At 41.7% G+C, this 144,179-nt stretch overlaps 7 protein-coding genes across 10 annotated transcripts in view; 4 read left to right on the top strand and 3 right to left on the bottom strand.

The window, feature by feature from the left end:
* The first annotated feature begins 19,824 nt into the window (after positions 1-19,824).
* On the top strand, positions 19,825-21,923 carry slc25a4 (solute carrier family 25 member 4). Its single transcript, XM_015943763.3, has 4 exons — positions 19,825-20,082; positions 20,615-21,101; positions 21,184-21,324; positions 21,401-21,923. The coding sequence occupies exons 1-4, from the start codon at positions 19,972-19,974 to the stop codon at positions 21,559-21,561; spliced, it is 900 nt and encodes a 299-aa protein (XP_015799249.1). The 5' UTR covers positions 19,825-19,971; the 3' UTR covers positions 21,562-21,923.
* Positions 21,876-32,925, bottom strand: cfap97 (cilia and flagella associated protein 97). 2 transcript variants are annotated; one of them, XM_070552600.1, is made up of 5 exons: positions 32,778-32,925; positions 31,742-31,938; positions 30,490-30,767; positions 22,849-23,011; positions 21,876-22,256 (listed from the first exon to the last, which is right to left on the bottom strand). In XM_070552600.1, the coding sequence occupies exons 2-5, from the start codon at positions 31,929-31,931 to the stop codon at positions 22,165-22,167; spliced, it is 723 nt and encodes a 240-aa protein (XP_070408701.1). In that variant the 5' UTR covers positions 31,932-31,938; positions 32,778-32,925; the 3' UTR covers positions 21,876-22,164. The 2 variants fall into 2 exon arrangements, with proteins under 2 accessions (XP_070408701.1, XP_070408702.1); XM_070552601.1 differs by having other exon boundaries at positions 31,742-32,001; positions 32,778-32,915.
* Positions 32,926-33,924: 999 nt separating this feature from the next.
* Positions 33,925-42,043, bottom strand: ufsp2 (ufm1-specific peptidase 2). Its single transcript, XM_070552598.1, has 12 exons — positions 41,925-42,043; positions 41,654-41,735; positions 41,106-41,277; positions 40,935-41,001; positions 40,343-40,497; positions 40,062-40,254; positions 39,834-39,980; positions 39,542-39,706; positions 39,334-39,458; positions 39,174-39,250; positions 34,347-34,471; positions 33,925-34,252 (listed from the first exon to the last, which is right to left on the bottom strand). Exons 1-12 carry the CDS (start codon positions 41,925-41,927, stop codon positions 34,166-34,168), a joined length of 1,398 nt encoding a protein of 465 aa, XP_070408699.1. The 5' UTR covers positions 41,928-42,043; the 3' UTR covers positions 33,925-34,165.
* A 13,803-nt stretch (positions 42,044-55,846) lies between these two features.
* gucy1a1 (guanylate cyclase 1 soluble subunit alpha 1) lies at positions 55,847-72,348 on the top strand. Of its 2 annotated transcripts, XM_070552602.1 has the most exons (8): positions 55,847-56,374; positions 56,571-56,638; positions 59,701-59,789; positions 59,896-60,611; positions 64,040-64,525; positions 66,768-66,911; positions 70,743-70,897; positions 71,136-72,348. In XM_070552602.1, exons 1-8 carry the CDS (start codon positions 56,132-56,134, stop codon positions 71,272-71,274), a joined length of 2,040 nt encoding a protein of 679 aa, XP_070408703.1. In that variant the 5' UTR covers positions 55,847-56,131; the 3' UTR covers positions 71,275-72,348. The 2 variants fall into 2 exon arrangements, with proteins under 2 accessions (XP_070408703.1, XP_070408704.1); XM_070552603.1 differs by lacking the exons at positions 55,847-56,374; positions 56,571-56,638 and adding an exon at positions 56,842-56,969.
* A 369-nt stretch (positions 72,349-72,717) lies between these two features.
* Positions 72,718-114,827, top strand: gucy1b1 (guanylate cyclase 1 soluble subunit beta 1). Of its 2 annotated transcripts, XM_070552614.1 has the most exons (13): positions 72,718-72,847; positions 73,136-73,209; positions 75,494-75,594; positions 75,711-75,829; positions 79,818-80,015; positions 81,265-81,495; positions 81,635-81,751; positions 84,217-84,350; positions 90,773-90,970; positions 93,906-94,143; positions 94,669-94,809; positions 101,369-101,523; positions 102,696-103,534. In XM_070552614.1, the coding sequence occupies exons 1-13, from the start codon at positions 72,845-72,847 to the stop codon at positions 102,841-102,843; spliced, it is 1,857 nt and encodes a 618-aa protein (XP_070408715.1). In that variant the 5' UTR covers positions 72,718-72,844; the 3' UTR covers positions 102,844-103,534. The 2 variants fall into 2 exon arrangements, with proteins under 2 accessions (XP_070408715.1, XP_070408716.1); XM_070552615.1 differs by lacking the exons at positions 101,369-101,523; positions 102,696-103,534 and adding an exon at positions 114,595-114,827.
* A 7,993-nt stretch (positions 114,828-122,820) lies between these two features.
* Positions 122,821-124,232, top strand: fabp2 (fatty acid binding protein 2, intestinal). The gene is made up of 4 exons (XM_070552637.1): positions 122,821-122,978; positions 123,214-123,386; positions 123,563-123,670; positions 123,740-124,232. The coding sequence occupies exons 1-4, from the start codon at positions 122,912-122,914 to the stop codon at positions 123,788-123,790; spliced, it is 399 nt and encodes a 132-aa protein (XP_070408738.1). The 5' UTR covers positions 122,821-122,911; the 3' UTR covers positions 123,791-124,232.
* Positions 124,233-128,348: 4,116 nt separating this feature from the next.
* The window catches only part of usp53b (ubiquitin specific peptidase 53b), a 31,192-nt gene continuing 15,361 nt past the window's right edge, over positions 128,349-144,179 (bottom strand). The window contains exons 8-17 of the mRNA XM_070552605.1: positions 144,128-144,179; positions 141,690-141,836; positions 141,328-141,477; positions 141,071-141,239; positions 135,137-135,253; positions 134,334-135,051; positions 134,078-134,139; positions 131,032-131,107; positions 128,723-129,540; positions 128,349-128,633 (exon numbers count right to left, since the gene is read on the bottom strand). The exon at positions 144,128-144,179 is cut by the window's right edge and continues 54 nt beyond it. Coding sequence (XP_070408706.1) covers positions 128,557-128,633; positions 128,723-129,540; positions 131,032-131,107; positions 134,078-134,139; positions 134,334-135,051; positions 135,137-135,253; positions 141,071-141,239; positions 141,328-141,477; positions 141,690-141,836; positions 144,128-144,179 — 2,386 coding nt within the window. The 3' untranslated portion in view covers positions 128,349-128,556. The remainder of the gene's footprint in view (positions 128,634-128,722; positions 129,541-131,031; positions 131,108-134,077; positions 134,140-134,333; positions 135,052-135,136; positions 135,254-141,070; positions 141,240-141,327; positions 141,478-141,689; positions 141,837-144,127) is intronic.

The following is a 144,179-nucleotide window of genomic DNA, read 5'->3' on the forward strand; positions in this document are numbered from 1 at the left end:
TAGCTCCTCATCAGCTCATCACACACACCTGCTCCTCTTGCTATATAACTCCCAGCCTGCTCTCCAACCGGTGCCAGATTATTGAACACGTTTGTTGGTAAATTCTCAAGCCTTTCACCCACCTTGACTCCACGGATCTGAACCTTGCCTCGTCCTCTGACCTGCCTGCTCCTCGTGCCCTCCTTGGATTACCGCTTTGCTCCCGACCACGTCTTTGGATTTCCCCTATTGGAGTTACTGCCTCTCTGACCTCCTGGCCACGACCCTGCTCAGTCCTCGACCACGTCTCCGGATTCCCCTGTTGGATATTCAACCTCTCAGATCTTCTGGTAACGACCGCCTGTCTTCTGACCTAGCCTCTGCCTCTCCAGTCATCGCCCCTTTCCCCTCTTTAATAATCATTCTAAAACGTGTCATTCTGTGTTGGGTGTTTTTACAGGTCTGCCAGCTTGAGTACATTACAGAACACTTCTAAATACCACACGGAAGTAATATTTTTTTAAATACAGCTTTTTATTAAATTGTTTTATAGTCAACCTTTAACATTAATGGACTCACCCATCTTGACTCATGACAAGGAAAGCTTTGGTTGGTTTAGCGTCCAGGAAATGGCAGAGAAAATCATGATTAGTAGACGCTAACTGTTAGCATTGGCAACTTCACCGCACAGCAGAACTCCTTAAGGCTTGTGTTATTTGTTGAGATGAAACGTCAACGTTGCAGAGCAAACTGAGTCAGTGGTAGAGTTGCTTTGTTATCCAATCAGAGGTGAGACGTCCAAATATCAGGAAGTAAGACTCCAAATCCTGCCGTGTTCAGCTCGACTCTAATCCGGTTCACTTCTAGTCCCTCAAATAGGCGCACCGGAGTGTTATTTTCCCCAGAATACAAATTATAAGGCATTCATTTGGACTAGAAACTGCAAATTTAATAAAAAATGAGGAGAGTTAATCTTTTAACTTTCAAAATCATCTTCAAAGTCAGGTCATTGGTTTCAAAACCTTGTATCATCAAACAGATTTCCTGCCAAGAACATTATAAAACAAATTCCAATGCTTCTTCCGGCTCTTGGAGAGTGCAGACGCTTTTTTCCTCCTCTCCTCCCTATCTTATCCCCAAGGCTCTTTGTCTGTCTTTTGGTGCACGGCTGCTTCTGCATTTTTTCTGGAAACTGGAATTTATTAAAGGACCGGGTCAGCTGGTCACTCAACGCGATTGATAAAATATTTTCAACGATGAGAACGGGAGAAGGGGCTCCCGGGTGCCCCCCTGGGACAGACCCAGCTGGGCATATCATGGACTCCTGGAAACAGTGGAACCTGATTTGCCTATCTCAGCTGTCTGTGGAGGATTCTAAAGAGATCTGGATATTCGTGGTGTTGGTGTCAGGTTTCCTGCTCTTTGGCCTAGGAGGCTTCCTGGCTTACCGGAAAATTAATGAGCTGTCGAGGAATATTGGCTCTTTCCCGGAGCTCAGGGATGGATTACACCTCGCTGTGACTTCACAGACTCATATAATTGTCGAGATGAGTCGTAAGCTTGGAACTTTGGCTGAGATTCATGCGTTGGCACAAAAGATGGATGCCATCAATGAGCGTGTGGACGAATCAGCACGGATTGGGATAGATTAATTACGCTATTATTGGGATTTTGAGAGGTTGAGGACCAACAGAACTTTAAGACAGAGAGGAAATTATCTCTGTCTGGCCCCAAAACAATTTCTAATCTGAATCTGGTGCCCTTGAGCTTGAATACTCCCTCTCAGAAGATATGTGGAATGCTGCCGTCGCTATGGCAACTCTGTCTCCTATCCCAGCCTGGGTGGGACTGCGGGCTGTGAAGGCTGCCGAATCGTTCCAGGAGTCACTGTGCCCTCTAAACCCAACGACCTCCCACCCCTGTCCAGACTGAGGTGACGAGCGCTGCTTATCGTGGCTGCAGGAACTGATATGTGGAGAGTCCCAAACCCACCACCCCACCTAGTGGACACTTATGTTGTGTTATGTCTGAAGTCTGTTGCATCTCTGTCTGAGGTGGTTTTTTTTTTTTTGCATAGCAAAGCTGCCCTCCCTGTGGAGGGTAACTCTGAAGTGCCTTTTTTCCTCCACCTGAACCAATCCTCATGTAAACCCCTCTGATCTCTATTAAGGTAGCGCGACTCAGGGTTGCGAATGACCACAGTCACCAATTCTTGTCATGTGTCTTTGCCTATGTATGTCTGATCTCAGAATTGTGTGTACTGAAACTCTAATTTCCCTCTGGGATTAATAAAGTATCTTTGAATTTGAATTGAGTTGAATTTGAAATCTTTTCTCTGATGAAAGTAGACTAAAGTCATCAATATTACATGATGCTCAGCTATATTTCTGTATTAATGTAAAAAATGTCATTGATGTGACGGCTAAGAGTTTAATCAATAATGGATAAAAATGCAATGACTAGTATTTTATTTACAACTAATATTCAGTTTAAGCAGTACAAAACTTTTTAACGTGGGGGGTCACAAATACGAAATTTAGGATAAAGAATCTGTTTTGATGCAGATGAGAATCTGTTGCTAAGCAAACTGGAGCATCAGGAAATGGATCTACATCTTTTTCTGTTTCCTGTATTTACATTTCCTCTCTTTCCGGTGCGCTTGGTTCACTTTAGTACACCTGTTCACCTCAGGACCCCACTGTGGACTCACGCCCTTAAATGATGCTGGCTGAACTCTGAAGTTCAGACATGCTCAAGTGAAAACATGAGTATTCACAAGTAATTCTACTGTTTTAAAGGGGAACAGGCAGTTTTGGCTTGTTTTTAGCACCCCCTAGTGTCCATTTCTAGAACCGAAAGCAAAACTTATCGCCTTACTGTGCTTTCTTCATGAACTAAAACATGCAGGAAACGTGTTGGAACCAGACTGCAGGGCCAGGTATGTCGGCTCAATTTTTTATTTCCTAACAGACCGAACGGGCACTCAAGTGCAAGTGGAATATTCTGGACACAATGGGTGAAAGGGGCTGGGTGGCCTTTCATTAACCCTATGAAGGGTCATTTTAGCCCATATGGTTCAAGAAAATTTTTTAAAAATAAGAAAAAGTTGCAAAGTATGGCTTTAATTTAATTCTTAGAAACACTGACGTGTAAACAGCTTGTAACACACACAATTAATCTATACTGAAGCCTATTATAGTCTAAAATAATTAGTGGCGCTTCACAAAAGGTCATAAATAAATAAATACAAGAAAGTTTCTTCTAAGCAAATTTGAAATTATGCAGCAGATCATTAAGTATCTTGGTAGAAAGAACTTAGATTTGTGTATGTTATCAAAAAGTTAGTCCCCATGTATGTTACCTTGTACATTGAACCCGACAAATTCAGTAAATGACCAATATTTTTTTACTACAAAATAAAATTGTCTCATCGCCATGTCGGAGTAAAAGGAGGAGCCTTTTCTTCAGTCAGAATTTGGGGGAAAACATCTCAAGAGGATGAGTTAAATCATGCAAATTCACAAACAATATGTAAATGCCACTTCCCAGCCATTAGGCCGCCTTCGCCTCTTACAACAGCTCTGTCCTTGCTTGACTGATATGTCAAAGTTGAGGACAAGACAGAAAGAAGAGAATGAAAATGCCACACAGGCGCTGACACAGGGGATCAATCCGATTGGAATGATTTAGCATTTCTGCGTTTTAAATAAAAATGAGAGCGCTAGACGGTGGAGCGGTTTGATTAGGGGGATCCCTAAGTCCTTCGGGGCCTTCAGGGCTCTTTCTGTCTTCCTTCTCTGCCAGAAGAAAAGTCTTCTTTCTCTCTTTTCAGAGGTCCCTTGGTAGCCGGGCCTTTTTCCTCCCTGTTGGTATTACAAAATCCCCATTGAAAACAACCCTTGTCACCTGTCAGCTAAGCTAGGCTGCTTTGCTAGGTCTTTATCCGCAGCACATAAACTCACACATCCAGGGCTGACTCCCAGCCCCACCCCCAACCCCCCCATCAATGCACATATCCCCTACATTCATACAGATACAGAGACGCAACCACAAATCCTAACTGCACACACACACGCCCACCCACTCACACAGCCCCACACACTAAAGCACATGTCTGAGAGCTGTTCCTCCAGCAGTTTAAAATTCATTACCCTGTTCACTTTAAACCAGCGTCCACATTGGCACCGGACGCTCTCGGCCCCTTCTGGACCTCATGTGCACAGAAACACAAACCCAGTGCATTGTGGGTCAAACTGAGGGGGTGAAAGGAACAAGTTAACTCTTTTTTTAAGTTAAATTTATCTCTCAACAGCATATCCTGTTTCTGAGGGTGTGCAGTTATTGTAATGATAAATATTCTTGCTCACATTTAAGGATCTGGGATGTTTTTATGTTCCACCAAATGAACAAAAATTATATTAAACCTTTATTTTATGTTTATGTGAGGCAACAAGTTAAAAGCAGAAATATATTTAATTGGCTCATTTTTTTCTTTCTTTCTATTTTTGATTAAGCTTGTTTAGGTGGGGGATTGTGTGTGTGTGTGTGTGTGTGTGTGTGTGTGTGTGTGTGTGTTTGGTTTAACTTTAGGTCCATTCCAGTCACCAGTTGATTGAAAACCCCTCCCAGTGTCTATAATCCTCACTTTTCTGATCCAAGATCGTTTCTGTTGCTTCCTTAAGTTTTGTACGTTTTGTTTATCACTGAAAAAAGTGTTTCTTTGAAAGAACTTGAAAAAACCATGTCAACTGGTAACACACAGTTGAATCAAGTTTGTTCAAAGTGAAATATAAAGTTTGATTAAAGTAAGATTTTCATTTAGATTTCTTTAAAATTTTAAGCTCATTAAAATTATCCCAACTCCTTTGGTCCAACTTAAAAATGACAAGTTAATTGAAATTACCACACTACCTTGGTGTAACTTATAAATTTCAAGTTCATTGAAATTATCCTAATTGGTTGGTTTTGTTCGCTGCCACATATCCTTTTAACTTATCACTAACATTTTAACTTCTGTGAAAAAGCTCCTAGAGGTCGTCATTGTTTCTTCTGCAGCTGCTCTTCATGATGCATCACTCTCCAGGGCGTGGACCTAAGATGTAGTTACTGAGCAAATCCAAAATAATAATGCTGAATATGATGGGCTCTAAATTTACTCAATTTTTAGATTTACATTTTATAAATGAGTTGTTTTGGAGAAAACTTAAGTTATCAACCACAATAAAAAAATCATGTAGCATAGTAAAACAAATACTTCTATCTAAGCATAAGAAAACTCCACCTGCCTGCATGGATGGAAATTCATGTAAACATCTCTTTCCATTTACAAAAACCATCTTAAGAAAACATTTTCTCAAGATAAGAATCTGATTATGGATTCTTATGTCACACAACTAGTCTTGTTAGTCAATTGTGACAATTAGATCTTGGACCTGTCAGTAATGCATTGATCAGAGATGGATTATCTTGGATATTTTTTTCCATAAATCAGTGAAGACTGCCTTGATTTCTAATTGAATTTCTTCTTAAAAATCCCATTTATAGTGATTTTGTATGAAGTTACAAGAAAAACAGCTTTTCTGAATATGAAGTTAATTAACACAAATATACACGGATGTATTTTTTCTCAGGGCCACAAATAAACTATTTCATAATAACACAAATAATTAAAATAAAACACATTTCTAAATACATCCTTTCATGGTTTCTGAGGTGATGCAAACCAACACAAGTCATTCCAGCTGCTTTTATTGAAACACATGAACATCCCAGGTGGATTTCTGAAACTTTTCTGTTATGTAATTTTTGATTTTCTGTGTTTCTAGTATTTCTGTGGTCTGGCATTGGGGTAGTTTAAAATGAGCGGAAGGTCAAGGAACAGCTGAGCAAACCAGAGCTTAAGTTCTGAGATGGACCGGAGAGGTTGAGTCATGGCAGAGGGTGGTCATCTGGTTTAGTCACTTAGCCATGGCCCAGGGCGCCCCGAGCAGCCGCTGCTCATTAACCCGCTGTCAGAGGCTCCGGACACGGAGGAGCACCACCCCACACGAGAGGTCAAAAGGCCAATCAGCTCTCTCTCCTGCCCTCAAACCAAGTTGGACGCACAAACAGTGACTTATCCTCATTCAATGGGTCAGTGATGCACTGTCACACACTAACACACACGTGCACACACACACACACACACACACACACACACACACACACACACACACACACACACACACACACACACACACACACACACACACACACACACGACACAAATTGATTTATCAACTGCATTAACACCTTTTAAAACGAATCTGCTTTAAAGGCTTTTAGATCATCTGAAATTTGAACAAAAAAATAAAAAACAGAATGAAGACATTAAGTTTTACTCACCTTGTGAGATTCATATCAGCAATTATTTCTTTAACATAGAAAACCGGAAACAGTCTCAGACCTTCTCAGTTTCCATGTTCAGACTGAAAGCTTCCAGAAAAAACCCACTTCTGTTTACAAATCATATACACTGAGCAAAAATATAAACACAGCACTTTTATTTTTGCTACCATGTGTCATGAGCTGAACTTAAAGGTTTAAGACAGATACACAAAAGACCCATTACTCTGAAATATTGTTCACAAATCTGTCTAAATCTGCACTTCTCCTTTGCTGAAATAATCTCTCCCACCTCACAGGGGTGCCCTAGACTGGCCACAAAAAAAGGCCTCTCTGATATGCACAGTTACCTCCCACTGCACGATGCCACACACATCACAACTTCTGAGTTGACTGCAGGAATGTCTAGAGCTGTTTCCTGTGAAACAAATGTTCATGCGGTACTATAATCTGTCTACAAGCGTGTTACAGAGAATTAAGCTGTACATCCAACTGGACTAACGACAACAGAGCACACGCAACCGCAGCAGCCCAGGACCTCCACATCCAGCATGTTAACCCCTAACCCTCATCATCGTCTGAGGCCAGCCACTCGGAGAGATGCAGCAACAATCGATTCGCATACCAAACAAAGTTATGCACAAACTGTCAAAAGCCATCTCAGGAGAGCTTATCCGCATGCTTGTCGTCCTTATCGGGGTCTGGACCCGACAGCAGCTGGTTGGAGAGGCATTTTGTTCACAGATTAATCTTGGTTTTCGCTGTTCAAGGCAGATGGCGGACCGTGTGTGCGGTGTTGTGTGGGTGATCCGTTTGTTGACGTCCTCAATGTGGATCGAGTGGCCTATGCTGGCAGTGGGGTTATGGTATGGGCAGGCGTATGTTACGGACAACAAACACAGGTGCATTTTGAACGCAGCAGTATCATGACGGGATCCTGAGGTCCATTGTTGTGCCATACATCCACGACCATCACCTCATGTTGCAGCGAGATAACACACAGGTCCATGCTGCAAAGATCTGGACACAGTTCTGGAATCTGAAAACATTCCAGTTTTTGCATGGTGAGCATAATCACCAGACATGTCGGAATGTTTGGCATGCTCTGAATAGGCGTGTATGACAGCGTGTTCCAGTTACTGCTTCAGATTCAGCAACTTCACACGGCTACTGGAGAGTGGACCAATGTTCCACGGGCCACAATCAACCAGATCAACTCTGTGTTGAGCCAGTGAGTCAAATGGTGTCCACACACACACACACACACACACACACACACACACACACACACACACACACACACACACACACACACACACACACACACACACACACACACACACACACACACATGCACGCACGCGCACACGCACACACACACGCACGCACGCACACGCACACACACACACACTCACATGTAATGCAATGCAAAAAGAACACACATTTCTTGTTTCTAAGCTATTTGAAGCTTCTTCCTTCATTGAGACAAATGTGATCATTTCAACATTTTATTAATGGAATTGTTTAATTGAACATGACTTTAGTATTAGGAGCATACAGATTTATAAATAAACTGATTATTGGTTGCCAGATATAAAAAAGATGGTCCATCATTCCAGCTGGTGTTTTACGGATGATGTTTTGAGTTATTTTTAAATTTTATTCTGTTCCTTTTGTGTTTTAGGTTCTGTTCTTCTTCCATTGTACAAATAAACCCTCAAATAAACAAAAATGTGGATTCTAAGTTTATTCAACTCTGATTTCATGAAAACATCTAGTCACAATAAGCTGATAATTTCGATAATTGTGTTTAAAGTTTTCTTTGTTTAAGCAAGAAATAAACATGGATACAAGCGGCCAAATTAAGTTTTCTCCTCAGGGTGTTTGAGTTCTACGTTAGGGATAGGGTGAGAAGCTCAGTCATCTGGGAGAAGCTCTGAGTAGATCCGCTGCTCCTCCACATCAAGAGGAGCCAGTTGAGGTCGTCTGATTAGGACGCCTCCTGGACGCCTCCCTGGTGAGGTTTTCTAGGCAAGCTTAACTGGGAGGAGACATAAAGGAAGACCCAGGACATGCTGGAGAGACTATGTCTCTCAGCTGGCCAGGAAACGCCTCACCCCGGTTTCACACTGAAAGCATCAGCGGCGCGGAATGTCACACATTCTTCAAATAGAGTCCATTACAGTCTAAGGAGTGTTTCAAACCAGCAGCGACGCGGCATTTTCCAGGTGCGTCCCACAAGCGGCACGCCGAGCCGCTAAAAATAGGATGGGGTTCTATTTTTGCCGCATGTCGCTTCCAAGATGCATCAATTTTCATAGTTAGCATAGGGCTGGACAGGAAATCATGTTCGGTTTCAGTGGAAAATCACCTGTAAATTTCAAAATACAAGTACTGCAGTGATGCTGTTTCACATATATGAAGCTCACGTGTGACCCAATGGCTTATTTACTCACAGCATCGTTCCAGAAGTGCAGCGGTGTGTTTGCATGGCTTTAATCCTGGCAGTGGGGAGGAACAACATCATACATGACATCAAACAGCGATTTCAAACGGGATTTCCTTCTTCTTAAACAAACCGTGACCCTGAGGTCTCGTGTGATCTCACGAGTCCAGCGAAGAGCACGGTGAGGAGGCCGTGCCGCTGCCAAGACTCTCTCGGTGTGAAAAGGACCGCTTTGAAGTTCGCGAGTAAACCGTTCCGCGCCACTGATGCTTCCAGTGTGAAACCGGCATCAGGGTTTCCCCGAAAACCTGGCCCATGTGGCTGGGGAGAGGGAAGTCTGAGCCTCTCTGCTTACCCCTGTTTCACACCGCAAGCATCAGCGGAACGGAACAGCAGCGGAGCGGCTCACTCACGAACTTCAAAGCGGTCCTTTTCACACTGGGAGAGTCTTGGCCGCGGCACGGCTTCCTTGCTGTGCCTTGCCGTACTCGCAAGATTCTACAATCCCTCGAGATTACCGCCGTCCTTCCTCATGGAGAGATCACAACCCCCGCGAGGAATCACACCGTTGCATTTCTCGAAAGAAACTGGTGGTAAACAAAGCCGTTTGGTCACTCGTGCTGACGTAAGTTAGCATCGCAACGTTGCATTTTATTTTGAAAATAACCAGGGATTTTACACTGAAACCGTGTGCGGTTTCCTGTCTCGCACTATGCGAACTGCGGAAATTGATGTGTCCCAGGAGCAGCTCGTGGAAAAAATAGAACTCGAGCCTATCTTTAGCGGCTCGACGCGGCATGCCGCTTCTGGGACGCGGCTGAAAGTTGCCGCGTCGCGGCTGGTTTGAAAGACTCCATAGACCATAAATGGATTCCGCTGATGCTTGCAGTGTGAAACCGGGGTAAGGCTACTGCTCCTGCGACACGACCCCGGATAAGCGGATGAAAATGAATGAATGGATGAAATACACTTTACCATGAAAAAAAGTTGTATCTACAAGACAGAGAACCCAAAACTTAATATATGTTTTAAAACACTGCACTGAAAAACCAAAAAACGTTCAACTGAACAGCTGATTCCAGATTATGTCCCTTATGCTATGAGATTAACTAAATTAGACACTCTGGTTTGTGAGTTTGACTGAAATAACTTTGAGTTCTGAAGACTTTGATGTCTTCAGTAACAATTTGACTGAGCTAAACTCAACTAAACTAAAGGTTTGATTCAAACATTATGACTCATACATGCTTTGTTGCCACTGCTCTGAATTGTTGGGATTATTAGAAATGCAAAAAATTATAATCTGTGTGATTTGCATAAGAAATAATGTTTGCAGTACACATCGAACAGATTGTGTGGACCAAGTAGGAGTAAATTATGACAGCAGTCGCTTTCTTTTCACTCAAGTGTGATCTTGTTAGAGCTCATCTAACAATCAGGCTTCCTTTAATCTGGAAAGTGGACTGTGAGCTAAAACCTGGTTTATCCAATTTAGAACACATAATCTGGGCGACGGTGGCACAGGAGGTAAGTGCTCACTCCGTAATTAGAAGGTTGCAGGTTCGAGCCCCGCTCAGTCTGTCGCTGTCGTTGTGTCCTTGGGCAAGACACTTGACCCACCTTGCCTGCTGGTGGTGGTCGGAGGGACCGGTGGCGCCAGTGCTCGGCAGCCTCGCCTCTGTCAGTGCGCCCCAGGGCAGCTGTGGCTACATCGTAGCTCATCCCCACCAGTGTGTGAATGTGTGTGTGAATGGGTGAATGACTGATTGTGTTGTAAAGCGCCTTGGGGGGTTCCAGGACTCTAGAAGGCGCTATATCAAATACCGGCCATTTACCATTTTACTATTAATCTGACTTTAACGACGCTTCACAGCTGTATCCTTCTGTGGTCTAACTCCTCAAACTCTCTCTTAACCCTCTCAGGCTCAAAATAAGTTTGATAAAAGAACGAACAACTAAGTCCTTCAGGGGAACTTCTGAGTTAAAAAATGCTCATGAAATACGTACGTGGAGTAACCAGGTAGGCAGGTTTTAACGTTGCAAATCTGCAACGCCTGCCTCCAGAGGGTTAATGACACATTTGAAACAATACGTTATCATTATAAACCTATTTTAATATAATCTGACAAAACAGTGATGCCAATGAGCCAATCAGGGATAAGCATCGATTTCTAAATTGACAAATTTTATAGGAATCTCATCCAGGATAGATATTTGTTGGGTAATTTCACCCCAAATTAGATTTACTCCTTCAATTTTTCACCTCCTTTTCCCTCATCACCACCTGCAGTGTTGCCCACCTTTTACCTCCCATCCAGCTGTGCTCCGCCCACCGCCACTGGTTGTGTGTGTCTCCAGTAGTTTACCGCTCATGTTTGTGCACTGATCCACCTTGACTGCATCCAGGTGGTGCTGCGACTGCAGGTGCGATTCTGTCTTTCACTTGGACCCACACCGTCTCCAGCCCGTCTCTCTTTTGGAGCTTATGAAAACAGCAAACAATGCCCCCCAAAAACCAGAGAGGAAATACTTAAATAATCCCCTGAGCCCTGGCGGGCTGTGTCTTTGTTGTGGACAGAGCAGCACATCTTGCCTGCCAGATGAATCCTGAGGTCAGACAGTGGCTTTCAAAGGTCAATATTAACTAAGAGACTAAAGTCAGGGTTTTAAAAGAGGAATAAATGACCAAAAAGAAGGGTATTTAAAGCCTTGCTGCTGTAAAAAATGCACGATGTACATCAAAAACAACATCACTAATGATAACTAATAAAATGCATGTGTAGAATAAAATAAATGTATATTGGAGAAATTTTACATATAATCTATCTATCAGGCATGCTTTGGGATGGATGCCCCAGGCGGATCTGCAAAGAATGAACCTACTTGATTTTTAATAAGTGGAAGAAAATAAATGGATGGATGTTTTTTTAAGTGCTTCATTTAAGTTTTCATCACTAGAAGCATGGCTGACTCATGTAAGACTCTGTCACGGTCTGCCCCTGCCTCCCTGACTGTGTCTCTCTCCTGCCCTTGATTAGTCCTTATTGTTTTCACCTGCCCCTTGTTTACCTGCCCATGTGTTCCTCATTTGCCCTGTGTATTTATACCTCCCTCCTTGTATCAGTCTTTGTCAGATCATTGTGTTTATTGTCAGCGTTATTTTTGTCCTGTCGTTCCCGCGCTGTTATTAAAACCATTTTTGCCTCCGGGTCAGCTCCTCCACACACGGTCCGCCGTCATCCACACCCGCAACGTGACAGACTCTTCTTTGTTCATTAAACCTCTTAGTCCTTCAGTCGTTTCACATTTAGTAGAGTACCACTTTAGAGTAAAGCTGCACCTTATCTGAAATTTCCTCTTCTCTTGTTTAAAGGATCATTCAGAATAATCTGAACCCTTTCAGTTACGCCTAGCTCCATGAACAACCTCAGTCTGGAGAAACAGAGGTTTGTTCTGACCAGACACGTTAATTCAGTTACAAAACATTTCACAGCAATTATACAAACATTATTTTACTCCACCATAAATGACACATAACATTCTTATTTATGGAACATGATGATTTTATTTATTTGAGCTCGCTGCTGTAGCGTTTCATTAATAATTCTGTTTAATAACTTTTAAAGCTACAATGGCAAATCTACAAAAAAAGCTAGCTTTAAAAGACAAACACGGTCACAGAGCTCTCAGAGCCCCTCCCATCAGCTATCATCCCTTTAAGCCACGTCTGTCTGATACCAGAAGCCGCATCGCCACGGTAAATGAGATACCGCCAAACACCAGTTGCAGTTTTCTCGGTCCAAACATCTTTTGTTGTCTGTGACTTCAAATGGTGTTTTTCTTTGTCCTAATATTGAAGTGGTAGCATCATCATCATCATCATCATCAACTTTATTTATATTACACCTTCACATGGCTCGAGGGCCAAACAAAGAGCTGCGCAACTAAAAATGTGACTATTTGACATAAAAGAGTAAAAACATTTAAAAACTATTAAAAAAAATCAAACAAACTTGTAGTTAAAATCCAGGTGGGACCGAGGAAAAATGCAACAACCACCCATTAGGGAGGCTCCTTGTGAGTTAAAACCATTGTGTTTTCAGACAGTATGCTTCATGCCTGCAGGCAGCTCATTCCAGAAATTATAGATAGATATTGCAGAGCCAACTCGTTTAAACATTACAAACAAACCACAGAACCATCCAACCATCCATCAATTTTCATCCGCTTATCCGGAGTCGGGTCGCGGGGGCTTCAGCCTAAGTCGAGAGGCCCAGACTTCCCTCTCCCCAGCTACTTGGGCCAGCTCCTCTGGGGGAATCCCAAGGCGTTCCCTAGCCAGGTGAGAGACATAGTCCCTCCAACGTGTCCTGGCTCTCCCTTTAGGCCTCCTCCTGGTTGGACGTGCCTGGAAAACCTCACCAGGGAGGCGTCCACAGAACCTTAAATGAAATTCCAAAAGAGGCCAGAAGCCAGTGTAGGGACGCTAAGATGGGCGTGATGTGCTCTGACTACTGAGCTGAGAACCTCTCACAGCAATGGTGTTCTGTTTCTTAACTCATTCACTGCCATTCGAAGACAAAACTCGTCATTTTAAATCCAACCATTCATCCGCGTACGTCTCACGTCACGTGATCAGGAAGCAGAAAATCCACGTGTTAGGAGATCGTTTTGGGCTGCTATAAAAAAAAGTGAGGAGCTAACCAGAAAAGCTTCTGCTGATCACAATTCGACAACGGATCATGACTCTTAAAAAAACAGTGATGACGCTGAAAAACGCTGGCCGCTAAGGGCTTTTCTGATCAGGAAACAGCTGGCAGTGAATGAGTTAAAGAGCAGGGGCGTAATGAGTGGAGGACCCAGGGAAGTGTGGAAGTGGTCCGGTAAGACAGACAACCGGATGGTCCAAAGGAGCCATGTTATTGGCTGAGGCTTTAGATAAATGCGGGGGAATCACTATTATTATTTAATTTTTAATCTCCACATTATATTTACTATGTTAAAACATAGTTGAGAGACATGAAAAATGTTGTAAGCTAACTTGTTTTGCAGGTTGTCACCGTAGCTTTGAAAGTGAAACGTATGGCAATGAGTTGTTCGTTCAGATTGGGCAATAAGCACTAAGAGGTGCTGCTTTATCATTACAGCTTGCACTCATTCTTCTCTTGTTTAAACTACTATTAATAAAATCAAGTAATGTTTGCAGAAAATCTGAAGGTTTCGGATCTTTTATTTAATGGGGTTGAAAGCAAAACCTCGAACTCAGAAGCAACCAGCAGTCTCATGCTGGTGAGTTTAAACACCAATATCGGCGGTTTTAACCCTGTCTGACATTCATAATCTCCATTATATCTGAGCTGTCTCTCTCAGACAGCAGCGCATCAGGGGAGAAAAAGGGAAACAAAGATGTTTGTCACAGTCGCTTCTTAACTGATAAAATCAGTGACTGTTTTTTTAGTATATGAGTGGTGCGTGACGGTTGTGTGTGTGTGTGTGTGTGTGTGTGTGAGTGTGTGTTGGGAGGGAAAGGGGGACTGACTGTCTGACACCTGCAGCTCTTCACACTCAAAATGCAAATCCAGGCTCACCCCACCCACTCCACGACCCCTCCCTTCATGGCTAGAATCGGAGGTTACTGAGCAACGACTTTTACAAATCTGGACGAAAATTCAGAGAGCAGTGGACCACTGACGACGGTCAGCCTGAATCCGATGATCTGCTCTTTTAATAACTTGTGGGGAAAATGCACCTCTGATATTATTTCAAAGGTCATAAAAGATGGAATTTCTCTTATAAAAACTTCTGTGAAGGCTTGGGTTAGGAATTTTAATAATTTTGAAAAAAACTAATCCCTCATGCACAGGATGATGCTTTTAGAATAAACACAATTATTAAAACAACTGATGAAGCCAAAGTGTGTCAGATGTAAACTGAATGTGGTGAGATCTGTGCTTGACCAAAAGCAGGTGCACACACTGAACTACTGAGGAGAATGTGGTCCTGAGGCTGCAGCCCTACAGCGGGGCCTGACCTCTGACCCCTCTGGTGAGAGCTACTTAGGAGTGTCTCCCTGTGGGGAACACATAAAGTGGTGCATTAATTTTTATTGTTGTGTGGAAAGTAAGAGCACCTGTTTTATTGGGTACCAGTTTGCTCCCCGGGGAGACCAGTGATGCTCTGTGGTAGGACTTGGCTCTTCAGCGCCCTCCACTGATTAATCTAGGTAATACACAATAACAGGCAGCAGGGACAACAAATGGGTTGACTTGCTTTTGAGTTGGAATGGAAATAATAAATAAAAACAGATATTCATTTTGAGGTCAATTTGTTTTTTAAGAAAAAAATAACTGTCTACAAATATTTAAATCATAGGTGAATAAAAATAAAACCAGACGTCTAAAACTTTTTTAATGATAAAACGATTGGATGCAATCAAGTTTCCTTCAGTTAAACAAAGACAAGACAAGAAGTTATTGTCTTTGTTTATGTTTATGTATTTAGCAGACGCTTTTGTCCGAAGCGACTTACAAGTGATAATCGGCATGTTGCCCTTGAGGCTAACAACAACAATAACAACAACAACTTGACATCAGTCATAGAGAGGAGGGAACAAGGAGTGGACAGCAGAGAGGGGGGACGGGTGCAGGGAGGGTGCTAGTTAAGAAGATGCTCTCCGAAGAGCAGGGTCTTCAGGAGTTTCTGGAAAGTCGAAAAGGAAGCTCCTGTTCTGGTAGTGCTTGGAAGGTCATTCCACATTTGTGGAACGATGCATGAGAAGAGTCTGGATTGTCCTGAGCGTGGTGTAGGCACTGCTAGCCGACGATCTTGTGATGACCGGAGCGACCGGGCCCAGGGGCGTGTCCAGGGAGGGGCCTGGGGTAGCACATGCCACACTTAGGATCGGATTGGCCACCCCAGGTGCCACCCCACTAAGTTCCAGTTCAAACTGACTTTACATTGTCGACAAAAGGCTTGGGTTGTAAACTCCAAAATGGTGTGTGGTTGCATGCACCTTTCACATTGTTTTCTAGCCTAGGCCTACAAAACATTTCTGTAGTATTATTTTTTTTTTCATATTCACATAAATAGTATTTAGAGTCCCACTCAACTCCAGTTGGTGGCAGTAATGCAACAAGAAGTGACTTGCTAACCACCACAAAACTAGAAGATGAAGAGAAAAAATGGTGATTGTGCAATGTGAAACTCAAAAATGTAAAAGAAAGTAAATAAATAAATAAATAAATGATTTGTGTAAATACATAAATAAGCATAACCATTGGTGCCACCCATGCATGAACAAGTGCCCCATATGGGCCACCCCATTTTAAAAGTCCTGGACACGGCTCTGGCCGGGCCGAGACGTAAGCCTTTGCAAGAGGATTCAGGTAGATGGGAGACGTACCATCTCTGACTTTGTATGCTAGTGTTAGCAATTTGAAGCGTGCTGCTAGCGGTAGCCAGTGGAGCTCAATGAACAGAGGGGTGACGGGTGCTCTTTTTGGCTGATTGAAGACGAGACGCGCCGCTGCGTTCTGGACCATCTGAAGAGGTCTCACAGTACAGCCTGGAAGAGCAGTTAGAGGGCATTGCAGTAATCGAGGTGGGAGATGACAGTAGATTGCACCAGGAGCTGGGTGGCATGTTGTGTTAGGTTCTTTCTTTGGAAAGAAGAAGGATAGGATGGAGGTTATTTCCCAACTTAGCTACAAAGGAATAAAGACAAAGTCTCAGGTTAGAAATCTTGGTGTTATGATTGATTCTGATCTGAGCTTCACTGGTCACATTAAGGCTATAACTAGATCAGCATTTTATCATCATCAATTAGCAAGACTCAGAGGTCTCATGTCAAAACATGACTTAGAGAAACAAATTCTTTCGTTCATCTCTGGACCACTGCAATGGTCTTCTGGTCTTCCCCAAACTGCTGTAAAACAAATGCAGCTTATACAGAACGCTGCTGCTAGAGTCCTAACAAGAACCAAAAGAACTGAGCACATCACTCCTGTTCTTAAATCTTTATACCGGTTACCATTCAACTACAGAATCGACTTCAAAGTGCTTCTATAGTCTATAAATCTCCCAGTAGCATGGGGCCAAAGTACATGCTGGATCTCCTTCCAGTACATACACCCAGCAGAGCTCTGAGATGAAACAGTCAGTTAGTAAACCCCATGCTGCACACAGATTTAATCAGCTTCCTATGACCTCATATGTGCCCTAACTCTGGTAAGTTTTAAATCAAATTTAAAAACCTTCATATATTCATCAACCTGGAATAAATGTTTCTTATGCTGCACTTTCTGCACTGTAACTGCTCCCCTTTTGCGTATGGCTTTTATATGCGTGTTGAATTTTGCCTTGCATTAAATGTGCTGACCTGAATTATATAGATAATAAATTATAGAGTAATATTTGTCCTAATGACAAAATTAAAATATAATAGCCCAGAAAACTATCATTTATGTTGCTGTTAGAGCATGGGGTAAGACATTTTGGAACTTTGTGTTTGGACATAAATCCTCACAGTGAAGGAGCGCCTCCATGTGGCCAGAAGATGAAAATAACAGTCCAAAAAGCAAAGAATTCTCACTTTAGTTTTAATATTTAATTCTTAAAACCAAGTAAAACTTAATTTTTTACAAGTTATACATCAACACTCTTTCACATTATAAATGTTTGTTGTGTCAATTCAGTTTAAATTATTTTACCAACTCTAATGGGAAGTTTACCCATCAGGAGTCAGGAGCTTTATTTTAAAGTGGTAAGAATCCATTCCTTCAGTTTAGAAAACGGCGCCATCATCACAACACATCTGAAAACTGAACCAATTTCAATAGAAATAACTTCTAGTGTGATATAATGATTTGTGCGGACCTATGTGATTTAGGGGGCATTTAGGTGATACACAGTGAAGTGAAATTGTTTTGTTTTCCTTTTTGAAATCCGTCTTCATTCTTCGTACTCTAGACCAGAATTGTGTTTGAAAGATCAAATAATGTAAAATGCTTAGAGCCAAAGTTAAGAATGATTTACTAAGGGGAAAACCTTTACTCAAATATTACAAAAAATGCAGAGTACATTTTTGTGTTTTGTGTAATATGTTATCATAAGAGGGCGACATTTGTCTAGCTTGCACAATTAATTTAATTTCCTTAAAACATTTATAATGGTAAATATTTGTGTTTTATAAGGAAGTTTAAGACACACTTCCCTAAGAACTTCATTGGGATTGTAAATTTGTGATGAACTGAATAACCTCACAGGGATGACTTTTAAGAATCCAAAGATTACTCTGCTGTCTGCAGTGATGTGGGCGTTGTACCGGTCTGTCGTGGTGAAGAGAGAGTTCCAACCCGCATCCAAGCTTTGGGTATAGTGATCAAAAGAATGAGAAAACAGGTATGAGTGACTAAAATTAGTTTTCTCCTCAGGGCGTCTGGGTTTCCCCTTAGAAATAGGGTGAGAAGCTTGATCATCTGCGAGAGGCTCGGAGTAGACCTGCTGCTTCTCCACATAAAGAGGAGCATCTGATTACGACGCCTCCTGGACGCCTCCCTGGTGAGGTTTTCTGGGCACGTCCAACCAGGAGGAGACCTAAAGGTAGACCCAGGACACGCTGGAGGAACTATGTCCCTTGTCTGGCCAGGGAACCCCTTGGCATTCCCCCAGAGAAGCTGGCCCAAGTGGCTGGGGAGAGGGAAGTCTGGGCCTTTCTACTCAGGCTGCTGCCCCACGACCCGACCCCGGATAAGCACAAGGTAAATGGATAGAAGCAAGATTATTCTGGCTCTTTCAAAAAGAGTGTTTAATAAAACAGTACATTGTGTTTTATATAAGATTACAACAGCATAAAAAAATAATCTTTTGTTTTTATTCATCAGGAAAGAACAGCCATCAGAAAATTATTTTTTTTATTGTTGCTGTAATGCTACTAAATTGCTATCAGATGGTGATCGACGTCCAGCAGAAGCAGTGTCTAAAGACCAAAGAAGAAGAAGAGTCAGCCTTAGCAATACCAATTATTTCCACACATGACCTCTCAATAATTTCATTGAAACTTGGTAGGGCTACAGAATCCTCGAAAATGTGTTTTTAAAGTTCTGACAATAAAACCCATTATTTTAGCTTTTCTCAACGTTTATTGGTGATAACATGGATTTTACTGTTTTATGTAAAGTATTGTGACAGGGTCCATTTAGGTTCTAAAATATTTAAAGCGTGCATTTAATCTATCTGTAAAATTTTCACGGCCAACCGTGTGAATTTAATTGGGAACATCCCTGCTGTCACACTGGAGGGAATGCGGCTGTAGCAGGACGTAATGCCCAGCGTCTCCCAGAGGAACAGAACAGAGCCAACTCGGCTGGTTCACAACTTTGGACCACGCTGTACTCTCGTTTCATGGCACCCCTCGAGTCACTCTGACAGATTAAACATTGAACATTTAACAACAGAGCTGTACAGAATGCAATGTCGTAGACCTCCATTACTAAATGAATGCCTTGAAACGGTTTTTCACACAGGTCTCAAACGAAATCATCCTCAAGCCTGCTGGTGGGTTGAGAGAGCCCTTAAACAAGCTAAGGGTAGAGGTTGGACTCATGGTTGAGCATATTACAAATATAGAATAAAAAGATTTATTCCCACACTTCGTCAATCAAACTTGGATGTACTTGGATATATGAAGCCAATCAGACTTGCTTTTTAAAAGTATTAAAAAGTATAAATTGGGGTTTAAAAGCAGCAGCTGCCACTTGAGATGCACTCTTTCCTCCATTTCCTGGCCTCAGAAGTCTCTCCTGACCTCCTCGTTAGGAGGAGAATGTCCACTTTAACCAACCATCTAACTGTCATTGTAAATATTTTTGTTATAAACATGACCAGATTCATCGCATAGTGTCCTTTAAATGCCCCCCGGTTAGGCCACCCCAGCTCCTGGCTCCGGATAAAAAAATGGCGCACAACTTGAACTCCAACCTCGGATATTTATTCAGCCTCCTCTTTCTGTTTGACAAACTGCAGATCCATCATTCAAAATTCTCGCGATGAATGCCCCCCATATATAAGAACAGCTGGGGGTGCCTCGTCCACTTGGAGGGGCGTAGGGTTTCCTTAAGGATCTGTGGTTAAGTCTGGATCAGCTGCACTAGGAACAGCCAGCTATGTCGGACGCGGTGGTTAGTTTTATGAAGGACTTTTTGGCCGGCGGTATCGCCGCTGCCATCTCCAAAACAGCTGTTGCTCCCATTGAGAGAGTCAAGCTGCTGCTGCAGGTAAAGAATTTGAACCAGCTGTTGGAGGCACCAGTCGCACAACAGCTGCTTTGTGCATAATATGTGCGTAGTTTATTGGTCACAGTTTTTTCTTAAAAGTCTGACATTAAAGTTAAAATGGGATTTGCTTAAACAGAGAAAATGTCCAGCTGTACACCGAGACTGCTCTTATGGTCTTGTACGTAACGCTAAAGGACACGTGAGACGTCACTGGGGGGATAGTTTTACGCACAGCTCCGTGAGTCAGTGGAAAGACCTTCTGATACGTGCCGACATAAAAATCGCCGCAATACTCGAAAAAGTTTAATGCTTTTTTGCTTAATTAATGCTTCTTTGAGAAAAGAGACCATCGTGTAAAAGAGAACTGCTAAATTTAACTTGCATCATGTAATGTAATACACCGTGGAGTCTCAAGTGGCTGGAGTGTGAGTTTGGAAAATGTGCAGTGAGGAAAAAAGTTTTCTTGATATCTTAATTTGAAAAACCATATTTTGTACAAGTGAAAACGTCCTATTCAATGTTTTTTTAACAGGTGCAGCATGCCAGCAAGCAGATCACAGCTGAGATGCAATATAAAGGAATCATTGACTGTGTGGTCAGAATCCCAAAGGAACAGGGCTTCGTCTCATTCTGGAGAGGCAACCTGGCCAACGTAATCCGTTACTTCCCAACCCAAGCCCTGAATTTCGCCTTCAAAGACAAGTACAAGAAGATCTTCCTCGGTGGCGTGGATCAAAAAACACAGTTCTGGCGTTACTTCGCTGGTAATCTGGCGTCAGGCGGCGCTGCTGGTGCCACTTCGCTCTGTTTCGTTTATCCACTTGACTTCGCCAGAACAAGACTGGCTGCTGACATCGGAAAGGGTCCCGCTGAGAGAGAGTTCACCGGTCTCGGAAACTGCATCGCCAAGATCTTTAAAACCGACGGTCTGAAGGGTCTTTACCTGGGGTTCAACGTGTCCGTGCAGGGTATCATCATTTACAGAGCGGCTTACTTTGGATGCTTCGACACAGCTAAAGGTGTGTGCTGCTGTTGCACTTGATCTACCTGATCCTCACGTTCTGCATGAATGTTTTTGACCCAATCGCTCCTTTAAAACAGGCATGCTGCCAGATCCCAAGAACACACACATCATCATCAGCTGGATGATTGCGCAGACCGTCACTGCCGCGGCAGGTCTGGTCTCATACCCCTTCGACACTGTAAGACGTCGTATGATGATGCAGTCAGGACGCAAAGGAGGTGAGCATCTCTCTAGCCTCCGATTTGATTGATTTGGCCACTGTTGCACAATTTACAAACGTTTCCATTCCCACAGCTGACATCATGTACAAGGGCACAATCGACTGCTGGAGGAAGATCCTCAAAGACGAGGGCTCACGAGCTTTCTTCAAGGGTGCCTGGTCCAACGTGATCAGAGGAATGGGCGGGGCTTTCGTGTTGGTTTTGTACGATGAAATCAAGAAGTTTTCATACTAAACTCACACTCCCAGTCCCCAAGGAAACCCTCCACTTCGTTTAAGTCTTATGTTTGTGATGCAGTGGCACCAGCCTGGTGAATCGCAGTATGGGCACGTAGGCTACAACAGCCTGAGGAAAGTGGGTACCGAACCTGGGTCTGTGTCTCATCAGAAATGTGTGTATATACAAATATATAGCCTATGTACCATAAAGGTTGTCCTCCAGCGCGACAGCAGGTGGAGATGACGCGTGACACAGATTATGATACAGTTACCTTTGTCAAGCAGCTGCTGAGGCCCATATGATGTGTAGTGACCACTCTGACCCATGTATCGCTCCTTAAACTTTAATTTATTAATAAAGATTTAATCTATAAAACAGTTTGTTGTCTCACAAATTGACCTGCTTGACTTGCCATGGGAGGAAAATGGCTCACGCACAGTAAGTATACCGTCTCTTAAAATAGCAAAGCACCTAAATGTTTTTTTTTTTTGCCTTTGAAATAAATTTGTGTTTTCAAATATATTCGAACAGTTCACTGTTACTTTTGTCGCCAGCCAAAAGTCCTGAATCTGATGTTGGTAAAGAGATGCCTTCTTGACTCTAGGTGGGCGGGCTGAACTAGGGTGATTTCGACCCAGGTACAGGTGTGCTGCTGGAGCTCGTGTTGGTGAAGGATGATCTGGAGCTGCCTGGTCTGGGATGTGTAAACGCTGACAAACAAAATGAAAGAGTGACAGGCTCAAGATTTCTTTCAATCAACAGAAACTTGCAAAAGTATTTATTTTGTTTACAACAGTATGACTGAGCTGTTACTCATGGTGCTTTATTTGAAATGGTTCTCAAACGAAGCAACAAAAACATGAAAGAGAGAAATATGCTAAAAATAGAAGCAGCAAACCAGTTAATGATCTATAAATAAATGAATGTTTGAAGAGGCTACAGCTGCTTTACTCTGCCTAAATGACCTCTCTTTTAGTTAATCTAATTTTTGCTGCCATCTGGAAGCAGCCGCTCAGACATGTGACAAATCTGCTCCCTCAGTTTGAGAGGAATCCTGCTCACAGCTGCATGCTGATCTTTCTGTACGCTGACTAAAAATGAACAAAAGCAACACCAAACTGCTCCTAAATCATGAGACGTTAAGCTGTAAACAAGTGTTTTTGGTGTGCAGCTGCAGCTTTACGCTGGACAGGTTAGCACTTTAGTGCGGTAGTCTCTAAGCAGGAATTTACATCAACTTTCAAACTTGTAAAACATTTTAACATGATTGTAAAAGTGGTTTGCTAACAAATGTAGTTATACCTGTAGATGTTCTACTGCTAGATCTCCCTCGGTTAGTGCTGGGTCTGAAGCTGGGACGTGATGAAGCAGCCGGACGTCCGGTGAGGCGCTGGTAGTCCGCCAGCTGTTCTGAACGCGATAGGCCAGGCGTGGGCTTCACGGACTCCAGTTTCTTTAAGACCAACTGTTTAAGAATAATAATATTTAAAAACATAGGAGATAAAACAATATACAAGAGGAGCTTCACTGAGAAAAAATTCTTACTTATTATTTTTGAAAATCATTGGTCAAGAGTTTTTCATGCAGGCTGAACATGAAAATAGTCTCCTACACCTATCTCCTGCATTTGCTTCTGATAGAAACTCTAGGATTTGAAAAGCCTGACAGACCTGCGTCGCACTGTCACTAAACATTCATGGATTCACCCATCTAGACTCACGGCGGGAAAGGCTGCTGTTGGTTTAGTGTCCAGGAAACAGCAGAGAACGTCTTGGCTAGTAAAAGCTAACCATTAGCATTAGCAACTACACCACACGGCAGAACTCCTTCAGGTTTGTATTATTTGTGGAGATAAAACATCAGTGTTGCAGGTTAAATAGAGTCAGTGGTGGAGTCGCATTGCTGTTAGTCAATTCGAAGCAAGATGTTCGAATATCAAGAAATAAGATTCCTTATCCTGCAATCTGAAGCTACTTTCTCCTCCAGCTGACTCCTCCGTGCTTAAACACCAGAGATTTAATTCCCCAGAGTACGACTTACAAATCATTCCTAGAGACCAAAAATATGAGTGACGTTCCGCTTTAAACCTACTGTGTAAAAGCTGAATAGAGCATGATCAAGAAAAAACACATTATAGAATACAGAAAAAAATAACTTCTACTCTAATAATCTCGTAACAGTTACACTGAAATTAATAATCATCACAGTTATTTAACTTATTTTAATGAATATATTTCATTTCATTGCATCTCTGTTTTTTACTGTAATTACTTGTAGTTTTACCTTCCCTACAAAAAAGCACCTCTGTGTTCTGCATCTGTTCAAAACATTAAGGCGAGTTGTTTCTGGTGCATCTAAATTCTATTGGCTTGTTAATCTTGAATAAAAAAATCTGAAACCAGTCCTTACTTTTAACTTTTTTTATTTAAGGTCTCTTGCAAGCCTTTAAATCTGATTACATAACAGATTTTTTAAGTTATTCTTTGGACATTTGCTGCTTTTTAACAAGAGTTAAATGGTCTTTACAGAAAACAGGCAATTAATATAAAATTTTTATTAAAGTGACAGTGTAGGGGTTCCCTGGCAATAGGGGGCAGTATATACCTACAACACTGCAAGCAAGCATCATTTTGTGTTCAAATAAGACCTTACCAACGGATGACCATCAGGGTCAAAAATCCCTGGTAGCGCCACCTTTCATCACTGGCAATGAGTGAAGAGATAAATGTGTAAAGCAACAATGTTTATTGATAGTGAAAGTTTTGTAACCATTTGTTACAAATCAGAAAACGCATTTAGTCCTCACAGACTTCCGTAGCGGAAAACATGGCATCCAATATGGCGTCGCCCAGAGACTCAGACCCGCTCCATGTATTTTAGAACAGATTTTAATGGTTATGTGTTTTAAAACTGCCAATATTTTTCAACAACTGGGCAACTTTTAGTTCTTTACTACAACATTTCAATGGATATTTCCAGGGATTAACTGTAAAAAATTACACATTGTCACTTTAAACAAATACCCATAATTCTGTTGTTTTAATTTAGATACAGTGATCCCTCGCTACTTCGCGGTTCGTTTATCGCGGATTCACGACTTCGCGGATTTTTTCTTTGGAGCCTTATTCAAGGGAAATTCGCCGATTCGCGGTATTTTTCACCGATTCGCTGTATTTTTCTATGCGAAATATCTAGAAATTCCTGTTTTTTTTTCATCAATTTCATCATAAAATGCACTTTTTGTAATAAAACTATAAAAAAAAAACAAGTAAAAATACAGTACTATGTAAAGGGAGGGTTTTAAAAGTCTGAATACTGAATACATACCTGTTAAATAAATACTGTAAATATGGAGTCCCTACTTCGCGGATTTTCACCTATCGCGGCCAGGTCTGGAACGCATCTACCGCGATAAACGACGGCTCACTGTACTTCTACAGTTTAATGAGATAGAGTTTGAAAAACATAAAAAGTATTTTCCACTGGAAGAAGCTGATCTGAAAAGAGCTATTCATCACAAACTTGGTGTACTGGCCTGGTGTTTTATGTTCTACAAGAACACAGAAACAGGACAAGTGGGGGACAAATGGAGAGAATGAGCGGGTGAGCCTGAGAGATGCATCGTTCATCAGGTAATCGATGTATTGCTTGCTGCAACGTAATCAGAAATGGTCTCTGCAGGAAGGCAGATGTCAAAAGGGCCTGGAAAACTGAAAAAGATACAGACCTTTCTTCAACCAGACGAGTAGAAAGAATCTTCATATAGTAATGAAAGTCAAATGTGACATTCCTGGTACAAACTGCATCAGTAATATGTCATCCATATCAATGAGACTAGTTTGGTTTAGTCTACTACATTTAATGTCTTGTCAAACGCTGATAAGAAAATCTGCATTAAAAAAAAGTAAAAATAAAGATGTAGCAACAATCTCATTCTATAAATTAAAATAATAAAATACATGAAAGTTAAGTGTGGCAGCAAACACAACAGCATAAAGCCAAACAGTAAGCATTAAAAGGTTGTTATCCTACAACAGCTGGATTCAAGACTGGAGGTAAAATGATTTAAAAAGCCTTCAAAGTGTATCTGCATCTTGTTTTTATTTCACTCGCTTGGAAAACACAAAAGAAAGAAAAAGAAATCCATGAGCGGTGCAGGAGGAACGAGGTATGCTACACTGTGACGTTCTGGTGGGAGATCACACGGCAGATTCAGTTACTTCTCACTAAGAATAGAGAAGGCAAGGGGGACTCCTGAGAAGACACTGAGAACAGTCAGTGCTCAGAACGACAGAAACCTCTCCGTACCGACAAGGCTCACCAACTCTTAACTGGTCACGAAGGAGAAACTCAGCTAACACGTGAAACTGTGACCATTTCTGCAGCCGGTCACTAATCAAATAACCTTTCCTGGTTACAATAAATGTCTTTGCTCATTTCTCTCTCTGTTTATATACATTTATTTATTCCCAAGTAATAAAGTTAGCATAAAATATTAGGTGGCGTTCCAACATGAGTCTGAAGTTTCTCGTGTCATTCTGGAGCACTGCTTCGTCCCCCCCCCCCCCATGCTGCTGTCTATATAAAGTTCATCAGTGTCAGCTTTCAGGAGGGCGTGCTCCCAGACGTTCACCAACAGAACACAATGAGTACTTTACACTGATTAGGCATATGGTGCATTCATTTACACTACGGTCAACTCAGTCTGGCCCTGGAAGGCTCAGCGCACTCACGTTGGCATTATTCATGTGTTGTTCTTGCAGAGCCAACCGCTTTTATTCAGCCCTGCTTCCCAGCGATTCCTTTTGTGCCGAGGCGGTCCTACACACCCACCTGGACTGACTGATCCACTGAAGTTATGTCACTCTCACGCCTACCGACGTAGTGGCCTGGCGGGAAGCGTGTGAAGTGATGTCACAGAACAGCGCCTGAACTAATCCAAATTGACAGATGGCAACCAGGCATCTCATGCGTGGAGTTTGTTCCTCAAAAAGAGCCACAGACCAAGAATGGTGTAAAAGTACTTTGGTGTCCTCCATTCTTTTTAACTGTCACACCCCAGTTGTCTCAACTGGCCGTGCTCACGGCCGCTTATGTTTATCTAACATGTGGCGCCAAAAAATGTGACCCCAGACTTCTCTGCACCACTTTAGTGGAACCCACTCATGTCCTCGACGACGTCCACTTTCCTGACAAGGCCATGTAAACACAACCTGGACGTGTCGCGGTTAACCGTAACCCTAACCCTGCCCAGGCCGAGTTGACCGTAGTGTAAAAAGGGCCATAACGACCACCCACACAACATAGAGCACAACACCCGCTGGCTGAGAGCTTTCGTGGATCTTTTGGGTTTGTTGATCTTGAGCAGGTGTTTTCAACTCTGGTCTGGTATCCAGCATGTTCTAGTTTTAACTCTGTTCCAACACACCTGATTTCAACCAGCAGGCGATTAACAAGCTCCTGCAGAGCCTGATGAGCTGCTGCACAGGCGTTTCAAGTGTGTTGAATAAGAGAAACCAGTAAAAGGAGCTGGATACCGGACCTCCAGGACGGAATTGAATACCTCTGGTCTAGAGCACGGGTTCTCATTCCTGGTCCTGGAGGGCCACTATCCAGCTCGTTTTAGTGGTTTCTCTTATTCAACACGCTTGATTCAGTGGTTGAAACACCTGAGCAGCAACTCATCAGGCTCTGCAAAAGTCGGCTAATCGCCTGCTGGTTGAAATCAGGTGTGATGAAACAGGATTTAAATTAAAACATGGTAGATTCTGAACCTCCAGGACCAGGATTGAGAATCACTGGTCTAGAGGTAAAACCGGTGGTGAGGAACACTGGTTAGAATGGGGACCCTGATCATATGTGTGCTCCCAGCTTGAACTGGGAAAACCTTTTAGCTGTTGAAGGAATAGGGACTTGAGAAACAGACCATTTGTGCTCAAACAAGATGAAAATCCATGAAGATGTCATCAGATAAGCTCTAGAATTTTACTGGTGTCATTTTAGGAGGACAATTACATACTGAATAGAATAGAATGGAATAGACTTTATAGCTATTTTCTAATCCGCTTTGCCTCACGCCCTGAATCGCACATATGTTGTACTTCTATTTAAATGGAAACTAATAATGTGTAATTTGACCACGCCAGCCATGTACTGACATTTATCAGTTTGTAAAAGTTCATAATCAGCATGACTACAAATCAGACATATATGACATCACCACCGAATCTCCTCTCCCCTAGCGTAGCTGCTACTTACCACATGGCCAAATTTATGGAGGTTCTTTCCTCCTGAAAAAAGGATGTGAAGTTCACTGAACTTACAGCCTGTTTTGCTCCGTGTCTGGTTTGATGACGTCACTTTCGTCCTGGACTTTTTTTAAACACAAAACCTAACCTCCCCCCCCCCCATTCAAAAATAAGCCCTTCGTCTCAAATGCGTCTCATTCACTGCCAGCCGTTTCCTGATCAGAAAAGCCCTTCGCTGCCAGCATTTTTACAGTTTTTTTAAGAGTCACAGAACATTGTGCGCTAGGATGATGTCAACGCCAAAACTACCAAAACAAAGAGCAGAATCACCTCTTACATCAGGAAGAATCTGTGCATTTCGAGCATTATCCGTTCTTTCGTAATCCGTTGTCAAATTGTGATCAGCAGAAGCTTTTCCGGTTCGCGCCTCACTTTTTTTTTATAGCAGTGGCCCAAAACGATCTCCAAACACATGGATGTTCTGCTTCCTGATCACGTGACGTGTGACATACACGGATGAACATCGGCTTTAGAGCTGGGATGTTTGTCCTCACAGTGCGGGGGCTCGTTCTGATGGCCACACAGTAAAAAAAATGCAATGACAACTTTAGTCGTCATTGGCAGTGAACGGTTGGATTTAAAATGATGACTTTTGTTGTCAATGGCAGTGAATGAGTTCAATTCATAGACATCACACTGTATGTGAAATCCATGACACATAACAAACAATATTAGAAAATTGCATTTTTTGCCCCAATGACTTGCATTCATTTTATTGTTCTTCTGGGGACTCATGGTCTGGAAGTACTGTAGATGGGCGTGACTTAGGTTCCCTTGCCCTTGTGAATGCTGAGATACTTTTTGGTGTGTGTTTGGAACCAAATGAATCTTAGAGAAGGTTTGTGTGCCACAGAAACATGCACTCTAAAGGTTCTGCTGTTCCTTGCATGAGCCTCAAGCTATAATTGCCCATTGGTTATCAAAGGCAAAGTGATAAAAACAAAAGAATACACAGCAGACATGACAGTATTCAAACGTCACCCATTATGAAGAAGCCAGTGATGAGTCAGACTATAGCCTGACAGAAACTACATCCATCATACTGAAAGGTGCATAGGACAACCTTGAAGCTGAACAGCACCACCTTGTATATATGCTGATGGTATGAACACAGCACAAAAGCAGCCTAAATGAGGACAACAAGGTAATATGTACCAATAAGATGCTGTAATGTGATTCAACTCTATAACTTTCAGACAAAAGGTAACAACACGGTGTAGAGATGATACTATAGCTCAACGGCCCTTGTTCCCTGGAAATCAAACAGGTGCGTTTGCATCCATGTTATGTCTAGCTAGACTTTCACTTGTGTTTCTTTGACAGCCTCTAGTGATGTTGTATTATATGTTATCACCTTAGCTGTTGCTAAGCTACAAATCCCACTGCAATTATTCTGATCTCTATACTGTAGTACTCTACCACAGCTCCCTCATTTTAAATGATAAATGACCCGCACTTGTACAGCGCCTCTCAGAGTAAGGACTCCAAAGCGTTTTACACTACAGTGTATCATTCATCCATTCACACACACATTTACACACTGGTGGGGATGAGCTACGATGTAGCCACAGCTGCCCTGGGGCGCGCTGACAGAGGCGAGGCTGCCGAGCTCTGGCGCCACCGGTCCCTCTGACCACCACCAGCATTTTAAGATCCTGGTTCTGGTCTTTAGGGCCTTACATGGACAAGCACCATCATACATTGGTGATCTTTTCAGTCCCTACACCCCCAGCAGGTCCCTGAGGTCCAGTGACCAAAGCCTACTGGTTGTGCAGAACCAGGCTAAAAACCAAGGTGACAGATCATTTGCTGCTGTGGCCCCCAGACTCTGAAACTTCCCCCCCTGAGCCTGAGATCAGTGGACTCAGTGGTCTCCTTTAAAAAAACAGCTGAAATCTCACTTTTTCCGGCTGGATTTTGCGTGATTTTGCGTGATTCTCTCTCTCTCTCTCTCTCTCCTCTCTCTCTCTCTCTCTCTCTCTCTCTCTCTCTCCTCTCTCTCTCTCTCTCTCTCTCTCTCTCTCTCTCTCTTCTCTCTCTCTCTCTCTCTCTCTCTCTCTCTCTCTCTCTCTCTCTCTCTCTCTCTCTCTCTCTCTCTCTCTCTCTCTCTCTCTCTCTCTCTCTCTCTCTCTCTCTCTCTCTCTCTCTCTCTCTCTCTCTCTCTCTCTCTCTCTCTCTCTCTCTCTCTCTCTCTCTCTCTCTCTCTCTCTCTCTCTCCTCTCTCTTTCTCTCTCTCTCTCTCTCTCTCTCTCTCTCTCTCTCTCTCTCTCTCTCAAAGTTGTCTACTTTTGCTTATTTTAAACATATTTTTAATATCGTTTTTTTATTTAACAGTTTTAGCTTCTGTGAAGCGCCTCGTGATTTTCATCTTGAGAGGCGCTATAGAAAAGATTGTTTTCTTTTCTTTTCTTTCTTTCTGCTTGGCTCTTCCAGCATTCAGGCGGTTTTTCAACCAACTTCTCAGTATATATTAATCAAACCATAACAGGCTGGTAGACAGGGCAGAGTTAACCCTCACCCCAATTCTTTGTCCCCCACACACAGACCTAGGATTTGATATTTACTTAATAATTTATTTAATCATTTGATGATTATTGGCGACAATTAGTTAGAGGATTTGACTAAAGCCACTCACCAGGTTCTCCCGTTCAATGCGCTGCTGTTCACGCTGCCTCCTAATTGCATTGTGTGCCATCTGAGTTACAGGAAAATTACTGGTGCAGGTTTTCTTCACTGGTGCTTTTCCTAATATGGTCGCTGAAGCAGGACTCGTCAGCTCCCGAAGAAGTCGACTATTCTCTCTCTCTATGCGCCGGACCTCATCATTGCTAAAAGTGTAGTTCTTTCTGTTTCTCCATCCAGGATGGCAAAGGCCTCGTTTGGGTTTACATGAACTTTCCAAGTTAAAGGAGCCTGATGGATGAAAAGCACATTTGTTAGATTATCATATTCTCTAGAAGTAGAAGATGTGTTGTTTCTGTTTGTGCCTTTAACCTGCAAGTGAACTGGTTGCTATGGAGAAGTTTGACTAGAAATAGGAGGTCCTTCACTCATATTTTCAATACATGTGCAGTTGTCTCTAGTAGGAATGAATGCCTTGCAAGTCATACACTGTGGGAAAAAAGCTCTGGTGCACTTGCTTCAGCATGTAGAATTCAGCCAGAGGAGAAAGTAGCTTCAGAGTATTATTTCCTGATATTTGGACATCTCGCCTCTGATTGGTTAACAGCAACACAACTCTACCACTACCCTGTTAGCTCTGCAACGCTGATGTTTCATCTCTACAAATAACACAAGTCTGAAGGAGTTCTGCCATGTTGTGGAGTTGCTAATGCTAATGGTTAGCTTGTACTAGCCGAAATGTTGTCTGCTGTTTCCTGGACGCTAAACCAATAACAGCCTTCCCTGTTGCGAGTCAAGATGGGTGAGTCCATAAATGTTAAGTGACAGTGTGACGAAGATCTGTCAGAATTTTCTAATCCTAGAGTTTCACCATCTATTTCCTTTCAGAAGCTAATGCAGGAAATAGGTGTAGGAAACTATTTTCATGTTCAGCCTGAATGAAAAACTCACTAAAGAGTGACTGATGTTCAAAATTAATAATTAAAAAATGGTTTCTCAGTGAGGGTCCTCCCTTACCATCTCTTTATTGACATAATTTATATTTTTATCAGTAATCCTAAAGAAGAATATAAAAACTATGTGTTGTGTAGTTTTATGTTTTAGGAAAGAACAGTTGCTTATTGATGTGTTGCCTAAATGTAAACATCTCAACAACACTGTAGTCAAAGCATTTATTCATTACCCCCCCCCCCCAAAAAAAAGCAACCAGAGAATGAAAGACAAAAGCAAACATGATTAAACCAAATGGAGAAAAGTTTACTCACGTTCATCCAAATCCTGATCTGAATCATCGTCAAGATGCATGCTGCTAAGTCCACTAGAGGGCACACTCTCCTGCTCCTGGGTCCTGTCTTCCATCTCTGATGGAAGATTTACTGACCGACATGGGCTCAATTCAGGAGAGGAAAGGGGGCTCACATCTGTTATTGTGTCGTCTGACTCAACGAGACTCATCGGAATCCTGTGGAGCTCACGCAGGTGCAAAAATAAATAAATACATTTAAAAAGGCTGGTGGTGGTGACCCTGTGAATGATGCAAGAGCTCAAGTTAAATAGGGAGATGCATTTTGCTGTTTCTGGCTGTTTACAGATTATCCATTCCTCTTTTTAATTTGTTTAGCTGACTCTGGCTCTTTTTGTTATCCTATTTGGCCTTTAGTATATTGTGCATTTGCCACTAAAGCCATTCATATTGCACAGGGTTTTATAGCGCAGATTGGATATATCCTTACTGCCACTTTGCTCCAAGCCTTTAGCCACTTGCTTCAAGCGTTTGATGGTTCTTGTTTGCAAGAGCTGCGGGTCTCCGATTCTCAGCCTTCCTCTACATCTTATCTATCTTCCCTACTATTATTGCAATCACGATCAAAATTGAGAGATTCACTTCAACGTCTTGTTCACCTTTGCTTATATATTTAATACCCAGTAGCATTGCGTATTTCCTTCTTTTTAATAGTTTAAAACTAGAAACTTTAAATTGTTTTAAAGATAAATTAACTAACTCGTTGTGGAAGTACAAAGTGTTGTGTGCCAGGTGTGTAAGAAAACCGCAAGGCCTTTTAACTTGGAAGATATCGAAAAGTGAGGTTTTGGATGCAACATGGCATCGAAAAGGAACGTTTTGAATAGACTGTTAGAGATACGAATAAGGAAAATTGTCTTCAGGGAAACGTTAAATCATCACAATTTCACCCGAACTCTGATATAACGTGAGAAGAAAAAAAAAAGAGGAGAAAAACACCACAGCTTAGTTTTGGTTAGCTAACTTTAGCTGCTGTTGGACACGAAGCAGTCTCTTACCTGAAGAAAGGAGGCGCGGCAGTGTGTTCACTTTACTTTTGGAGTTGCTTCCGTAAAAGTGACATGTACGTAGAAAACCGTACATAAACATACCTAAAACCAAAACAACACGGAAAAACGGCGCTTACGAACATCAATATGGCGCTGGTGGGCGTTACGATACGTCACTTCCTGGAAACGGTTGCCAAGAGGCTTCTACGCCTTTGTTGATCTGAGTAACTATATATATATACGTGTGTGTGTGTGTGTGTGTGGTGTGTGTGTGTGTGTGTGTGTGTGTGTGTGTGTGTGTGTGATCCACATAGTAAAAATTTGCAAGTCAATTTTAATCCCCTTATACTAATTTTTTGACCTTTTTCTCTCAAACAATCAGACTCTAAAGTGCCTTGCTAGACTAATAAGTGACACAAACTCCTGATATGCTGACGTACTTTGAGAAAAACTCACATGGGTCCTTATCATTTCATCCTATCTGGTCTGTTATGCATTTTATGTGAAATGGGGGAGGGGTGTTCTGTATTATGCTTACACACTGTGAGTCTCACTATTAATGAAAAAGTGCAGTTTTGAATAAAAGTCTTATCAAGCTATCCAATAATTAAAAAACTTTCTTTTGATAAAATTAAACCAATTAACTATAATTTTCTATAAACATTCTTTATGTTATTTTGGCCTACCGTCAGCCTAAATGCTGCTAATGTGACCAAGAATCTGCAGGAACTCAACTGGATATCTTAACCCTTTGATGCATGAATTATGAAATGTTCAACCATGATTTTTTAAACAATTTTTTTCATTCATCTTTAGGTGTGAATGAAACAAATTTCAACAAATAATTTTTGTAACATTTTGTTAATTTACAAATAGTTTATTACATGTCCATCTCAGTGGACGGCATGCATTCTGAACATGAAATATGTTGGCTTGACTTGCTGAAGTCCAAATGGAGGGGCTCACATGCAAAAAAGTCTTCAACAGCTGTGCTTAATAGCAAAAATAAATAAATAACTTTGAGTACCTGTCCACTGTAGTGACCATTATGCATCAAAGGGTTAAAGGGTTTTGCTTTCATTTCAAAAACACTTTTAATGTTGTTTTCTCATCTGTAATTCAAGCATCTGAAAAAGTAATAAAATAACTAAATACATAAAAATGGCACATCTCACTTTATTTACTTCCAAAATAAACGACATCAAACAATTACACGTGTTTAATGCATGCTGCCCTTTGAATAAAAATGGGCCTTTCTGGTGAATTTGAATTTTATGGACTTGGTCCATAAAACACTGGATATAGATTCATCTCAAATTACAGGGATTTCCCATCAGCAGAATGAATAATTCCCAATATTATTTTTGTTAGATGAGCTCCTAATGTAAGTCTGTAGGTCAGATGAACCTCGGCCTCTGAGGTAAACACAGATTGTAATATGCGGTCTGATCCCAAAAATCCGGTCCTTTCCAGCCACACCAGCCCTGCCAGAGCAGCACAAGGTCAGCATTACATGTACAGATAAAATTGTTGGACACTAACGTGGGGTCTGCTGGTGAGTCTGCTTGCAGCAGTTACCTTGTCGGTGATAGTCTGCAGGTCTTCTGCTCCAGTGTAATGGGGATCCAGAATGAGATAGCGGATCTGCCCTGTGGTCTCGCTCCATGCCACACCCAGGATGGTGTGGGCCAAAACTCCACCACCTGAAACACATTGCAAATAGAAACCTAGAACTAACTCCAAACTCATGCTTTTAGAAAATTTCTGATTCATTCTAGAGCTGAACAGTGACACATAAAAAAATCTGTTAGATTTAAAATAAAAACAATAAAACACCCATTAAAGCTGCAATAGCAAATTTCCCCATGTCTCTTAACAACATTCCATCATTATATAGCTATAAATATGTGGTGGAGACTGAAAAAAGGGCAAAAAAATAATAAAGTTGTTATCTCGCATTTGTCTAAATACCTCCACCAATAATACGTTTTGAACTGAAAGCATCTATTGGACAATCATTTAAGGACTCGTATAATTTTGTAGAAATAAAGAGAAGTGATAGTCTGACCCTGTATACTGATATAATGTAGGAAAAAAGTCAGTTTTGTTTTTCTAAACCTGACCCCGCCCCATAGAGTCCCAGGTAATTTGAAGTATAAACCCAAGCAGAGTTGGCAACATTTCTCATTGACAATTAAGTTTTAAAGGGGCCATATCATGGAAAAACCACTTTGGGGGCTTTTTACCATGTGATATTATTTCCTCATGAAAAAAAAAATTATATTTGGCCTTATTTATGCATTTTCCTGTTTCAGCTGCAAATTTTTGAGTTTTACTTTGAAAATCTTGTAAAGCGACAATGGAAACTAGTCTCGTCATCAGGCCCTGCTCTTCTCCCAGAAGCTAGTCTCTGGTCTGAAAGCTGTCCCCCCTGGCCAGCACAGGATATGTGGCTTAGGCAACTGGTGTCATGTAGCAGACTTGGTGGTTAGAGTGCTCAGGCAGATGCCTTAACCACAAGACTACCAAAGCCAATGCAGCAGCGAGCTTGCCAAAGTCGGAGTTTCACTGAAACAAAGCCTTTTATTTCCGGGTATAAATTCAGGCTGACGAAAATAACTCGGATTTAAGATTAATGACATCTCAATAGTGCCAATGGTAATATTTTATCATATGCTGTGCCTACCTTTGCTGTCAAAGGTTTAAAATAGGATGATATGGAACCTTTAAAATACACACACAAATGAATAAACAGCATAATGTCAGAATCGAGGTGCACGTTCACAAATGAGGCGTTGCTTGCAGCCACAGTAATCACAGAAGTAGGGAGGGCCTTAAGGTGCAATACATTTTTCCGCCTCTAGATGGTGGCCTCTGACAAAAAAGTCCAGATGTCTGCTTTAACCCCCCAGAGACCCACGGTTGTAATATCACAACATCAGATTTAAGTCTACAAAAATAAACCTTCCCCATTTTTTTCTTTTTAAAACCACATTTACATTGCTAATAGGTCCTATTGTTCTGTTCTGCAACACCATTGGCTGTTAAAATGTGTAAATAGGCCCGTTTATCCGGCCGTGAAGTCAAACAACCCGAGAGCCTGCTTTGGAGAACATCATCTTGTAGTTTTCAACAGCAGAAATCAAGACTCAAGTAAGTAAAAGCTTTAAGTATTTTTTTCTGTGATAATTGATGTGTGTAGATTATGCAGATTTTATGACATCACTGTGACTGATATTGTGAGATTTTGAGCTTGTTTTGTCCATGTTGTAATTTTGCAACAGTGGGTCTTAGGAGTAGCAAAAGTTGGGTGTGCACCCTGCACTTGAGGGAGTTTACTTTCCACTTGTTTGATGGTGGAAATACTAGGATAAATATTGCTGTTTTATCAGTTTGTAATGTTTTTGATCAGTTTTTAATGTTGCAACAATTTTGACATATTTTACAAATTTGATGTTGGATCAAAATACAACTTTTTGTTGTACTAATTTAATGTATTGCATTATACTAGTAATTAGGATTGAAAGATTTATGTGGCATAATTTGAAATATACTATAGTGCTGGTTTTCTTTTTCCTGGGTTCTGCTTGGCTGCCCAAATAGCTGCTTTTGAATGATAAGGTGATAATGTTCTGGGAAGTAGGGGTGTAAGTGCTCATAGCATGACAACGGGAGCAACTGATACCATTGCTGATCTCTGGAACGTGTGAATCTTTTGTGTTGGCATATCTAACATTAATTTGCATTGCAATTACCTGGCCTGGAAACTAATCTGCTATTGTAACTTTCAGAATGCCTGAAAACAGGAAAAGCCACATCAGGTACTGTGTCCAGGATGCTATTGAAGCCATCCAGAATGGAGACAGTGACTTGGAAATGTCATTTGAATCAGATTCAAGTGATGAAGAGGAGAATGAAGTTATCTGTGAAGTGGACAAGGAAAATAAATTACCCAACGGCCAACTAACTTCTGATGCTCACATCATCCCAACAGAAGCAGGGAATTCTGATTCCCAGACCACACGCCGTGACAGGTATCGCTGGCTGAAAAAGAATTTCAACGGTCCCAGTACTGATTTTTCTGGTCAGGATGTCACTAATGGTGTCCAATCCCTCTGCGGACCACTGGAGTACTTTCAGAAGTTTGTGACAGAGGACACGATCAAGGCTCTGGCAGATAACACTAATCAGTACAGTGTTCAGCATCTATACACACACCAGCACAAAGGAAATAGAGCAGATGATTGGCATGTATCTGAAGATGGTCTTGTCCAAATGCTTGGAATTCGCATGTACTGGGAAGCAGACACACGATACAGTCCAATCTCAGATGTCACGAAACAGATTCCAGTCTCTGTTGACATCATTACATTTTGTGAACAATCTAACTGTGTCTGAGACGGAAGAAAATGCTGACAAACTCTGGAAACTCAGACCATGGCTTGATGCTTTCAGAGAGAAATGCCTAAAGGTGGTCCCTGAAGAACATAACTCTGTTGATGAAATGATGATCCCTTTCAGGGGGAAATTCAGCAGCATCAAACAGTACATGCGTAGCAAGCCAAACCCATGGGGCTTCAAATACAAGTTACCACTGAAGTCCTGCCACTGGTACCTTTATATCTTCTGGCACACCATTGTCCTAGCTGCGATCAGTGCTTGGCTCCTGTACAAAAGGGACTGCAATGCCTTGCATATTCCAAAGAAACAGGTGCTAAACAGGAGACTGTTTCAGGCCCAGTTGGCATCATCTCTTCTCCTGATTGGCACAGGTGTATCAGTGCCAAAGCGAGGGCGACCATCTTCAAGCCCAGTGTCATTGAGGGGGAGCACATTGACTTCCCACAACAGGCTGTTCACAGATGAAGGTTCTCCAGCTGCCAAAATGCCCAAAAAGTCAAATGCACACCCTCCAAAGGAAGTTTGCAAGGACATGATCGGACATTTTCCCATCAAAGCCGACAGAGGACGGTGCAGAAACTGTGCTAAAGGCTACACAAACACGCTTTGCAAGAAGTGCGATGTCCGCCTCTGCTTTTCAGAGCAAAATAACCGCTTTTGGGACTACCACAATTGAATCAAACAAATGAAACCTGCACATCTATGTGTTTTTTTTCCTTCAGAATGTCCACATACAGCCTGGTTCAAATAACCCTTTTTTGTAATAAATTGTTCATAAAAAATATTTGTTCTCTTACACCATTGATATTGTGTAGATACATGAACTTCTGTTGGCCTTTATGTGCAGTAATGTACAAATAAACTTTTAATTGTCACTTACATGTGTTCAGAGTGTGAGTGATTTCAATGAAATTCTGCTACCCTACAGGCCCGTTGTTGCAATTTTACAACATGCCCCCCAAAAGTTACTAAAATATCAAAATTTAAAAAAACCACTGATTTGTGCATCACAAGCCTCCTAGGACAACATGTGAAAGGTTAAAAAAAGATTTTGCAGTTTTTTTCTATATTTGGGTTTCTGGGGGTTAATGTCTAAAAGAGTGATTTGTCACTAAACAAATCAGCTGTGTTCATGATCTAAAACATGCAGGAAACGTGCTGGAACCAGACTGCAGCGCCAGGTATGTCAGCTCATTTTTTTTCTAACCCCGGCTTTCCACAGGAGCCGTCAGCAGCACGTTACTGCAGCAGCACGTCATAGCTGCTGATAGGAACCGTTGTGGTCAACAGAACCTTTTCCACTGGAGCCGTCGGCAGCCGTCAGCAGCGCGAGTCGGCCGCGTCTCAGGAGCAGCATGTCGCGGCCTTTACGCGCCGGTTCTATTTTCTACGCGCGACGCCTCTGAAACGGGTCATGTTCGACATTTTTGGGGAAGGAAAGACAGGAAATCGGACGCGGAAATGGAGAGAAGCTCCTGAGATTTTCAGAATAAAGAACGTACTGCCTTCCGGTTGCTTTACTTTTAAAAAAGGTTACTAACTGTGCGTCCCCGTGAGAAGTTATCACCTAGCTAGCGGTCTCCTTTGTTTTTCAGGTCCGTATTGGCGATTATGAAACGGACAGAACATAAAACACAAACCATGTTGTAATTTTCTCCTGCTTGTTGTTGTGTTTACTGACGAAGTCACTCGTGTGACTTCGTGCTCTGTCGGTGACAGCTGCTCCCCTACTGCTTCGCGTCTCGTGGGAAGGGCCAAGCAGCAGTTTACGCGAGCAAGACGTGCTGCTGCAGTAACGTGCTGCTGACGGCTCCCCTGGAAAGAAGGGGTAAGTCCCAACACAGCAGCAGGCAGTCTGAAGTGGAATATTCTGGCCACAGGGGGGTGATAGAGGCTTGGTGACCTTTCATTAACCCTGTAAATTATCATTTTAACACATGCTGGCTCAAGAAAATTATTTAAAAATATGAAAAGGTTGCAAAGTATCCCGTCAAATCAGCTCACCAATCATGACAGGGGTTCCTTCAGTAAGAAAGTGGTTAGCCAGTTCTCTTCCTTTGGATGCCAACTCCAATCCCTGACTGAACATACAGTTTATGTCAAGTTATAATAATAACAATTATAATAATATCTCTGTTGCCTCCCTTTATGAATATCACCCTACCTCACAAACATAATTTTAGATGTGATCCCAAGCAGATGGTTCAGAACGGCCTGAACCTCAATGGATCCAATCCACTGACGTGACCCCACAAAGGATGCCTGCTTGTCTCCAACATCCACTAAAGCCTGAAGAACAGTGAGCCAGTTAGTGATGAGCATCTTGGTCGTCATTGTCAGGACAACATTCTGTGTTGTTATGGAGACTCGACCTGCTGGATCTCCTTGTGAGAGGGAACGCTGCGCTCTACATAACCTTGCTGCTGGTACCAGGAGCAGATTGTCTGCAGGGACCGATAAGCACAGCCCCAGCCATTGTCATCAGCACGGTCCTGCATGTAGTGGTGGTAGCTGTAGATGCCCTGCACCAGGTACACCTTGATAAAGGAAAAACATACAAATTTACAGAGAAATACATGAATCAGTAGTTTATTTTTTTTTTTTTTTGAGTGAGACACTTGTTTGTTTTAACAGGATAAAGAAAGATAAGAGACTTTAATTTACCTTTCCATTATCCAGGTTAGGATGAGTGAGAACTGCATGAGGGTTTCGCAGATAACCATCCTTGTAGGGCTCATCGGGAAAGTGGAAAGCATTGGCTCTTCTAAAGTAGGGTCTGTCATCTGGTAAATCAAATTGCTGGTGTAACTCCTGGTGAAACAAATGTTTAACTTTAAAGGACACAAAAGGTTAAAGGTCGTTTAAAACCTAGGCACAAACCGTGGCTCATACCCTTCGCTGTGTCTCCAGCTCCCTGTCAGGCACTCCTGCTGGGAACACCACTGTTACCAGTCCTTTTGGCTCCGGCAGGAGGAAGTGGACCGGCTCTGGAACAAGCAGTGTTGTCCCCTTCATGTGCTGCAGGGTCACCTTCTCCATCTCAAACAACTGTTGGGTTAGAGCCTCCAGGAGCTGCTCACATGCCCTGTCAGGAGAAAAACAAACTCACATAAAAAAAAACATGCATACAAATTTTAATCCCTTAAATCAGGCGTATCCAAAAGGAGACGTACTCTCTGATTGTGTTGTTGCAGCTGGTGCGCACCACACAGTCAATGGGAAGAGTTGCAGACAGGAAGTTGGATTTCTGGACTGTTTTGCTGAGGACTGGTGCTGAGAGAGGGCCTGGCCTTGTCACCTCCATCATCAGGGAAAGGTTGAGGACATTCTAAACAACAAGACAGGACATTTTCAAATGAATGAGACAAAGACAGACACTACAATTAGGGCTAAAATAGTAAAGTTTCTTGAGTTTTCATGAATCTAATAAAGACATCAATAGTGTTCATTTTTGATTTGTAAAAATTAAGATTTGTTAACACTTTATCTTGAACTCCAGGAAAGAAAACAACATGTATACTACACAATTACAAGAAAATTAGCACTTTTATTATCCTCACAATTGATTCCTCATCAAAGCCAGTTAATTTAATGCTGAACAGTCACTAGAAACAGCTGTGGTGAAAATCACAAGATTTCTTAGCTAAGGATCGCTGCTTTAACTTTAATCTGAGGTTAACAGCAGATTGATGTGAAAAGAAATGTTCTAGGATGAAGATTCTGCATTGAACTCAAGCTAACTCCAAATTCAAAAGTTATACCTACCACAGAAATTGCCCTTTTGCTTTTCTTCTTGGCAGATCTCCTCCCACCGGGCTCCTGCTCATCTGTTCTGAAACACATAATAAGTGCGAAGATATAACGAATACACCAGACCAGAGCCACTGTTTTTAGGGTTTCAATGGGATATTATACAAAGACAAAAGGATTACTTACTGTATCCACTGAAATACATCTTCACATGGTGTATCTGGAGTTATTTCTTCATAAACACCTGTGTTTGGCCAAATAATAACAGGACTGCCACAGACGGCAAAAACACAGGATTGGGATTTCACCTGGGAACGAAGGCTCTGAAACGCTCTCGATATTGCCATCAGCACAAGATCTGCAGTGGAAAAACAAACATAAGCCGCTCCCAACTTTTATGAAGTTTATTTGATGATGTTATCTCTGTTGAAAGTCACTGCTCTTTTAAAGTGCAATAGAAACTTTTTGATCAGTGAAAATGACTACTTAGGAACTCTAGTCTTAGTTTAATTTTTCCATGCTTGTGGGGGAAGATATAAAAGTGACACCAAACATGGCTCCCTGACATTACAAAACATATTTAGTATTTGACCAGTCATGTGGAGAATTAAACGTGTGTATGGATATGTTATAGACCGTATTGTGTAGCAAAAAGTTTATGCTAAAATCTAGAATAACCTTTCAGCTGAGCTCAAATGCCAGTAAACGCTACATAAACGTGTCCCTGCGCATACCATCGGTGCTGTCCAGCAGGCATCTCAGCTCCAGCGGCCCTCTGACTCGAACAATAGTCACCGAGTTGGACTCAACGAGCACCTGTGATAACACAAGACATCCGAGTAATTGGTCAGAGAGCTAACTGGCTGTTTTTATTCATCGTATTAATGATTTTGAGCTTCTGCTGACGACGGGTCACTGTAAGCAGCAAAAGAAATGAAAAAGCTGAATAAAGCTAAGTGGGGATTAATACTAACGTTTCATTTAGTAATGCTTGAGTATACATACCATGATGAGGCAGAAAAATACTTTTTCGCTGTTGTTGACTGCACACAGGAAGCTGACATATCTTGTTGATGAACGTGTCCATGAACGCAGTTTGCTATTGGACCATTTTGACTCCGCCCTTTAACGTTGCATTCATTCCAGCTCGGAAATTTAAAATTTTTGCATTTTGCATTTTCATTCATTTTCTCCTTATTTACAAGTTGTCGCTGTTTTTATTGTAACTACAGCTTGCCTGTAATACACAAACGTAGACGTTTCTTGTATTATTATTATTATTATTATTATTATTATTATTATTATATAAAAAACAGCAAAACATATTTTATTTATGTAAATGTACTCTGAAAACAACATGACCTATGTGAAAATTTCTCATAAGTTATGTCTGTTTTTTGTCTCACATAAAATAACAGTTTTGCCGTAACACAAACATATTCCTAAAGAAAATACAATGAGTTCACAGCAGTGCAGAAACTCTGAACTTATTCTGATTAATACCAAAACCTTCAGTAGTGTTGTGAGTATTCCAGATGCCGGCGCATCTGTACATGGATCAAATGAGACATATAAAACCTGGATATTCCCTGTGTTCCCCACCTCATACAACATTTAGGGACAGCAGTAGCTCAGGAGGTAGAGCAGGTTGTCCAGTAATTGGAAGGTTGCAGGTTCGATCTCGTCTCTGACCAGAGAATGCTGCTGTTTTATCCTTGGGCAAGACACTTAACATGCCTTGCCTTCTCGTGCTGGTCAGAGGGGCCAGTGACACCAGTGTTGGTTTCATTAGTGCAGTGTTCAGCTACATCGAAGCTCATCCCCACCAGCGTGTGAATGTGTGTGTAAAGGGGGGATTAGCTGATTGTGTTGTAAAGTGCCTTGGGGGGTTGAAGGAACATAGGAAGCACGCCAAATGCCACTTATTCCAGTTTTGCCAAAATTTTTACCGAGATGGGAAAAAAAGGTTTTGTCACAATATTTGCACAGCCATGTGCTCAAACACGTTTTATGGCGTGTGGCCTGTTTGCCTCTGGGTATTAAAGGTAGTTGTACATGCAGGCCAGACAGAGTGGGTGGACAAAGCAGTGTAGCTGTCACACACATACAGGTGGTAGCTTTCAAGTTGACATCTACTTGCTTAATAGACATGCTCATAAGCATTATAGAAATCACTCCAGAAATAATCACAAAAAATTTAAATATGAATAACTAATTAATAAATATACAAATATCTGTTTAAAATAGAAACAAATGAATTTGCAGTGTTTCATGATTTAAGTTTAAACCATTTTATTACTTACATATAAAATAATGTGCAACAGAGTAGCAGGAAAGAGAGTTAAAGTGATGCCAGTGTGTTTGACATAATGCTTCTGCAAAGATCATGAATAATTTGTTAGGATTTCTTAGAAAAAGAGTAAAATCTCTTCTGTGAGCAGCAGACTGAATAAAAAAACAACCCATCAATCAGGCATGTTTATAGCTAGGCTTTTTTTAAACAACTGGCTAATTTACACATTCGATTACTTTGTATAACTGCATTTCATGTGCAGTAGCTTGTAAAAAAATAGCATTTTGGAAATTAAACATCTTCTCATGTGGTTCATTAGTGTATCAAGTCTAAACTCAAAAGATCAACTTGAAATTTACCAGAGCACACAAGTGAAAGAATCAACCGATTTAGTTTATGTGTCTGTTAAAAGGTCAGATCAACATGGCTGTGGTGTACTGGTGCACTCCACAAAACAAGTGGCAAGATTTGATCTAATATTCAAGTCTGAAACAGACCACAATACTTTCTGTCCCGATACTTGATCCACTGCCTGAGCCTGGCGCGGAGCGAAGAATGTTGTATGTATAGTCATGACAAACATCTCTGCTCGTGCCAACGCTGTTGCTGTTGTCTCCTTTGGGTCTGCTGAGATGTAGCAACAGCAGCTGCCATTTTCGTCATCACAGATGGGTCACCAAAAGACCTGCGGGCGAACTGCAAGACATGCCTGAAAATGTCACTCTCTCCTGTTTCCCATCAGGCCTCGGGGAGGCAAATGAGCTCATTGGCATTAATTTGTCTGATGTAGAGCGCAGGTAGAGGAAGAAGTGTGCGTGTTCATCATGCGGAGGAAGTAAATCCTAAGAAATATGAAAGCATTTCAAAAATATACAATCTCCACATTAACCCTCAGGCTTCATTAGGGACATTTTTGTCCATTTGGGCAGTTTTTTGTTTTTCTTTTTGACACCATTTCACCACCGTTTGTGCATATGGTACAAAATTTTGTCGCAAAACCTCTCTCTGGACAAATTTTGAAATTCTATTTGGAATTTTTTAAATAGACCAAGGGAACACTAGGAAATAAAAAAACACTATACACGAGACTTTGGAGGACAAAAACATCCGCTTGTGAAAGTGGCTATAAAAAATGTGTACATTAATATATTTTTTTGCTTTTTTTTCATAGATCTGTTGAACAACTTCTGCCCTGCTCAAACATTAAAAAAAATTCAATCATGTTGAGGATTTCAACTCTTGATAGGCCAGTTTGAATGCTCAAAGTCATTGCTGTAATTTATGAAAAAAATAAATAAAATTTATAAAAAAAAATCCCCCCCCCCCCCTCCCCAAAAAAAACTGAGTTATTTTCTAAAAAAAAAAAAAGGCTTTTTTTGCCTGGGGTGTTTAGTACAAATCAGTCTTGATAATGTTATGAAATATCTAAAATTTTGAATTTTTTTGCATTTCTAGTTTTTACATAGCAGCAGATTTACAATTTACTATGCACTCGAGCCATTAGAGGACAAAAATGTCCACTTTTAAAACTGCTTTAAAAATGGTCCAGATTAATATTTTTTTCAGCTTTTTGGGTCTAAATCTTGTGATCAACTTCAGTTCTGATCAAAAAAATCAAATATTGAATATGTATCTAAATCTTAACCCTTTATATGCCAGTTTGATTATGTGATGCTCATTTTTTTTATGAAAAAAGCAGACAAAAGAGGAGATATTTTACATAAAACATATTTTGAGTGACTGAAATCATTTTTCTAATCGGCCCTGGATATGTCAAGAGTCTGGCAAAATATCACATTTCATGCTTTTTAGTTTTTATGTAGCAGCAGATTTTAAATTTACCACCCTCTTGTGCCTGTTATGCAGGGCCAGATAAACACTTTGTTGTACCCTGGGCAACAATATTCAAGGGCTCCATCATCACGACCCAAGGATCACCATAAGATGGTCACATACAGAATATTTTACTGTAATATGCAGTAAATATACTCAATACTTGAATGCCTGACATCACGTAACCCGCTCAGGGTAACCTTTGACCCACCTCGTGTGGACTGACCAATGAGGAGAGGGACTTAACTTGAGGCCCTCTCTTCATTGGTCAGTCTGCATGAGACTGACTCTCAACTGACGTTCAGTCATAGGCAGCGAAGCGTCTCTGTGCAGCGCAAAAGCCCGGGTGGACAGTTTGTTTAATATAGGGTGATCACATTTCCATTTCCAAACAAGAGGACAGGGGATATGTGCCTATGACGTCACACTATGGCAACGCCACACAAACCATGTTGGGACCCATTTTTTTGTAAGAACTAAATTAATATCAGATTCTGCCAATAAAAGGGCTCTAAAACAATTCATATGTAAATATTTGGCATATTTATTGCAAAATCTCATTTTTCTGCTTTAGTGCTGCAACAAGGTTGTATTAATAATAAATTATTATACCTTTTGTTTTACCACAGCATCGGTACGCTTCCTGTGCACAGATTATTAAGGATGCTTGTTTCAGCTGTGAGATTAGACGATAGGATCAATGAAAAAATAAGTTGTCACACACTCCATGGAAACTTTCTGAGAATCCACAAATAGTGGCTTTCAGATGGTTTTGTTACTTTTTGCAAGTTTAGAAAAGCAGCAGATGAGACAGCGTGTCTGATAATTTAGTTTTTCATCTGATCATATTAGAACATGTCAGTAATGTCTGAGGGGCTTTTACAAATACTGTATAACTAACACTCCTGGACAGGGTTTTGGTTACACATAGGCTTCTGGGGAGCCCAGTCATGTAGCCTTGGCCCCCAAAATGTCTTGAAACGGCCCTGGGTGTGTGACTGAGTTTTGAAGGTGATCTGAATTTTATCAAATGTGTAAATAATACATGTGTGTAACTTGTTGTTTTATACAGGTAAAAACGTGTAGTGGAGATAAATCTACCTACTTTTTACTTTTCAACACTTTGTTTTATTTTCTTGTTTTTATTTAACTATTTTCCTGTCCTGTCTGTCTCTCACCTTCCTGCATCTCCTCTAAACTCTCCAGACAAACTGCTGCTGGATTCTTACTTTTTCACCTCATCAGTTACTTTTGAGCAGACCAAAGGGATCTCCTGACCGCAAAGCGGAGAGCGCGTTTCGATGCTGCGTCAGTGAGGTGAAATCACCGCAGCACAGGTGATGAGCTCCACAGTAGCAGAGCGCTTCAGGCACAAATAAGACAGAAAATAGAGAACATGTGCGGACATGAACGATCGTGTGTTAATTGTAGTTTTTTTGGTTGCGCCACTTTGAGAAGGGACCGTGCGCTGGAAGCAGCTGCCTGGAGCGCTGCGCAACAACAATCAGCGCTGTGCTGCTCTCTGTGCTCTCTGCTCAAAAAAGCCCATAAATGATGTAATACAGGTAGAAAACGTTTTTCCGGCTCCCCTGGATGTGTAGCATATACAGCTCCCCCATAATTCGATCCCTGCTCCTGGATGAAAAGCCGGACATTTTCATCAATGCAAGAACCCCCAGTCCGGACGTCCCGGACAGAGAGTGAAAAGTGGACATGTCTGAGGAAAAGAGGACGTATGGTCACCCTAGTTTAATATAAAGCAGGAGATTACAGATACATTATTTTGCTCATGCCCTTGATGCCCTGGGCCTGGGCCCTTTAGAGTTTGTGGGCCCTGGGCAATTGCCCAGTTGCCCTTATGGTTAATCCGGCCTTGCTGTTATGGACAAAAGCGTCCCATTGACTTCAATGCAAACCACAGTTTTTGATCCTGCATCATCTGCATCAAATAATCATGCTTTCTGTGATGTTATGGTTTCATTTTGGACAAAAGTAGTCAAATTTATGATTTTTACAGTTCAACCCCAAATTCAGTCATTTCTCCATATGTTGCCCACGCAAGAACGTTTTTGTCCTCTAGTGACTCTTTTGTATGAAAATTAAAGTGAAGCCTGAGGGTTAACCTGTTCTAATGAGCTGTCTTGCATCAAGTGCAAACATTATCAATTAAAAATGAGGGTGCACAGAGAAAGGTGTTTAAAGCAACTGAAAACTCACCTGTTCAGGCTGGCTTTTGCTTGACCTTCTGTTAAAATGGTAAATGGCCTGTTTTTGATATAGCACCTTCTAGAGTCCTTGAACCCCCCAAGGCACTTTACAACAATCAGTCATTCACCCATTCACATACAGATTCACACCCTGGTGGGGATGAACTATGACGTAGCTGCACTGGGGGGCACTGACAGGGGTACCGCTGGTCCCTCTGACCAACACCAGCGGGCGGGGAGTGGGGGGGGTTTAGTATCTTGCCCAAGGACACAATGACAGCAACAAACTGAGCAGGGCTCGAACCTGCAACCTTCTGATTACGGGGAGAGCACTTAACTCCTGTGCCACCTGCCATCCCATCTTCACTAACTTCTTCTCATGCTGATACCTCTACCAATTTCTGCCCCTTTGGCACCCTTGACCCGCACTTCGCCCAAATCCACATCGATGCGGACTTCGGCGAAGGGTATTTCCCACAATCCATTGCTGCATGGGAATTTTAAGAAAAAGGTGGAACAATGGCTCAAGTGCCTTTTCTGAAAATATGTATTTTCAAGATATAGTGATGCTCTGAATGTTTTAGACAAAGATTCAATGTGAACAGCAATGAATGTAAATTTTGTCTGGCTGTTTGTTTGAAAGTTGTTAATAAAGACTTATTTTTTTAAAGTTAGCACAGCGACCAACATCCCAGCATGCGTTGCAGTCGATGACACAATGCTCACTGTCCCAATGATTTGCACACTTGTGTACTACGTACTGGAAGCCTTTTACTGCGCACTTCGTCCAACTGCATTTTACAGAAGACTAGGGTGCAAGTGTTGGGATTGGCCCTAAGTCTCTAGGCGACGCCATATTATACGCCGTGTTTCTTTCTACGGGAGCCCATGAGCTAAAAATACATTTACTGATTTGTAACAAATGGCTACAAAACTTTCTCCATCCATAAACATTGTTGTTTTACACATTGCACTTTCTGATTAGAATTCCCTTTCAAGCAGAGTGATTTCGTCAGCAGAATTGCAGGGGCACCTCCAGAAAATTTTGTTAGGGGTCGCTAGATGGGGCCAAAAGAATTTTTGGGGTGGCACACGAAATTGGTCCTTGTGGTAACTGGGAGAATGTATCCTGTGGCGATGCACAGCACTGTTGCTTTATTCATTTTTATTTAAAAAAACAAATATCCGAATGTATCCGATACATTTTACTCAAATTTTACAAACAGAAACATTTCAGAAAAATACATTTCAGTTCTTTAAAATGTTATTTAAAATTTTTTGATTTTTTTTGGTTAAGTTCACCTGCTGTGCTATGTTCACAAAAAAGGGTGATTTTCTAGGGGTGGTCTTAGCCACCCCTGGCCACCCCTTGAGGGCGCCATTGCAGGATTGGACAATTTCCCTAATAAAAACTCAACAAATAGAGGCTTTTCAAGATTGCCGTGCAAATTATGTTCAAGACGTCCTACGACTCAACGTATAAATTATTGCGCTTCATAGTGTTAAGGTTCTTTGATTTCTTCTTCTTTTCTACAGCTTTGACTGGATAGATGTGAAATGTAAATTGTCTTGAGTGATGGTTCAATCCTGCTTTGGTTATTTAGATAAAGTGATGGATTGTCTTTCAAAAGTCTGCCAATGTTTTCTCATCCACTCTGCCTGAGTTTTTAAATTATTATTTTTTATCTGCAACTGACTAAAACTAGAGATGCCTTTGTCTTGTGGGAACGTGATAAAAAAAGAATCCTGGTGAAAAAAGCTCCTTTCAGGCCAAAGAAGGTAAACGAGATTCATCGTGGTCCTTGAATTCTATTTTTGATTATTTCAGACATTTTTGCTTAATGGGCTTTAATTGTACAACTCTCTCAAAGGGTACTTAAACTCTTTCATTTTGCCTGTGATGTAATAACTCATCTGCTTGGATGTTTGTGGAAGCTCACTTCTGCATTTAAAGGATAAATGGGTGTTTTATGAATTCAAACGTGTCTATACATAGCAGCTCTTAATTCGTTTGCTCGTGTTTTTTTATTCCAATATTTTTATAGAACTAAAATTGTGCCAGCTCTATGCACGTAAAATGAGACCATTCAACTAAGCCACCAATAAGAACATATTTCCAGAACAGATGTCTTTATGTTGTTGCTTGCAGAATCTTTTGTTTTAATGTGATACTAGAGCAAGGCTTGATAAATGATTGTCAGTGGCGGTCTGTCCTACAGGTGAACTAGGCAGCCACCTAGGGCGCCATCCAGAGGGGGGTGCCAAACTGCGCTCACACCACCGTCAATTCACCCAAATAAAATTTTTTTTAAAAAAGCATAACGTTCTGCTGTCCATTTATATCTGCATTCTGCAATATTAAAAAAAGATTTATGCTAATTTACTGAAACAATCTAGTGATATTCCCATCCAGCTCTCTTCATTCCCACTCTGAGCTCAGCTGTCTGTCCTGTTCTGATCAGAACCTGCTAGCAGACACATGGGACAGATGGTCGGGTTCTGTGTATGAACGGCTAAACCACTTGAGGAGGACACAGAAGCACCTGGGGTGCCATTTTGAGAGAGGGAGAGGGAGAGAGAGAGAGAGAGAGCGAGAGAGAGAGAGAGAGAAAGAGAGAGAGAGAGAGAGAGCAAAAACAAAAGAAAGGTGAGACAGGTATATACTTTTGATTACATTTTTTGTATTTTTCTACGTCTCTGATTATCATATAACCGTACTAGCCAGCAGTAGCTAAATTATCACCAAGTCATCTAGTAAAAGCAGCTTTCCGGAGTTTTCCCCTTTCAGAAATTAAGCATGATTTGTCAGAAATCCGTAAAAGTGATCATCTTATCTTGTACTGTGATGTAAGTAATATGTCTTTTTATTTTATTTTTTTGCTAAGCACGCCCCCTGCCCCGCAGAGCTCCATGCAATAGGGCTTTGGAGCGTGATGTCACGGGAGCAGGGCCACGCCCCCTGCCACCATGACACATGGCCAGACAAAGCATACAGCTTCAGCTATGGGTCGTACGTGTTGTGTGGTCGGTTGCAACGTTAGATCTCACGATCGTAAAGGCAACAAACTGGATAATGGTCTATCTTTTCATCGTTTCCATCCTGACGGCAAGGTGAGTGAACCATTGTATCCGATATAACCAAACAAAGACACCAGGCATGGATTGCAGTTGTGAGACGAGCGGATATCGAGTTCCGTGCAATCCCCAACTTTTTGTTGGTTTGCTCGCGGCATTTTCTCTCCGGTGAGTTCTAAATTAATTCATGTCACTCTTAAAAGGCTTTTAGTGTTATTTTCAATGCGCTGCAGTCATAGATAATTAGATAACACATGCTAATATGTGATGCTGCAGAACCACGTCATGTCGACTGAGTAGCTTTTGATTTGGCATTATTGCAGGCAAGCCAGGAAACTGAGCGTCGACCAGAACTAACCAATAGCGTTAGACTACTGCTTACCTGCTTCAAATTTAAGGAATACCTCGGCTGATGCAGAGTTGATGAACTTTTCATGGACAAGTAAGTCTCTAAAATATAAATATTTGAAAACACAACATGAAATAAGAATAATTCTTGTAAAACAACTTGTTTTAGCTCTGTTTGTTGGCTACAGAAGCACATTTATAAACAAAAACGTGAAGTCGCCATCTTAAAAAAAACAGAGCAACAGACTTTTGTGTGATATGCTTGTCAGCCACTAGATGGTGCCATCAGATAAGAGAAATACTCCGGAAAGGAGCTTGAAGTAGCAACAAGGGTGTCACGTCATGTTCTTTTGTGTCTCACACCAGTTTTTCTACCCGCAAACCTGCTCAGTGTCCCGTTTTGGCCGGGAAATTCCATATTTTACCCCTGGAAAATCCCCCACTTCCTCCTCACAGAGACCCGACAGACAGGAGAGACAGTTATGCAAAGACAGAAGCTGGGTTCCTGCTGTTTGCTGCCTGGATAAAACACGTTCTCTGGTCAGCCTGCACTGAGACAAAGTTTCTTCTGTTAAAGAAGATGTTGGCATGTTGGAACTATTATCAGCACTGAATCATCTTGTATGTTCTAGGAAATTTAAATGTTAAAGCAATCCAAGTCTGTTGTGAAAAGTCTTAATAATTAAATGAGAACCAAATTTGAGCTGAACATTGCTGATCATGTGCTTGTTTGCTTGTTTGACTCCCACTGAAGTAAAGGGGCACCACTGCCTGAGCTTGCCTAGGACTCTAAATGGTCTAGGACCACCCCTGACGATTGTTTCCCCCTCTAGTTTAAATTTGGCCAAAGGCGTATTAGTAACCCAAGAAACAGCAGAGTGAAAACAGTTTATGGCATAGTTAACGACTAGATTCTAAACACGTCACAGATTCAGACACTTTAAATTAAGACATTAAAGTTAAATAAATTTGGCTAACTGCAATTAGCCATCATTAAAATGGATGGGTACTTTTCCACCAGCCGCAAAGCATTAATGCCGCAAAGCATAAATGATAAATGACCCGCACTTGTATAACACCTCTCAGAGTAAGGACTCCAAATCGCTTTAAACTACAGTGTATCATTCATCCATTCACACACACACACACACACACTGATGGGGATGAGCTACAATGTAGCCACAGCTGCCCTGGGGAACACTGAGAGAGGCGAGGCTGCCGAGCACAGGCGCCACCGGTCCCTCCGACCACCACCAGCAGGCAAGGTGGGTTAAGTGTCTTGCCCAAGGACACAGCAGCAGAAATCTGTCTGGAGCTGGCATCAAACCTGCAACCTTCCAATTACTGGACAACCCGCTCAACCTGTTGAGCTACTGCTGATGTTTTCAAAGCTTCTCAGAGGCAGAGGTTTATGTTTATGTATTTAGCAGATGCTTTTGTCCAAAGTGACTTACAAGTTATAATCGGCATGTTGCCCTTGAGGCTAACAACAACAATAACAACAACAACAACAATAACAAACAATTTCCAGTCAGTCGTAGGTGGCAGAGAGGCAGCATGATGAATCATGGAGAGGAGGGAACAAGGAGTGGACAGTAGAGAGGGGGATGGGTGCAGGGAGGGTGCTAGTTTAGAAGATGCTCTCTGAAGAGCAGGGTCTTCAGGAGTTTCTTGAAAGTCAAAAAGGAAGCAACTGTTCTGGTAGTGCTTGGTAGGTCATTCCACATTTGTGGAACGATGCATGAGAAGAGTCTGCATTGTCCTGAGCGTGGTGTAGGCACTGCTAGCCGACCATCCTGTGATGACCGGAACGGCCGGACCGAGACGTAAGCCTTTGCAAGAGGATTCAGGTAAATGGGAGCCGTATCATCTCGGACTTTGTATGCTAGTGTTAGCAATTTGAATTTGATGCATGCAGCTAGCAGTAGCCAGTGGAGCTCAATGAACAGAGGGGTGACATGTGCTCTTTTTGGCTGATTGAAGACCAGACGTTCTGGACCATTTGAAGAGGTCTCACAGTACAGGCTGGAAGACCAGTTAGAGGGCATTGCAGTAATCAAGGCGGGAGATGACAGTAGATTGCACCAGGAGCTGGGTGGCATGTTGTGTTAGGTATGGTCTGATCTTTCATATGTTATACAGCGCAAAGCAGCATGAACGAGCAACAGAGGCAACATGATCTTTAAAGGTCAGGTGTTCATCAATCACAACCTCCAGATTTCAAACTGCCTTTGAAGGAGCCAGAGATAGGAAGTCATTTTGGATTGAGATATTGTGCTGTATGGATGGTTTTGCTGGGATGACAAGTGGTTCAATTTTAGAGAGGTTGAGTTGGAGATGGTGGGATTTCATCCATTTTGATATGTCAGAGAGACAATTTGATATTCGTGCAGAGACAGCGTGGTCGTCCGGTGGAAATGACAGATAGAGCTGGGTGTCGTCTGCATAGCAGTGGTAGGAGAAGCCATGTGATCAAATGATCTCACCCAGTGAGGTGGTGTATATAGCAAAGAGAAGAGGTCCTAGTATAGAGCCCTGGGGGACTCCTGTGGCAAGATGGTGCACAGTAGAGGATTGTCCAAGCCAAGATACACCGAATGATCGTCCTGTGAGGTACGATTCAAACCAGGCGTGTGCTTTCTCTGTGATGCCCATGCTAGAGAGTGTGGACAAAAGGAAGCCATGGTTGACAGTGTCAAATGCAGCCGATAAGTCGAGCAGGATAAGCACTGAGGATTTGGCAGTCGCTCTAGCTTCTTTTAAGGATTCAGTCACAACTAACAGAGCAGTTTCAGTGGAGTGGCCCTTTTTCAACCAAGATCGGTATGGGTCAAGCAGACAGTTTTGTGAGAGGTACTGGTCTATTTTTAAAATCCAATCATTTCTGCAGATTAAACTGTTCTTCAGGAAGACTGGACAGGAATCCTATTCTTCTAATGACAAAAATCCAGTTTTGGGTTGTAACGTCACAAATGGCCTGATTTTGAGATCCCAATGATTGTTTTGGTATGTTTACTTGACGAGGTCATTACATTTGCACTCACAAGTAAAGTTAACTTAATGCATGACACATAAGTTAACCTTTTGCCTAGATTCGGAGTCTCCATCACAGAGGATGTGTCTCTGTGATGCTTGGTAACATCTCTCAAACTTGTCAGCCCCTGATTGGCTGGCCAAAACATAATATCAATCCTTTAAAACCAGATGGCTTTGGGTAGTTAGTCAGTTCTAGAGCGAGCTTCAGACCGGCCATCTTTAGCACCTCTCTAACCAGAAGGATTTTGACACGTCGTCAAAACCTTAAACGTTTTTCACACCTGCGAAGCTGAACAACAAGATAGTTTTCCTGCAGAACAAAGCTGACTCCAAACTCCTTCAGAGTTATTTTCAAGACACTTGGTTTCATCCATCTGTCGTGGCCCGAGAGACATCTCCAGACTGAAACAACCGGCACCTCAGTCCTCTACAGCCCTCCCGTGCCAGCGATCATCCGACCTCTCACTTTCGGATCCACCAAGAAGGTCTCTTAATCCGGGTAAAGTAGACACACAGATAGCGTCTGAATGTGGTTCTGATAATAACATATTTATAGTTTATTTGCAAACCAAATTCTTTCCGTCCAGAACTCAGCTATGAGAACGGAGATTCTGACTACAATATTCACACATAGGTTCAGACACCATCTTAGTTCGCATCCAATCACAGTAAATAATAGTTTAAACCGTTTGTCAAGTCTTAAGTGTTTGTAAAATAAATTCTTACTTTGTTTATAAACCTGACTGTTTCTTGAATCAAAGTGAAGTGTGTACAATCCCTTAATGAATAAAAGAATCTTAGAATCTTCTGACTAAAACAAATAAAGACCAGGCAAGGTGATATTCTATTTATATAGAGTATCACAGCTATTGGTCACAAGTAGTGGTAGTAATATAAATAGCTTTTCAAGCAATTTACTTAACCCAATTTACCCTCTATTATCATAACAGGGTCTAGGCAATATTTAAAGTGAAGACAAGATAAGAAAGAAATAACTTCTTAACAACTGTGGAGATTAAACTCCCTACATGGAGAGACTGGACATTAGCGTTTGCAGTCCAGCGGAGGAGGGATCCGGATTGGAGACTACCTGGTCTACCTAGATCCAGCTCAGTACCCTAGTGGTGGAGATCGGAGTTCGAATCCCATTCAGGTCGTACAAAAGACTTTATAAAAATGGAATCCAATGCCTCCCTGCTTGTCACTCAGAGCGGTTAAACCACCAAATACTTTCCGAGCGTGACCATGTGTGCAACTCACTGCTCCCCACGGGGATGGGTCAAATGTGGAGGACAATTTTCACAACACCACACCAATGTGTGTGACAACTATGGAACTTTAACTGGAGAGGGAGGGGCAAGTGGTTGTGAGGTGGCAAAAAACCCTTCCAGCTCAGGGAAGGGCGTTTCTCTCTGGCATTCATTGGTGCAGACTGAAGAGCGGTCTTAGCAGGTCTATACTCAAAGTGCTCGCTGCTACCTAGTGTCAGAACACAACACGCGTGAATAGCCGAAATCACGCTTGGCCTTGCAATTCTCCAGTCTTTATGTGACCTTGCGGGACCAGCTGCCTGGATTGCTTTTGCTGTTGCTTTTCGTAAAACTCTCCCGGGATGGGAGCTCGCAGCTAAAACATGTCTTTTACTTTACGCACTTCTCACGCATCCAGTGGAAACCTGGGGGATGGTTCGCATCCAACTTCTACACACACTGCATGGCCGACGGAAACAGACAGCTGCATTTTCAGAGTTTGCACTCATGCATTTGGTATTTGGGATGTTGCTTTACTATAGCCTAATGACAATGGGCAACACATTGTTTCACATTAATGTAGAGATCTTCAAACATTACAAAAATAAAATAATGATAATATGAACACTGACCCAAAATATTTTGATAGTGTGTTACCTCTAAAAGCAAATAGCTTAGTAAAAATTAAACAGCGTGACACAGAAACAAATGATCAACATTAGGAAGCTTCCAGTGATAGAAACACACATGGGTTACCTGTTCAGCTCAAAGGACAATCTGGCAGAAAGAAAAAAAAATCATTGCATGCCAGCAATAGGTTGGAAATTATTTCTGTTGGCTGATAGGTTCCTCAGAAAGCATCCACCAGCCCCTATTGCGCATGGATTGGCCTTGTGCTCGGCTTTCTCTAGTTTCTCATTGGCTTCTTCTGTTAATGATAGTTCCCAGCCATCAGCTGTCCGCGCAGTTTTTCATTGAATATCGGATAGGCTACGCTCGCTGAGTTTGATGCTGATCACTTGAATCGGCGCGTCGCTGCGAGCACAGAGGAATCCTGATGAGACCACGAGAGATGATTTCTCTCGGTGACGCGCAGCTGTTCAACCACATCTGTCTCCCTCTGAGATGAGCTAACGGACTACAGAAGAAGAAGGAGAAGAAGAAGCAAAGATGTTTTGCACCAAGCTGAAAGAACTGAAGCTGTCCGGAGAGTGTCCATTCTCCAGCAGCGCCAAAAACCATAACGAACGCGGAGACTTTAAGGAGCGCTCAGTAGACGCAGCGGATCTGTCGCCAATTTCTAAGGACGTGCACGGAAAAATAAGTGATGATGTTCCTCGACAGAAAACAAGCAGAAGCAAAGTTAATCTGCACACGCTCGGGGGCAGCATCCGTAAACTGGCATGTCCAGAGGTGAGTTAGATGCATGCACCGCTGCGCACCTTTTGCCTCCATTCTGCAGCATAAATGTAAAAATTTGTCATCTTCAGCAAATGTGTGATGCGTCTCATTTCTGCCACCAAAACGCGCAAACACCACATGCATTTAGCCTGTAATCCACTGAAGTTATACCAGATAGTGACCTTTAACTTTGCTGGACACTTTATAGTTTCAAAGGCTGCACTCTGCCCTTCAGCGGATGATGACTGTAGCAGATCACAGCAGGGACTCTGGAAGGTAATTTCCTTTTTTTCCATTTTCAACAAACACAGGAAAAATGAACAAAACATCAAAACTGAGCATATTTCAAGACATTTTGCTGAAAAATAACAATCTGTGCACCACTCAGGAATAATTACTGCTAAGAAGGCTGCAGGTCATTTGGCCTTCTGTTGAACAATACATCACAAATTTCTACTGTCACTTTCACTACACCACGCAGATACTAATGAGGATAAGAGTAATGAGGACAAAGACTCAAGCTGCTATGGATACAGGAGGAGGAAAAAAGATGAGAAAAGAAAACAAATACACATTCTGCATCTTCTTTTACCCTTTTGATCAGCAGGTCAGTCACTTTTTAGTCTCTACTATACTGTTAAACAACTGCAAAAAACTTATGGGTCAATGTTTGAATAAAATACATTTTATTACCACACGTTTTTATTTCCTTATTGTTATTTTACATTATTTGCATCTTTTATTCTCCCTAAAAATATGGAAAAAAAGTACAATTTATTTTTCTTTTTTGCTTTTCTTGTCAATAAAAGTAAATCAAGTAATATTAGTCATTTCACAATAATTTTATACAAACTGGAGAATCTTTTTGCTAGGACACACACACACACACACACACACACACACACACACACACTTCTGAGATGATTACATCACTGTCACATGACCAAGCAATTAATTCAATTCAATTAAATTTTATTTATAAAGCGCCAAATCACGACAAGAGTCGTCTCAAGGCACTTCACATAATAAACATTCCAATTCAGGTCAGTTCATTAAGCCAATCAGAAATAATATTTCCTATATAAGGAACCCAGCAAATTGCATCAAGTCTGCTAAGACTAGTGTCAGTGACTATACAGCAATCCTCATACTAAGCAAGCATATAGCGACAGTGGAGAGGAAACCTCACTTTTAACAGGAAGAAACCTCCAGAGGATCTTGGCTCAGTATAAGCAGCCATCCTCCACGACTCACTGGTGATCAAGAAGAAAGAGCGCGTGCGCACGCACACACACACACACACACACACACACACACACACACACACACACACACACAATGTGTCTTCTATGGTTACATTGTGATTTCTTAGTAAATATTCTATTTGGCAAGAGATAAACTTTATTGTATTTATCCTAGTGGATCTATAGTTAAACGGATAAACTAGTAGTAGCACATCCAACGTCCAGGAAAGCAAAAAGTTATTATCAGGAGAGGGAGAATGTTTAAGTGGTTAGCAGCAGTGTGCTAGACGATGGCCCCCTCCATGAGGCCACCACAGCTCAGCAGAACATCGTTGTAGCTTCTTCTGAGGAGAAAAACACTTAGAGAGAAAATAAAGTTAACAGCTGAAATAGCAGAAAATAATACAGTTAAAGAGCAGATTGTAGAAGAAAGTAGTAGAGTGTGAAAAGTGGTCAGTGTATCCTAACCTAGCCTTTTCAGATGGAGGCATGTTGGAGGCAGGGCAAGGGAGAGCCGTCTTTACCGACTGTACACTCCACCTCCCTCTACTCCCCCACTTGTCCAGATCTAGACTAACATCAGATTTTAACCATAGGCCCTATCAAATAAAAACGTTTTAAGCCTATTGTCACGTTCTGAGGATGTTAGGACCCAAATACGCAGTTACCCAGGATGACACGAGGCAGAGACGATGAAAAGTAAAATCCTTTATTTTGAAGGCGGAACAAAAGTAAATCCAGGCAGCGAGCCAAAGTCCAAAACCTCCAAGGCTGGAGAACAAAGCTCACCAAGAGCACGAGCAAACACTGACAGAATTAACATACAGATACATTAATGGACCGACACAAGACAGAGACAATACCGGGCTTAAATAGACTGGGAGACAAATTAAGGAAACAGGAAGCAGGTGTGTGGAGTGAGGGCTGGAGGGAAGGCAGGTGACACTAATCAACTCAATGGGGAAAACAGAAACAGAGGAGGGCAAATACCTAAACACAAAACTAAACAAATATTACCAAAAGACAGAGGGAAGGACTCACACAAACTAGCTGGAGGAGGACATAGCACATACACCCACACACACTGAGCTGGGGAGAAAGAGGCTGGAGCTGACCTGGGAGGAAAGGGTAGAAAAGATAACATAAGACACTAAACTGACACGCAGAAAAAGGACACATGAGGGCGCCAAAGAGCTACAACATAAGACACATAACAGGGATGCAGACAAGGACACATGAGGGTGCTAAGAGAGCACAAGGGGGGAACCTGGAGTGGAGCACAAGAGGAGTTGGGGAACAAAGGAACACAAGAGGGAATCTAGAGAGGGACGGAGGACACCAGGAGGCACAAAAAGGAAAGGGCTGACGCAGACCATGACACCTATTCTTAAAAGTAGACAAGGTGTCTGCCTCACGGACTAAAGCTGGGAGCTGGTTCCACAGGAGAGGAGCCTGATAACTAAAAGATCTGCCTCCCATCCTAATTTTAGATATTCTGGGAACCACCAGTAAACCTGCAGTCTGAGAGCGAAGTGCTGGTTAGGAACATATGGAACAATCAGGTCACTGATGTATGATGGAGCTTGATTATTAAGAGCTTTATATGTGAGAAGAAGGATCTTAAAATCTATTCTGAATTTAACAGGTAGCCAATGTAGGTAAGCTAAGACAGGAGAGATATGATCTCTCTTTTTAATTCTCATCAGAACTCTAGCTGCAGCATTTTGGACAAGCTGAAGACTTTTAACTACATTCTGTGGACTTCCTGAGAGTAATGAATTACAGTTCATCTCCTTCCTTGCCCTATGAAACAGATGGAAATACGAGCGAAAAACTATCATTTGTTAATATCGACCCAGTTTTTCTTATCGGACCGGTACTAGTATGTTACAACGGACTAACATCAGTGGATGCCGATTTATCGCGCATCCGAACTTTAGCCTTTTACAATGTGCAAAAATAGAATTGAGCTTGTGAAAGACAGTGAAAATGCACACATTATTTTTCACTTCTAGATTAAAAGGTGTGTAAATGTTCACGTTTTAATCCTCAGGTCTGATGTATTATCTGAACATGCTTTTGTTGACTTTTCAGTCTAGAAACATGTTGTTCTCACTACCAGACCTGCAGGGATGTACCAGAACATTTATTAGAGATGATGAACGGTTACTCCACCAAAACAGGTAATGGGAAATCTGATGTTGATTGCACAACACATGTGACAGGCTGGTTTTTTAGGGCACTGCAGCTTGTCCGATCTTTACTCGTTTTCGCTCGTGTGTCCGACAGGAATCTCGATGGACGCTCTGAAAGTCGCTCTTGGCGAGGAGATCTTTAACATGTGCTACGAGGAGGACAGGCACATCTTGAGAGTGGTGGGGGGAGCTCTGCACGACTTCCTCAACAGTTTCAATGTCTTGTTGAAACAGAGCAGCGTGCAGCCCAGCCCCAGCAGAGAGGATTGTGTAAACGAGCCATCGGTGCTGTGCTTAGACAAAGATCCGGGTCTGCTAACTGTCTATTTCTTCAACCCCTGCTCCACCACTGAGCTCTTCTTCCCTGGAGTCATCAAAGCTGCTGCTCGCCTGCTCTACCACACCACTGTGGATGTATTGAAGGATCCCCCCAACACTAAAGACAGCATCCTGCAGTCCAGCCCTCAGCCTAGTCTGCTGTACACAGTAGTGGTTAAAGAGGCCAAAACTCTCAGCCCCAGTCCGCTGAGGGCAACCTCAGCTGGCACCCTCCCTACCTCTCTGTTTTCCACTATCTTCCCTTTCCACATAATACTCGACCCGGATCTGGTTCTAGTTCAAATAGGAAATGGGCTCAGGAAGAGGCTGACCAGGAAAGATGGTCAGAGACGATCTTCTACCTTCCAGGAACATTTCTCTATTGTCTCCCCACAGATCAAATGCACCTTTCAAGGCATTCTGACCATGCTAAATGCCCAGTTTATCATCCGGATCAAACATGGAGTCTCCAGTGCCGATAACACAGGAACGGTAGGTACACACTCATCTGTGGAGAAAAAAAACTCGAAAAGTGATGTTGGTGACTAATGAGGCAGAAAAGGTTCTCTTGTGATTATGTTGATATCAAACAGAGTGAGTTAGAAAGGAAAAACATGGAGCTGCTTACAAGCAGTCAGGCCTATTAGTGTTGTTCTTGAGCACACTTGGCCCGAGGTAGAGACCAACATTATACCCCCAGTGGAGATCTGAAGCAAAATGTCAAACCGTTTTAACCATGAAATGTAGAGCCTTGCTATTTCTGCAAGATTGTGCAGCAATCCCTGACAGGGGGAAAAAAAGCATGAATGAGTAAATGTGACTGTGGTGTAAAACAGGTAGGGACCAGCGAGTGGGTGGGTGAACAGACACTGCAGTGTCTTCCATCTGGAGTAAATAACGTGCAAAAAAGCATAACATTATAGTGGAAGGGATGCGATTGAATAGTGCTACAATTCAGCTACGCCAGAGAGTTCACAGCCACATAGTTGATTAAAGGTATGGAACATGAAAAAAAAATGTTTTTAACTCATTCTGTAAAGGGTTTTCTGGAGACCCAAAATTCAGCCACACACAGGAGTTAAATATATAAAAAGATACTTTATTAAAGGAGTGAGGGTTTGGGCATGAGCTGGGTCTCTGCAGCTAAGTACTGTTGAAGGGGTCAGTGTAGAGGGAAAATGTGGCAGAGGCAGAGACCGGGGGAAACGTTGGTTTGGATTGGAGAGTTCCCAGGATGTTCCTTAGACAGAAAACTCTCCCTCCTCTTCTGTCTGTGAATATGTCTCCTCTTTTAACAGGAGGAGCAGACTAGGATCTTTTAACAGGAGGAGCAGACTAGAATCTTTTAACAGGAGGAGCAGACTAGGATCAGAAGCCGTGGTTCAAAACAGGGTCGGAGTCCAGAGGTCAGAAAAGCAGACAAATCCTTTAAGGGCTATGCAGAGACAATCCAGGAACGTGTACGGTGCTTGGTAGGTCAGAACGATGAATTGCTGAAATGCTGAGACAAAAGGCTACAGACAATCTGGCAGAGAAGCAGAGATCACTGAGGGTTTAAACAGAGGAAAGAACAGGTGTGCTCCATGAAGTCATCAGGCAGAACTCAGGTGAACTAAATGATGCCGATTAGTGCAGGAAGGGCAACCAACATGACAGGCAGAAAATGAGGAACATGAATCATTACACATTCACTGCCAATGATGACTAAAGTCGTCATTTGCATTATTTTACTGCGTGGGCGTGGGAACGAGCCTCCGCACCGTGAGAACAAACATCCCAGCTCCAAAGCCGATCTTCATCCACGTACGTCACACGTCACGTGATCAGGAAGCAGAAAATCCGTGTGTTAGGAGATCGTTTTGGGCCGCTGCTGTAAAAAAAAGTGAGGCGCGAACCGGAAAAGCTTCTGCCGATCACAATTCGACAACGGATTATGAAAGAACGGATAACGCTCGAAACGCGTGGATTCTTCCTGACGTGAGAGGTGAGTCTACTCTTTGATTTGGTTCTTTTGGCGTCGACATCATCATAGAGCGCAACGTTCTGTGATTCCTTAAAAAACTGTAAAAACCAGAGGTGTGGACTCGAGTCACATGACTTGGACTTGAGTCAGACTCGAGTCATTATTTTAATGACTTCTGACTTGACTTGATAAAATCTATAAAGACTTACGTCTTGACTCTGACTTGAATGCCAATGACTTGTGACTTGAATCAACTTGCATCTGTAGACTTGATGACTTGAGCATATTTGATATTTTAGCACAAAAGTGACACGACAAAAACCATAAATCATTGTCTGTTCTGAGTTTGATTTTGTTCTGCTACATGCAGCAGCACGTTGTTTATAATCAAGTTCAGTTGCACTTTCTGCTTGTTTGAGCAAATAAATGAAGCTTTAAGAAGCTTTATTTCTGGAATTTATTTATTATCATTGTCATTAAATTGAAGTTGAACAGATGACTTGATTATGACTTGAAAATTCTAAGTTAAGGACTTGGACTTCCAGATCATTGACTTTGAACTCGACTTGGACTTGTTTACTTTAGCTTGACTTGAGACTTAACTAGAAAGACTTGTGACTTACTTGTGACTCACTTGTGACTTGAAAAGCAGTGATTTGGTCACACCTCTGGTAAAAACGGTGAAAAACGCTGGCAGCGAAGGGCTTTTCTGATCAGGAAACGGCTGGCAGTGAATGAGTTAATGATTATTTGTGATTATAATCGGTCACTGAAATTTTCATGCAGCACGAACATGAAAATAGTCTCTTACACCTATCTCCTGCATTAGCTTCTGATCGAAAGAGATGGTGAAACTCTAGGATTTGGAAAGTCTTACAGATTTATGTCAAGCGGTTGTTTGGTCTCACCCATATTGGCTCGCAACAGGGAAGGCTGTTGTTATAACATCCAGAATCAGCAGAGAACGTCTTGGCTAGCAGAAGCTAACGGTTAGCATTAGCAACTCAACCACACAGCAGAAGCTCCTCGTTAGTTGTGGAGACTAAACATCCAGGAGTCGCGTTGCTGTTATCTGATCCGAGATGAGATGTCTAAATATCAGGAAGAAGGACTCCAAATCCGGCTGTCTGGAGCTCAACTCTGATGTGGCAGACGTGTCCGCGCTGATTCGGGCGTTTCTGACCTTTTTTGCCCTGAGCATTCATTCCTACCGGAGACCACTGCAAACGTACTGATTAAATGAGTTTCCCACACCTTTAAAATCATCTGTCTGAGACGTTTCAGAGGAGAGTAAAAGCAAAACTTCATCAGAGAACGTTGTCAGGGTGAAACAAGCAAAGAAGCTCTTGGAGCTTACAAAAACTACATTTTTACACAAATCCAAATTCCAGTTTAAATATAATGAGCTTCTAACACTAATGAAATTTAGCAGCATGATGCAAAGATTTGCAGCATCTTTGTACCTCCGGGTGAAAAGTTACTAAAAACGATGGCAGAATTTACCGTCTAGACACCATTAATGTCTGCTGTACATGTCTGGATTATAAATAATGTCGATCCATCCAGTAGCTGCGGGGGAACTGCTTTCCAGCGTGGCCTGACTGACCAACCGATTAATGGCGTTCCCCTCTGCCGTGTGGCGGTGTGGCTAATAAAAATGTTGAGAATGATAGAACATTTCAAATAGGAGTATAAGTAGACCCTTTGGCGTAATTTACTGCAGTGGCAGCTGCACTTTCATTGATGCTCAGTTTTCTCCAGTGTTAACATCTGTGTGCATGAACAACGATTTCTTGTTTATTTATATCGTGTCTTTTAACATCACGGATGTGAAAAATCCTTTGTTTACAACCTTCAGGTAAAGAATGTTTTGCAGAAGATGCAATCCTCTCCAAGGACATAATATCTGGTCAGATAAGATTCTCCATTCTCACCATGTTTCCAATTGTCCTTTTAGCTCATGGACCTCAAAGGTCAGATGATTTATGTCTCGGAGTCAAATGCGATCCTGTTCCTGGGCTCGCCATGTGTGGACAAGTTGGAGGAGCTGATGGGCTGCGGCCTCTACCTGTCCGACATCCCGATTCACAACGCTTTGCGTGATGTGGTGCTGGTAGGTGAGCAGGCCAAAGCCCAGGATGGTTTGAAGAAGAGGCTGGGCAAAGCCAAAGCGGCCCTGGAGCATGCTCACCAAGCCTTGGAGGAGGAGAAGAAGAAGACGGTGGACCTCCTTTTCTCGATCTTCCCAGGCACCGTGGCCCAGCAGCTGTGGCAGGGTGAAACAGTCCAGGCCAAGAAGTTTGACCAGGTCACGATGCTCTTCTCTGACTTAGTGGGCTTCACGGCTGTGTGTTCAGTCTGTACGCCGATGCAGGTCATCACCATGCTCAATGAGCTGTACACCAGGTTTGACCACCAGTGCGGAGAGCTTGACGTTTATAAGGTAGGCACCTGGGAGAGGGTACATAGTGTTCTACTGTCCTGCTGCATTGACATTTGATTAGAAATGTAAAATTGGTGCTAGAAAATCAAATACATGTTTCTTTTTTTTATAATTAACAGACCATTTAGTTGCAATTGATGTGATTTACCCTCCTAAGACACGAGCTTTTGTTTGGGGTGCGTTTTTAATTAAATGGCCTGGCCTATTTGTATAGCGCCTTCTTGGGGTTCTGCAACCCCCCCCCCCCCCCCCCCCCCCAAGGTGCTTCACAACACAATCAGTCATGCACCCATTCACACGCTGTTGGGGATGAGCTACAATGTAGCCACAGCTGCCCCGGGGCGCACTGACAGAGGCAAGGCCTGCCGAACACTGGCACTATAGGTCCCTTCAACCACCACCAGCAGGCAAGGTGGTATAAGTGTCTTGCCCAAGGACACAACAGCAGCATTCTCTGGTCGGAGCTGATATTGAACCCCCTCTGCCTCCTGGGCTGCTGCAGTTTGATCCTCCCTAAACATTTTTAGTCCTAAATATTAAATTAAATGACTAAAATAGTCATTCAAAATTTTGTTAAAGGAAATATGTGTGAGAGCTGAGCCAGAAGGGAAAGCTCTCGATTCACCGGTCGATCTACGTTCCATTCCTCACTTATGGTCACAAGCTTTGTGTAGAAACCGAAAGAATGAGATCACAGATAAAAGCGGCTGAAATGAGTTTTCTCCGCAGGGTGACTGGGCTCTCCCTCAGAGATAGGGTGAAAAGCTCGGTCATCTGGGAGGGGCTCAGAGTAGACCCACTGCTCCTCCACATCGAGAGGAGCCAGTTGAGGTGGCTCTGGCATCTAGCTAGGATGCCTCCTGGACGCCTCCCTGCTGAGGTTTTCCAGGCGTGTCCAACTGGGAGAAGGCCTAAAGGAAGACCCAGGACACGCTGGAGAGACTTTCTCATGGCTGGTCAGGGAACGCCTTAGGATTCCCCCGGAGGAGCTGGTCCAAGTGGCTGGGGAGAGGGAAGTCTGGGCCTCTGGGCTTAGGCTGCTGCCCCCGTGACCCCACCCCGAATAAGCATCTGGAAATGGATGGATGGAAATACATGTCCATGAGTATAAGAACAGGTCTAAATGTAACCAAACAAACATTTAATGTGCTAGAAACCATGAAGTCATATTTTCTTGAATAAAGAAAACTAAGATAAAAAGATGAAAGAGACAGTGTTTGCTGGCATTTTGTGTTTCATGAATTATAGTAGAAGACAAAAAACGTCTTGATCTTTAATTCTGTCAAGATGTTTTGAAGTTATTTTTCTATAATTAAAGCGTTCACAAATATTCATTATTTTTATTTCCATTTGTTGAAATAATGTGATTTTGAACTTTCACATTCATGATGGCTCTCACTGATAACCACATCAAAGCTCAAACCTTATGAAGAATTACACAAAACATGCATTTTAATAACTGATATTTACAAAATAACAATTTACGGCTGTTTTCTGAATTTAGGCACATATGTTCCATTTTTTATGAGTACTAAAATGCGTTTGAAGTCCTTTGCGGATTCAATCTTTAAACAAAAAATCGTAAAACTGCAAAGCTTGACTATGAAAAGTCCTCACTGGTGGCTCAGCCAGCTATCACAGTGCCTGCCAAAGGCAACTAATCTGCAGGGAGGTTGGAAAATGTAATCAAAGTGTCAGAAAAGCAAAACAGAAAGAGAAGCACGTTTGTCAAATGTCTCGTAAAACGACGGAGGCTTCTCCTGGACCCTGTTTCCACTCCTCATGGATGAGTCTAAAAATAGTGTCTCTTCGTCTCAGACGCTCAGCTGAGTGCTTTCCAGTCCAGATTTACCCAGATGGCGAATAGGAAAACTAAAAAGAAAAAAATAACTCATGCAACTTTTAAAGATGTATAAAGATTAAGTCCTATTACAGGTATTGTAAATATTTTTTTGGGGTTCTGTTATACATTCAGTCTCTAAGTGCTAGAAGATGTGAGATAATGGAAGAGATTTTGATGAATATCCACTTGAAATCCATCATTTTGTTTAAGCTTTGCTGTCTTCATGTCACTGTGAGTTAATTTAAGCGTTTCGGGTGACATAAAATGACTGATTCAATGTGTGGCTTTAGTTTCTGAGTAGAAGCTCCTGACTTTGGGTGGGAGAGACAACAGAAAGCTGCTGAGAGCCTTAACTCGGCCTCAAGCATCAGTGCTTTTAATGTTTTCCTCTCTGTTCAGGTGGAGACCATTGGTGATGCCTATTGCGTAGCTGGTGGTTTACACAAGGAGAGCGAATCTCACGCAATTCAAATTGCACTCATGGCTATAAAGATGATGGAGCTCTCAGGTGAAGTCATGACACCAACTGGAGAACCAATACAGGTGAGGGTCAAGCATCAATGGCTGTTAGGCTCATTATGACATCAGATGATGCAGCTTTTAGACTTTGCAGAGCTTTTAATTCCGATTCCAACAAAATTATTTTTGGGATGTGCATTTCTTTTTCAAGATTTGTGATGGAAATTCAATCAGTATTGTATCCTGAGTATTTCTGATTTAATTCAATTCAATTCAAGTTTATTTATATAGCGCCAAATCACAACAAGAGTCGTCTCAAGGCACTTTGCATAATAAACATTCCAATTCAGGTCAGTTCATTAAGCCAGTCAGAAATAATGTTTCTCATATAAGGAACCCAGCAAATTGCATCGAGTCACTGACTAGTGTCAGTGACTTTACAGCAATCCTCATGCTAAGCAAGCATAAAGCGACAGTGGAGAGGAAAACTCCCTTTTAACAGGAAGAAACCTCCAGAGAATCCTGGCTCAGTATAAGCAGCCATCCTCCACGACTCACTGGGGATGGAGAAGACAGAGCAGGCACACACACACACACACACACACACACACACACACACACACACACACACACACACACACACACACACACACACACACACACACACACACACACACACACACACACACACACACACACACACACACACACACACACACACACACACACACACACACACACACACACAATAATGTGTCTATAGTTATATTGTGATTTCTTAGTAAATATTCTATTTGGTGAGAGATAAACTTTATTGTATTTATCCTAGTGAATCTATAATTAAACGGGTAAACTAGTAGTAGCACATCCAACGTCAAGGAAAGCAAAAAGTTATTATCAGGAGCGGGAGAATGTTTAAGTGGTTAGCAGCAGTGTGCTAGACGATGGCCCCCTCCATGAGGCCACCACAGCTCAGCAGAACATCGTTGTAGCTTCTTCTGGGGAGAAAAACACTTAGAGAGAAAATAAAGTTAACAGCTGAAATAGCAGGAAATAATACAGTTAAAGAGCAGATTGTAGAAGAAAGCAGTAGAGTGTGAAAAGTGGTCAGTGTGTCCTCCAGCAGTCTAAGCCTATAGCAGCATAACTACAGAGATAACTCAGGATAATCTATCCTATTTAGATGGAGGCCTTTTGGAGTCAGTGCAAGGGAGAGCCGTCTTTACCGACTGTACACTCCACCTCCCTCTACTCCCCCACTTGTCCAGATTTAGGCTAACATCAGATTTTAACCATAGGCCCTATCAAATAAAAATGTTTTAAGCCTATTCTTAAAAGTAGACAAAGTGTCTGCCTCACGGACTAAGGCTAGGAGCTGGTTCCACAGGAGAGGAGCCTGATAACTAAAAGATCTGCCTCCCATCCTAATAATAATTTAGTAGCTAAAATACAAATTCTGTCACTTAAATATTAAAAAAAGGGAACAGAAATCACATTCTATTAGCAAACAAACCGATTTGGCTGGCGTGCATTGTTCTAACTAATGAATTGGTTCAATTTAAATGTTTTGAGGAAATTTTGATCCATTAAAGTATGAATAAACTATTTTCTAAGATTTTATGTCATATTTCTATTTAAAGAGATACTAGGCAGTTTTGGCTTGCTTTTAGCACCTCCTGGTGTTTTGTTCAGTCATCAGTGTCGTACCTAACAAAAGTAAAAATAGATTATTGATTTTTTTAAATATAGCTTTTAAAGAAAAAAACTACATTCATTCTGCACACCACCAAACACCTTGTGGAGGTATTAGTTTTTAAAAATATAGCTTCTTACTGAAATGTTCCATATTCCACCTTTAACTCATTTAGATTTAATTTATTAATGTTAAAAATTTGCATTTTTGCCCCCCAGTCACTTCCACGTTGCTCTGATGTGTCAAATTTCTGCGTACTTTTATAACGGTTCTTTAGATTTTTGAAAATATAGTCGGATACAAGAATTCCACAAATTCCCAGAATGGTGCTGGATCTATTTCAAAGTAGGGATAGACAAATTTTAATGGTCCTTAGTTAAAATGTTTCCCATCAAACCAGATTATTGGCTGCAAAACCACTCAAATAAGAGTGTTGTTAAGTTATTTATGATTGGTTGTCTGGGTTGGCTCTGTGACCGGTTGGTGACCTGCAGATGGTTCTATGCCTCCTGCACAACGTCAGCTGAGATAAACTCCAGCCTTCTCAAGACATAAACACAACCGATCCGAGGAATAAACATAAATTATGCATGCTTAGTTTTACTTAAAAACAATAACATTCAAAGGTGTTTAGTAGCCGTGTATGTCCATACAGATTAGTGTGGAATCTCACAAGTCCATCTACAGTTTCTATCAGGATTGCCCTTTGGACACAATTGAACGAGCCCTAATCAATCACAACAACCACATGTGTGAACAACGTGCATCAATAATGGCCCTCTCTGCAGCACCGCTGCATCAACCTCATTTTCAATAAACATTTGTGGCTTGCCTGGGATAGACAAGACCTTTTGGAAATCTGTTTGAGCACATCAAACACAAGTTCTCAACCCCCCCCCCCCCCTTTCCCCAGGCTACATATTTAGCTGAAAAGCCTCTAAATGTCATCAAGGACATTTCTCTACTGGTTGCTATGGGCCTCCTTGAATCCCACTTAACATACCAAACACTTTGTTTTATGCTGCTGATGAGAATACCAGCTCAGTGGCCTAGTGGTAGTGTCCGCCCTGAGACTGGGAGATCAGGGTTCGATTCCTGGTCGGGTCATACCAAAGACTTTGAAAAAATGGGACCCAATGCCTCCCTGCTTGACGCTCAGCATTAAGGGGTTGGTTTGGGGGGTTAAACCACCAAATGGTTTCCAAGCGCGGCTGTGTCTGCAGCTCACCGCTCCCCCAGGGGATGGGTCAAATGCGGAGAACAAATTTCTCACACATATCAGTGTGTGTGACAACTAATAGGACTTTAACTTTAATACTGATAAATGACCACATACTGATTTTTTTAAAAGTTTTAGGGATTTCAGCTTTTGAGGTGCTTTCTCTGTGTACAACCACCGAAGTGACTGATTCCAGCTTCATTCTTTTGTGAGGATGTGACCCCAAACATGCAACCAAGGTCTTTAGTATAACTCCCCAGGGTAGGGATTTGAACATCAGCTTGAGTTGAACCGGATGAGCCTGACGTTATTAATGGCAGTAACTGACAGATTCAAATAGCTGTTTACATTCAGTGCTGCTGCTGTTAAAAATCATCTGTGTTTAAAGGCTTCAGACCTAACAAATGCGTTAAATATTTGTCCTTGCATAATTTTTACAATGCTGTGTTTTAAAAATATCTGCAAATTCTGCAATGCATTTAAGGCTTGATAGTTCCTGTTCTTAAATCTCTACACTGGTTACCAGTAAACTACAGAAAGAGTCAAGTTCAAAGTGCTTCTACTAGTTTATAAATCACTCAATGGCATGGGGTCAGAATGCACGTCGAATCTCAGTACCGCCAGCTGGCAGAACCCTGGATCAGAACCAAACAGGGTGAAGCTGCTTTCAGCTACTATGCTCCACACAGATCAGCTTCCTTATGAGCTCAAATGTGCCCCAGATCTGGTCAATTTCACATCAAAATTGAAAACTTTCATGAATTCATCAGCTTTTGAAGGACTGTTTCTTTTGCTGCACCTTCTGCACTGTAACTGCTCACCTATTAACTTTGTCTTTTTAATGTTCGTGCAATTTTTGCTAATGGACATCACATTGAATTGCCTCTGTGTATGAAATGTGCTTTACAAATAAAGCTGCCTTGCCTTTTTACATTGTTGTGGTTGTTCAGATGTTGACCAACTGCTGGTTACGCATTTTTCAGATCATGTTTTTTTTCCCCAGATGCGTATCGGCCTCCACAGTGGGTCAGTGTTGGCTGGCGTGGTTGGAGTCAAGATGCCTCGCTATTGCCTTTTTGGGAACAACGTTACGTTGGCAAACAAGTTTGAATCCTGCAGCCAGCCAAGGAGAATCAACATCAGCCCTACAACCCACAGGTCACTCCTTGCTGCTGACATTTTGTTATTGAACGGCTGAAAAATATATGCTTTGTATCAGCTCTTAAGAGGTTGTTGTACAAGATGCAGGAAAAAAAATTCTGAAGTGCTTATTAGCAGGAAACATAACTTTTAGAGGAGAGCTGTGTTTTCTCTTGTGTCAAATAATTTGCCACATTTTTATTAGATTCACATTTTATTGGTGTGTTTTGGTTTCTTTTTTTTTTTTTGTTCCTAGACTGCTGAAAGATCGCCCAGAGTTTGTCTTTCTTCCCAGAAGCAGACAGGAGCTTCCGCCCAACTTCCCAGAAGACATCCCTGGTGTTTGTTACTTTTTGGAGGCGGCCTTCAAAACTTCAAATCTGACTAAGAAGTGAAGCCAACCTTCAACAAGTCCAGAAAATGTTATATATGAATAAAAAATAACATAAAACATAACTAGAATAACTAACTTATAAAAATTAAGAATAATTACAGTGTAACTGTACATGGTTTGATTGAGGTTGTTTCATTGTCTACAAGTTAAAATCGTTCACAGCAGCTGCTGAATTACAAAGATGTCAGTTTGTTGTCTCTGTATTATCTATTTGTACAGATGTAGTAGAGAGAAACTCCCTTCATTTTCTTCCAGAATGAGTCATCTCTGCAATTTAATATCTCTGTGCTTTCACTCCTCGCTTCCACCAGAGACCGTCAAGGAAAGACTTCAGGACTGTTTTGTTCTTTTTGACAAATGTGGAAGATACACGAGACACAGAAATTGTTCCCAAATAATAAAATAAAATATAAATTCACTCAAATTTTTTTACAAAAAAAAAAGACCTAAAACGTTAATTTTTTTATATAAATAACACAATTATATTTGTTATGAAAAAGTCATGAAGCGCATGACATGATGCTTTGGATGCGAGCTGAAAAGGTTCATAAATGTTTAAATTCATGGAAACTCAGAAAAGGTACCTGCTAAAGCACCTTGCCCTGATTGTAGAGAAGTGATGGCTAAATAAAAACCAAAAACAGGGTTATTTTAAAGTGAGGAAAACAACTTTAATTAGAGCAGACTGAGGTGCCTTATGGGAAAATGTCATAGATATGCCTACAAACGTGAACTGTCTGTTTTCAAATGTATATTTTTGTGTTTCATTATCAACATATATTAATAATAATTTAAAATATTTCAATATTGTCTATTAACATTTCTCACATGAGCATAGTAATAAAACAAGCATATATTAGAAAGATTGTTGACACTTTTTCATTGCATTATCATAAGTTATATGCTTTCACTTTTCTTATTCTGTGCGTCATTACCATATTTATTTAATGAGGTACACAAAACTTATTTCTACACAGAATAAATACTGCAATGAATGTATTACATCACTCATAATGATGTGCTTTGATCATTATTGTAATGTAATCAAAGTGCAATAAATATTGTCAAGAACTGACTTTGGTCTTCTGTAGGATCTATTGCCATGGCAACCGCTTGGTTTGTTTACTATATAAACGTCTAATTTTCAAATAGCAATGTTTTGGTTTATCTTCGAATGTTTTTATTAAAAATTATAAATTTGACATCACATAATTTACGTAATTGAACCTCACCACAATTTCGAACAATTTTATACAAATAAAACATTTCAAGAATATATAAACATAAAAGTTTCTAATAATAATATTTATGTATTTTAAGATTTTTACTGATTAGCTTTAACAGAAGAGAGTAGCCTCTAAAGGACAGCAGAAGTTTAGCCCTCATTGGTTGCGGCTGACCTACGTCATTACGTAGATCATCCGCTATTGGACAAATCATCCGTCGGTCACGCGCGTGTCGAAACAGATGGGATGGACACCGAGACACAGCATCCGTACCAAACGATGACGGTTTTGTCTGATTCTACCATTTTAATCGAAAAGTAAAGACGAGGAAAACCTCCAATCATCATGGTACGTATCAAAAAAGCCATGAGAAGTTTCCGTTTTCTATGAATGTTGATACAATAGCATGTTTTGTGCGCCGGCGGAGTCCGTTTTTTGCGTTTGACATTTCCTGTTATAGTCACCGATACCTTTATTTATGAAAATGAATCTTATTAGTGAAGCTTTGACAGGTGGACACCAGTACACGCAGAAAGAAGAAAACATGTACATCATCGTATTTACATGGAGTTGTTATGTTTGAGGGTAACTGTGACTGAATGAATGAACATCATGCTGCTGAATGTTTCATTACAGTATGGGTTCGTGAATCACGCATTGGAGCTCCTCGTTTTAAGGAATTACGGCCCCGAAGTGTGGGAAGATATCAAGTGAGTTCTGGATGTGTAAAATGTTCATTGTGTGTGTGTGTGTGTGTGTGTGTGTGTGTGTGTGTGTGTGTGTGTGTGTGTGTGTGTGTGTGTGTGTGTGCTAGACTAGGCACTTTACAATAACTTCAGTGTTGATTTTATTATAACTGAGCCTGGACACAGCAATAAACATTACTGTCATTGTCTATAAAATGTAATTATGGTGTAAAAATAGACACCTTATACATTTCGAGACCAGAAAAATTATTCTTATCAGTAATGCTTTTGTTGAAAATGGTCCTCAGAGGATGATTTTTCAGCTGCAAACAGCTATTTGCTTTTAATGAAAGCCTGTGTTTTAAAGTGCATGTTACCAGACTTGACTTTTTAAAAGCTGTATGAGTGAATGAATATTTATTTTGATTGTGCGTTATTGTTCTATTCATATCATGAATTATGATCATTAGGATTTTGTGACGCTATTGGTTTGATCTATGTGAACACTTTGTGGTTTTCTGTCTGTGATGAGTGCTATATAAAAAAAGTACTCTCAGTGTTTTACCATTTTATTTACTGCTTGGCTGTGTACAGCACTTTGTGCAGTCCCTGATTGTTGGAAATGTGCTATATAAATAAAATTGACATTGACATTGACTTGATGGGGTATTGAAATATGAATGGGCTGAAACCAAATATTGTTAGGCCTATTCCACATATTACATTGATCTAAACCTAAAAGACAGTTAAACAGTAAAAACAAAATGGTAAAATAAAAATAAAAGTGTAAAAAGAAATTATTTACATGTTTGCAATGTTTTCTTGTTTGTTAAATGTACATATGTATAATAATCAGTCAAAGCTATTTTAACCACATATAAAACGAATGAAGTTATGTGGTATTTAAAATTTTTTTTTGTTTATTGGGATGTGAGTAAAAAAACTTTTGTAAGGTCTGTTAATAAATTAGGGAAGATAATTAGGACCACTGAAAAGAAAGAGAATTTGGCTGTTTTTTTCAGAATTCAGATTTTTTTCTCCTCAGGATTATTAAAGACAAAATTCTGAGAAAAAATGTCAGATTTCTGACATTAACGACAGAATTCTGAGAAAAAATGTCAGAATTCTGAGAAAACTGTCAAAATTCTGATAAAAAAATGTCAGAATTCTGAGTTCAAAGTCAGAATTCTGTGAAAAATGTCAGAATTCTGAGAAAAATATGTCAGAATTCTGAAGTAAAAAGTATCTGAATTCTGAGTTCAAAGTCAGAATTCTGTGAAAAAAGACAGAATTCTGAGAAAACTGTCAAAATTCTGATAAAATAGTCTAAATTCTGAGAAAAATACATCAGAATTCTGAGTTCAAAGTCAGAATTTGGTGAAAATGGTCAGAACTCTGTGAAAAAAAACAAATTTCTGAGAAAAAAGTCACAATTCTGAGTTTAAAGTCAGAATTCTTTTTCTTTTCTTTTTTCTCTCTTGTCAGTGGCCCAAACCCACTTCCGTACTAACTTGTGTTCTTCCTTTAACATAATCAACATCGCTTTCTGATTGACTGGATGTTTGAATTTAAGCATGTTTGACCTCATGAACACTTTGTTTATATTTTTTCTAAAACTATGAGGACATGTTTTTCTGTCTTCCTATGGATGTAAACAAAAGTTTAGATTATATTTCGACGTGTTTGGGTATTTATCTCAACCTGAGTTTATTTTTCATCCCTAGTGCTAACTGACCTAGACTTGACCCAATCTAAAAAAAGAAAGTAAGAGACGCAGCAGCTGCCTTGTGTAAATGTTTTCAAAGTGGTCAGCTACTACGACATGAAACAATCCTGCAGCAATGGGTTATGTACTGTGCCTCCAAATTTAACTCCGTTATTTAATGCTCAATTAGAAAAAGTAGTTTTTTCTCATTGTTATGTGAAAGTTTCATGACGAGAGTCATTAGAACTGAATAAATGAACTGAATTTGTTTTTCGATTACAAAACATTGCAAGGCTTTTTATGTTTTTACAGCTGTATCCAATTCTGATAAAGCTGTTGCTGATCTGGACTCCAAGTCTTACAGTTAAACAGCATCGGTCTTAGCTTTAGAAAGCTTCAATGTCTTTACTGACAAATGAGGTGGTTGGTCTGGTGATTGATCAGAAATCCACTTTAGGGTACTTGTCAACGTATGTGGCGTATTAAACCAGTGGTTTGAAACCACACAATTATGGGAACACACTAACTGGTTATAGTCATTTATATACATCTAAGTCTGTTTTATAAAAAGTCTTCATATACTGAGTGTCTCTCTGTTTGCAGGAGGGAGGCTCAGCTTGATATCGAGGGCCAGTTCTTGGTTAGAATCATTTACGAAGACGCCAAAACGTATGATCTAGTCGCAGCTGCAAGTAAAGTTCTCAGTAAGTCATGGTATCTTGTTTTCAGTCACTTAAAATTATGGATGATGGCAAAAAAAAAATGAGAGCAAATGTACAGTCTGGTTTGAAATATTGATGAGGTTTTTTTTGTATTTCAGAGATTAATGCAGGAGACATCCTACAGTTGTTTGGAAAAATGTTTTTTGAATTTTGCCAAGAGTCTGGATATGACACCATACTGCGTGTGCTGGGCTCAAATGTTCGTGAGTTCCTGCAGGTAGGCTCTTTCTTCTTAGTGTTCAGAAGATGACGTTAAAATAGATGGATGATTTAAACTACACTGAACAAAAATATAAATGCAACACTTTTGTTTTTGCTCCCATTTTTCATGAGCTGAACTCAAACATCTGAAAATGTGTCCACATACACAAAACACTAATGACTCTCAAATATTGGTCTGAAATCTGCCTAAATGTGTTAGTGAGCATTTTTCCTTTACCAAGATAATCCATTCCACTTTACAGGTGTGGGATGGATTATCCTTCTGTGAGCCTAAGTCACGCCCATCTACTTCTGGACCACGGGTCCCCAGAACAACGAATAAATGAATGCAAGTCAATGGGGCTATAAAAGCTTTTTTCTAATCCTATTTGTTATAGATATCACATACATGATGTTCGTGAATTTTAAAGGAACATGTTGATGCCAAGAAATTGTTCATTTTTGAATGAAGGAAAACGTTATTTTAGGTTTTGTGTGAAAATACGTCCAGGACTGCAAATGCGCATGACCAAATTGATGTTATCGAACCAGAAACGGAGAAGAGCAGAGGTAAAAATGGCTGTAAGTTCAGCAAACTTCAAATCCTTCCTTCAGGAGAAAAGAACCCCTATAAATCTGGCTATTTGGTTAGTAGCAGCTACGCTAGGGAAGAGGAGATTATGTGGTGACGTCATAAATACGACGTACCGACGTCTGATTTGTAGTTATTCTTATTATGAACTTTTACAAGCTGATAAATCTCACGTAGTCGAAACACACATCATTACTTCACATTTAAATTGAAGTACAACATATGTGCATTCCAGGGCATGAGGCAAAGCGCATTATGGGCCATTCCCATCTGTACCGGTTCGGCCCGGGCCGGGTAGCGCCAGTCGGCCCCAGCCTGGCCCGGTTGATTCCACACATCCTTGTCTTAAGCCCATGTGGGCTGATTCTACCCACCAATCAGAGGCTTGCTCTAATGGAAGGTGTGAATTTGCTGTCAGCAGTGGGTGTGTTGGCCCTGGTCGGCCTGAAGCAGACCCCCTCGAGAAGAGGGCTGAGAATGAGCCTTGGTTGGCCCGGAAAAATACCAGGCCACCCAGATATGTAAACAACCTACGCTACCCGGCCCGGGCCGACCCGGTACTGATGGGAATGGCCCATTAGAAAACAGTTTTTTAGCCCTGTTGACTTGCATTCAATTTTTTTCGTTCTTCCGAAGACCTACGAGTCGACCGGAAGGGGAGGAGACTTAGGCTCCCTATTTAAGATGTTGTTATAAGTTACTTTAAAAGGCAAACTATTTGCTTAGATAGAAAGTACTTCTACTTTTCCTTGCAAGTAGTACATAGCCTGCACACTGCACACGTGCAAGCAGCTCACTCGCGGGTGTGCTGCTCCCTGCTCTGTGCCACTGACTGTGCAGAAGCAGAGCGACATTTGCTTACTCGGGCGGTAGAAATGCTGCAGCAGCACTGCAATGTAAGGAATAGTTCCTAAATCAGCTAACGCAGTCATCTGTGATGCATTGTAGCCTGATGTTCACTGATGCTACATATCTAAATGTCTATGAACCAAAATTAAAAAAAAAATGTTCTTCTTGTTTAAAAAGTACTAAAGTACTTGATGGTTCTATATAGGTTTTTAGAAAAATCTTAATTTATAGCAATGCCTTGTGCATGAGAAAGAGTCTGGTTTTTGTCCCTGTATCGGGGTGGTTTAGAAACATACTAGCACAAGTATTAACTGGCACTTGTCTATTAATGGGGAAGTAGTTGTACTTAATGTATAGTACTCATGGTAAAAGCATTTCTACATGTAACGATAATTATGGTCATTTTAATGCCACACTATGCTACTTTTTCATATTTTTAAATCATTTTCTTGAACCAGTATGTGCTAAAACGACCTTTTACACAGTTAATGAAATGTCACTCAGACTCCCACCGCCCTCTGTAGCCAGAATACCGCATTTGCAACTACAGAGTGTCTTTCCGGTCTGTTGGACTTACAAGAATATTTAGCTGGCATACCAAGTGCTGCAGTCTGCTTCCAGCATGTTTCCTCCATGTTTTAGATCATGAGCACAGCTGATGTGTTTAATCTAGAGATGAATCACTCCTGTAGACACTAATGAAGACAATTTAGCTGTTAGATTAAGGTGTTAAGAAGACGAATGCACAGCGAGGAGATAAGTTTCGCTTTTGGCTTTACTAAATGGACACCAGGGGGTACTAAAAGCAAGTAAAACTGCCAAGTGTGCCTGTAATGAATGAAATATCAGCTTATATCAGAAGGAATATGTAAGAGTTTTACAGTCAAATAATCACAAAACAGTAATATCTCAATCATGTTGGAAGGAGGGTTTCACTGTAATAGATTTTCTTCTTAGCCAGCTGGGGTTTGTCAATTTTTCTTCTTTCCAAAAATCAAGAGGGACATGGTCACTGTTTACAATCAGTGAGTTTGTGAGGTTGCTGAGTCTCTGGAGAGCTAACGCTGCAGTTCCAGAACGTTTAATTCAACACCTGCAGGCAAAAATCTCCAGTTGTTTAAAGAACTGAAGCCAGTAAACAGGAGCGACCCAGAAGTTATTTCTTGTACCCCTAAGAAACCAAACCACAGCATCTTTTTGTTTTACTCTAATATCTGGTGAAGCAGGTTAGAGGATAATGTTGAGCTAAAAATGCTAATGGTGAGTTAGATACATACGGGTCGTCTTTAAAAAGATCTCAAGCTCCTTTTTCAATGACCAACAACTCGATTTTACAGTGGAATGTATGTGTGAAGTGAATAATGGGTCAGTCATGGCATTTTACTTCCTTTAAAGAGTCGTTCAGAACTTTGACAGCAAGACGGAAAACAACCACACTTCCTCCAATGCCAAAGAAACATTACCGTAATAAGTGTAAAAAGTGATGCCTATTGTAAAACACCCAAGGGTGCTAGCACAAGACACGACAGTGTATGTATCTACTTAATCAACTTATTGTGTGTGCCTCATCTTCGCTTGTCATCTAGAATCTTCTGGTGCTGAGTCGTAACTGGAAATAGCCATGCAACTCACAGAGCAGCCATGAGAAAGTAACCTTTTTTGCCTAGAAAAATGGACTGCAGTAACCACATTTGACCAAAGGATGTCATTCTTCCTTCATTCTTGCATTTTGCACCTTTAAATCTAAGCCCTTTATAAATTATAAGTAAGAAATGTAAAAAATATACATTTTATATTGGCTTTATTTTCTAGTTAAATCATGAATGACTTTTTAAAGACTGTGTGGAATTTGATTTTCAGGTGTAGTATTATTAATTATCTTTTGCCCTATATTTGATTTTCACTCGTAATATTCTTAAACATGTTTCTGTGTAGGAAACAACGCATTTTCTTCAAGCCTCTTTTCGGAGTGTTTCTCTTATGCGATGGCACCATCTAGTGGCTGACAAGCATATCACACGCCTTCCGTTTTTTTAAGATGGCAACTTCACGTTTCTGTTTATAAATGTGCTTCTGTAACCGACAAACAGCTAAAACACGTTTTACGAGTATTATTCTCATGTCATGTTGTGTTCTCATGTATTTATATTTTGGAGACATACTTGTCCGTGAAAAGTTCATCAACTCTGCATCAGCCGAAGTATTCCTTAAATTTGAAGCAAATAAGCAGTAGTCTAACGCTATTGGTTAGTTCTGGTCGACGCTCAGTTTGCTATTGCACGGAGCTCTGCGGGGCAGAAGGGGTGCTTAGCAAAAAAAATTTAAATAAAAGACATATTGCTTACGTTATATCACAGTACATGATAAGATAATCACTTTTACGGATTTCTGACAAATCATACATAATTTCTGAAAGGGGAAAACTCCAGAAAGATACTTTAATACATTTTGGTAATAAATCCACTTTTTCGACCTTTTCGGATGAACTCAAAATTGGCTGCACTTCCTTTAAAAGCAACTTTCTTGTGACTGGTTGTATTTCTCCTTTAATCTGAACTTGCAGAATCTGGATGCTCTGCACGATCACCTGGGCACCATTTATCCCGGGATGAGGGCGCCCTCGTTTCGCTGCACTGACGCAGAAAAAGGCAACAACCTGATCCTTCACTACTACTCTGAGAGAGAAGGCTTGCAGGACATCGTGATTGGCATCATTAAAACTGTTGCTCAACAAATCCACGGAACGGAGATAGAGATGAAGGTCGGCCTTGTTATTTTGCTCCCTCTTTGAGCTCGCTGAAACCCACAGCATTAATGGTTCCGTCTGTTGCTGCTGAAGAGTGAAGATGGCTTAAAGCTTTATGGGGACAATGCTCAGTGAAGCCTTAAAGTGTAATGCTTTGTTTCAGAGTGTGACAATTCATGTCTTAGATGGGAAGATTAAACAACAGACCCCCACAAATATCCCAAGAGAAACCCTGTGATAAACACAGCTCAGGTTTGGGCTAATGCCTGTGAGTCAGAGGATGTTTTTAGATCGAAGTTATAGGTCTCTAGCTGGAGGCTGACAGCCTTTCCTCCTCACTTCTAGCCTAACTTTGTTTAGCTATGGCTCAATTAGATCACTGAAATGCTGCTGGTTCATTAAGGTATTAATCCAATCCTGCTAATCAAACTGGGGCCATACCAGATGTCGTTAAATATCACTTATTAGTATTTTGAATGTTCAGCCTATAAACCATGGCCAGCGATCCACATCCATCATCACAGCTCGTTATTCTCTACATAAGTGTTTGGAAGGACTTTTCTCTGTTTTGTAACCGTGACATTTTCTCCCAGCCCTAATCACGTTGCACAGACAAGGATAATATTTTTCTACTGTTGCGCGTGTAATGAAAGGACGGAAAATGGCAGACGCTCCAAATGTGACACCCAATTTTCTGAAAATATTAGCCACTGTTGCCGTGGCAACAGGGAGCAGAGACAGGAGCTTGACGTCAGCAGGCCTTATGCTCATAAACCCACAGAATCCCATTTTAACCCTCCTAATTCAATACAGAGAGCATGAGATTAATGGTAAATGGCCTGTATTTGATATAGCACATTCTAGAGCCCTGGAACCCCCCAAGACACTTTACAGCATAATAAGTGACTCACCCATTCACACCCTGGTGGTGATGAGCTACATTGTAGCCACAGCTGCCCTGGGACGCACCGACAGAAGCGAGTCTGCCATACACAGGTGCCACCGGCCCCTCTGAACACCGCCAGCAGGCAAGGTGGGTTACGTGTCTTGCTCAAGGACACAGCGCCAGACTGAGCGGGGCTCGAACCTGCAACCTTCTGATTACGGGGCGAGCACTTACCACTGTCGCCCCTAGATTAATGAAGTCATTATTAACTTGTAAATGTAAGTTGTAATATAGTGTTGGGCTCTTATTGGTGCCATCTTGTTCTAAATTTGATCAAATTTAATTTATTAATAACGTTCTAATAAAATCCCATCGTAGATGATCCAACCTAAAAGTGAAGAGTGTGATCACATCAAGTTCCTGATTGAGGAGAAGGACTCTGAGGAGGAGGCCTTCTACGAGGATCTTGATGGCTTTGAGGAGAACGGCACTCAGGAGACTCGGATCAGCCCGTACACGTTCTGCAAGGCCTTCCCGTTTCACCTCATGTTCGACAAAGACCTGATGCTCACGCAGTGCGGCAACGCCATTTACAGAGTCCTGCCGCAGGTGTGCATTTGCATCTGATCATTTCATAGTCTTTAAAAATCAGGAACTATTTATGAAATCAGCACATCAGGATGTTTTAGATGTGCTGATGCGACTTTTGTCTTCCCATTTAACGGAAGAAAATGTATTTTTTTTCCAGCTTCAGCCTGGAACCTGCATCCTCCCTTCGGTCTTTTCTTTGGTCCGTCCTCACATTGACTTCAGTTTTCATGGCATCCTTTCCCACATCAACACCGTGTTTGTTCTACGAAGCAAGGTAGATATTAAATAAACTTCATCAGTTCTATCATGAAAAAGCAAAAAACAAAAAAGTAATATTTTGCTTATTTAAAGATAATATTGTTAGGCAGAAATTACGATTAATGAGCCCAAATTGATTAAAACCACTTTTCTGTGTTGTTTCCTTTTATTAGTTAGTCGTTTGATGCATTGAATTTACTTCGTTCAAACTTTGCACTGCATGTTAATGGTCAGACAGCTTAAAGCAGGTCTTTTCAAAGGTTACACGACCTCTTTAATGCTGCATACTTAAAGAGAATATTTCAGATAACACAAGTGAATCTATAATTGGAAATGTTTAATTAAGATTTGCGACCCACGGTTCACTCCTGTTGAGGCTGGCTGCACTGAGGTGCATCAGGAGTGAGAAAATTCTCTTTAATTGTAGTAGCACTTGCTCACATAGCAAACACACGATGAAATAAAGCATAAAACGAACACCAAGGCTTTTGCAGCACAAAGAATGTGGGACATGAGGATGAAAAGTTCTGTCGGTGGATTTTCAGCCATCTTTAAAGGCCAACCTTAATTATTATTTCATGCAGGCTGAACATAAAAATAGTCTCCTACACCTATCTGCTGGATTAGCGGCTGATAGAAAATAGATGGTGAAACTCTAGGATTAGAAAAGCCTGACTGATCTATGTCACACTGTTGCTGAACGTTCATGGGCTTTAGCATACAGGAAACAGCAGAGAATGTCTGTTAGCAGCATTAGCTACTCCACACGGCCGAACTCCTTCAGGCTTGTGTTATTTGTAGAGATAAAACATAAACTTTGCAAAGCAAACAGTCAGTGGTAGATTTGCGCTGCTGTTAGCCAATCAGAAGCAAGTGATCCAAATATCAGGAAACAAGACTCCAAATCCTGCAGTCTGAAGCCTAATCCCAACACACAGTCTGCAGCGAAGTGCACTTGGAGGTAGTGTGCAGTCAGAATTTGAGTGTGTAGTACACAAGCATGAAAAAATGGCGACTTGGGACCGTGCGCATTGCGTCATCGACCACAGCGCATGCTGGTCGCTCTTTGTGTTACTTTTTAAAATATCTTTATTAACTACTTTCAAACAAATATTTGACAACATTTGTATTAATTGCTATCCACATTAAATCTTAGTCTAAAACATTCAGAGCACAAATAAATACCATTAATAGTCCTAAAATCAACTTCTTTAATTTTTGATTGAAGAGGAAATAACAAAAAATAAGTTCTATTATTAAAGATTTAATTTTCAGTGAAGGGGAGGAAGGGGAAATGTTCTCTTTTCTGTTTTAATCCTAACATTTTATTGTTGACTCTGCAGTCTGTAAAATTATACTGAATGATATTAAAACAGTTAAATTACTGGCAGGTCATCTCCAAAAATACACACCATCACTAGTATCAGTTATCAAAAATTTTCAACTGACATCTGATGCATCTTTTTAACAAAGAAACATGTGATTGTAATCATCTATGTACAATAATAAAATACTTACTGTTTCAATAATTATACTTAAAAAGGCTAAATTTCAGAAAAGGTACTTGATCCTTGCTCCACGTTCTTCTCACAATTCCCACACAGCAATGGGTTGTGGGTAATAACCTTCACTGAAGTCTGCATTGATGCGAACTTCAGCGAAGTGCAGATCAAGGGTGCAAAAGGGGCATGGTTCACTTCCAAACTGGGACACCCTACGCTCTTGCACCCCTGGATGCACATTTGAAGGGCGCAAGGATGAAAGTGCGAGTATTTGGATTGGGCCTGAAGTTCAACTCTGATCTGGCTCACTTCTAGTTCCTGAAACAGGCTCACAGGAGCTTTTTTTATTTATTCATTTATTTGTCAGAGTACAACTAAATGTATTAAAAATATGAGTAAAGGGATAGAAGCTAGAACTGTTTCAGGAAGTGGAACTATTGTAGAGATTTGTGCGACTCTGACATACGCCAGAAAACCTTTTTTGAACTATAAATAATACGAAGCCAGTCCAGTGAGGTTGCATATTAAAGAAGCTAAACTGGGTATAATAGACCTACTTAAATATTGATAAGGTCATGGATATTTTTAGAAGCAGTTAGTCATTTTTATTTATGCTGTTAATTCAGATAAAACTAAAACTGTTTGGATTTAGCGAGAAAGGACAACTTTATTTGTAGAAATGTCAGAAAGCATAGAGGAAATAACACACTTATATTAATCACCCAAAAAGTTACCAACAAAACCAAAGAAACAATAAAGTAAAACTAAAACAAATGCACCCCTTTCATCCTCAAATTGCTAGCACGCTGTTAACTGTGATAGTCTGCCAGAGGTATAGCTTTTAAGTATTTTATTTCACATGCCTAAAATCTAAAACGATTTTCCCAGAAGGATTGATGGTGTTGGTGGTTTTGAAGGAGATTTAGAAAAGAACATACAGCATGATGAAATATTCATAAGTGTGATGTATTCCTGACAGGAGGGCCTGCTTAATGTGGAGACTGTAGAGAATGAGGACGAGCTGACGGGGGTGGAGATCAGCTGTCTGAGACTGAAAGGGCAGATGATCTATTTGCCCGAGGCTGAGAACATCCTTTTTCTTTGCTCGCCCAGGTAAGCCCGCTGCGCTTTGTGCTTGTGACAGGAGAAATGACTCAACATGCAAAAACAGCTCTCATTCACAGACCAGTTCCAGGGAACTTAATTAATTTTAATTTGAAATTCCATTTAAATGTTTTACAGACATAAAACAGACCATTTTAATTATAAAAAGAAGTTCAAGTACTCTCGCTCAATTCCTTTTAAAATCACCCTTCTAGCAGTTAAAAAAAACAGGTACCAACAATATATTCATTGACCCCACTGATTACCTAAATAGCATGTAAATAAGGATTTAATTCTCTGCTTGAATCAGGCTGCACTTTGAGCAGCAGCAGTAAAAACTGTTTATTGGGGATTATTTTTAGAAGCAGATTAATTAAGTATCACCCAGTTCTTTATCTGCCGGTATTTATGTAGCATTTATGATTTCACAGCATCAGAAAATTGACACTAATGAGGGAAAATTATGGAGCTGCCTGAGGAGACACTGCAGGAAAATAAGAATTACATTTTTTTTTTTAAGTGAAGGGTGAGACAAAGAACGGTTCAGAGGATCTTTCATGGATGTAAATTCAAAGAGTCGGAGTACCCGGCCCGGAGGGTTACCGGGGTCCCACTCTGGAGCCAGGCCTGGGGTCGGGGCCCGTGAGCGAGCGCCTGGTGGACGGGCTTTCGCCCATGGGGCCTGGCCGGGCCCAGCCCGAACCGGATACATGGGCTCATTCAACTGTGGACCCACCACCCGCAGGAGGAACATGAAGGGTCCGGTGCAGTGTGGATCGGGTGGCAGACCGAGGCGGGAGCCTTGGCGGTCCAATCCCCGGACAAGGAAACTGGTTTTTGGGACATGGAACGTCACCTCGCTGGCGGGGAAGGAGCAGGAGCTTATGGCAGAGGTTGAGCAGTACCGGCTAGATATAGTCGGACTCACCTCGACACATAGCATTGGCTCTGGAACCCAAGTCCTTGAGAGGGGTTGGACACTCTCCTTTGCTGGAGTTGCTCCGGGTGAGAGGCGGAGGGCTGGGGTTGGCTTTTTGTTAGCCCCGAGACTCTCTGCCTGTGTGTTGGGGTTTACCCCGGGGGACGAGAGGGTAGCTTCCTTGCGCCTCCGGGTCAGGGAACAGGTCCTGACTGTTGTTTGTGCTTATGGGCCAAATATCAGTTCAGAGTACCCACCCTTTTTGGAATCCCTGGGACGAGTGCTAGATAGTGCTCCATCAGGGGACTCCACTGTCCTGCTGGGGGACGTCAGTGCTCACGTGAGCAATGACAGCATGACCTGGAGGGGTGTGATTGGGAGGAACGGCCCGCCTGGTCTGAACTCGAGTGGTGTTTCGTTATTGGACTTCTGTGCAAGCCGCAGTTTGGCCATAACGAACACCATGTTCGAACATAAGGATGCCCATCGGTACACTTGGTACCAGGGCAGCCTAGGTCCCAGGTCGACGATAGACTTTGTAGTCGTATCATCTGACCTGCGGACGTATGTTTTGGACACCCGAGTGATGAGAGGAGCGGAACTGTCAACTGATCACCACCTGGTGGTGAGTTGGATCAGATGGCAGGGGAAGATGCCGCGTGGACCTTGCAGACCCAAACACATAGTTAGGGTCTGCTGGGAACGCCTGGCGGAAGAACCTGTTAAGACGGTCTTCAACTCCCTCCTCCGGCAGAGCTTTGACCGCGTCCTGAGAGCAGTGGGGGACATTGATTCCGAGTGGGCCTTGTTCCACTCTGCGATTGTTGAGGCGGCTGTTGCTAGCTGTGGTCGCAAGGTGGCTGGTGCCATTTGTGGTGGCAACCCCCGTACCCGCTGGTTGACACCAGAGGTTTGGAGAGCCGTCAGGCTGAAGAAGGAGGCCTACAGGGCGTGGCTGGTCTGAAGGTCTCCGGAGGCAGCAGACAGGTACTGGATAGCCAAGCGGGGTGCAGCAGTGGCAGTTGCCGAGGCAAAATCTCGGGGATGGGAGGAGTTTGGTGAAGCCATGAAGAAAGACTATCGATCGGCTCCAAAGACGTTCTGGCAAACTGTCCGGCGCCTCAGGAGAGGAAGGCAGCAACTCGCTCACACTGTTTACAGTGGGGATGGGGAGCTGCTGACGTCAACTGAGGCTATAGTCGGACGGTGGAAGGAATACTGTGAGGAGCTCCTCAATCCCACCTACGCGCATTCCGAGGAGGAACCAGAGCTGGGAGGCCTGGGGATGGACTGTCCAATCTCGGGGGCAGAAGTTGCTGAGGTAGTCAAACAACTACACAGCGGCGGAGCCCCGGGGGCGGATGAGATTCATCCTGGGTATCTCAAGGCAATGGATGTCGTAGGGCTGTCGTGGTTGACACGTCTCTGCAACATTGTGTGGTCATCGGGGACAGTTCCTGTGGAGTGGCAGACCGGGGTGGTGGTCCCCATCTTTAAGAAGGGTGACCTGAGGGTGTGTTCCAACTATAGGGGGATCACACTCCTCAGCCTTCCTGGAAAGATCTACTCCAAGGTACTGGAGAGGAGGGTCCGATCGATAGTTGAATCTCAGATAGAGGAGGAGCAATGTGGTTTTCGTCCTGGCCGTGGAACTGTGGACCAGCTCTATACCCTTGCAAGGGTGATGGAGGGGGCATGGGAGTTTGCCCAACCAATCCATATGTGCTTTGTGGATTTGGAGAAGGCTTATGACCGTGTCCCCAGGGGCACCCTGTGGGGGACGCTCCAGGAGTATGGGGTGGGTGGCCTTTAGTTAAGGGCCATTCAGTCCCTTTACCAGAGGAGCATGAGTTTGGTCCGCATAGCCGGTAGTAAGTCGGACCTGTTCCCAGTGAGGGTTGGACACCACCATGGCTGCCCCTTGTGACCGGTTCTGTTCATTACCTTTATGGACAGAATTTCTAGGCGCAGCCGTGCTGTGGAGTGTGTCGAGTTTGGTGGCAGGAGAATCTCATCTCTGCTTTTTGCGGATGATGTGGTCCTCCTAGCTTCATCCAGCTCTGACCTTCAGCTCTTGCCGGGTAGGTTCGCGGCCGAGTGTGAAGCGGCTGGGATGAGGATCAGCACCTCCAAATCTGAGACCATGGTTCTCGACCGGAAAAGGGTGGCTTGCCACCTCCGGGTCGGGGGAGAGGTCCTACCTCAAGTGGAGGAGTTTAAGTATCTCGGGGTCTTGTTCACGAGTGAGGGTAGGAGGGATCAGGAGATCGACAGGCGGATTAGTTCGGCGTCTGCAGTGATGCGGACGCTGAGCCGATCTGTCGTGGTGAAGAGGGAGCTGAGCCAGAAAGCCAGGCTCTCGATTTACCGGTCGATCTACGTCCCAATCCTCACCTATGGTCATGAGCTTTGGGTAATGACCGAAAGAACGAGATCACGGATACAAGCGGCCGAAATGATTTTCCTCCTTAGGGTGGCCGGGCTCAGCCTTAGAGTTAGGGTGAAGAGCTCAGACATTCGGGTAGGACTCGGAGTAGAACCGCTGCTCCTCCGGATCGAAAGGAGTCACTTGAGGTGGTTTGGGCATCTGGTCAGGATGCCTCCTGGACACCTCCCTGGGGAGGTGTTTCGGGCGTGTCCTGCCAGCAGGAGGCCCCCGGGTCGACCCAGGACACGTTGGAGAGGTTACATCTCCTATCTGGTCCGGGAACGCCTTGGGGTCCTGCCGGAGGAGCTGCTGGAGGTGGCCGGGGAGAGGACTTTCTGGAGCTCCCTAGTTGGGATGTTGCCCCCGCGACCCGGAGAAGCAGAGGAAGACGACAACGACGATTTTTATTTTTAGCATTGGAGTGCTTAAGAAAACAGATAAAAGTTTGCAATGTGCATAAGAAATGGGGCTCATGGAATTTTAGGGGAGAAGATTGTGGTGCACTCAAGATGATCTTCACCGTAGCCAAATGAAGCAAATGTCCTTAGAGAACATCTAACTCCTAAAAACCCTTTGAAGATCAAATTATTCGTTGTGACAAAATTCACATTACAATATGGACTTAAAACTGTGTTGATGGGCATAGAAATAATATTGCGTTCTACGAGAAACCTCTCCAGGAACATATTTGGTTTTTCAGCAGAAAAAGCAACCCACCAGTGTTTTTTGATGATTAAATGAAACTTAAGATAACATTTTTTTAAATTATTTTTACTAATGTACAAGAAAAAAAAGTAAAGAAGTTTTTGTTCTATTTTGTCCAACATTAAATATTCTCTCTGATTTACAATAATATTGAATTAGGATGAAAAAATGACTAGGTGAGATTAAGATTAAAGGCCGACCGATATATTCAATTTTTTCTATATTGACCATCGGCAGAGATTATTTTTAAAAGCCTATAAAAAATAAATAATAAATCAGGCAGCTGTGTGGCCGACTGCCACCACTACTAGACTGAAGAAAGAACCTGAAGGACCCCAACACACCGTTTTTTAAAATGTTTTGAGTTTGTTTTATATTTGAAGTTCGATAAATATTAAGATATTTATTGACTTATTTAATTTATATTGCACACAGTGAGTATTAAGTTGTATTTCACAACCAGTGTGCTGCTAAAACGTATCAATATTGGCCTTAATAATCGGCTTTAGAGATCGCCATCGGCAACAAAAATCTTTAAAAATCGGTATCGACATCGGCCTTAAAAAATCATATCGGTCGGCTTCTACTTAAGATGAATCATTTTCACCAAGTCTTACCTGCATAATGGAGTCATTACATGCAACCATTTAGAAGAAATTGAAACATTTAGGTAAACAAACAAAAATGGCCTTATCATTTTACATTTTAACTCAGTATTTAGATATGACACGTTGTTTCACATCCTGCAAAAGCTTCTCTTTCTTACATACAAATTTTATCATATATCCTTCCGTCCTGTAGCAAAATAAACTAAATGCTGCTTGTCTACCAGCTGGTATGAAGTTTTATGGCACGCGTTTATGATGAGGCATGCTGAAGAAAGACTTCTAGAGGGTAAAGAACATTTGTGAAGTCACACAGTAAAGATTCCCTGCTGTAAACAGAACGGCAGCAGTAAAACAGCTGACACAACTCCTGACCTTTACTAATACATAAATATGTTTATTTATTACATTTTTCATATTCCTGCTCTCTTTATTGTGAAATTGTCTGAAAGCCTAATTTTCACCTTGTGCTCTTATCTGTCTGGGGCCTTCAGCCTTTTGCATGTGTGCAGCAGCAAAATGAATTATGAATTTGTTCTTGAATGTGCAGTGAATAAGGATGTGCACAGCGTTAGAGTCAGTAGTCCACAGACACAACAACACCAACCGCTCTTTGACTCTATTAGGAGGAGAAATTGAGCATGAGGGGTTCATAAATTCAGTCATGTGTAAATCTGAACTGATGAAAGCTGATTATAGTACTTTGTTACTCGTTTTATAGCCCGATTAAAAAAGTTGGCTTTACATACCAAAATTGAGAGAATTTGTTTATTTTTCCATAACGCAATAGAGAGATAGATGATTGTCCTGACACCTGGGGTTAAAACCCACCTGTGGGGTTCAGGTTGAGTTTAATCACTCATTAAAGGTGCAGTATGTAAGAATATAGTGAGAATTTTTCAGTGAATAATCTAATGTTTCAGTCATTGTGGAAGGAAGGTTATACTGAAACATATTTCATATCCAGCTGGCTGTGGGGATTGTCAGTTCAAAGGAAGGATGGACGTAACTACTGTTTACCATCAGTGAGTGTGGGGTTGCCGTGTCTCCTGAGAGCTAATACTGCAGCACAGACAATTGTAATTTGACGACGGCCGACAAAAAGCTCCACAGTTGTTATAAGTGGATACAGTAACCAAATTTTACGACAGGATGTCATTTTTACTTCATTTCTACATAATGCACCTTTAAAACCAAAGGAATTGCAAAGAATGAACAAACAAATGTATGTTTGTGGAGTAGCTACCGTCATTTATTCCTCTGAGCCATCTGTTTAATTGGTCATCCACGGAAGCATATTGCTGTCTGGGTGAGGAAAAAAAAACATATAGGAGCAACATCTTGTAATAACAAGAAAGTTTCTCGTTATAACAACACTTTGTCGGCGGTGCTCCAGTTCCTCATACTGCTCTAATAAAACCAAAGAAACGGTTTTATTGAAGGAAGAAAGTACTTTCCACTAGATTTCATTGTCTCAGTTTGAACATCCTTTTAAGGAGATTGTTTATTCTCTTTATCACAAACAGGCTTTTTAAAAGTGTCAGGTCTCACCCGAGAAACAATCATTCATTTGGAGCCAGTAGTCTTATCCCGAATGATGATCTCACCCCTGATTCTTTATGATCTGTATAATTTACACCCTCTCATGATAAGAGTAAGAACATCATGGCCGTATGCAGCACTGCTGCCACCAAAGACAAAAGTTCATCATTTTCAGTCATTTTTTTAACGAACAGTAACATGAAGCTATTTTTGTCTTTTTTTCCCACACCAGCGTTATGAACTTGGATGATCTAACACGGAGGGGGCTTTACCTGAGTGACATCCCACTGCATGACGCCACGCGTGACCTGGTGCTGCTGGGTGAGCAGTTCCGTGAGGAGTACAAGCTGACCCAGGAGCTGGAAATCCTGACAGATCGTCTTCAGCACACACTCAGAGCTTTGGAGGACGAGAAGAAGAAAACAGATAGGTCAGACTACATTCGTCACAAAATAAAAGGCCAATTTAGCTAGACTGCTCAGACATCGGCAGGGTGTCCGCGGGTCCTTAAAAAGTCTTAAAAAGTCTTAAATTAGCTTTTCCTAATTTAAGGCCTTAAAAGTCCTTAAAAATGACAAATAATCCTTAAATCCAGTTTCCAAAGGTCTTAAATGACCAAAGACCCAATAAACAAGATTCTTTTATTTCTATGAAAATTTCGTGAATTTCTAGTTAGTGTTCAGCATTTTTTGTGTACGATGTTGACGTAAGCGGAACCGTACGCAGTCAGTTGGTTGTGAAAAGGGGCTGTTTTTAGATGAGCACATTAGCTGGTTAAGCTAGTGGGAGCTTGCGCCATGGGGAAGGGAAAAGTTAATAGTAACTGGATGGCTAATCCCACATTCGCGACGTGGTTAGCACCGGCTCCAGGCAATAGCTGGAAATTATCGCTTAAATTTAATTTTTAAAATAGCTTAAATTTGGTCAAAGTGGCCTTAAAAAAGGTCTTAAAAAGTCTTAAATTTGGCTCCCTTAAATCTGCAGCTACCCTGCATCGGGCTGTAAAGCAGCAAAAGAGTTTTCTCACATCAGGAATTATGCGTCTGACCCTGTACTGTTATATAATGTCGACTGTTTGTGCTTTATTTTGCTGACCCTGTCCCGTAGAGCCCCATGCAATTTGAATAGATATGGGCAGCAGTAGCTCAACAAGTTGAGCGGGTTGTCCAGTTATCGGAAGGTTGCAGGTTCGATCCCGGCTCCGGACAGCGAATTCTGCTGTTGTGTCCTTGGGCAAGACACTTAACCCACCTTGCCTGCTGGTGGTGGTCGGAGGGACCGGTGGCGCCTGTGCTCGGCAGCCTCGCCTCTGTCAGTGCGCCCTAGGGCAGCTGTGGCTACATCGTAGCTCATCACCGTCAGTGTGTCAATGTGTGCGTGAATGGATGAATGATACACTTTGGAGTCCTTACTCTGAGAGGCGCTATACAAGTGCAGGTCATTTATCATTTATCATATCCGTTACCCATTACCCAATAGCACTAGACATCCACTAACGTACAGATGTCAATCACAGAGCGTGCTCGCGTTTGACGACGTACCTAGACTGATGCAGAGTGGTTGGCATTTCTTAAGTCCATCCATCCACTCTATTCCACTTATCCGGAGTCAGGTCCCGGGGGCAACAGCCTAAGTTGAGAAGCCTCTCCCTAGCCACTTGGGCCACCTCTTCCGTGGAAACCCCAAGGCGTTCCCTGGACAGGCGAGAGACATTGTCCATTCATTGTGTCCTGGGTCTCCCTCTAGGTCTCCTCCCGGTTGGACATGCCCAGAAAACCTCACCAGGGAGGTGTCCAGGAGGCATCCTAATCAGATGCTCGAGCCACCTCAACTGGCTCCTCTTGATGTGGAGGAGCAGAGGATCTACTCTGAGCCCCTCCTGGATGACCGAGCTTCTCACCCTATCTCTAAGAGAGAGCCCAGACACCCTGCAGAGAAAACACATTTCGGCTGCTTGTACATTTCTTAAGTCTTTAAAAAACATATACATATATATATATATATATAAGTATATATGTATATATGTATGAACACACAACATGATGTAAGTGTAGTAATTGTAAAATTATGTATTTTATGTATGATGTATTTTAGCTCTGTTTGCCAGCTAGAGGTGTGTGTTCACAAACGAGAGGTGTTCCTTCCAGCTGTAATCACGGTGGTAGGGGGCGGAGCTTAGGTGCTGTCCATTTTTCCACCTCTAGAAAAACTCCGGATTTCTGCTTTACGCCTGTTTTTCTCCTTTTTTTCCATACACAACTATGTCAGAGGCAGTGGAGATAACTGGACCTTCCTTTAGCTGCAATTTGCCCAGGAAAAACAAACAAACAAATAAAATCTCCGGTTTTGGCAAGGTTGTGTTTTAAAAATCTTTGAATCATTCTGCAGAGGAAAGATAAACAAAAGCCTGGCAAGGTTCGTCATTATACAGGAGTTCAGCAGTTCAGTCATCATCTGTCTGAGTTAGTGATTCAGCCTCATGCTCCCATGCTGCAACAGTACTGTGAAAGCTAAGTGGTTGTGCTTCCTCGTTCATTCATCTTGTGGTGAGATTAAGAAGGAGATGAGGAGAATTTTCCTTTTACGGTCGGAATCTACTCAGGAAATCTCACACAGTTCTAAAAATATACCATAACAGCAGGAGCACCTGGGGTCGGACTTTGTTATGCAGGCTGATATTTACCTGAGCTGAGCTTTAGTCCAGCTTATGATGAAGACCGTTTAGGCTCTGATCTGTCAGAGATGATCACAAAGGTGCTGCAGGGCTTTTCTGGTGACCACCGGAGAAATCCTTCTCATAGAAAGACTTACCCTCCCGTTGGATCTTTATATTATTATTCTAACCATGCTCCAACATCAGACGGTCTAGGCTTCCTACAGGCATTAAAATTCTCCTTTTAACATTTAAGAGAACTGGTGCTGAGCTATGATTTCTGATCAGAAGATCTTGTTTTGTCTGCAGCCTGTCACACGCTCCTCCTAAAGAGAAAAAATACACGTTATGTTTTTGGATATTGAAATTGTAATCTTTAACTATAATTGTGAATGCATGTGTAGAATGTACCGGCTAGCTTCTTCAAGGGCTGTTCATTAGCTGCATGCAGTTTTTTCATTATGGTGCATCACGGAAGTTATATTGCTTTTAATAGGGCAGCCATGATCTAGCAGTTGCCATAGAAACACCACCCTTCTAGTCTGAGAGCAGCTTGCATTGCAAAGTGACCAAAAGGTGGTGGGGGGAGCAAATAAAAGCGCTGATCCATGGCTGGACTTGAGTCTGGCAGCCACTGCTCCTCACTGTGCTGAGCAAACACGTCGTAACTGTGTCCTTCCTCTAAACGCTCGCTCTTTTTCTTCTTTTTCAGATTGCTCTATTCCGTTCTGCCGCCATCCGTTGCCAACGAGCTGCGACACAAACGCCCGGTCCCAGCTAAACGCTACGACAATGTTACCATCCTGTTCAGCGGCATCGTGGGATTCAACGCTTTCTGCAGCAAGCACGCCTCAGCTGAAGGCGCCATCAAGATAGTCAACCTGCTCAATGACGTTTACACGCGCTTCGACATCTTGACAGACTCTCGGAAGAACCCTTATGTTTACAAGGTTGGGGGAGCAAACCTCGGTTTCTAATGCGGTTGTGTCATTTTATCTAATAAAAGAATAATAATATAACTAAACCTGGGTTTTACACATGCAGAGCTCACTTCCAAACGCAGTGTAGTTTTACTGAACAACTGCAGGGTTTTATAGGCCTCATGCAGCAGATTTACACCCCAGGCTCTCAGACAAGAATGCACTTTGAGAAGTCAAACAGACCTCAGCTCTTCCTAGTGTTCTGCTTTAAGCACTGGGTCACCAAAAGAAGTAATATTTACTCAACCAGCCGAATGGGTAGGTGGTCCTAAACTTTTTAGCAGGACTCAAAGAGGCTGTGGATGTCTTTAAGCTGATGTGTTTAAGTGTTTATCAGACCGTGTTTCAGTTTATTTCTGGTTTCACAGTGTTTACAAAAGCTGTCTTTGTAGCCTGGCGGGAGCTATAAAATCTACAGGAAACTCAAGTATAAAGAGAGGAGATTAGGTCTTTACATCCCTGAGATTTAAGGAATAAATCTGTGTTTTAATACAGGTGGAAACGGTGGGTGATAAGTACATGACTGTGAGTGGTCTGCCGGAGCCGTGCACGCATCACGCCAAATCAATCTGCCACCTCGCTCTTGATATGATGGAGATCGCTGGACAAGTCAAGGTGGACGATGAACCAGTGCAGGTACTTCTGTTTAGAAAAATGTAGATTCCCCTCATATTTTCTGTACAGTCAAACTGCACTGGGAATAATAATAAACAGCTACGCCCTGCCAGGAATCAGATATCCTGCAGGAGTCATAAGCTGGCCAAACAAAGAAATACAGACCACAGATGTTAAGACACGGAAGCTCCTAACCATGCGTGGATGGTTCCATCCCAAGTCCAGCACCTTGAGACTGTACACTAGCCATAAGGAAGTAAACCGAGGACTAGTGAGTGTGAGAGCCACTGCCCAGGATGAAACATCCAAGATCCATAAGTACATCAAGGACAATGCCCCAACAGGTGATGTATTCAGTGAATGTCTCGGACCAGTGTTTCCAAACCCTGGTCCTCAGGGCACATGAGCTCCCCGTTGCCCTTTTAAACACCAGTGTTTCCCTGCTGCCACACACCTGTCTTAAATGAGTGAGTGATTAACAGGCATCTGTAGCACTTGATGTCCTCCTGAGGAGCCAATGTAAATCAGGTGTGCTGAAGAAGAGCCATGGAAAACATGCAGGACAGCATGCCCTGAGGACCAGGGTTGGGAAGCACTGTCTCAGACAATGGCGAACAGGGTAGGAGGTGCTGGAGATGCCATCGTATGAGGACAAACCCCTACAATGGATGTACCACAAACAGATAACTGAAGAGGGTGATATAAAAAAATCCTACCAATGGCTAGAAAGAGCTGGTCTGAAGAAGAAGAAAATATCATTTCTATAGCGCCTCTCAAGATAAAAATCACGAGGCACTTCACAAAAACAAAAAATATTAAAATATAAAAAAGAATTTAGAAAATGGTTAAAATATATTTAAATTAAGCAAAAAAAACAGACAGTTGTGATTAAAAAACAAAATTTTAAGAAAGAGAAAGAATAGATAAGAGGGAAATCAGTGTATCCTGAGGAAGGTAGAATAGATGGGGAGAGCAGAATAAAGAGAGAGAGGTGAAGAAGGTCATACAAAAGCCAGCTTGAACAAGTGAGTCTTCAGCTGCTTTTTAAAGGAGACCACTGAGTCCACTGATCTCAGGCTCAGGGGGAGAGAGGTCCAGAGTCTGGGGGCCACAGCAGCAAATGATCTGTCACCTTTGACCTTTAGCCTGGTGCTGCACAACCAGTAGGCTTTGATCACTGGACCTCAGGGACCTGCTGGGGGTGTAGGGACTAAGAAGATCACCAATGTAAGATGGTGCTTGTCCATGTAAGGCCCTATAGACCAGAACCAGGATCTGAAGTTGACTGGCAGCCAATGAAGCTGGAGGAGAAGCGAGGTGATGTGGGTGTGTTTGGAGGACTTGGTCAGAAGCCGAGCACAGGCGTTCTGAACCACCTGTAGACGGTTCAGGGAGGTTCTGCTCATACACGTGAAAAGAGAGTTACAGTAGTCTAAGCGTGAGGAGATGAAGGTGTGGAGAACTGTCTCAAGTTCAGAGCGGGACAGAATGGGACTCAGCTTAGCAACGTTCCTGAGATGGAAGAAGGAAGAGCCAACAAGAGAACTGACATGAGAATCCAGGGTGAGAGCTGGGTCAAAGGTCACGCCAAGATTCCTGACGGAGGGTTTGGTGTGAGAAGCAAGCTGACCAAGAGAGTCTCTGACTTTGGGAACCAGCTTGTCTGGGACACAGATGAGGATCTCAGTCTTATCTTCATTCAGCTGAAGAAAGCTCCCACCATCCAGGTTTTGATAGAGTCTAAGCAGGTGTGTAACAGCTGCAGCTTAGACATCTCATGGGGCTTAAAGGAGATGTACAGTTGGATGTCATCTGCATAAAGATGGTAGGAGATTCCTTTGAAGGAGCTCAGGATGTGCTGAAGAGGAAGCAGACAGAGGAGGATGAGCAGAGGCCCCAGCACAGAACCTTGTGGAACACCATGGGTAAGGGAGGTGGTGGAGGACCTAAACTTGGAGACGGCCACAGAAAAGGAGATAGATAGATAAGAGGAGAACCACTCCAGAGCAGTTCCTGATAGGCCTACCCAGTCTCTCAGCCTCTCCAGTAGCAGGTGATGGTCAACAGTGTCAATGGCTGCAGTCAAGTCCAGCAGGACCAGAACAGAACAGTCCCCTGCATCACTGTGAGTCAGAAGGTCATTAGAGACCCTAAGAAGAGCTGTTTCAGTAGAATGAGCTCTACGAAAACCTGAATGGAAGCTATCATAGATGTTATGTTCATCAAGAGCAGCTGTGAGCTGTTTAGCCACAACCTTTTCCAAGATCTTGGAGATGAACGGAAGTTTAGAGATGGGTCTGAAGCTGCTATGGAGAGAGGGGTCGAGACTCTGTGTTTTAAGAAGTGGGTGGATTACAGCGTTCTTAAAATAAGCAGGGACCTGACCAGAAACCAGAGAAATATTAGTTATAGAGAGCATGCTGGGACCGATCGAGGGGGCATGCAGAGGTCTTCATAGAGTTAACTAGTTTGGTTAACTCAGGCAAAGAAACAGGAGCAAAGCTATCTAGGATGATGGGCCTGGTTGGAGTCGGGAGAGGCGGCGAAAAGGCTGAAGGAGAAATGCTAGATCTAACCTTACTGACTTTGTCCACAAAGAAAGACAGAAAGTTCTCACAGTCTGCAACAGAGTGGATGGAGGATGTAGGAGAGGCAGGAGAGACGATGCTGCTGATGGTGTTAAACAGCACCTTGGGGTTCCCTTTGCTCTGGGACACCAGGTTGGAAAAATAGGAAACCGTAGCATCTCTGACTGCAGAGTTAAAGGATGTCAGAAGATCCTTTAGGTGCAGCAGATGGACGTGGAGATGGGTTTTCTTCCATAAGTGCTCAATTTTTCTTCATTGGCGCTTTAGGCTGCGAAGGTTGTCATTAAACCAGCGAGTAGGGTTCACTGCAGGAACTGATCTGGTTCTGACAGGACAGATGTTGTCCAGAATGGAGAGGCAGTGCTCGTTAAACTGAGAAGTTAAGGAATCTGGGTCGTTATCAGAAGAACAGGGTGGATCAAAAGCAGCAGAAAAATTGCTAGCTGTTCTCTCATTAAGAAAACGAGAACTAACCATACGGCGAGCAGGAGGTGGGAACGCAGAAACTGACAAGTTAAAGAAAATGCAATGGTGATCTGAAATATAAACATACTTAGGACAAACACTGTCAGCATTTAGACTCGGGGCAAAAACAAGGGCTAGAGTGTGCCCCCTGGTGTGTGTGGGGCCAGAAACATGCTGGGTAAAGCCGAAGGAGTCCATAAGGCTGGAGAAATTCATGGCAAAGTCATCAGAGGGATCATCAATGTGGATGTTAAAGTCACCAACAATCACCAGTCTGGACAGCTTCACAGTGGAGGATAGAAAGTCACTAAACTTCTGAAGGAAAGAACTGTTTGGACCAGGTGGACGATAGACCACAGCACAGTAGAACGGGTCCTTACGCCCGACTTTAATCAGCTGCAGTTCAAAGGAGGCAAAGTGACCAGAGGTTGTAGAGCTGCATGGAAGATGGTTTCTGAAAACAACAGCTAGGCCTCCACCACGACCAGAACCCCAGGGCTGGCTAAGAAAAGAATAACCACTCGGGCAGAGTTCAGTCAGACCAGAATAATCAGATGTTTGCTGCCAAACTTCCGTCAGAAACAGAAAATCCAGGTTTTTAGAGAGAATTAGATCATTGAGCAGGAAGGACTTATTGTTAACAGAGCGGGTGTTTAATAGAGCCATGCTGAGTGAGGAGGAGGAACCAGAAACTACAGAAACAGCTGGAGTTAGTGGACGTAAATTAGCAGGGTTAGATCCACGCAGTTTATAAAAACCACTTATGGAGGTAACAGGAGGAGAAACCACTGAGGAATGAGGATAAACCGACCTTAAAAAACTTGGACGGAGAAAACGCGCCGCAACGCGGCCTGGCGGGAATGCGGAAGTGGCGCTCAAGTCGCCAAATAAAGGACAAGAAGCTAGAAGATCACGCCAATGTTTACTAGATAAACCACGCTTTAAGAGAAGTCTTATTCTCACCTGGATTCCTGCTCATTTACCTCTTTTCCTCCGACGTTCTCCCGGGACCGGATAAACATCGCTGGAAGCGCCATGATTGGAATCGTCGTTTGGCTCCGGGCCAATGCGCCACTCAGGTAAACAAACAGGATACGTCCTTGGTGCATCTTGGGCGATCGTGAACGAACGGAAGGACAAAAGAGTCTGGCGATCCTAGGAGATGGTAGCAGGGACACTACTGAAGAGGACTGCAGACAGGAGCAAGGTGGAAGAGAGGAGGTTAGTGGGGAAAAGTTAGAAAAAGTGGCCGGTGACCGCGGCTAAGCCAAGCACAGGCACCGTCTTGTTACCGACCCAAGTGAAGGACAGCACAGAGACACTCATCATGGCTGCACAGGAACAGGCCCTGAACACCAGAGCAACAGAGGCCAAGATCTACCACTCCAGACAAGACCCAAGGAGTGGCTATGCAAAGAGGCCCCTGAGATGATCCACAACATAGCTGCGGGGTGTAAGATGCTGGCAGGGAATGCTTACATGGAACGCCACAACCAAGTGGCTGACCTCGTGTATGGACTGGAAGTCCCAAGGTCAAAGTGGATAACGTTCCCGAAGGTGGTAGAGAACTAGAGAGCCAAGCTCCTGTGGGACTTCCAGATCCAGACTGACAAAACGGTGATGGCAAACCACCCGGACATTGTGGCGGTGGACAAACAACAGAGGACAGCCATTGTAGTTGATGTGGCAATACCAAGTGATGGCAACGTCAGGAAAAAGGAACACGAGAAACTAGAGAAGTACCAGCGCCTCAGAGAAGAACTTGAGAAAGCCTGAAGAGTGAAACATCAGTGGAGCCCGTGGTCATCGGGGCACTCAGGGTAGTAACCCCCAGACTGGAGGAGTGACTAAAGCAGATCCCAGGAAAACAGCAGCCATCTCAGTCCAGAAAAGTGCAGTTCTAAGAACAGCTAAGATACTGCACAGAACCCTCAACCTACCGGGCCTCTGGTAGAGGACCCAAGCTTGGAGACCACCCGTGGAGGGTGAGATGGGAATATATATATAAATAAATATATATATATATATATATATATATATATATATATATATATATATATATATATATATATATATATATATATATATATATATATATATATATATATATATATATATATTTATATATATATTTGTAAATGGTCATGAATGTAAAGAAAACACAATGAATGAAAATAATATTTCATTTATATATATATATATATATATATATATATATATATATATATATATATATATATATATATATATATATATATTATAAGAGCTAAACACCTCTGGGAACTCCTTCAAGACTGTTGGAAAACCATTTCAGGTGACTACCTCTTGAAGCTCATGAAGAGAATGCCAACAGTGTGCAAAGTGTGGCTATTTAGAAGAAAATAGAATATAAAACACGTTTTCAGTTATTTCACATTTTTTGGCTAAGTACAGAACTCCACATGTGTTCATTCATAGTTTTGATGCCTTCAGTGAGAATCTACCAATGCAAATGGGCACATTGAATGAGAAGGTGTGTCCAACGTTTGGCCTGTACCGTATATGCACATATCAGACTTTACAGATATTCATCAGAATGAATATAAATAAATGTTCTTGTTAATCTCAGATTTATGATGTTTGTTTTCTTCTCTTGGATGGTATCACACTGATGATGCAGTTTCTGTTTGGCACGTGCAGCCTTGACAGTCACTCTGTTTTCCTTCCCATGTTTATTTATTTATGCAGCTTTTTAAGCAATACATCTGTTCTTTTGGCACAAATAATCTCTGCTTCTCTTTTTAATTTCTTGATTGCTGATCCATGATTTATGAATAATTATATCAGTGCTGGACTTATCTTCACATTACGTCTTGGGAAAGGTTGGGGGAAAATATGTTTTTCTTTATTGAGTGTTGAAGACTGTTATGGTAGAATAATGTTGGTTCAAGAAAAGGCCGTTTATTTTGGGAGATGGCACCAGCTAAAAAGAAAGTCCAGTTTAGTAGCAGAAACACTCATCTTACCATCATCTCACGGTCCGGCGGTTAAAACTAGCTTCTCTTCAGTCCCAAACACTCAAACCATGTTTGTGCTCCGAACACAACAAGTGCATGAGTTCAAGTATAAATATTATTCTGTAGAAGGGTCTGAACTACTTTTGGAAATGTTTGTTGTACTATGTTGTACCAGCCACTAAAGAAGGAACCAAAGGAAATGTGGTGCATGAAGACTTTCCTGGCAGAGTTAACTCTTTATCCACCCACTGAATGTTGCACCTTTTCACTCGATAACTTTAAGAGTTGTGTGAACAGACTGGGAAAAGCATTCAAACAAAAGATGCCTGCAGCATTTTATTTGTGTCTCTTTGTGGTACAAAAGAATTTACAAAGTTTTGATATTACAATGACACACAGGGTTATTTTAATGCTGTCGTTGTCGTTCTCAGACCCTAGTGCAGATGTTAGATCTGATGTATTTTTTTTTTTTTAGAGACAAAAAAACCTTTTTTTGTTTTGGTTTAATTCACTATTCACTCTGGGGTTTAGATCACTATTGGGATCCACACAGGCGAGGTGGTGACGGGCGTGATCGGTCAGAGGATGCCCAGATATTGCCTGTTTGGAAATACAGTCAACCTCACCAGCCGCACTGAAACAACTGGTGAAAAGGGGAAAATAAATGTTTCTGAATACACTTACAGGTGAGCTTACTCTGCAGCTTTTGAGTACTTAACATATGGTTTAATTTTCTTTTATTTAGCAGCCTTGATAAAATAATTTAGACACCTAGAATGGAGTCTGTTAATAAATGTGTTCAGTAGGGATGTAAGAAAATATTTTTTTTTCCTGCAGTATATCGATATTCAAAAACCATGTATCGAATCTGTGGAAGAATTCACAGTAATGCTTCCTTTTATAGTCCCCTAATTACTAAGTACTTACATGGTAATTACATAGTAAGTTCAAGTGTGTAATTGTTTCTGAGTTTTTAAACAGTTATTACCATGTAACACCGGTTCAATTCTAGTTTTTATTTGTATTAATCATTCCCAGTAAATACTGTTTTATTAATAATAATGCATTGAACTTATATAGCACTTTTCAAGACCCCCAAAGACGCTTTCACACACTCTCACATTCACACACTGCTAGTGATAGTAAGCTACTTGTAGCCACAGCCGCCCTTGGGAGGTCTGACAGAGGCGAGGCTTCCATTTGGTGCCGTCGGCCCCTCTCACCACCACTAACACAGGCAAGTGTCTTGCCCAAGGACACAACAGCAGGATACCCCTGGCGGGAGCTGGAATCAAACCCATGACCCTCCGATCATGAGGCAACCCGCTCTACCACCTGAGCTACTGCTGCCCCAGCATTCTGCTTTACACAATAATTACACTTTATTACAATCATGCACTTTAATTACACAATAATACACTTTAACTTACTATGTAATTACCATGTACGTACTTAGTAATTAGGGGACTGTAAAGGGAAGCGTTACCAAATTCACATGCGAACATTTGTGCATTTTCTTTTCTTTTGGTGCAATTCAAACGCCAACCGCTAGCTGGCAGCAATGTGCAATGGCTTTTGCTTCCACCATTGAAATGCAAATCCCTCTGTTATGGTTCAGATACTTCATATTAAACATGTTATATATCGGTTTGGACTGTTAATAGCTAATAATAGCTAATATCATCTGGCTGAATGTATCGCAATGTATCACAATACACCGTGTCATCTCTCCTGTATCGTGATACATATCGTAATTGCCAGAATTTCACTATTACACATGCGTAGTGTTCAGCATTGACTCTGATGATGCTGTAATTAAGTGGACATGACTTAGTCAGGTTTACTTTTTTCATTCCAGATGTTTGCAGTCTGCTGAGAACGCTGACCCACAGTTTGGTTTGGAGTACCGCGGCCCCGTCACCATGAAAGGGAAGAAGGAGCCCATGAAGGTGTGGTTTCTCTGCAGGAAGACCAGTGACTCAGACTCCACCACAGTTAGAGCGTAAATCCTCTGAGGACCTCGCGGTAGCTCAATAAGTCTTGTGAATTTTTGTGGAGGTGATGAAAAGGATCAGATAATAAGATATTTTTTTAAATATTGTAACAAGCACAGAGTGTTCAAACCTGCATCAAAACTCTCCCACTTATCCGTAATCCATCTTGACATGACTGTATTCTGATAATAGTGCAGTGTTCATTATTAGAATGGGTTTCATACATGTTTGAAATGTGTTTTAATTACAAAACTATGTGACAGCATTAGTAAACGCTCTGATAAACAAAGATTTTTCATCAGTCACAAAAGTTTTAGGTGCCAAGTATGTGTGGTGTGTGAAATTGCCAACAAGTCTATTAATAGCCATCTGTTTAACCGTGATGAAAAAAAAATAGTATTCTTAAAGCTCCAAAGCATTTCAGTAATTATCACATTTCTATTAGTCATCTATTAAATATGTATTTTAAAAGCTTAATAAATAAAATGCACACTGATCTGCACCTTGCTTCACATTGCAGCCGTTTTTATTTGCTGCTCTCAATAAAGACACTGTTTTCTAGTTTAGCCGTGTCACAGAAAAAGTTTTTAAAAAATCACATATTTATTGTTTGATTTAAGTCTCTCTATTTATTGTTTTGCTGTTAAATGTACTGATCACCTGTGAAAAGCAGCAACCTTAATAAACTTTGTTACCAATACAACTTTTGTTCAATTCAATTTAATTCAAGTTTATTCATATAGCGCCAAATCACGACAAGAGTCGTCTCAAGGCACTTCACATAATAAACATTCCAATTCAGGTCAGTTCATTAAGCCAATCAGAAAAAAATGTTTCCTATATAAGGAACCCAGCAAAGTGCATCAAGTCACTGACTAGTGTCTAGTGACTTTATAGCAATCCTCATACTAAGCAAGTATATAGCGACAGTGGAGAGGAAAACTCCCTTTTAACAGGAAGAAACCTCCAGAGGATCCTGGCTCAGTATAAGCAGCCATCCTCCACGACTCACTGGGGATCGAGAAGACAGAGCAGACACACACACACACACACACACACACACACACACACACACACACACACACACACACACACACACACACACACACACACACACACACACACACACACACACACACACACACACCAAGCAATGTGTCTATGGTTACATTGTGATTGCTTAGTAAATATTCTATTTAGTGAGAGATCAACTTTATTGTATTTATCCTAGTGAATCTATAATTAAACGGGTAAACTAGTAGTAGCACATCCAATGCCAAGGAAAGCAAAAAGTTATTATCAGGAGAGGGAGAATGTTTAAGTGGTTAGCAGCAGTGCGAGACAATGGCCCCCTCCATGAGGCCACCACAGCTCAGCAGAACATCATTGTAGCTTTTTCTGGGGAGAAAAACACTTAAAAAAAATACAGTTAACAGCTGAAATAGCAGAAAATAATACAGTTAAAGAGCAGATTGTAGAAGAAAGCAGTAGAGTGTGAAAAGTGGTCATTGTATCCTCCAGCAGTCTAAGCCTATAGCAGCATAACTGCAGTTTTGTGTCAGTTATTTTATCATTTAAGAACCAAACATTGTGATTGATTATACATTAGTGCAGGCCGTGTCAAACTCAAACTCACAAGGGGCGAAATGAAACTCTGGGACGGAGTCGAGGGCCAAACTTAATATTTTTTGAAAAAGTGACGGCAAATTTGCACATTTTCTTTATCAACATATACGCAATTTTGAACCTTTAAATTTGGAAACAAACTTATTTCTGCATTAACACTGAATGTGGAATAACCAAATGACACACGAGCAAGTCCGTTTTAAATAAAAGGCATCAGTGGTATTCATTACTCGTGGTATAATCAGCATTTTTAAAATCTATTCAGGATTTATGTTTTCTTGTTTATTCATTTTTCTTATTTTTTATTCTCCTTTTTTTCTCCTGTAATACGTGTCATCGCTGCTGTGACGTCTAGCTTTCCCCACTGAGGAACAATAAAGGGATTTTCTATTCTATTCATCTATCTGCAGCCTTTCCACTTCCTGTTTACTGTAGGTTAAATCTTTTCTCACGGGCCAACAACAAAATAAAAATATCATTTTATCTTAAATGAAAATGCAACATCTCACCTGTTAACTTTCATGTTTTGGAGCAGAAAAAGAGCATCAAACCAACATATTTAAAGCTCAGTTTGCTCCACTGGTTTACTGTGATGCTCACCTGTTCCAGCCAGATACCTGCATCATGGGGTTGATCTGAGCTGAGGAGGAGACTCCTGTTGTTTTGTTCATCTTCATCATAATAATGACAACATTAGATGACAACAGGTGCTCACATAGGTTTGTGCTGCTGAACATGTCTGAGCAGCTTGACCGCGTTGTTGTGTGTCAGGGAGGAAACACAGTTTTAATATATTTTTGATATTTAACTTGCGGGCTACATAAAAATGCTCCGCGGGCCGCATCTGGCCCACGGGCCTTGTGTCTGACATTTGTGCATTAGTGTTTAATCGCCTTGTTTAATGAATGTACACTTTCCGTAACTTTTCTCCAATATATAGCAAGTGTCTATTATTTTAGCTTTTTCTGAGCTTGTGAGACAAGCAGGTGTGTGAAAGAAAACACATGAATATCATTGATTTCTTGTTGTAATTTATGTGCAGCAATTTAAACTATTTAAATTATGGTTCACTTTTAAACAAGAAATTTTTTCTTACATGAAACAATTTTTTTTTCAAATGATCCCAACAAAGGATCATAAAAGGACAGATTATTTTTGTAACTGGCTCCCTCTAGTGGCACATGTGAGCATTAAAATCTTATTATTTAATTCAAAATACTTTAGTGACACTGATGATTTCTGTTGCTATAATTTATAGAACAACGTTAAACACCTGATGAACTCAGTGCTGAATGCTGACTTAATAGTGTTTATGAGATATGAAATAAAGTCAATGTGATTTAGATTTTTAAAATTAAATTCAAATAGTTCTGTGTAATAGTTTCTGTATATAAGACTAATCAGTGCTACAAGTAAGTTTCATTGTGTTGTGTTGTGTTTGGTTAAACTCAGAGATTAAATTGAAGCCCAGAGCCATGATAAAATAGTCAAAAGCAATGACATTTGAATTTTTATTTCTATTTTCACATATTGGTTGAATCTATGGTTACATTGTGATTGCTTAGCCCTTCTGCAGAGACATTAAACTGATCCTTCACAAAATCCCACAATAGCAAATACTTAAGAGAAGATTAAATAAATACTTTTAAAAATATTCCAAGAGTGTCCAACCCAGAGCTGCTCTCTGCTGTTTCATTTATGATTTTTAAAATGAGTGAAAGTTCTTTCCATGAGTAATGATCCTTTATCTCACCACGCCGGCTTGTGATCCTATAAAATGTGATTTTTATTGTCACAGCCTGGCGCCAGGTTGCCAATATTTTCTTTAACCTTTGTTTAACTTTGACTTTGACATCCAAGACATCTTGCCACATGGTCCAAGACGGGCAGCAGCTTGATCACTTACACAACAAATAGAGTGAACGGCAGACAGGTTTTCATCATTACAATCCAATCTAAAAGACTATAAACCACCAGAATAATGTCATCATCACATCTACTGCTTTTTGTAACAGGGCCAAATGCAGACATCAATCATGTCACATGTGTTGAATACTAAGAATACAAAGACATGTGCATGGAAAACAAGCTGCTGTTGGCTCAAAATTTCTCTGACGTTCCTTCATGTTTCATCCATCCATCCATCCATCCATCCATCCACACATGAATGCATTTATCTATCAACACTTCCATTTATGTATGTATGCATCCATCTATCAACATATCCATCTATTCATCACTGTATCCATCCATCTATGCATCCATCTATCAACATATCCATCTATTCATCAATGTATCCATCCATCCATCCATCCATCCATCTATCAACATATCCATCTATTCATCAATGTATCCATCCATCCATCCATCCATCCATCTATCAACATATCCATCTATTCATCAATGTATCCATCCATCCATCCATCCATCTATCAACATATCCATCTATTCATCAATGTATCCATCCATCCATCTATCAACATATCCATCTATTCATCAATGTATCCATCTATCCATCCATCCATCCATCTATCAACATATCCATCTATTCATCAATGTACCCATCCATCTATGCATCCATCCATCCATCAATCAACATATCCATCCATCCATCAATCAACATATCCATCTATTCATCAATCTATCTATCCATCCATCTATCAACATATCCATCTATTCATCAATGTATCCATCCATCCATCCATCCATCCATCCATCAACATATCCATCTATTCATCAATATACCCATCCATCTATGCATCCATCCATTGATCTATCAACATATCCATCTATTCATCAATGTATCCATCCATCCATCCATCCATCTATCAACATATCCATCTATTCATCAATGTATCCATCCATCCATCCATCCATCCATCAACATATCCATCTATTCATCAATGTACCCATCCATCTATGCATCCATCCATCTATCAACATATCCATCTATTCATCAATCTATCTATCCATCCATTTATCCATCCATCAACATATCCATCCATCCATCAATCAACATATCCATCTATTCATCAATCTATCTATCCATCCATTTATCCATCCATCAACATATCCATCCATCCATCAATCAACATATCCATCTATTCATCAATCTATCTATCCATCCATTTATCCATCCATCAACATATCCATCCATCCATCTATCAACATATCCATCTATTCATCAATGTATCCATCCATCCATCCATCCATCAACATATCCATCTAATCATCAATGTACCCATCCATCTATGCATCCATCCATCCATCTATCAACATATCCATCTATTCATCAATCTATCTATCCATCCATTTATCCATCCATCAACATATCCATCCATCCATCTATCAACATATCCATCTATTCATCAATGTATCCATCCATCCATCCATCCATCAACATATCCATCTAATCATCAATGTACCCATCCATCTATGCATCCATCCATCCATCTATCAACATATCCATCTATTCATCAATCTATCTATCCATCCATTTATCCATCCATCAACATATCCATCCATCCATCCATCCATCCATCCATCTATCAACATATCCATCTATTCATCAATGTATTCATCCATCCATCCATCAACATATCCATCTATTCATCAATGTATTCATCCATCCATCCATCAACATATCCATCTATTCATCAATGTATTCATCCATCCATCTATCAACATATCCATCTATTCATCAATCTATCTATCCATCCATTTATCCATCCATCAACATATCCATCCATCCATCCATCCATCCATCCATCAACATATCCATCTATTCATCAATGTATTCATCCATCCATCCATCAACATATCCATCTATTCATCAATGTATTCATCCATCCATCTATCAACATATCCATCTATTCATCAATCTATCTATCCATCCATTTATCCATCCATCAACATATCCATCCATCCATCCATCCATCAACATATCCATCTATTCATCAATGTACCCATCCATCCATCCATCTATCAACATATCCATCTATTCATCAATGTATTCATCCATCCATTTATCCATCCATCAACATATCCATCCATCCATCTATCAACATATCCATCTATTCATCAATGTATCCATCCATTTATCCATCCATCCATCTATCAACATATCCATCTATTCATCAATGTATTCATCCATCCATTTATCCATCCATCAACATATCCATCCATCCATCCATCAACATATCCATCTATTCATCAATGTACCCATCCATCTATGCATCCATCCATCCATCTATCAACATATCCATCTATTCATCAATGTATTCATCCATCCATTTATCCATCCATCAACATATCCATCCATCCATCTATCAACATATCCATCTATTCATCAATGTATCCATCCATTTATCCATCCATCCATCTATCAACATATCCATCTATTCATCAATGTATTCATTAGGGCTGTAGCGAAGCCTCGACGAAGTCGACGGCTCGATTCTAAAAATTTGTCGACGTCAGATCCGGAAGTCGACGCACCGCGCCCACTTGTTGCATCCCCAGGAGTTTGTAAATAGAGGAGGAATCTGCCTGTTCTTCCTCTAGTTCGCCCTCTTCTCCGCCTTCACTAACATCTCCGCCAAATACCGAAGACCCGGAACAACGTCCGTCCACTACTAGATTATTTTCCTGTTTTGCCCCTTCGTCTCCCGGCAACGGACAACAACTTCCGGGGTCAGATGCGCTGCTTCGTGTCTATCGCAGATGTAGAAAATCACCGGGAGCGCTTCTCCCTTCATAAAGGAGCTTCTTTCAGACATGAGGAGAGCTGTTTTGGTGGTAGCAGTCTCTCCTCCGTGCTGGTCTGTTTGCTGCTGGGTGTTTTTGGTTTATTTAAACTTGGTAACTTGAACTTAACGTTGGTAAAGCTACTGTTAGCATCTTCGCTAACAGCTTCTTGCATTTGGATAAGCTGTTACGTTTTGGTTTAGAGTTCATCTTTTTTGTGGTGTAGATCTCCCTTTTATTACATTTAGAGTGTTGTGGGTTTTCGGTTTAGTGTAAAATATCACCTTGAGTTTGGTTTAACCCGTAAGACCACTCGCCTCACGCACATAAGTGACCAAAACAAAGCAGCATGGAGACACTCCATCTTCTACCACCTCTCAGGCAGCAGCCTGCACTCCCAAGTTCTACACGTCATCAGAACATAACCAACCGCAACACAATAAACGCAGTGTTATACAAAATGGAAGGCCTGTAGTGTTTATTCTCTTACAGTAAGAATTTATCAATTTTTTTTTGAGGAATTTATTTGAGATTTTCTGGTTTTTGTTAATTGTGCAATAGAAAAATAATCATTAGATTAATTTTCTAAATAGTCATTAGAATAGTCGACTATTCGATAAAATAATCGTCAGAATAATCGTTTTAAAAATAATCGTTTACCCCCAGCCCTAGTATTCATCCATCCATTTATCCATCCATCCATCCATCAACATATCCATCTATTCATCAATGTACCCATCCATCTATGCATCCATCCATCCATCTATCAACATATCCATCTATTCATCAATCTATCTATCCATCCATTTATCCATCCATCAACATATCCATCTATTCATCAATGTATTCATCCATCCATTTATCCATCCATCCATTTATCCATCCATCCATCTATCAACATATCCATCTATTCATCAATGTATTCATCCTTCCATCCATCAACATATCCATCTATTCATCAATCTATCTATCCATCCATTTATCCATCCATCAACATATCCATCCATCCATCTATCAACATATCCATCTATTCATCAATGTACCCATCCATCTATGCATCCATCCATCCATCTATCAACATATCCATCTATTCATCAATGTACCCATCCATCTATGCATCCATCCATCCATCTATCAACATATCCATCTATTCATCAATCTATCTATCCATCCATTTATCCATCCATCAACATATCCATCCATCCATCTATCAACATATCCATCTATCAACATATCCATCCATCCATCTACGCATGCATGCATTTATCTAACAATGCTTCCATTCATGTATGCATCCATCCATCCATTTATCAACATATCAATGCATCCATCCATCCACGCATGCATGTATTTATCTTTTAACGCTTCCATTCATGTATGCATCCATCCATCCATCTATCAACATTTCCATCAATTCATCAATGTATCCATCCATCCATCCATCAACATATCCATCTATTCATCAATGCATCCATCCCTCTATGCATTCATGTATGCATCCATCCATCCATCCAACCATCCATCAACATATCCATCTATTCATCAATGTACCCATCCATCTATGCATCCATCCATTGATCCATCAACATATCCATCTATTCATCAATGTATCCATCCATCCATCAACATATCCATCTATTCATCAATGTACCCATCCATCTATGCATCCATCCATCCATCTATCAACATATCCATCTATTCATCAATCTATCTATCCATCCATTTATCCATCCACCAACATATCCATCCATCCATCCATCCATCTATCAACATATCCATCTATTCATCAATGTATCCATCCATCCATCCATCAACATATCCATCTATTCATCAATCTATCTATCCATCCATTTATCCAACCATCAACATATCCATCCATCCATCTATCAACATATCCATCTATTCATCAATGTACCCATCCATCTATGCATCCATCCATCCATCCATCAACATATCCATCTATTCATCAATGTACCCATCCATCTATGCATCCATCCATCCATCTATCAACATATCCATCTATTCATCAATCTATCTATCCATCCATTTATCCATCCACCAACATATCCATCCATCCATCCATCCATCTATCAACATATCCATCTATTCATCAATGTATTCATCCATCCATCCATCAACATATCCATCTATTCATCAATCTATCTATCCATACATTTATCCATCCATCAACATATCCATCCATCCATCTATCAACATATCCATCTATCAACATATCCATCCATCCATCTACGCATGCATGCATTTATCTAACAATGCTTCCATTCATGTATGCATCCATCCATCCATTTATCAACATATCAATGCATCCATCCATCCACGCATGCATGTATTTATCTTTTAACGCTTCCATTCATGTATGCATCCATCCATCCATCTATCAACATTTCCATCAATTCATCAATGTATCCATCCATCCATCCATCAACATATCCATCTATTCATCAATGCATCCATCCCTCCATGCATTCATGTATGCATCCATCCATCCATCCAACCATCCATTCATGTATCCATCCATCCATTTATCAACATATCAATGCATCCATTCCATCCACGCATGCATGTATTTATCTTTTAACGCTTCCATTCATGTATGCATCCATCCATCCATCTATCAACATTTCCATCAATTCATCAATGTATCCATCCATCCATCCATCCACATATCCATCAATTCATCAATGTATCCATCCATCCATCCATCAACATATCCATCTATTCATCAATGCATCCATCCCTCCATGCATTCATGTATGCATCCATCCATCCAACCATCCATTCATGTATCCATCCATCCATTTATCAACATATCAATGCATCCATCCATCCACGCATGCATGTATTTATCTTTTAACTCTTCCGTTCATGTATGCATCCATCCATCCATCTATCAACATTTCCATCAATTCATCAATGCATCCATCCATCATCCATCAACATATCCATCTATTCATCAATGCATCCATCCCTCCATGCATTCATGTATGCATCCATCCATCCATCTATCAACATTTCCATCAATTCATCAATGTATCCATCCATCCATCCACATATCCATCAATTCATCAATGTATCCATCCATCCATCCATCAACATATCCATCTATTCATCAATGCATCCATCCCTCCATGCATTCATGTATGCATCCATCCATCCATCCAACCATCCATTCATGTATCCATCCATCCATTTATCAACATATCAATGCATCCATCCATCCACGCATGCATGTATTTATCTTTTAACTCTTCCGTTCATGTATGCATCCATCCATCCATCTATCAACATTTCCATCAATTCATCAATGTATCCATCCATCATCCATCAACATATCCATCTATTCATCAATGCATCCATCCCTCCATGCATTCATGTATGCATACATCCATCCATCCAACCATCCATTCATGTATCCATCCATCCATTTATCAACATATCAATGCATCCATCCATCCACGCATGCATGTATTTATCTTTTAACTCTTCCGTTCATGTATGCATCCATCCATCCATCCATCTATCAACATTTCCATCAATTCATCAATGTATCCATCCATCCATCCATCCACATATCCATCTATTCATCAATGCATCCATCCCTCCATGCATTCATGTATGCATACATCCATCCATCCAACCATCCATTCATGTATCCATCCATCCATTTATCAACATATCAATGCATCCATCCATCCACGCATGCATGTATTTATCTTTTAACTCTTCCGTTCATGTATGCATCCATCCATCCATCTATCAACATTTCCATCAATTCATCAATGTATCATCCATCCATCCATCTATCCATCTATCCAACCATCCATTCATGCATCATTCCATCCATCCATCCATCCATTTATCAACATATCTATCCATCCATCCATCCATTTATCAACATATCCATGCATCCATCGATGCATCCATCCCTCCATGCGTTCATGTATGCATCCATCCATCCATCTATCCATCCATCCATGCATGCATGCATTTATCTATTAATGCTTCCATTCATGTATGCATCCATCCATCCATCTATCAACATATCCATCTGTTCATCAATGCATCCATCCCTCCATGCATTCATGTATGCATCCATCCATCCATCCATCCATCCATCCATGCATGCATGCATTTATCTATTAACGCTTCCATTCATGTATGCATCAATCCATCAACATATCCATCTATTCATCAATGCATCCATCCCTCCATGTGTTCATGTATCCATCCATCCATCCATCCATTTACATGTCTATCCATCCATCCATCCATCCATCCATTCATGCATCCATCCATCCATTCATGCATCCATGCATGCATGCATCCAGCTATTGAAACATTCATTCATGCATCCATCCATCCATTCATGCATCCATGCATGCATGCATCCAGCTATTGAAACATTCATTCATGCATCCATCCACTCATCCATCCATCCATTCATGCATTTATTCATCCATCCACCCATCCACCCATCCATTAATTCATGAATGCATCCATCCATTCATGCATGCAGCCATCCATCCATCAATTCATGCATCTGTCTATCCATTCATTCATCCATCCATGCATGCATGCATCCATCTATCAACACATCCATCCATCCATGCATCAATCCACAATCCAAATACACTGAATGAAAATATAAACGCAACACTTTTGTTTTTGCTCCCATTTTTCATGAGATGGACTTAAAGATCTAAAATTCATTCCAGATACACAATATCACAATTTCTCTCAAACATTGTTCACAAATCAGTCTAAATGCATGATAGTGAGTGCTTTGCTGAGATAATCCATCCCACCTCACAGGTGTGTCACTTCAAGATGCTGATCTGACATCATGAGTAGTGCACAGGTTTACCTTAGACTGCCCACAATAAAAGGCCACCCTGGAATGTGCAGTTTTTTTGCTTTATTGGGGGTCTGGGGACTCAGAAACGGTCGGTATCTGTGTGACCACCATTTGCCTCATGCAGTGCAACACATCTTCTTCGCATAGAGTTTATCAGATTGTCAATTGTGGCCTGTGGAATGTTGGTCCACTCCTCTTCAATGGCTGTGTGAAGTTGTTGGATATTAGCGGGAACTGGTACACGCTGTCATATACGCCGGTCAAGCACATCCCAAACATGCTCAACAGGTGACATGTCCGGTGAGTATGCTGGCCATGCAAGAACTGGGACATTTTCATCTTCCAAGAATTGTGTACAGATCCTTGCTACATGGGGCTGTGCATTATCATGCTGAAACATGAGGTGATGTTCATGGATGTACGGCACAACAATGGGCCTCAGGATCTCATCACGGTATCTCTGTGCATTCAAAATGCCATCAATAAAATGCACCTGTGTTCTTTGTCCATAACAGATGCCTGCCCATACCATTACCCCACCACCACCATGGGCCACTCGATCCACAACATTGACATCAGCAAAGCGCTCACCCACACGACTGCCATCTGCCCTGAACAATGTAAACCGAGATTCATCCGTGAAGAGAACACCTCTCCAACGTGCCAGATGCCATCAAATGTGAGCATTTGCCCACTCAAGTCTGTTACGGCGACGAGCTGGAGTCAGGTCAAGACCCTGATGAAGACGACGAGCATGCAGTTGAGCTTCCCTGAGACGGTTTCTGACAGTTTGTGCAGAAATTGTTTGGTTATGCAAACCAATTGTTTCAGCAGCTGTCTGAGTTGCTGGTCTCAGACGATTTTGGAGGTGAACCTGCTGGATGTGGAGGTCCTGGGCTGGTGTGGTTACATGTCACCTGCGGTTGTGAGGCCAGGCCAGTTGGATGTACTGCCATATTCTCTGAAACGCCTTTGGAGACGTCTTATGGTGGAGAAATGAACATTCAGTGCACAAGCAACAGATCTGGTTGACATTCCTGCTGTCAGCATGCCAATTGCACACTCCCTCAATGCTTGTGGCATCTGTGGCATTTTGCTGTGAGACAAAACTGCACATTCCAGGGTGGCCTTTTATTGTGGGCAGTCTAAGGTACACCTGTGCACTACTCATGATGTCAGATCAGAACCTTGATGTGGCACACCTGTGAGGTGGGATGGATTATCTCAGCAAAGCACAAGTGCTCCCTATCACACATTTAGACTGATTTGTGAACAATGTTTGAGAGAAATGGTGATATTGTGTGTCTGGAATGAATTTGAGATCTTTAAGTCCATCTCATGAAAAATGGGAGCAAAATCAAAAGTGTTGCTTTTATATTTTTGTTCAGTGTAAGAAAAGTGGTCCAGGAGTGAAGCCCAACTCTATCCCCAGTGACATTCTCCAGCTCATCCTAGGGGTCCCAGTGTGTTGCCAGGCCAGAGAGGATGTATTTCTGGATGTATCCCCCATTAGGGAGGTACTCAGAAAACCTGGACAGGAAGTCAACCAGTGGGCACAATCAGAAAACTCTCTCCAATGACAAGGCTATACTTTTACGTAACGACCAAGCCCCCACAACGCGGCTCAAAAATTGAAGCAATCCCGGAAGTACCAAAAATTGCAGTTCCACCCTCATCCACTAGGGGCTGGTGTCAGAAGCGAGCAAATCCTCATTGACTCCCATGTTAAAAATACCAGTTTCACAGCAGAAATAAACATGTTTACATCCTGGTACCAAAACATGTTTTTGGTTTAAATGATCTAGTTTACACTCATGACAACTCTGAGGGGGTGAATTTCTTCTCACTCTTCTGTTTAAGTGTATTAAAAGCCTAAAATTCTGTATAATTAATGAGCATCAGACCCACGTGACCACAGAGCTAGCTCCATGGAAAGGCCTCAGTAGAGTCTTGGTCTGCCTTGGAAACTGTTCCGGGATTTTGAGTCTCTGTGTTTGAGTATTCTTTTTTGGATATTATTTGTGCAATTGTTGGACAAAATGACTTGCTGTGGCATTAATTGCACTAATAAAGTGTCCAAGGAGTCTCCATTTCCTTTTTTCGATAAGTAAAATTATATTTACCGTAAATCCTCTGATACAGGCCGGTATTCAATTAAAGGCCGGGTCTCCAATTTTAGTCTCCAATCTTGGCCGGTGTCAGCGTCAGCGGAGGTAAATGAAGGCCGGTCTCCTATTGTGGCCAGGTGGAATGAGGTAACAAGCACGAGCGTCCCAGCGGCAGGGTTATAGACCCAAATCAACCAGCGGGAGGCAGTAGAAGTTCACGCAGACCTTTGTTGAGCTTTTTCTTCAACGCTTTGTAACGCTACAGACACGATCCTCTATCACGCTCCTACCACACAGAGTCACGGTGTCAGTTAACCATGCTAATTCAACCCGCTCCACAGAACACACATCACCTTCCCTGTGGCTTGCATAACACTCACACAACACGCAAATCAGCACATAGGAACTAGCAGAACGATAGGAAACACATATAACACATTACCCAGAATGCACCTGGCTTACAACCCCAGCCAGGTCATTACACTATCAAGTTCAAAGAGAACGTGCTGATTATGCTGCAGAACACTCTGGAGAGCAGCAGTAGGGGGTGTATGAACTAGTCAACTTCACTATACAGGAATCCCTCGCTACTTCGCGGTTCGTTCATCGCGGATTCGCGGATTTTTTCTTTGGAGCATTTTTCAGGGGGAATTCGCAGATTCGCGGTATTTTTCACTGATTCGCGGTATTTTTCTATGCGAAATATCAAGAAATTTTTGTTTTTTTCATCAATTTCATCATAAAATGCACTTTTTGTAATAAAACTAAAAAAAAAACAGGAAAAAAATTTTTCTTGAGTTTTACCCACAAAAAGAGAATGTGATCATACGATAATTCAATAGGGAGCGTGGTTTCACAGACGCGGAAGTGAGAGCGTCGGTGAAACGCCGGCTGCTCTAGGAAACCCCCGAGCGTTCGAGCGTCAACGAAGTGACACGGAAATGCCGGGCTTTCCAGAAGTAAGTAAGATAACTTACTATGAGCTGATAGTTCGTTGGATTGATCGGTAGGTTGGAAACTCTGATCATGAATCTGAAGAAACGATGACTGAGTGGTGAGCTGGAAAGGCGACTTCCGTTTATAGCCGCGGTTTGTGACGTAGGTGCGACGTGAAGGGAATCCCCGCGAGGGGCATGCTGGGAGTCCCTACTTCGCGGATTTTCACCTATCGCGGCCAGGTCTGGAACACATCTACCGCGATAAACGAGGGATTACTGTAGTGACTTTTTATGCCTGTCGTCGACTAGTCGCTGTCACGTGATAATGACCGGCAAGATGCAGCCCTCGGAAAAGACAGCAGCCTGCTGTCAGCAGGTGACAAGCTCCTGCGCTCGGGGGGGGACGCGCTGTGCCAGCCCGTAGGTACTGACACGCGATCGTTCATGTCGGTTCATTTCCTTTAATGTTTTCTGTCTTATATTTGCGCCTGATGCGTTTCGCTGCTGTGGAGCGGGGCGCATCAACTTGTCATCCGACGCACAGATCACTGTGCGGGGAGCGCTCCGCTGTTTTCGCGGTCGGTAGATCTGCCTCCTGAGCACGGCCACAGTAACAATCAGGTGTCGCCACCTCAAAAACTAATTTAACACGCGATCGTTCATGTCAGTTCATTTCCTTTAATGTTTTCTGTCTTTTATTTGCGCCTGATGCGTTTCGCTGCATGCTGTGGAGCGAGGCGCTGCGCGCATCACCTTGTCCTCCGGCGCACTGATCACTGATACGGCCGCCAAACAGCGAGCACTCCGCTGTTTTTGCGGTCGGTAGATCTTTTAGAACTGCAGTTCAAAGGTAACTCATGAGGTGAATATATATGAACCCAGGTAGCAGTTTCTCTTTAGGACTGAGAGGAGATGCAGGAAGATAATAAACAGACAGGACAGAAAAATAGTCAAATAAAAACAAGTTAGTTTTTGTACCTGCTGTTGCAACAAACAGACACCATTGAAGGTAATCAGAAGTGAGGAACAGAAAATGAAATAATTATTTTAATGTTTAGAGCAGCAGGAACTCCGAGAGGCTGCAGGCGCATCAGTGAGTTTGCGCCGCTGCGCAGGGGGAGGGGGGAGAGGGCTGAAGCAGAAACTACCGTTGTTAAAAGAAATGTGTTTAACTTTGAAAATGTGGGTGCAATTTTAATTGTCAAAAACTCCAGCGAACCATTAGTTCATTTTGCTCAATTAGAAATAGAGGCCTGTCTCTAATACTGGCCCTCCTTCCAATAAAGGCCTGGAGCTTGATGAGCTTGAGGCCCGGGCCTGTATTAGAGGATTTACGGTATGTATTTTAGGTCACTGCCGAGCTGAGCTTATATTTTAACATGTACTGTTTAACCATGAAATTTAAATGTAATAGGGTAAAACCCAGTGCATTTAACATAATGCTGCATTTTAGAAAATGGGTTGAAATATAACATGTTGGTGGAGCTGGGTTCCGACTATCGGCTTGTGGAGCTCTTGGGAGACCTCTGTTTTCCACCCGTTCTCCCCTCCCCGCAGCTCGGCACATCTCTGTCTGATCGCGGCTTTTGTTTGCTGCGCGGGCTGACGGCTGGTTCTCCCATCCCAGCAGCTCGGCGCATCTCTGTCTGATCGCGGCTGCTGTCTGCTGCGCGGGCTGCCAGCTTGTGAAGCTCTGGATGGAAACCGATGTTTTCCACCTGTTCTCCCCTCCCCGCAGCTCGGCACATCTCTGTCTGATCGCGGCTGCTGTCTGCTGCGCGGGCTGCCGGCTTGTGGAGCTCTCGGAGACCTCTGTGTTCCACCCGGTTTTACCCAGCGGTCAGCCCGGCGTATCTCTGACTCAGAAGCTCTGGTGTTGTGCAAAGTTAACTCCGGTTGAAGCGAGGTTGCTACCTCCGTTAGCTTAGCTCCCACCTCTGCGTTAGCTTTGGGTTAGCTTCAGGTTAGCTTGTAGCTAGTTCGACCGGGTGTCGTCAGTTGATCCCAGCCTTACAGCGCCACCCTCAGCTCCAACTCTCTTCCCTTTTGTGGAATTGTCTGGGCTTGACGGATCCTGTGACGGTCAAAATGGCGGTGGTGGCCACCTCCCATTTATCTTCAAAATGTGTTATTGGAGTCTATGGAAACCCATTGTCCAATATTTATATGTTGATGGTAACGACTCATGAAAAAAAAACCAAGATACTAGAGCCCCATTCCCACCTGTACCGGGTCGGCCCGGGCCGGGTAGCATAGGTTGTTTACATATCTGGGTGGCCTGGAATTTTCCCGGGCCAACCAAGGCTCATTCTCGGCCCTCTTCCCGAGGGGTACTGCTTCAGGCCGACCAGGGCCAACACGCCCACTGCTGACAGCAAATTCACACCTACCATTAGAGCAAGCCTCTGATTGGTGGGTAGAATCAGCCCATTCACACCTTCCATTAGAGCAAGCCTCTGATTGGTGGGCCCACATGGGCTTAAGGCAAGGATGTGTGGAATCAACCGGGCCAGGCTGGGGCCGACTGGGGCTACCCGGCCCGGGCCGACCCGGTACAGGTGGGAATGGGGCTCAAGTGTCATGTGCCAGAACTACACAGATACAAGTTATATATACAAACCATGATGCTACAACTCAGATAACCCTAATCAGATAAAACACATCAATATGCATATCTAGTGTGCCTTAAGCTCATCTGTCTGTTTCATCACCTCAGCCAAGGTTGAAAGGTCTCTTTTAGATAAAATATAAGTGAAGGCCAGGCAAAGGTTCTTAGTGTGACATCAGACAAGAAGAAGCAGAGATAAGAAGGATGAATTACATGCTGTTTTTTGTTTGTTTGTTCCTTTTAGATTAACTGACAGAGACCATAAGAAACAAACCTCTCACTGTTGAGGTCGAGAAAAAAAAAGCAGAATATCTTTGGGCAAACTTGAGTTGTGGTATAAAATTTGATTTTGAGCCATGGCATCATAAATAGTGTAGAAAGCTAGATTGGCTTTTTCAGAGTTCTTGCTCTGTTGCATAGATTATAATGCTTTGGTATTGCTAAAGGTTCTTTGTCATGCAGGCATTTTTCTCTGTTGTGTGATACATGCCTTTGCGCTGTCCAGACTATTGCAACACTGTATGCTGGACTGAGTCAAGTTGCAGTTGCACACATGCAATTGTTCTAGAATTTGGCAGCCAGTTTCTTGACAAGAGCAAGGAGGAAGGAGCACTATGGCTTCCAGTGTATTATCAGACAAATTTTAAAATACCTTTGCATGTGTTTAGTGTCCTGTAGGGCAACGTCTCCATGTATTAGAGACATCGCTGCACAGGAATGTTCCATCTTGCTCTCTTGTCCAAATTTAAGCCTCGAGGAGATTGAGCATTCTCAGTATTGGCACCAACCCTCTGGAATGGGTTGCCATTAGCTGACAAACAGGCTTTGATGCTTCAGGTGTTTAAAGCCACAGTGTATACTATTTTAACTTGTTTACTATCAAATTCTGTGTATCCCATGAACAAAGTTGTCTTTTTTCATTAATATTTCTCACCAAAGTCTATTCTAAATATTTCTATTAGCTTGAAATTCTACATTTTTATGTGGTCAACGCCGTGCGTACGCCATTTTGAAATACCATAGCCGTTTAGGGACATACAAGATATAGTGCTCCGTGTTTTGCGTTAGCACTTTCACATGAAAGTTCTCCTTCCTCTAAATGTTATCGGGGGATGATGGCAGTTTTCTCCGTGGAAGCCTTGCTGATTTGGGGAAATTTTGCTACTCCCTCTTGGGTTGCGTTCATTGCTCCAACTACATGTGGTTGCTGGATTGAAAGCTGGACGTTGTTTTTAACTGTGGTGGTGGGCGCACGTTTGGGGGGGACAGACACGAGTGATGTCGCAAACACAATAGACGCGGTCAAGGTGGCAGATGTATTAGATGCAACAGCACTGGAGCGATAAGACACAGCTACTGACACAAACAGTAAATAACACTTGTACCACAGCTGAATGCTGGTGTGGTGTTTTCTGTGTGTGACCGCAAAAGTAGCTGTCAGTGCTATAGGGTCTACCCCCCCCACCCCCCCCCCCACCCCCACCCCGCAGCTGTGCATGCAATGCCACAATGACACATTGCCCATTTGAGGCATGGGCTAGCTGAATACCTGCTTTGACTTGCATGGTACTAAGGACTCAAATGTTTTTACACACTGGGGCCTGAACAGTCAGTTTTACTCACTGGCCTTCCAACATGTTTCACGATTTAGACTGGATGCTTTTTGTTTTTATTCTTTTATCATTTTTCATTTCTGCACAAGTACTGATGAAACAGAAAACTGACATGTTTTGGCAAAGATGGCCTCTTTTATACTTCTTTTCTAAATTAGGACTTTTCTCAGTCCAAAACACTGCCCTTAAGACGTCAGTGGAGCAATGAATCTTGACCTGAAGAGTTGCATCTCCTGTGTTGCGCCCTATGCTTGGGTAGGTGTTGTCAGCAAACACCACACACATTTTTCTGCTGTTTTGGCCACTTCAAATTCTCTGAACATAATTCTTGTCTTAAATCACTCCACACCTTCAGGAATGTGACAGAACCATCCTGCATGTGGATCAGGACAACGTTGACCCTAATGACCTCCAGGTTTGGTTTGCATAGCTCTCACTGCAGTTTAAATGCATGGCACTCTACGTATTTCTGTTTGAACGGAGACAACCCCTCAGATGTGAGCCAAAACAATAAGTACAGTTCTCTACTTGCTTTAGCCTACTTGTGAAGTTCAAACTATTCTTGCCCTCATGGTCACAATATTTTTTCCACAATACTAAAGTATCTAAAAACGTTTCCTCAACTGTTAGGTTGCCCTTTAGACTCCAAGCAAACTCCATTTTCAGCTATTTATTCTTTACAAACCATATCTGCATAAAATAGTATCCAGGTGTATTATCAACCTAAAATATCAAAGGTCTACTTTGTTAACGATGGCCTGATTAAGGTTAAAGGTATCACAGGAATCATTTTAGAGCATTTTTTTACAGTTTGCTCCAGAGTACTTTTAGATTTATTGTTCTGTAAACTTGTAGCCGTGCACAAGGTAAAAATGTATTTGAATATAACTCAGCGTGTCTTTGTACCCCAATGATACGATACAAAAACAGATCCTTAAAGTTTAAATCCTTTCTTGAGTCATGATCTAGATCAGGGGTTCCCAACCTGGGGTCCGGGACCCCCCCACCCCCACCCCAATAGGTTCCCTGCATGATTGCAGGGGGTCCCCATAATTTTGTCTATGTTGATTTTGTGAGATTACCAAGATTATTTGATTAGAAAAAATTTGCATTTAATAAAATCCCAATAGTAAAATCAAACACTGTAGGAGCCACAACTCTGTATGTTGGTATAAAGTGTAATTATTCACCTTTAACCGTGTGCGTGCACTTAGGAATTGGGGTTGTTGGGCCCGGGACTTGTCTTGGACGCAGGAAACCGGGTCCTCTTGAAAAAAGGTTAGGGAACCACTGATCTAGATTGCTACCACAGATGAACATGGGTATTTGTGCTCAAGTTGTTGCCTCTATGTAAACACACATGCAAGCTCAACAGGACGTCACCTATTAAGTTGTTCATCAGGTGGTTTAGTGTGGGTTTTACCTTGAGACAGCATGAGCTTTAAACAGCCACATCATAGGTCACACTGATGAGGAGATAAGAGGGCGTGTGGCTTATAAGGAGAACCAGACTTTGAGTAGGGTGCTCCTTTTCTGCAGTGGTCCAGCTCACCTCACCCGTCACAATGACCTACAACGGCACCTGGAAGATCGATCGCAACGATAACTATGAGAAATTCATGGAGAAAATGGGTGAGAAATTTGGTCTAAGATTAATTTTTTCTCATCCTGCTTGCATTTTTATGCATTGTATTAATCACACAATTGGCATAAAAGTGGTCACAATATACTCCAAACGATGGATAAGTGCCGATGAAACAGAAAACTGACGTTTATTTCTGTTTATTATTTGATTCAAACGTTTATTTTTCTGAACAAACGTCCTGCTATTGGTCAGATTAACCTTATTAAATGTGTCTGTATGTAGGAATTAACATGGTGAAGAGGAAGCTGGCTTCTCATGACAACCTCAAGATCATCATTGAGCAGACTGGAGACAAGTTTCACGTAAAAGAGAGCAGTAACTTCCGTAGCATCGAGATAGACTTCACCCTGGGGGTCACCTTCGACTACAGCCTCGCAGACGGAACTGAACTAACTGTGAGAGAAAGGAAATGTATCGTGGTAGCATCGTGTGTCTGTTTAATTTACCTGACCTCAAATAACTAAATGATTTTCCTTTTTAACCACAAATTGACCAGAAACATATTTACCTATTTACAGTGAAATCTAAGCTAAGTTAATAACATTTGTCTGTTGTTGCCATCACCCCACAGGGCGCATGGACCATGGAGGGCGACGTGTTGAAGGGAGTATTTAACAGAAAAGACAATGGAAAAACACTGACAACAACCAGAACCATTCAGGGAGATGAACTCATTCAGGTAATACAGGAATACAGAATCCCATCACTAACTCATCCAGAGGACGTTAACCGTTTATTCTTCCTACAGAGCTACAACTACGAAGGAGTGGATGCAAAAAGGATTTTCAAACGGGGTTAAACCGGTCAGCAATGACCAGCCACACCCATGGAAATATGTTGAGGATTACATACAGTATTGTGTTGAATTATCATGCATTTCAACTAAATGTGTCCAACTTTTGATGCATTTTTTATACTTGCATTAATAGAATGATGACTGCCTGTCTGACTTTTTCCCCTGCTTATCAATTAAAAACAAATGCTACTTATTAGCATCTTTGTGCAAAATTACGTTTGAATAGAGAGAAATATTATGTCTTCAATAGAAAGTGGAAAAATGTAACATTAAATTAGATACCATCAGAAGTGCAGTGACACGTTGACTCCAGAAAATGAGACCACGCCAGCTTGAAGGGGACATATTGTGACTTTTTTTCTTAAGTTATAATTATTCTGTGGTTGATACCAAAAATGTTACTGAAGTTCTTTAAAATAAATCCCTCTCACATGAAACAATTTAAGCAGTTTAATTGTTGACTGTTTCAATTCCTTCCAGAATGAGTCATTTCTGGGTTCTGTCACAAAACAAACTGGAGTTGGCCATGCCCACCCATACCCCCACTCAGGCTGCTATAAGCTGAGAAGCTCTGATATCCAGGAGGGGCTTGGTGCAGAGCTGCTGTTCCTCAAGCATGTGAGAGATGGTTCTATTCTACTTTGTGATGTCACAAACTGGGACTTTTGTTAACGGCATGTTTTAGGCACATAATTCCTAAAAACTAACACTGACAGAAAATGGACGGACGGATTTCTTTCATGTTTGTGGTGTTTCTAGAGGCAGTAGAGACCTACACAGCAGCACAAAGAATACAAATGGTGAGTTTAGTATAATACGTTCCCTTTAAGGTTGCAGCCCATAAGAACTTCATTTGTCAGATAAGATCAGTGACATACGAAACATTCTTTCTTGTTTTTGAGAGTTGATGCCATGCAGGAAATAGTTTCACACATCGCTGTAGATCAACTTTTGTCAAATAAAAATTCAAACCCTAAAGTGATAAAACAGATTACTTCTTTTAAACCTGCATCTGTTGTTCAGTTAGATTTTACACCAAGCTTATCAATTAAGACGAGTGTTACTTACAAAGAAAGGACATTTCATTATGACTAAATACTGCTGATCTTCAGAGCATCGAACTAACATCCAGAATAAAAAAAAATACAAAGAAAACCTTTTTTGGTGTCATTATTAACATTTTGTATTTATAGTATCTCCTTCCCTCCCCAAATGTGATTCATTCACAGAAGAAAAAAAAACCTTTGAAAATGTCAAGGCACAGCAGATACTGAAGACAACTCAACACAAAACAGGATATCTTATTTTACAGATAAATAAAAAAATAGATGTAAATATCAGATAAACATGTTTTAGGTGAAAACGATAATACAATGTAATTAATATTTGGATATACTTTCATTACGTAGCTTCTTTAGGCAAAAAAAAATTAATACATTTATTAAAACATAATCTGGTCGACTCAGATTCACACAGCTTTGGATTTAAATCATGAACAATGCAAGGAAACACTCCATTATTGGTGCGCACTTACACACACACACACACACACACACACACACACACACACACACACACACACACACACACACACACACACACACGGATTACTAGCTAAATGCGTTCGTTCGGTGAGAACATGGGACAAAAGGCTGTCATGATTAGATAAAAACCCAAATTAAGAAATAAAATTGTGTAAAAAGGAAGACAAGTGTAGGAAAAGACTTGGCAAAGTGGTCAGTAGAAGAAATTCTACTTATATTCATATCAACATTTGGAAGTGGAGGTGTTTTTAAATGTTCTTGGAGCTGTTGGAGGTACACAATACACCAACTTAAAAACAGACACCAGAATGTGCATCAAAAGCTGTATAAAGCATTTTTTGTGGATGCACAGTGTGTCTCTGAAAAGCGTGTCATTTGCATTAAACACGTTTAAAAATGCACAACCAGGAGACGACTCTTGTGTGAGCAACACATTCAAGTTTTCCAACCAGTCTTGGTTACAAATTTGATGAACTTATTTTAAATAGAACCCCGTATAATGTTACCTGGACTCAACAAACCCAGCGTTTCCATGCTCATGCTGCACGCCTAACCTTACAGCTTAGTATGATTTTTTCATAAAGGCCACATGCAGGTTTTTAGACCATAATATTTATAAATAAGTGTCCTGCTGTGTTGCGTTGTACGGTTAGTACTAATGTCTGATGTGTCAGTTAAAGTTGTGAAAAATACCTGCAAATAGATCTGTTCAAATTTGTCTGTTCAAAGAGGAAGACTGGAAAAATGTACATTTTGACATCACAGTGAGTCACAAACAAAAGGATTACAAGAACCAGCACAACAAAGAAGGAATAAATAAAGATGATTGTGTTCCACGGAACAGCTGTGAGGGACATCCCCATCTGCTGCTGAACATGCTCCAATAGGCCAAGCACAATCACATCTCAGTAAAACAATATCGTTTTTTACAAACTAATGACCTAATCTCAATGTGTGCTGGCAGATCTTTACAGCAGGGGGAGGAGTTACTGATTGGAGGCAGCCCACAGTCATTCATTGACATTTAATTATTGTAAAACAGCTGATAAATGAGAACATCTCAGCAATAAAATATGGGTGAGTGTTGCGATAAAGGTTATCTGGGGACAAAAAGCTCCCAGTGTGCACAAAGTTAGAAAGCTGCCTATTTAAAATAAGTAAAAAAAAAACCCTATCTTTGACATGTGTGATGTTGGCTCTGATGAGATACGTCTGGAGTTAAAGCTTATTGTCAAAGGTGTGGGTCACTCGTTTAATCAATACATTAGCAGTGGTCTCTAGTAGGAATGTAGGCCATACTCTGGGTGCAAAAAACCCCAGGTGCTCCTGTTTCAGGATCTAGGACAGGGCTATTCAGTTTCAGGCCTTAAGGGTTGGTATCCAGCACATTTTAGTGGTTTCTCTGCTCCAACACACTTGATTCAGTGGTGGAATCACCTGTGCACCAGTTCATCAGGCTCTGCAGAAGCCTGTTAATCACCTACTAATCGAAATCAGGTGTGTTGAAGCAGAGTTCAAACCAAAACGTGCTGGATACCGGCCCTCGGGGCCCGGAATTGAATAGCCTTGATCTAGAAGATTGCCAAATCAGAGGAGAGCTTCAGACGACAGGATATGGAGTCTTACTTCCTGATATTTGGACATCCCACTTCTGATTGGCTAACACAAGCCTAGAGGTATTTTGCCATGTTGTGGAGTTGCTAATGCTAACAGTTAGCTTCTACTTGCTGAGATGTTCTCTGCTGTTTCCTGGACGCTAAACCAACAAAAGCCTTCCACATCATGGGTCAAAATGAGTGAGTCCATGAATGTTAGGCAACAGTGTGATGTAGATCTGTCAGGATTTTCTAATCCTAGAGTTTCACTGTCTATCTATCCATCAGATGCTAATGCAGGAGATAGATATTTTTATGTTTGGGCTGCATACAAAACTCAGATTATAATCAGAAGTTATTAAAAATAGTTTTAAAGTGTTCCACACCTTTAATGATTTGGCTCTATATAAATAAACTTGAATTGAATAGAATTCAAGTTAAAGTTAAAAAGTTACAGACATTCACCACGAGCCTGAATTTCATATTCATTTGGGCTTTCAAACACCAAATTCACTTGTTTTTTCAACACACTTGCAGTGGTGTCCAATTGAAATGAATGCTTTGCGGATCAATCTCTGTGAAACAAAAAAAAAAAATAATAAAAAAAAGCTCTGGCGCTCCTTTTTCAGGAACTGAAAGTGAGTCAGAGGAGGTTAGCAGAATATGGCTGGATTTGGATTCTTACTTCCTCATTTTTGGACATCTTGCCTCTGACTGGCTAACAGCAACATGACTCTTCCACTGACTGTTTGCTTTGATGTTTTATCTCCACAAATACAAGCTTGAAGGAGTTCTGCCTTGTGGTGAAGTTGCTAATGCTAATGGTTAGCTTCTACTAGCCGAGACATTCTCTGCTGTTTCCTGGACGCTAAACCGACAACAGCCTTCCCTGTCAGGAGGCAAGATGGGGTCCATGAATAGTAGTTTTCAGTGACGTAGATCTGAATGGCTTTCCTAATTCAAGCGTTTCATATATTTTCTCTTGCGGATAATGTAGGAAATGGGGGAAGAAGACTATTTTCATGTTTAGCCTGCATGTTAAACTCAGAATGACTGATTTATATGAAAAAAATAGCAAATATTGATTCTTTAATGATTAAAACTATTCTTTCCAGCATCCATGTTCAATAATCATCCCATATCAGTTCACATAAATTATTAAATACCCAAATAATTACAACATTCAGGCTTGTGACGAGTGGATGTGCACGTCTGATTTAAATCGTGCCTTTTGGTGTCAAAATGTGATTATTCCGTTTGTGTAATTCATTTAAAGATTGCAGCAGCATGACTGGATCACTATAATCTCACTTCTTTTGCCTTTCTGCAGAACTACTGCGCAAACCAAAATAAATAAACGTGACATGAAATGAGAAATTAAAAGAACAAACACTCTTTTGTGCAAACTGAAAACAGACTTCATCTCACAGGAATTCAGGGAGACAACGGAAGATTTACGCGTTAGTTGATAATCTGCTTAAACATTTAGAAATAGGTTTTATTTATGTGACAAGCTTGCATAAATAAGCTCCAGCCGGTTGGAGGTGTCGGGGCTTCTGAACATACTTCCATTGGGTAAACTCTTTGGCATCCAGTTAAACAGTCCGTCCATGTAAACACAACTTAACACTCATAGAAAACCTTGTTTGTCCAGTCCTTTGACCGTCACTGGCTTCCATTTTGCAGTACCTTTATTGCTATTATGGCCTGCACAGAAACAAAAGAGAAAATTCTAGTTACTGTTGGTGCAAAACCATGTAAAAACATTTTTTATTTGTCCTGTTCCAGTATCTTACTTGTTTCAGGTCTGGCTTTTGGCACGTCTTGTGAGTGTGCATCACTGGGGTGTGTGAGGCTCTCTGCTGAAGTCCGTGGCACCGTGGCAGAGAGGACCAGAGGCCTCTGGTTGTGGTACTTGAGGCGGTACGTTTCCGTCATACAGTTATCCACATTAAAGTACGTCGTCAGGGAAACCTCTGGAGCTGGTGCTGCCTCTTCTCCCCTGCATCCGATCAATCTTTCCTCACTATCACACGACGACTGAGTGCTCCTCTCTGGGTCGGATCCCGACTTGGAGCTTGCGTCCGAGAAGGTTCTGAGGCCTGAGATGTCAGGTCTCCGGTGAGGACTGACGTGGGATGTTGATGACAGGCAAGGGCTCAAGGGGAAAGATTCCTGAAGCACCTGGGGGCGGAAGCCAGCGTTCCTTGCTTCTCCGGGAGAAATCTGTTGATTAGATCGAAGGTGGGGCGACCCCGTGGGACCGAGCGACCGCTGGATGTTCAGCTGGAGAGTTTCTGCTGTTACGTTGCTCAGGGGGTGGTATGGCAGGTCTGTGTGAGAGCTCTGGGAATCAGAGGCAACAGCCTCGCTGTTACTGGAGAGGTAAGTGCTTTCCCTGTCTTCAGACTCCGAGAGAACAAGATCAGAAGAGCTGTTCCACTCCGAGCTGCTGGTTTTAGTGATCTGCCTCTGGTTTGTAGTCTCACCAGTCTGCCCTCTACAGTTTAGCAGCTCCTGCGGCTCGCTCTGCCGGCTCTCTGAACCGCTGGAGGTCTTCTCTGATGAGGGTGCTTTTCTAGAAGAGCTGGAAGGGTTTTTTGACTTCCGTTTGCTGAAAACAAAATGATCAAGTTCACATTTTGAAAAGAAAACACAACGTAAAGTTTCTTTGGTTGTTTTTATGGAGACACAAAATGAATGTTAGTTATTTATAACATCTAGGTAATTATTTTCTGAGAACTGTTATCATTAATGTGAAGCCAGACCCTTAAAAATAAATTTAAACCAATCAGCAATAATCTGATGGATTTAGAGGTTCAGTTAAAGTTCTAATCGGTACATTTTGACACTGAGCATAGAAAAACTGCTATTACCGTATTTTCCGGACTACAAGCCGCTACTTATTCCCACGCTTTGAACCATGCGGCTTATAATGAGGTGCGGCTTTAGCCAACCAGAAAGGATGGAGCTGGAAAGTCTAATGAAGGAATGGTTAAAGGAGCGCTACGGAAAGCGCCCAGGAGGATTTTTTTCACAGTAAAGCGGCGCAGCTTGTTTTCCCAGCTTCACCCCGGGATGATGGCAGCAACACGGACAGCGACACTGACATCGGCACAGAAAAGGTGTGTGACGAAGCTCTTCTGAGGCTGTTCAACTCCGACACTGAAGAAGATGACTTCAGTGGTTTCAGTGAGCAGGAGGACGATGAATAAACAAATCAATAACGTTTCTGTTTTGTTTGATACTGATCAGTTCAGTTACGTTCAGTTAAACTACGTTTTCAATTCAGTAGATATCTGCAGCTTTTAGCCCGGCGCGGCTTATATAGGGGGCGCTCTATAGTCCGGAAATTACGGTATTATGACAGAAATAAATTTTGTGTTAAAGGGGAGCTAGGCAGTTATGTCTTGCTTTTAGCACCCCCTAGTGTCAGTGTCGGTCTTCTCGCTGTGCGTTCGTGTTTTTAACAGCTGAAATGTCTCCTCAGCCTTTGTTAGTGTCACCAGGAGCGATTCATCAACAAATGAAACAAATCAGCTATGTTCATGATCTAAAACATGCGGGAAATGTGCTGGAACCAGACGGCAGCACCAGGTATGTCAGCTCAATTTTTCCAAGTCCCAACAGAGCGGCTCGCCAGTCTGAAGTTGCAAGTGGAATACTCTAGCCACAGAAGGCGATAGGGGCTGCGTGGTCTTTCGTTAACCCTGTAAAGGGTCGTTTTAGCGTATAACCGACTCAAGAAAATGATATTAAAAATATGAAAAACGTGTCTCCCTTTACTGCTGTAATCACACCTGCTATCAGACTAATCATTTTTTTAAAGAATCAATCATAATAACACGAATTAACGTTAGATAAGGGGAAAAGCTTTCAATCTACATTTTATTATCTAATTAAATCCTGATTTTTAAAAATTATGTCTTGGTGGTGATTTGTGAGGTCATGTGATCTGAAATTTGAGCGACTGTGATCAACAGATTTTAGCATCACTATAGGAAAGATTTAGTCTTTGTTCTAGAGAATATCAGCTGCCAAGTAAACAGTCATTAACATTAAATTCCCCAAATGAAGCAGCATATCTTACAATTAAAAAAATTACCTTGAACTTGGACTGAACTTTTGGTGTGAAAGTGAGACTTGGTCATGGTTTCCCTGAGGTCTGGCCAGATGTTTACCTGAGGAGATAAAAAAACTGCTAATGACAAAATGCACAAAAGGCGGCCTGCTTTAGAGGGGTCTGCTTTGTTTTGTGTATTTTGTATCCATTTATGCTGCCGTATTGTTTCTTATTAAAAACACTTTTGAATTAAAATACATAAAAAACTAGATATTTATTTTGTAGATTTTAAAATTAGCAACATAATTAAGAATCGACATACACAAAATGGTACGAAACAACAAAAACTCTTAGAAAGAGAAACAGATTCAGCCCAAACATAAAAGAGAGGAAAAAACTGATAAGTGACTCAGATTTATGTTGAAAATACTGCAGATTAAAATCAGAATCCACCAATTTATCCTTTATTCTAATGCACTAAACAGCTGTGTGATTTCCACACACACACACACACACACCAAATCCTGCTAAAACACACATTTGATCAAAGCAAATAAATAAAAATCTGTTCCGATTGGTTAGTAATGTGTTATTCATCTTTTAGGACACAAGGTGGCAGCAGCCAGACGGACTAAATCCCCATCTCTTCCAATCTGCCGCCATACTTCCTCCAACACCAGCAGAAGACAGCTCAATGTTGAATTCTTTTCTTTTAAAAACAGATTATAATTTGTCGTTATTGCCTCTAAAAGCTCCGTGTGAAAACAGAGGGCCCTTCTGGTGTTTTTAAATGTGCTGTTTCGTGGCTTTGAGAGCAGAAGAGTGAAAGTAAAGCACGCAGCAGAGCGATATGTACTCCAGTGTCAGCAGCAGCTACGTCCCAGCTGCGCTATCTGAATGAGCTTTGAGGGATTATCATCAGATTAATGCCTCTGCTGGGCTTATGGGAGTACGAGGTTAAATAACGAGTTCAGACTCAGAAATCAACCCAGACTCTATAATCAATCTACAGCTGAATTGACATCGTCACGTGGATTTCAAACACAAACCTGCTTTAGCGAGGTTTAGGTTTACTTTATTGTGGGAGACATTTGATCCATGATTCAGAATTAAGGAAAAATGGTCCAATAACCGTAATTTCTTCAGAAATCAGATCTCAGAGCCTCTTCTCTGAACAGTTTATGGGAAGCTTTTGGTAAATGACGAAAGCGAGGTGCCACCGGTCCCTCTGACCACCACCAGCAGGCGGGAAGGGTGAAGTGTCTTGCCCAAGGACACAATGACTGCAGCAGACTGAGTGGAGATCGAACCTGCAACCCTCTGGTTATGGGGTGGGCGCTTAACGTTTCTGCCACCTTTTATAAAACATGGTCTTATCCACTCAAAGCTCTAAAAACCTTAAACACACAAAAATGCCAATTTGTAGAAAAAATTCCAAACATTAATTGTAAAATGATAGTTATTGAAAATCACTGTATTCGATTTATTTAATTATTTAGATCATTTTTTCCATCACCATTTATAAAATATATTTCTCTTTAATATATTATTTCTAATTGTTATCATTTTTATTTGATGAATAAAATCACATTGAAAATAATCATAAAAAACATAAAATATAAATAAATAAATAAATAAATAAAATAGTATTAAAATTAAATAAAAAATTATATTTAAAAATAAGAAAATATTCATAAATAACAACTTCTTTCTATTTTGGTGTATATATGGAAAAGGAAAACTGTTATATGGGTGACCATAACCAAATGCCAACTACATGTAACTTTTTTTTTTGCCATTAATTTTTTTTTTTTGCATTTTCAGCATGACAAAATTTTATTTTTATTCAATTTTAATATTTCTGTTTTTGCAATTTTCTCCTTTGTAAATAACACTTCCGTCATTATTCAGTTCTCTAAATGATAAAATGGCCAGTATTTTATATAGTGCCTTCTTGTCATGATTCACGAGCCAAGGTGAGCGCTCTTCCTCAATAAACCATCTTTGAGGTTCTTTTCCACAGGTGAGGAGCGGAGGGACACCAGCTGTGCTGGATTTGCAGTCAGAGGCTCTGGTATAAAGGGAGGATGGAGACACTACTTGACGCTGGATGATTGCTACAGTTTTGGTTGGCCCCTACCACTCGTATTCGCCTGTTTGCTGGCTTGTGTATTCGTGATTGGATTATTTGGATCTCTGGCCTTTGATTGTTTTTGGATTATGACTTTGGACTCGTCTCTGAAACCCTGTCTGCTTTGCCCTGTTTAGGCACCACTACCACGTCCATTACCTTCACCGCTAGAACCCCGGATCTCCAGGACTTCGTCCCATCCTCCTCCACGGCTCCTGCCCTTCCCCTCTCCGCTTCCTCACCTACCTCACTCAGCTGGACCCCCGTCCTTACTCACCTCGGCTCGCCACCTTCCCCGCTGTTCGCGGAACTTGAACTCTGGACTAACGCCTTACGGCACCCTACTCACTGGACTTACAAGTGTATTCTTAGTTCCTGTTTTCATAATAAAATACTTTATTTTTACTTCCTCCGAGTTGTCGTGTTGATTCTGCACGTCTTGGGTTAGACGCCTCGAGCAAGTCATGACACCTGTTTTTTATATAGTGCCTTCTAGAGTCCTAGAACCCCCAAGGTGCTTTACAACACAGTCTTCCACCCATTCACACACCCTGGTGATGATGAGCTACGTTGTAGCCACAGCTGCCCGGAGCGCACTGAAACATGTCCCTCCAAACACCACCAGCAACGTGGGTTAAATGTCTTGCCCAAGGGCACAACAGCAGGGTTCTCTGCCAGGAGCTGGGATCAATCCTATTGCTGGACAACCCGCTCTTCCTCCTGAGCTACTGCGCTACACGATGTTATAAATAAGTGCAATTTACAGACATCTTCATAGAAAGGATGTAAAATATTAAAAGCAAGGGCTTTTGTTCATCACAAGTCCCATTGCCGCCACATTCAACAATAGTAATACGCATCATTCATTTAAATGGCAATTTTACTAAACTTAGAAATCAAGTAAAAAAAAAAGTAGCCTGAACTAAGCATGGACACCCTGTCGAAGATGGAACTTACCGCTGTGGGGAACTGGTGGCGTCTTACTTGATTTAGCATTTCCTCCTCTTTGATGCAGCTGGCTGAAAATTTGGAAACATGATTAATCATCTACTGAACAGACACCTAAGATCTAAAGATGTGGAAGTTTTGGTCTGTGGGATGAAACCAGAGAAAGCGTGCAGGAACAAACCCCACAGAAAGGCCTTTTCTTCATTACATGTTCGTCTCCAATTACATTTATAAAGGACTCCACTGAACACCAGCGTCTTCTTACCTTTGCAGAAGCAGCTCAGGTGTCAGCCGTTGGTCCGGTCTGATGCCAAAGCCATCCACCCCCGGTGAGTCTGGGTTTGTTGAGCCACTGCTGAGCCGATCGCTGCTCTCATAGCCAGACTCAGTCCGCTGAATGGTCCAAGTATCACTGCGTAGCAGAGTCTTGGGGCAACCTTTGAGTCTGCTGTCCTTCTGCTGGCTAGTTCTGCTCTCAGAATCCACTGAGCTGTGACTCTCAGTCTCGTGGCGCTGCTCGTCCTCATAAATCGTCATCAAACACTTCTGCTTTCGATCCTCTCTGGTTCGTGCGTTTTCCCGCCCGTGGTCTCTGCTCTGTTCGGTGCGTGGTGGTTCCTGGGATGAAGACTTGCTGCATCGAGGACTGTCCTGTTGCTGCTGTCGCCGCTGCTCCAGTTCATTCAGAACTGTGTCAACGTTCAGTACCTCCCGAATGGGTCTCCACGTCGACTTTGACTTACTTTGGCTTCCAGTCCCACCTTTGTCCCACTGTTTATGGCAGCCGTCCTGATCACAGCAACCCGGGGAGATGTGGATCTTCCGACCGTGTCCTCCACCATGTGTGCCACCCAGCGGTCCATGCGGCTCCTGAGCTCCTCTGCTCGAGTGGATGGAAGACTTCTCAGGGTGCAAATAGCTTTTAATCTTTTCCGTAGGCAGCCGCGGCCCGTTCTCTGGCGGAGACGAAGATCTCGTGGTTTCTGAACGGAGCAGAAATCTGTTACCAGGTGACTTCCACCTAAACGCTTTTCTTGTTTGAATTTACTGATTCAAACACAAAACTACCTTTGTGTTGCTCAATTCTTCGATGCCCTCTGTCTTTTTTCAGTGTTTCACCTGGTCGCTGTAAAATCTCCATGAAAGGTTCCTGATGTAGGTTTGGACTGCCAAGAGGAAGTTTCACTGAAGAGGAAAAATAATAAAAATGGTAGATGCATAAATGAAGTTCCTCTGGATGAATGTGACGGTCGACCTATTGCGTCACTGTGATGAATATAGCTCACCCTTGAGCTTAGGAGAACCTAAGAACCCAACACAGACTTCTGCTGCATGCAGCAACGGAACAGGAAACTGGGGCGTGCGAGACAAACCCAGCAGAAAAGTGCAATGAAATAAATAAACATTGAGGTTTTAGAGGGGAGTTCGACGCTAAAAATGAAATCACAGCAGCTAGCAGACTGGATCGTTTTCTGCAAAAGTCGTGCGGGATCATGTATGGGTGTTTAAAAGCAACAACACATCTACAATGGGATTCTCTACCCCTTTTGTTGCAGTAGACTTTAAAGAGCAAGTCACCCCCTAACAAGAAGCGTACTTCACTCCAACTTCATGTTTGAAAAATGCAACAAATGCTGTTGCCTGGCAGACCGAGAGGGTGGAGCCGCTAACAAATACACACACTCATGACATTGTGACATCATAATGTACCAGTTTACATCATAGCATACCTCTTAGCCAATAGCGGTGGCAGATTTAAATTCAAATACAGTGCAGAGTTTTTACCTGACGACGGCACAACACTGCCAGTTTTAGGCAGAATATTTAAATTTTAACTAAAATGCACTAAAGTGCAAAACTATTGACGACACGTGTCTGCGGCACTATTTATTTAGTTTATCAGAAAAAAATAGTTGATTTGGGGGTGACTTGCTCTTTAAAAAGCCTTGCAAAGTAAAACAAATCCCAATTCTTGGTTTTGGTGGTTTTCAGTGACTCCCATCAGGCCGGCTTTTTCTCAGAAAAAAAAATTCCCCATGAAGACATAAATTCTAAATTAAAGAAATGATCGGACAGATAGTCACATTTGGACTTTTCCTCAGTCCTCGCAACACATTCTGATAAAGGGAGAGCACTCGTCCATCTAGCTGCAAATGAGGCAGGAAGCAAAGCCTTACAAAAGAACAGCTGCTGCATCATTAGCTTTACTAAAACACACTGCGCTGCCAGCTGGACGGCTGTCCCTGTGGTTTATTTCTTTGCCGGGCAAGCAGGTCACCGTGGGAAACACTGACGACGTGAACTAAAAGCGTCTGCCTTCAGATCAGTGTGTTCGTCTAACATCTGCTGTCTCTCACTTTCACATCGCACCTCCACTCTCAGAGCAACCTCTTTCTCTGGTGCTGTTTACATCCGTTTCTGTTTTTAACGTGCTTCAAAAAGGCGCTTCATCAAGAAGGGAGAAGAAACAGAGACCCCGGCACCAAAAGGTGCTGTGTTCATGTTTGTCCCTAGACAATAAAATTACCGATCAGCTCATGCAGCCTTTCTGCTGACTTCTATATCTAAAAAGGATGCTGGACTCCAGAGCGCCGCTTTATACACAAGACATCTGCCAAGTAATTAACTAATGCACACATGCATCACGATGCCCTAAGTTATTCAGAGACTTTGTTATGCAAGTGCTTCGCCACAAGGCAATTGTCTTGGCTTCTGCAGTGGAAATAAGGACAATCTGAAAAAATGAATAACAAAAGCACTAGTGCATTATTACAACTTCACTAAACTCAAAACACAATTAATTTTAATGGAGAAAAAAAGGAATGAATGATGTGCATAACACTTAAAAAGCTGGAGTTTATTTTACTGTGGTTGGTTCTGTTGTCCACTCTGCTGTGGTCTGTCGGGGTGCAGGCAGCTCTGACCGAGACAGGAAGGGACCGAACAAGCTAGCTAACAAAGCTAGCTCGGTTCTTAGCTGCCCACTGGATTCAGTTGAGGAGACGTGTGAAAGGAGGACGCTGGGCAAGATGGCCATCATCCCTCCCACCCACTGCATTTCACTGTGGAGACCATGGACACCTCCTGCTCCTTCAGTGTCACGTTTAGGAGCAGGAGGTTAGGACCCAAGATGCAGACCCAGGATGACACGAGGCAGGAATGTTAAATAAAGAAGAATCCTTTATTTTGGATGACAAAATAAAAATCCAAAAAGGGCAGGAGGCAAAACCCCAGTAACAAAAATGAAGCAGGGATAAATCCAAAAGCTCACTTTATGAGCAAAATACCAAAGACCAAGAGGGAGAGACAAAAAACCAATGCTGACATAAACAACAATGGACCGACAAGACACAGAGACAAGGCAGGGCTTAAATACACTGGGCATGATGGGAGGCAGATGAGCTGCAGGTGTGTGGAGTGTGGGGGGAGGACCAGGTGAAAGCAATGACTAATCAGGGAAGAAACTAACATGACCTAAGAGTGAAGCTAAAAACAAAAAAGCAACCATATAACAAAAATTCTAAAGGGAAGGAGAACTACAAAAACCGGTGGGACAAAACATATTAAAGAGATTATTAAAAATGAAAAGCTGAAACTATAAACACTGCAGAGGGGTGACTGGCTGCAGAGGGGTGACTGGAGAAGACTAAAGGAACACAGGAGACACATAAATGAGATGCAGACAAAGGACACATGAGAGCGCTATGAAACACAAAAGGAGAACCTGGAGTGGGAACTGGAGGGGCTGGGGAACAAAGGGACACAGAACATGACATTCAGAGGCAGACTGAGACATCCCAGATGTAAAACAGAACGCTACCGTAGGTCATTCATCCCCTCTGCAGTACGAGTGTCTCAGTTTAAGCTTTACTGGCATTATCCTGGCACACAATAACACCAATGTAATATTCATTGTGTTCAATATTTCCATTGTAGGTCCGTGTCTCTTGCGGTATGCTGCATAGTGCTGGAACCAAAGTGTTTTCCTTTTTTATTCGTGGTTTTTAGCGGTCGAAGGTTACAATTCTAGACGAATGCCTGTGTGTACAAACATAAACCTTTGTTATTGTTTTTCTTCAAACTACTCTCTTAAGTGTTGGTGCTGCTGTAACAAGTGAATTTCCCCACTGTGGGATCAATAAAGTCTATTCTAAAACCCACCAGTTACTTACTTGCCCTGACATGAATAATTCTGCCCCACGCTAATGAGTCTGGGCACCACACAAAACGAAAGCAATCCATCTAAACCCGAAAAATTCCTCTAAATAAGAAAAATACAAGCTGATTAATAATGGAGGCAAGCATTTGACATGTGGACGGGAGGAGTGAGGGCTGTGGAGCGTGTTGACCACAAGAGCAGAGATTAGGGAGACAGGCGTGGGCGGTAATCTGCGTGAAACAGAGACGTCAGCCTCATCTAAAGTTTAAAGCAGCAGATACAAGCAGGCAGGCTTTCAGACTGAGGGTCACCAACAGATTCACAACACTAACCAAAAACACAGGATTTAAATCAACCCTGTCATCAGTGCTAACAATTAAAATCATTTAAAGACCGAAGCTTTAATGGCTGATGACTCAACTAAAAATCATCTGATAGCACCCTCACACAGTTTAACAACCCAAGGTATTTTGTTATTGTGAGTTTGTAATTTATAATTTATGTAATGACTCGGTCATCTTTTTTGCTATTTTGCTGTATGATTTGAGGACCCGCTCAAAAATGAGACGATGCATCTCAAATGGTTTTTCATCCTCGTAAATTACAAGTTAAATAAATATTTAACATACATTTCTGATCACTCCTGGGAAATAGCAATATTGGTTTTTTGAACATAAGTGATTTGACTAAATGGACTTCAGATTGTCCACAAATAGCTTTTCTGTGCTGATGATCAGCCACTCTGTTTGGGAGATCTTGAAAAATGCCTTTTGTCCTGTGCCGATAATCTATTTGCAGCTAATCATCAGGGTAAACTTAGAATATTGTCAGTATTATTGCTTTAAATGCAGCCATTGACTGATATCATCTTGGTCCAAGAGGTTTGGACGCGTCATGTCACAACCAGAGATGTGTAATATCGGATCAGCCATCAGTTTTCCCAAATCCCCTTTGCCCTGTTCAGGGTTTCATGGGAGCAGGAGCAAATCCCGGCTCCTGGCTAACACCAGCTTAGCAGGATGGTAGCGTACACCCGGAACAGATTGTCGGTCCATCAGTAGGTCAAAACAGACACCGCTCAGTCAAACTGCTGTACCCTGTACAGGGTGATCTGCTAACGTTAGCTACCTTTTTAAGTCAATTATTTTAGAGTAACTGAAAAAGTAAAAACGTTTTGGCCCAAGCACGTCAGTAGCAAAAGAATCCTCTCAGCTGGAATTTTGCAGCTTTTTTTGGGGTTACAATAAAAAACAATTCTTCACTTCTCCTCCATAGGCTGTGTAGTTTTATGGCTAGTCGTACAAACCCAGTCTGATGGTTTATAAACTCAGACTGGCACAACATTTAATCCTACTCACACGTTCTCTTCTTGTCCTTGGGTCGACCTTCTTGGCTGACGTCTCAGACGTAGAGTCTTATGTTTTCTTAGTTTTGTCCCATAACTCTCCAGACACTCGCTCAGCAGCACTCCCTCTGTTCAGTCAGCCTTATCCACCCCACCTGAGCCACACCTGTTTGTCTCACAGTCTCACCTGTGTTCTGTACTAAAGCTCCCTGCAGTCTTGTCACCTGTTCATTCACTATTTCCGTTTTCTGAAATGAGACCCTGGGTTGCTTGATTATCATAATCAAACGTATTTTTATTAATACTTAAATTGCCATTATTTAACTGAATGAGATGGGAAACAGCATCCAGAGCTCTGATTCATGTCAACAAGTGGAAGTTAGGCCTCATTTACACTGAGTGCAGAACGGTTGCGGGTCGGAATCCATGCGACTTCCACAAAGACCAGAAATCATTGAGCCCAATCAGAGCATTCACATCGGCGGCGGTGCGGCGCGGCTACGGAAGTGGAGCTGCAAAATCTTTCTGCGTGGTTTCTACGTTTTCCGTACACTACATACGAATCGTCATGGAGTAGAAGAAATTACATGAGTCAGACAGGAAGTGAGACATGGCACAATAGAAACTGTATTGAATTGTTTTTATCGTTTGTTTGTTTGATTGTTTGTTATTATTAATGGCAGGGATATGAGTTTGCAGTGAATCATAATACAAGAAGACAAATGTGGCTTTTGTGTATCAACTCCTGTCGATATACACAGTCGATGTGAATCGAAATCTGTCCGGAAGCTGAAAACAATTGAACTGGTTTGAATTGAGTGCAAACAAATCATTTTTCCCCCTGATTATTGAAAAAATGACCATGTGAAAAAAATTGACGGTCTATTTTTTGGAGTACAGCATATACTGTCTGTGTGTTTTGCCTTCATTCTGTCATTATTTTACCGACTTTTTAAACACCAGTAAGACACATGACTTAAGCCTTCAGACGGGGCACGTCATCCTGAAGGCGTGACAAAGTGAAACGATGGTGAAATGTGGCAAAAAGGGTTTAAGACAGGTTTTTTGTTTATTTTGATCATGTTTGGTGCCAAAAATCAAAATTTCAATTTCAACGACTGAACAGCTGATTTGTTGCTGAAGTTGGGAGCAGATACATATGAGAAAACCCTGATCAGAAGCAGTTACATAACTGTTTCACTTAGCATCAGAACGGCTCTCTGGATAAGGATAGAGCCCAAAACAAGAACCAGGGAGCTCATTTCTTTTGGGCTGTGTTTTCTTTTTTTTCATTAGGTAGAAAAGAATTTGTTCTCAAACCAAGACCAAGTGTTTTGTTTCCCGTATTAAATCTCCCATTTGAACAACCATGTCAATAAATGTTTATGTAATAAAGATTCACCACTGGCTGATTTAAAATGAAATAAAAAAAATAAACAGCACATGTCCGTGAGAAGTCAGAGGGTTAGTCATGCTAGTAATTGGAAGGCTGTCTTACTGGTCACGTCGCCATTGACTTGGGCTCTGTAACGAGGACACATGGTGGTTTGTCTCGGTGCGTCTTCGTTAGACACTGGACTTCCCTCGGGATTGGTGTAAAATAAAAGAAGCGGCTGGTAATGCCCCCTGATGCATTTGGAGGCAACATCCTTCCATTTGGATCCGATCTGGTTTGAGGAAGAGAGCGACATTAGAGCGCGTAACACGCAGCAAGAGAGAAAGGGAGTAAAGAGGTTTATCAGCAGCAATCCTAACCTCCTTTACTGTAGCATCATCAAAAAACATCCATTTTGAAGATTTGGTGTGAAAGGCGAAAGCTGAGTAATGTTTGCTAGAAAAACAGATCATCCCCACCAGATGCAGCTCGCTCCGCTTGGCGTTTTCATCTGTCACTCGGTTAAAAAGCTGGAAGAGACGATGTCTGATCATGTCACATTTACAGATGAAAGGTTGCAACCATCTCTGATTTTAAAATAACATCAGTTCTGAAATTGTTTTGATCAGTGTGGTTGTACTGTGTCCTTGAACACAACTAAGAAGCAGCTTTTTGCAGTTAAAGACACATCTTATGATGTTTTATGAGTCTGGAGCTTACAAACGGCTTTCTCAGTTCTTACCCCACACAGGTTCAAACGCGGGCCAATGGACCGGATGACATCGTCCGTCAAATCAGACTGTTCTGCGTCCCAAACAAATCCAATAGTGACAATCTCTGGACAGTTCATGAGAACACGGCGGATTTTTATACTCTGACCACAGTCGCTCTGCAAAACACAACAACATCAGTGAGACAGTCCGCTAAACACATATGGTCACAAACGGTCACCAACAAGGCAAATCACCTTGGCTTTCACATGGATGCAGTTTCTTGTTTCAATAGTCACAGGATATGTCATAAACTTAAGAAAAACTTATGTGAAATATTAAAAATTACAGAAAGCAGCTTAGATTGTGATGAATATGCCATTGTTCTCACAGCAGACTTAAATATTTGAAATGTAAAAACTCTAAACTTTGTAAATCTACTGATGCCTTTCAGTTTCCACACGTGCTAAGACCAATCAGACCTAACAACAACATAACGTGTTCATTGCTACGGCAATCAGTCAGCAGGGAAGTCCACAATACACCATCAAAGAAGAAACAAATACATCCTTTTTCAATTCAAAGCACCTGGGTACCTCTAGCTGCTCGTGTCTCAACAAAACGCCCGAGTCTATATCATCCAAAGTGGATGCCAAAGCCGCGTCAAACAAGTGCCGGTCCTGAGCCGATGCGGGTTTCGTCTGTTGCATCTCTGGTGCTAAGCCTGCCCAAGAGTGCTGTGGCAAGACACAAAACGGCTCAGGCCAGTGGCAGACCTGCTGAGGCGATGGTGGAGCGTGGCTAGACTGACCTGCAGAGCTAAATCTTTTTGCTAGTGCTACGGTTGGTCTAGATTTCTGGGCTAGTCTTGCCCCATAGTTGCTTTAACCAATAAACAACTGTTAATCCACTATAGCAAGCAATCATGTGAGTAAAAGGCAACTCCTCTTTCGATCATTAGCCTGGTAGATGTTATAATAGGTTTTAGTGACCTAGACAGCTTTTCTAGAGTCTGGTTTTATTTGGAATAAGAACAAATGGTAACAAAGAAGCTGCAGGTATCCCACATTGATTACACGTTTGCTCTTTTTAGACTTTCAGTAAAGCTAAACTACTAAGAGTCTCACCAAAACTGCTTAAGCGTGGTTCAATGTAAAGCACGACTAAGCTACAACTGTTGGTGTCTGGTTAGAAAGACAACCTTTTATCAGATTACACACATTTTTAGATGGATTCACACTTTTTGGGGGAAGTTTCATTAAAGGGTGAGTCATATTGAGCATATGACTTAATTACAAACAAAATACAACATTCTTGCAAATGTAAACATTTTCTTTCCACAACTGTATCACAACGTTTGTATTTGTGGCAATTTGTTAACAATTTATCCTCATGTTGCTCGACAATCGGTCACCAGCCCCTCACATACAGTAGTTGCCCCCTTGTTTTTGCAATTTGTGAAATTCAGAAGTATTTGCGATATGTTTGAGATAGGTTCTCGACACACGTGTTGTCTTTGACTTCCTGGATAAAAAAAGAATTATTGCAAATGCTTTGAAACATTTTCAACTCACACTGCAGCCAGCCACCAGGGGGCGCTTGTGTGTGTTTTGGCTTAACCGTCCATATTCCTGATTCTAGTCAAACTGTATGTTTGTTGGTAGCTAATGCCATCTAAGGAAAAAAGACCAACAAGATTTTCTGTTAAGAGTCAGAATAATCCCACATCATCTTCAGATGCTTGGTCAGAGCTTCATCTTTTAACTTGCGTTGGACCCACACAATGTGTGGCCATAAAGTAATGGCTTACTGCGATTCCAGGACAAAAGAAAAAGCAGTAAATGTGGAAAAAAAAACACTATAAATCTGGTCATGTGGACAATGGCAGCTACGCTTTGATTATTATAAAATTTTACTTTTATGTTTCTGTTAAAGTCAAATATTAAGCAGAAGAAAAAGACTCTGAGACCACTGCCTCCCCCTCAACTGGAATGGCTTGTAGCCATTTTTCCTGTTCTGAAATAAAACTAAGTGCAAGGCTGAGAAAAGACTCATGAAACCCATCATTTAGAAGCATCAGTGTCATGAATTCTGCAAAGAGCGAAACAACTGCAAACCCCCATCATTAAGAGAATACTGGAACAGGAAGAGTTTGAGGAAAATGGAGCATTAAACTCAAATAAACTGATGCAAACTGAAAAGGGAGACAAAGGTAGCAAAGTCAGAGGAGAAAAACAGGAGATAAGCCCTTACTGCTATTTATATCCGCACGCTGAGTTCGCACAGACTCCTTCCAGCCCTTTCAAATGGAGCAACACAGTCACAGGAAAAAGTGCTTTGCAAAAAATTGTAAAACTCTTTTTCATGTCTATTTAAAGTAAACATGCTGATCATCTGATTGAATCTTCAAACAAGAAAACAGCTTTTACTGACATGTAGATGTAGCTGACAGATTGAAAACACAACGTACGGGGCAGCTGCGGAGGTCTCCTGTGCTGTTGGCGGCCTGCAGCAGTTCTGCA

This window comes from Nothobranchius furzeri, chromosome 6 (assembly GCF_043380555.1).
Source record: "Nothobranchius furzeri strain GRZ-AD chromosome 6, NfurGRZ-RIMD1, whole genome shotgun sequence".
NCBI lineage: Eukaryota > Metazoa > Chordata > Actinopteri > Cyprinodontiformes > Nothobranchiidae > Nothobranchius > Nothobranchius furzeri.

What these genes read in the sequence shown, in the direction of transcription:
- fabp2 (XM_070552637.1), top strand. Translation starts at nt 122,912, where the DNA reads ATGACCTACAACGGCACCTGGAAGATCGATCGCAACGATAACTATGAG. An exon ending in CAGACGGAACTGAACTAACT is followed by an intron (nt 123,387 to 123,562) that starts GTGAGAGAAAGG and finishes ATCACCCCACAG; the next exon opens with GGCGCATGGACCATGGAGGG. An exon ending in AGGGAGATGAACTCATTCAG is followed by an intron (nt 123,671 to 123,739) that starts GTAATACAGGAA and finishes TTCTTCCTACAG; the next exon opens with AGCTACAACTACGAAGGAGT.
- gucy1b1 (XM_070552614.1), top strand. An exon ending in TGTTTGTTCTACGAAGCAAG is followed by an intron (nt 81,752 to 84,216) that starts GTAGATATTAAA and finishes TATTCCTGACAG; the next exon opens with GAGGGCCTGCTTAATGTGGA. An exon ending in CTTTTTCTTTGCTCGCCCAG is followed by an intron (nt 84,351 to 90,772) that starts GTAAGCCCGCTG and finishes TTCCCACACCAG; the next exon opens with CGTTATGAACTTGGATGATC.
- slc25a4 (XM_015943763.3), top strand. Translation starts at nt 19,972, where the DNA reads ATGTCGGACGCGGTGGTTAGTTTTATGAAGGACTTTTTGGCCGGCGGT. An exon ending in ATGCTTCGACACAGCTAAAG is followed by an intron (nt 21,102 to 21,183) that starts GTGTGTGCTGCT and finishes CCTTTAAAACAG; the next exon opens with GCATGCTGCCAGATCCCAAG. An exon ending in GCAGTCAGGACGCAAAGGAG is followed by an intron (nt 21,325 to 21,400) that starts GTGAGCATCTCT and finishes CCATTCCCACAG; the next exon opens with CTGACATCATGTACAAGGGC.
- ufsp2 (XM_070552598.1), bottom strand. An exon ending in CCTGCTGGACAGCACCGATG is followed by an intron (nt 41,278 to 41,653) that starts GTATGCGCAGGG and finishes TTTCCACTGCAG; the next exon opens with ATCTTGTGCTGATGGCAATA. An exon ending in GCAAAAGGGCAATTTCTGTG is followed by an intron (nt 40,498 to 40,934) that starts GTAGGTATAACT and finishes CTTGTTGTTTAG; the next exon opens with AATGTCCTCAACCTTTCCCT.
- gucy1a1 (XM_070552602.1), top strand. Translation starts at nt 56,132, where the DNA reads ATGTTTTGCACCAAGCTGAAAGAACTGAAGCTGTCCGGAGAGTGTCCA. An exon ending in GTAAACTGGCATGTCCAGAG is followed by an intron (nt 56,375 to 56,570) that starts GTGAGTTAGATG and finishes GACACTTTATAG; the next exon opens with TTTCAAAGGCTGCACTCTGC. An exon ending in CAACTGGAGAACCAATACAG is followed by an intron (nt 66,912 to 70,742) that starts GTGAGGGTCAAG and finishes TTTTTTCCCCAG; the next exon opens with ATGCGTATCGGCCTCCACAG.
- cfap97 (XM_070552600.1), bottom strand. Translation starts at nt 31,931, where the DNA reads ATGAGTCTCGTTGAGTCAGACGACACAATAACAGATGTGAGCCCCCTT. An exon ending in AGATCAGGATTTGGATGAAC is followed by an intron (nt 30,768 to 31,741) that starts GTGAGTAAACTT and finishes TTCATCCATCAG; the next exon opens with GCTCCTTTAACTTGGAAAGT. An exon ending in GCATTGAACGGGAGAACCTG is followed by an intron (nt 23,012 to 30,489) that starts GTGAGTGGCTTT and finishes ATTCTTAAACAG; the next exon opens with TTGGTCTTAAAGAAACTGGA.